We start from the raw sequence: 144,179 nt of genomic DNA, 5'->3' as shown, positions 1-144,179 counted from the left end.
CAGGAGCGACTGCGTCACTGGCATGAGACAACCATTGGTCCATTGCGGCAGCTTGGGAGTCCAGATCAGAGTGACTAGGGGGCAGAGTGGAAACAAGGGTCGAATGGAACAAAGGGATATCGGCGTGCTTCCAGTTACGAGCGGAAAAATTAAGAGTTGGAGGGGGGCGGGTGGGTGCAATGATTTGTAGGGTGAAGGAAATAAAAAAGTGATCGGACCAGGTACAGGGGTACACCATGGGAGAGGAAATATCCAAGTTGGTGGTCCACAACTGATCCAGGGTGTGGCCCTTATTGTGAGTCGGAACAGAAATATGTTGAGAAAGATTAAGGCCGGAAAGAAAGCCAGAGAAGTCAAGTGACACAGAAGATTCAGAAGGGTCGGATGGCCAATAGTTAAAGTCACCAATGATCAGGATCCTAGAAGAGTTAATGGTAAGTTGCGAAATGAGATCACTGAACAGAGATGGAAAAGAAGGCATGTTGGCAGGTGGGCGATACACTAAGACACAAATAAAGGAATGTTTAGGAGAAGAAAATTTCAGCAAAAGAATGTCGGAGTTCAATATAGGAGTGATTAAAGAAGAGGTGAATTGCAAATTGGAGCGAATAATGGCAGCAACTCCCCCACCCGGTCTGCCAGAGGTCCTGTTGGAATGAAGGATATAGTAGCCCGGGGGTATTGCGGCCAAGATGTCAGGGTATGAGTCCGCATGTAGCCAGGTTTCAGCGAGGAGCAAGATGTCAATGTTGCCCGCCTCAAGAAGTTGAAAGACCTCAAGCTGATGTTTGGGGAGAGAGCGGGTGTTCAGGTACACGACAGAAATTGAGCGCGTACCAGAAAGGCTAGGCTTGGGAAGTGTGGTAGAGGTGGAGTTGGGAGGGAAGGTAGTGGAGGGAACAGCCGGAGGAGTGCTGGGAGGGAGCGGAGAGAAAATACCATAAGTCTGAGCGGTGGCAATCGTGTGAGGAGAAGGAAGAGCACGGGTATAACAGGAGCGGAGAGCAAATGAAGTATAAGTGATACGTTGAGCAGCAAGCATGGCCCCTAGCCCCGGTCGGCCGCGGACGGGCGCAGACGGGCTTGACTTATGCGCGACTTCGGCGCGAAGTCGGCGCTCCCGCTGCACTCGTCCGCTGCGCTTCCTCCAGGTTGCCATTTATACTAGTCGACGTTAACCACTAGACCGCTCACCTGCACGGTGGAGAGGCAGGGCGGAAGTGGTGCAAAGGCGGAAGTGACGCTCGAGCAGGGACCCTCCGCGCAAACGGCACTCTGCCGGGGCGGACCGGGGTCAAGAGCGTTGAAACGAGGTAAGCAGCTGGTCGAATTGTGCAGGTTAGATGCGGGCGCAATGCAGCAGGAAAACAAAGTGCGCGTTTAAAATAGACAGCCAGCTCGTAGTCAGCTGGAATGCTAATTAAAATAAAGTCACCGGCGGCGCTGGTACACGCCCGCGGCCAGTAGCCACGATTGTCAACCTGCGAGGCCATAAGCTGAGCCAGATATAGGATAGCCTCAACAACCACTAGACCGCTCACCTGCACGGTGGAGAGGCAGGGCGGAAGTGGTGCAAAGGCGGAAGTGACGCTCGAGCAGGGACCCTCCGCGCAAACGGCACTCTGCCGGGGCGGACCGGGGTCAAGAGCGTTGAAACGAGGTAAGCAGCTGGTCGAATTGTGCAGGTTAGATGCGGGCGCAATGCAGCAGGAAAACAAAGTGCGCGTTTAAAATAGACAGCCAGCTCGTAGTCAGCTGGAATGCTAATTAAAATAAAGTCACCGGCGGCGCTGGTACACGCCCGCGGCCAGTAGCCACGATTGTCAACCTGCGAGGCCAGAAGCTGAGCCAGATATAGGATAGCCTCAACAACCACTAGACCGCTCACCTGCACGGTGGAGAGGCAGGGCGGAAGTGGTGCAAAGGCGGAAGTGACGCTCGAGCAGGGACCCTCCGCGCAAACGGCACTCTGCCGGGGCGGACCGGGGTCAAGAGCGTTGAAACGAGGTAAGCAGCTGGTCGAATTGTGCAGGTTAGATGCGGGCGCAATGCAGCAGGAAAACAAAGTGCGCGTTTAAAATAGACAGCCAGCTCGTAGTCAGCTGGAATGCTAATTAAAATAAAGTCACCGGCGGCGGATGTGATTATAAATAACCTATGGTTCGTTTGCTGACTGCTAAGGTCCTGTATGTTTTCATTGTTGCAGGCCCCTGACGAAGGGTTATTCTTTTAACCCCAAATGCATTGGGCATGACGTAATACTTTGAATTGATTTCTTTTTGAAAATAACTTCCAAAAAATAACGTGGATAAAGAAATACATGCGAAAATGAAATAAAACATATGATGATTTCAAGATACATATGATTGGTTTTATTGAAGCAAGACAACCAAATTATGGATAAATGAGTTAAGAAACCCCCGTGTTTCTTGTAGTGATAAGTCTCATGTTTCACAGGAATCAAACATTAGTCCTGTTCCATTTCCGGACAAACCGTGGCAAAGATTGGCTATGGATATTTGTGGTCCATTTAGCATTGGTAACATTGCTGGGAAATTTTCCATTGTTTTAATGGATTATTACAGTAAATGGCCTGAGGTAGCATTTGTTAGAGAGATTAAAGCTTCCAATATGGTTAGTTTTTGTGAAGAGCTATTCCATAGAGAGGGATTTCCAGAGACAATTACTACGGATAATGGTCCACAATTTGTAGCTGGTGAGTTTCAAAGTTATTTACGGTTTTGTGGTGTAAAACATATTACCACTGCGGTTTATTGTCCAAGGGAAAACGGTATGGTAGAAAGATTCAACCGTGTATTGAAGGAGTGCATACAGTTGGCAGTGGTTGAAGGTGCAGATTGTAAAATTGCTGTTAACCACATCGATGCTAGCGTTATTTTCCTGCTGTGCTGGCACTTGAGATTCCCCATTGTTCATGACGAGCTCAGCTCGTCATGAGTGTATGGAGGTATACACCATGACGAGCTGAGCTCGTCATGAGTGTCCAAGGAGTTAAGGATATGATTTGGAGTTATCGCAATACTCCACATTCTGTAACCTTAGTGTCTCCGTTCAATCTTCTTAAGGGACGTTCTGCAGGTAATAAAGTAACTCCTGCATGGATGCTTAAAACTTCTTCTAGACATATTTCCAAAAAGTGTCTTAGAGATAGAATGAAGGTATATCAGGAAAAGTATGTGGACATACACAACAAAATTAAGAAACGTGTGCAAAGCTTTCGTGTCGGTGATTGGGTGAGATCCTCACGTTTTGGTTTGTCAAAAGATGGTTCTTCCAAATGGTCTCAGCCAAAAAATGTTTGGAGGTAAGAGGGAATTGTGTGTTGTTAGATGATGGACGCAAATGGAATCTGAGCAATGTTGCCTTGTGCAATGATTTGGAACGTAACATCTGGTTGAACAGGAACAGTGATGTTTCTGTGCAATCAAATTCTGGCACTGTTCCTTCTAAATCAACAGTAGTACTTTCAGGAAAGGCACAATCTGGAGAGGGTCAACCTAAGTCTGTCGTTTTTCATCCAAAGTCATTTGTATTTATTAAGAAATGTGTTCCAAATACGAGAAGATTATCTGGACGGATTGTGGAAAAACCTATTAAGCTTAATGACTATATTTTATATTCTTGAATGTACATAGCATGTATTTTGTCATCAATTTTTTTTTTTTTTTAATTTCTCTTTTTTTTTTTCTTGTTTTATTTTTAGAAAAGGAGATGTTACATCTATGTATGCTGTTCCTTTAATTCCATTGGAATGTTTGTATGTCTATCTGGGCTGGAATGTGGATTGCTGGGGAGTCGAGATGAGCAGTTGCACGTGGCAACATCTAGGGGTCTTTTCTGTTGAATAAACTCATCAATAATCAACCTATTCCTGTGACTCCACCTTGTAAAACCCAGCTATCCTTAGCTCAGGATGAGAACATCACCAATGAGCATGCGTAGGAAGAGCATGACGTAACGTGTGGCGGCAGCAGCGCTCTTTTGTGTTTGCAGAGTAGTTTCCCGGTGAACAACTACACCTTATTGGAGCGTTGTGCCATAGGCGTGTCGACGTCAGTAACGAGAGCCGAGGATGCGGTTCTTCCGGACAAGGTACACCCTGTGGTTAATTAAGGTGGCGGGAACATGCAGTATTTAAACTAACCTGCCTGCCCGTCTGGTCACCTCCCCTTTCGGCTCAGTCTAGCCAGGGGTACCGACGGACAGGTAAGGAGCGACCAGGCCGGCTATTTTGCATGATCTTGTTGATTAGCTTTTGAAACTTTAAAGAGCGGTTCTTGTTTGAAGAAGGACTGCATGGGTGGGGCATAATCTACCCGAGCTGCACCCCCTTTTTCGCGAGTAACAACCTTAAATCAGAATGTTTCCCAGTCAGATATTTACTCCTCTAAAGTGGTCCCCTTAGTGTTATAACTTCTTGATGGCTCACGATTTTTGACCTATGTAGTAGAATGGACATTTTAAAGCCGTCTTTTAAGCACATTTGGGACATTGAGATACATGGTGACATTTTATACAGTATTAACAGTTGTCTATGATAACACCCCCACAGGCTAGGCAGCCCTTGTCTTGCGGTTTCAGACACATGAGTATAACACTTAGGGTTGCCTTCATAGACACATAGATGCACTTTCCTTTTGGTAATCAGAGGCTCCTGGATTTTGCCATTGGTCGGTATTGTTCGTGACATTGTCTTGTAAATATAGTAGGTAGCCACTGTTCAGAGATTTCAGACTCTGATTGTGGCTTTTTATGTTTTCACCTGTAACACAGAGCAGTGCCTCATTCCCTGAGCGGATGCAAGGTGAGAGTGAGTACTCAAGCATAGAGCCAGGTAAGTGTGACAACATTTCAGAAAATACTTCATGTGATATGTACACTTAGTGGTACTTGATATATATAATATAATATATCAACGTCATCAAAATAGTAATGTCTAGATTATATAAATTCCGGCAGCAATTGATATTTGTTTGGTCTTCAATAGTCAAACATGCATTTTTGTTTCTTTAGGAATGGGTCCAATATGGTATGCAACCTTTACAACGCAACTTTTACCACGCAGTGCTGTTACAACGCATGTAATACAACGAAAACCATTACAACGCATTACACTGGGGGTGCTCTAGGATAAGGAATAGTTTTAATTTACTATCCAACACCTTCCCTAGTGTCCACGGGGACTGGAGTTGGAATAGTAAATTAAACTATTCACTATCCAGCACCCCCAAGTGTAATGCGTTGTAAAGGTTTTCGTTGGAATACTTGCGTTGTAACAGCATGCGTGGTAAAAGCATGCGTTGTAACGTCATACATCCGTTCAATATTCCTGTGATATACAACTGGTTTCAGGATACACAGGTGATCGTAGGTTGTATTGAACCAACCACTTTCTTTTTGAGACTTTGTATTTAGTTTTCACACATTTAAAGCACTATATTGCAGTAGTGATTCCATCTGTTTAGGTCCTGATGAAAGCCCGATTAGAGAATCCATAGGCTGAAACATGTAGACCTGTCATCCTTGTGGACTTGTTACAGTTATTTTTTCATACTGTACACACACTGTTTTTATGTTTGACACCAGGATAGCATTTATTAAAATTGTTCAGTATCCTGTAAGTCAATTTTAAATTTCACTTTTTCACACATTCATCTACATGCACTGCAATTATCATCAACACCCCTCATAAATCAGAATCTTATCTCATCATTTTTGGGACCACAGTGGATACCATCTTAGGCCACTGATCAAGACATCTGTGAGCTCCTTTCCCATGTTGTGTAGGGTGTAGCCCTTGGCTGCACTAGCATTTGCAGTTAAGAGGAGATCCCACATGATGAAATTTGCCACCACGGTGGGCTAATGGTATTCTGTCATTTTTATGTTACACAACATAGACATTAAGCAGGCATTCATGTACTCTATTAGGAGGACTAAGTCCTTCTGCAAACTAACCAGCTATTTACAGCTTTTGATAACCCCCACAAAGGTTATGCCCTTTCCAAGGCAGGCATTACAAAGTAGATTGTCAAGTGCATCCAAACATGCTGCATGAAAGCTAAACGTACTCACTGCACAACATAGGGCACACTTTATACACAAGAAATGAGCAACCATAACTTTCCTAGGTAACATTTAATTACCAAAAATCTGCAAGGCAGCTACATGGTCAATGGCACACACCCTTACAAAGCTTTACTGTATGCATACTAGCCCATCAACAGGCTATGGTTGGACAACCTGTATTAAGTCCAAACACCTTCATCATCTGCCCGCTAGCCACTGCTTAGGAGGAAACTGCTTACAGTGATGCAGAGAATCTGTAACTACAGCCATGCATGCTGTGAATGGAAAATGTTGCTTAACCTTTATGCATAGGTTTGGAGCATGGAGTGTTGTAGATTCACATTTTCCCTCCTTCTCTCTGGAAATGCAAGAATAGTATGTTTTACTTGGCTGATACTTTAATTCTTTAACAACTTTCAATGCACATGGCACATTGCAGTAGTCTTACTTAACACTTCATTTTCACCTATCACCCCCTGAGAGGAAAGCAATCTAGGGTGGATTCTGTGCCCTTGTGCATTGTGTCCTAAGGGAGGTGGGTCACATCATATCCTGTGACTTAAAACTTCTTTGAAGAAAAGAAAGTTGTAATACCCAAGTCCAACATTAGATGACAGGAGTATGCAGAGCATTCGAATTTAGAGCACTACATGCTACAAACAGATGCTTACAGGGTAATTAGATTTTCCTTTTTATTGGTAAAATAAATGTAGAAGCTGAATGGAAGCAAGCATTGGCAAAGCCCATAAGTCTTGCCTTAGGGACCTCCTGGTTTTGCCAATGTTTTTATTAACAGTGAGCGGATGCAAATAACATCTGCACGAGCTGATACTATTGTTTTCCAAAATCCTGGCTTTGTTGTGCCAACTTCACAACGAGGCTATGCTTTGCTACAATAGTTCAGTAAATTGTGTAGTGTACTACTCTGGATAACATGATAGAGATTCATTTAAAAATCATGTAAGTGTACAGTAATGTTAAGGTTTTATTTTGGTTCACAACCTGGAACAAAAACAAAAAAGCACTTTACTAATGAAATGGTGCAGCACACGTTAAAGCACACAGCCTGCTGATAAAACGATCTGCCTCTTGCGTCATAACAATTATATAATCATTGGAGCATGCATGACCGGAATAAATATTGTCAAGGTAAATCTAGAGTTAAAAAACGTACATTTACTGCAAGATGCTTATAAACTTCACTTGGAAGTGAATCAGAGCCAGCAGCTTTTTTATTCTTAGATTTTTTAATCTGCTCTGTGATTACCTCCAAAGTAAAAGGAGCATCTAAGCTGTTCCTACCCTCCTCGGACAAGGAGGGCAGCTGTTTATTGCTCAACCATGAGCGAATGAACGCGAGGATGGAGCCAAATCCTCTTTATAGAGGTCTGAGAACAGCGAGAGAAGACAGGTTTGCATATCCTCATTTGTACTTGATGTCTCTCCCTTACCTTTTATGATCAGTTCTTTAATGTTGTTTCTGGTACGGTCAACTCTGGCCTTCCATGCCAGTAATGCTCCTGCCTTCTCCCCATACTCAAAATTTTGCATATTTCTAGCGTCCTATTGCGCTCTACACCTTGCATCCAATTTCCCTCTATACTCCTGTCGTGCCTCGTCCAGGTCCTGCAGGACTTACGAAAGATGCTCAGAGTCCCCATTATTTAAGCCATCTCTATCCTTCTCTAACGGACTTATTCTTTCCTCAATATTTTTTAGTATCCCAGCCTCTGCCCTATTCTTGGAGCATATAATGCCATGTAGCCTCCCCCATTGCCACAGCAACCCAGAGATAGCGTTTCACTCACTCGGAACTCCTCAGAGGAAAGATTAACTCTCCTCGCCCTGCCACGCAGATAACTACGGCCACCCACAGACAAAATTATCGCAGATCGACTTATTCCGGTACGATCACCCCACAGAGAGTATCCTTACCTTGTTCTGACCTCTCGGTCCCAGATTACTTCTCATAAATACCCCTGGCTTCCACATAACCGAAGATGTAATCTCGGACCTGCCTGCCCCCCTGCCCTGCCTCCTAGACATTGTTCTCAAGAGACACCATTCCAGTTCCGTGACCAGTGGTACGCTCCCAACAGTTGCTAGACGCACTGCCTTCGGCCCTTCAGTCCTGATGATGATCCAAAGTATTATGGATCGAAACGCCGTAGACTCCCAGCGAGATTCTAGGCGCCCTTCACTTAGTGGTTATGAGAAAATGATATATGAAAACTGAATTGTTCGAATACCACTCTGTTTTTACGCAATGTATATAATTATTCACCTCTCACTTTGCGCCGACCACGCTGCTCTTCACTGTCACTTGCGTCGCCATAGTGCCACCCACTTTGCACTCGTGCACCTTGTACAATTTTGGGCTACCATTTGTTATTTATTAATTGCAGTGCCGACACTAACTGTAATTGCATTTGTCCTACATGATTTTCTGAAATGTTGATATAAATGATGCTTTGAGCACATACGAAATTCAAATTGAGTCTCCTTGCTTCTTTTTGGATAATACTGTACAGATATTCTGCTTAATTGTCTACAAATAATACCAGTTGGGATATTGTCTCTTATACATATCTTTCTACCCCAATCCCAACAAAGTTGATGGGTTTCTCCTCCTGTTTCTTTACACAAGCCTCCCCCTTAGGCATGCCTTGTATGCATCCCAGATAAAATCCATAGTTGAGGATCCCATATTTAAGGGAAAATATTCTAAAGAGAAAGACTTCATAGTCCCATTAACTTCAGTGTCAAGAAGCATGGCCCTATTTAGCATCCATCTTGACTGTAACTGCAATTCTTTATTCTGAAATATAAACTGCAATGGTGCATGGTTGAAAGGTGGCTTGGCATAACGGAAATCCCCTCTATATCATTCGAGAACTGTCTATCTGTAAAAACATAATCGATCCTAGATGAGTGACCGTACTTTTTACTATAGAACGTAAAGCCCTGTTGTTCACCCTTCAGAGCTCTCCATACATCGATCAGATCTAAATCATGGATCAGGTTTAATAATGTGCGGCGTATCTTTGGAACGCTTTTATATAATAACTCAAATTAGACCTGTCTTTTGAGGGGTCCAACAGGATATTAAAATCCCCACCCAATATATAGGGAGGTGACTCCAATGTCCGTATTGATTGCAGCTTAAGTATGTAAGTCGGATCGTCAATATTAGGACCATAAAACGAGGCACACTCTACATCCGTGTTATTTAATGTAATTTGGGCTACTAACCACCTCCCAGAGGAGTCTGATTGTGATTTTTTAATGGAGCATAAGGCGCTATGTTTTACCAGTATTGCCACGCCCCTGCTGTGAGACGTCTGATGCGGCACACTAAAACATTTTATCCAAGGGTCTTTGGAAAAAATTAAACAACTTTCTGTAAAACTCAGATGTGTCTCTTGCAATAAACATATGTGGGCAGTAGACAGTTCCAGATATTTAAGAATTAACCTTTGCCTCCGGGGGCACCTCAACCCATTCATGTTCCAAGAGATAAAGATGGTCCTTCTATCCCTTAGACCTTGATTTCCTGCCATCTTCCCAATACACCTGTATAGCCTGTATGGCTAACCCCTCAACTCGGCATGATGCATTACTAACTAAGGCGAGATGAGATTGTTTTTTACCCAATGCTCCCCACCCATGTGCCACCTCTCAACCCCTCCCCAAACCCGCTGTGCCCGTACCCCCTCGTCCCATGAGGAACCCTCTCTTCCAATAGGCAAGCCTAATTGGCTCCTCCTTCCCCCTGAGATGCAAAATCCTAAATTAACTGAGTTCCTGCTAGTTCCAATAAAATCAAAAGCATTTTACCTATCTTTTACCTCCCCTTCTCTACTTTTTAACCCCCTGCTACTCCTTAATCATTACAATGAGGGCGTCGGCTTCCTCGCCTGATCTTATCTGGTACATGCGATTGTTCTACATCACACAAAGCAGTGCTGGGATCTTCAGCTATGCCGTGGCCCCCATAATATTCAGCTCTTCCAGCCTTTTCCCTAACACCCACTGTCTAGTAGCGGTTACATGAGAGATATCTGATCTGATTTGAAAGGAGAAGGAATTAGAACCATTGAAAGAGATGGAGCCTTCTTTTAGGGTGGAGGACAGGATCTGCTCTTTAACTGAACAGGTTAGAAAGTTGTCCAAAATTTTCCTTGGTTTTTGCTTAGCCGGATTCCTTCTGAAAGGATCGCGATGCACCCTTTGGATTCTATGCACTAGGTCTACTTGGGATCCTTTCAAGACTGTTCCTTTTAACAAAGAAATTACAAACCCCTTAATATCAGACCCCTCCAGAGCTTCAGGAACATTTAAAAGCCTTAAGTTGTTCCGCCGAGAATGATTTTCTAGGCGTTCAATATCCTCTTTCAATTCTCTGTTCTGGGCGGATAATTTGGCTACATTCGCTTCGGTAGATCGCATAGAGTCCTTCATCTTCGGGATTTCTTTCTCCATGGCCTCAGTTCTTAATGTGACTTTGTCTAGTCTTTCTGTTAGTATTTCACAGGAGGCTTGAATTGCTGCCTGGTTGGCCTCTGAGGTTAGGAATCTACTGGTCATTTCTGCTTGATTATTTTCAGAGACTGTAAATCTACTGGCTATTTCATCTTTCATTGCCAAAAGGATATCCGCCAGAGTGGAAGAAGTTGCATCAGGTTTTCTTGTAATATCTACTACACCTTTGTTGGTTTATAAGCATCTTGCAGTGATGGAGCGAGGTGGTAAAACAAAATTTTGTGCACCCCTCTCGAAATCAATGTTTCATAACGTTAATATTTACTAATGGCATGTTATTGTGATTTAATCAACCATAGTATAAAATGCATACATTCTTTTACACACACAGGATACTAATCTTGCTTGCATGATGCAATAAAATAATTAATATATGTAGTAATTGTGATGTGAATTAATGCATAGCTTAATATAGATATATGTGGTTTAAATATGCTTATTGTACGTGTTTTTGTATCATAAAGTCGTCGGATATGTAAGTATGAAATGCATAAACCTGCGTAAACCGAGGAATGGGAACCACGCCCTCCTCCCCCGGTAAAAATTAACATTCCAGCCCTATCCACTGCTCTAGCCCAGTCCCGCCCTGCAGACGCCTGTAACTTAGAGGGGGCAGTGGAAAACGTCTCGGAATGGATGAGCACTGCTATAAAAACACTCCCCCTCCCTTCAGAGAAAAACTGACCACGAATCTCTCCATCATATCCATGGTACACTGACCGCTTAAAAACCCTGAAGTTAGGTTTTAAAGAGCTAGAGCGCGGCTGGCGACGGGAGTATTGCCCCATAGCCAAGGCGAAACTACGCAAGGCACAATGCGAGTACTATGCTGCCATCAAGCTGGCAAAAGGTGATTTCTTCGCCGAGAGAATCTCTAGAGCTAAGAACAATAGCAGAGAAATCTTTGCTATTGTGCGGAGCTTTACTTCTCCGGTGGCAGAGGTCTCTTCCGCATCTACATCCCCAGCTGGTGTGAGAAGCTGTCCACCTTTTTAATTGACAAAATTCAAAAAATACAGGCCAGCATTAAGCTTCCCGCTCCTACCCACCTATCTCCCACTTGGACACTTCAGGATAATATTGAGCCAACCCAGCTCCTCTCCTGTTTTGATAGAGTAGAAATGAAGGATGTGACGGCTATTCTTAAATCCCTTAAGTCAGGGTCCCCGGCAGATCCTTGTCCAGCTAGGGTTCTTAGTGGGGTTGCTGATGTAATCGCTCCTATAGTAATGACCTTGATTAAAGAATCACTGCAGTCAGGCACGATGCCCTCTCAGTGGAAACATGCTAAACTTCTTCCCCTGATCAAAAAGCCTACGGCTGATCCATTGCTCCCTTCGAACTATCGCCCCATTTCCCTTCTCCCAGCTCTTGCGAAGGTCTGCGAGAAGGTGGCGTTCAGACAACTTGAGAAGTTTGTGGAAGCCTCAGGGGCCCTGTACCCTGCTCAATCGGGCTTTAGATCATCTTTTAGCACTGAGACAGCGCTTGTGAATGAATGAAATGAAAATGAAATGAAATGAAAAAGGATTTATAAAGCGCATGGCACCCGGGAGCGTCCCAGCGCTGAGAGTGCAGTGGAAAACTGAGGGGAGGCGAGGGGGTGAAGGGAGTGAATTTAAAAAATTTTATTGTGGGAAAAGATATGTCTTCAGCAGCTTACGAAACTTCATATAGTTCGGTTCAATTCACATCCGGGCTGGCAGAGAATTCCACAGGGTTGCTGCCGTAAACGAGAAACGTCGTCCTCCAGTGCGGGCCTTCTTGACTCTATGAACAGTGGCCAAGTTGCCTTGAGATGAGCGCAGGGACCTGGTAGTTTTATAGGGGTAGAGTATTGTCCCTAGCATAGGGGGCCCTTTACCCTGCAAGGATCTGTGAGTGATACACAGAGCCTTAAATTTGATCCTTTCCCGGACAGGCAACCAGTGGAGAGCTCTGAGCGCTGGTTTTGCTGATGCTCTCCGGGCGGTGCCTGTCAACAGCCTCGCTGCTGCGTTTTGGGTGCGCTGAAGGATGTTAATAGTGGATTCAGGCGCAGCCATAAAAAGGGCGTTGCTGTAGTCTAATCTGGATAAGATGAGACCTTGAATGAGCAACTTTTGGGACTGTGTCGGGAGTAGGGGGAGAATCTTCCGAGCTGAGCGAAGTAGGCCCACACAGGTACCAGCCGTCTTTTTGGCCTGAGTTTTCAAAGAGAGGTCTTGCTCCAACCAGAACCCTAAGCTTTTGAGTTCTTTCTTAGGTTGTGGGAGAGCTCCTAGACACAATGGCCACATGGAGGTGGGAAGGGATGTTATTCGATGACCCAGAAGCATAAGCTCTGTTTTTGTGCCATTTAATTTAAGTCTCGAGTCACACATCCAATTATAGATTCCTGCAAGACAATCATGCAGATTTCTAAGTTTGTCCTTTTCCAGTGAGAATGAGACAACCATTTGGGTGTCATCAGCGTATGTGACGGCTTTGATCCCAAAGGGAGTGACAACATCCTCCAGGGGGGCCATATAAATGTTAAATAATGTAGGGCTCAATGAAGAGCCCTGAGGAACCCCACACTGGAGGGGGAAGGACTAGGATCGCACATTCCCTTCACAAACCTGGAAGGTTCTGTCCTTCAGGAAGGATGTGAGCCAACGTAATGCGGTGTCTCTCACCCCTAGATTAAGGAGACGCTGGATGAGGATCCCGTGGTCTACAGTGTCAAATGCAGCGCTTAGATCCAGGAGGATCAGTAAAGCCGATCCTCCTGAATCCAAGATGCACCTAGCTTCTTCAACCACTGTCAGAAGGGCGGTCTCAGTCCCCTGACCCGGGCGAAACCCTGTTTGCGAGGGGCGAAGTAGATTGTTAGTTTCTAGGAAGGCTGAGAGTTGTTGATTTACGGCCTTCTCTACAATCTTACTCAGGCCTGGCAAAAGGGAGATTGGTCGAAGGTTTGCAAAATCTTGGGGGTCAAGTCCTGGTTTCTTCTGCAGAGCTTTAACTACTGCATGTTTCCAACTTGGGGGTACCACTCCTTGGTTAAATGAGGCATTGATAAGGTCAGTGGCTAGAGGCGAGATGGTAGGTCCCACCTGCTGAAGGATGTGAATAGGGGCTGGGTCATTCGGGGATCCACTTTTCATGCCTGTTAGAGCATTCAAGAAGTCTTCATTGGATATCTGGTTAAAAAAATCCAGAGTGGGGCCTATAGTTGCGGCAATAGAAACCGCAGGGGCATTGCTGTCAGATTTTGGCGGAAGGGATTGTAAAATATTTGTTATTTTGCTCTCAAAGAAAGCTGCTACTTGGTTGCATCTGGTGACCGTGGATTCCTGCATCAAAGGGGGATTGAGTATTTTAAGTAACTCTTTTACTATTTTGTAGGTCTCCCGAGACGAGTTGGAGGCAGATCTAATTTTCTCTTCGAAGAAAGAGGCTTGGGCTATTTTCCGAGCTGACATATAGGTCCTCATGGCTATTTTGTATTTCTCTTTATTGAGGGGATTCCAGTCTTTTCTCCATCTACGCTCCAGAGTTTTGCAGATTTTTCTTAAGTTTCTCAGTTCTTGGGAGTACCATGGGGATTTAAAGATTTTACTTTTTTTCTTAAAATTTTTCTTGGGTGCTACTGAATCAAGGGTAGTGGTTAGCCACTTGGTGAAGTTTGCGTCTGCTTTCAAGGGGTCAGGGACAGTGAGAGGGGCGGCTTGTTCTAATTTCCGAGTCCAGTTCTCGAATGAGAGTTTGGACCATATTCTTTCCTGGGTGAGAAGTACCTGAACTTGGGGAATGTCTAAATTGGTTTGCCATGTGAACGGGATGAGAGAGTGATCAGTCCAAGGTAGTGGCAGTGGGGGTGAGATTTCTATTTTAGAAATGTTAGAGAAAACTGGGTCTAAAAGATGTAGAGGTCTCGGAGGCCATCAAAGAATGCCTAGATGGGGGCGGCAGAGCGGCTTTGATTTTATTGGACCTCTCGGCCGCGTTCAATACGGTCCCCCATCTCCAGCTTCTCTCCAGGCTGTCGGACATCGGCATCGCAGACTCAGCACTAAAATGGGTGGAATCATTTCTTAAAGACCGCTTCCAACAAGTATGGTTGCCTCCATTCCACTCGTCTGATAACAAAGTGGAAACTGGGGTCCCTCAGGGCTCAACACTTAGCCCCCTACTTTTTAATATCTATATGACCCCCCTGATCTACCTGGCAGAGAGTTTGGGTGCCAGAATTATGGCCTACACCGATGACACCCAACTCCTCGTCACCTAGAAAGTTAATGATTTACAGACTGGGAAAGCTCAGCACTGTCTGGCATCAGTATTTGCCTGGTTGGCCCAGGCCAGCCTGAAATGTAATGAGGAGAAATCCTAAATACTTCTTTACGGACAATTCCCGATGGCTTTTAGGGAATCACTGTGGCCCACAGGATCACCTTGTCCAAAGGGTGACTGTGGGATAGCCAAGAACTTAGGGATTTGGTTTGGGGCTGATATTTGCTTCCGAGAACAGATCAAAAGATTAGCGGGAATATGTTTTGGCACCCTTACAACCCTAAGGAAATTCTTCCCCCTCCTCCCTAGAGCAGCTAAGGAGGCTGTGGCCAGGGCTCTTATACTCTCGCGCCTGGATTATGCCAACGCTTTGTATATTGGCTCTCCCGCGTTTCTTCTCGAGAAACTGCAGGTGGTACAAAACGTGGCGGTTAGGCTCCTTTTTGACATCCCTAGGAGTCTAAGTGTCCGCAAACTTCTATGTGAACTTCATTGGCTTCCGGTGACGTAAAGAGTATGCTACAAGGCCTTGGTCCTGACTCATAAGGCCCTCCATGGTCCCTGTCCAGCCTACTTGAGGGCTAGGTTTAAGTTCTACCAGCCGACGCGACAATTACTCTCAGCAGCACTTAGAAGCCTGGTTGTCCCTAGGTTTAGGAAAACTCGCCTAGGGGCAAATCCTTGGTGGTTAGAGCGGCCAATATGTGGAACACCCTGCCAAACCAACTACGGCATACAATGGATCTGGCCATCTTTTAAAAACTATTAAAAACACACCTGTTTAAACAAGCCCTTTAGATTCCCGGTGTATGCTGTCTTTGTTTCTTCTACACGCCAGGACAGTCTCGACTAGCAGTGCGCGATACAAATCAGCCTATAACATAACATAACATAACATTTGTGTGGCTTATTCGCTAGGTGACAACTAATCAGAAAACATTAGTATGGTGGGAGGTAAACAGAAGGGCTTCAGTTCTAAAATTAACATGAATTTGTGTTTGTTTCTACAATAGTTTCAAAAGTGGCCTTTGAGGCCTACTAAGAAAATGGCTGTTCTGATTTACTGCGAGCGGGTATTGATCTGCGCATGTGCATCCAAAGCCTGCAAGCGCGAGTGAGCTGACTGTGCTCGGATGGGAGGTTCAAGGTCGCTTTGCCCCGGAACCTAGGATGGGTGCAAAGCATAGACGATGTAATGCTCGGATCATGAGAACTTTTCCCTATGTTTCAAGTGAAGGAAGCGCCTAGGCCACAAACTGTCTTAAACAAAGACCCTTTATTTTTCTGCTGATTCATTGTGGAAAACATGTTGTAATGATGAGGAAACGCTCATCTACCCCAAATGTGTCCAATCAGAACACGAATTGGTGACGCTAGTTACATTTTAGATAGATAAAGTTAGGAAATTAGTGTATAAAAACCCCTGGTTTTGCCTAGAGACATCGCTCTTTTCGATTTCCTTTGGAGATGCTGCCGGACTGAAGATCGATTTCTGGATGTAAGAACTCTTAATGACTGATTATTTTTTCTTTGCAGGACTGTTAGGATAAGATGAGGGTGTTAGTTAGGGATGTTAGGAGAAATTGAATTGGGAACTATCTGTTCTTTGCTAAACTTTTACTGAACTTTTAAATAAATGTCTATTTCTGAGCTTTAAAATAAATGATCATTTTCTGAAATAAAGTTAAAGATTTTTACTGAATAAAGAATTAATAAATGCCTAAATGTCGGACATACTAAAAGTTTGCTTTTGAATAAGAATTAGATAAATGAAGAAGTAAAAGCTGGTCTTTGAATCTTCCTACGCCTAATTTTCGTTCTAGCAGATCCATTGCCTTTATGGTGGTGTGTCTGAATAAAATGGTGTTTAAATGAAATCATGGTAAAATGCTTTAAATTGCAGGTGTAAATAATAAATAGTTAAATAGGTTTAGACACTCCGCCAATGTTATAGTAGGACTCCTGGTTTATTGGCCAAATCTTTGAAGCCGAATTAAATGAATAGAGTAAGTGAGCAGTGTAATGGGCCCCACTGTTGAATGAATGTGTGTTCTAAGGATTCGGGGAAATGGCCATGGTGATTTAGAATTTATTTTTGGAGTCCCGCTGTAGCAGCAGTAGAGCTGTCTCCCGTACTGGGCACTATTTTGAACTCAGTATATTGTCTTGCTGGTAGAGTACCCAACTCGTGGAAGGATGCAACAATCGTTCTGATTTTAAAGACAGGTAAGGATCCTTTAAAGGCAGATTCATATCGGCCAATCTCCCTGCTAAATGCCGATTATAAGATCTTCATGGGCATATTGGCGGGGAGATTGGCCAAACTGGTTCCCAAGCTGATACATACAGATCAGAAGGGCTTTGTGGCTGGAAGGTACATCCAGGAGCGGACACATCTGTTAATGGGCAATATAGATCTAGCCATTCAGAGATCTGACCCCTTGGCGGTGGTCGCTTTAGACACGGCCAAGGCGTTTGACAGAGTCTGCTGGGTGTACCTTTGGGAGGCTTCGGAGGTAATGGGATTCGGTCCCATTTTCATCCAAACTTTACGAAATTGCTATCAGGGAGCTTCTGCGCGGATTCTCTTAAATGGTCTATTAACATTGAGTATCAATATCCAGCGAGGAACCAGGCATGGGTGTCCGATCTCCCCTCTTTTATTCAATATCTATATAGAACCCTTGGCGCAAGCTATAAGGTTAAATTAATCAATCTGCCCTTATAGGTCTGAACATTATAGCTCTAAATTAGCTCTTTATGAAGATGACCTGATATTATATATGAGTGACCCGGAGGTGGCGATTCCTCGGGTTGAGGAGTTATTGGTTAAATTTGGTTCTATGTCAGGATATGCAGCTAATAGATCTAAAACAGAGGTTATGTGTTGGAACTTGGAGCAGTGGAGGGGAACAGTTAGCACAGAGTTTAGATATCTGGGGATTTATATTGTGAAAGATCTGGAAAAAATTCCCCAGATTTATCTCAACAGAGTGACTAAAGAAATAGACCATCTGTTTAGTAGATGGAGAAATCTCCCCCTAACCATTTACGGGAAAATTAATCTGGTAAAGATGGTCATTCTTCCTATCTATTTACCACTATACCTCTAACGTTTTCGAAAAAGAGCATTAGTAAGGTACAGAGTAAGATTGGGAGCTTTGTGCGGGGGGACAAGGAGGTCCGATTGGCCTGGAAAAAAATTCAGACGTAATTAAAGGTGGGATGGCCCTTCCCAACATCAGCCTGTATGCAGTAGCATTTCAGTTTAAGAGCATCCAGATGCTACTTGTGAATCCCGATGAGTCAGCCTGGGGTTGGTTGCTGGGAGAGATGGTGAGAGCTGAAGGAGGAGGAGGAGGAGAGGCTTTTCTGTACACGTTTGGGTCCCCCAGATACTTTAAGCGGGTACGCCTGAAGGTTTTGAAGGCAGCTCTGGAGTTGTGGCACAGGGCGAGACTCAGTTGGGGGATAGGCTATTATGCGGAGCTCGCACCAGCCTGGGAATCGCCCGGAACTCCGGAGTGCCTGAGAGACATTCTGGCGTTGCCTATAAAGAGGGCAGGTATTAACACCTGGATCGAGTTGGCAGATTCTGAGGGAGTACACCCCTGGGAATATCTGAGAGCTAAGATAGGTACAGGACTATCTAGATTTAAATACTTACAGCTAGTGTCTTGGTATGATGCGGAGAGGGAGGAGGTAAGGGGAAATGGGGGGATTTAGAGGCTGTGTCAATCTGCTCTCCCAATTAAGAAGAAAATCTCGATATGGTATCACCACCTACTAGAAGCAGAAGATCTAGAGATTCCCTCTTTAGAGGTGGTGTGGAACCAAACCCCCTTAGAATCCTCAGTACAGTCCCTTTTTGAGTCATCATTAAAGACATTATATAAGTATATAAAACCTGCTTGCCTGAAAAAGAATCATTTTAGTCATTGATAGACTCTATTATACCCCTTCAAGGATAGCAAAGTTCGCTCCAGCTCCTCCTCCTAAATGCCCAAGATGTCACACACTTCTAGCTAATGACCTCCACGTCTTATTTGAGTTTTAAGAACTGGAATCCCTCTGGAAAGAGGTGGGGAGACTCACTTCGGGACATTTTTAAAACCAGGATTGATGTTAATCTCTCGCTAGTCTTATTCGGAGATGATGGTTTCTTCTGCCAGACAGCCTCACAGCTGCATAGAGATCTCTTATTATATATGATTCTGTTTGCGTGGAGGGAGATTTGTAAGAAATGGAAAGATCCCCTCCCACCAAAAAGAGAGGACTGGCTTAAAGCCTAGTTTGCTATGGCCCGGCTAGAATATGAAGGCGTTGAGGATAAGTCATTAAACATCGGGCATCCTTTTATGAGCTGGGGGCGCAACCTAAGATTAATCTAGTTGGTACTATGATTACACCTAGTCCCGTACAAAAGGGGATGGGTCGGGTGACCCAAGCGAGTGCGGTAAGCCGAGAGGTCCTCAGTTCGTGAAAACGGCTTCATAAGATCCGCAGCGGCTTAAAAGGTGAGATGAGGACAAAAAAAACAACAACAACAAAAACTTACATTTAAACAAAGTTACAAACGTATATATTATTTAAATAGCTAAAATCGAAACTGCCCTCCTATTGATCCATCTCAATTGTGTTAACATTGGGTCTCAGGTGAGTAAAATAAATTAAATCAGACAAGTCTAAACTTTCAATATAAACATACATAAATTAGTAGTTAATATTTGTTGATATCTATGGGGTTACACGGGACTCTTTGGGGACCATTACAACAACAAGTACAACCGGAGCAGAAGTGCAAAGTCATTCATTATCATTAAAGACATCTGAAGGATCATAATTATTCATTTTCTTGATATCATAGTTGGCCTAAATTCCACTCCCTGTCCTGTGAGCAGAGATTTTGTCATTCAAAAGTTTAAATTTGACTTTTATATTAATGCAGAAGTTGTTCATAATTGCTTCTAATTTCGAAAATAATGGCTTGCAATGTTCCAAACTTATTTTGCAAGTCCTCTTAATCAAAATTGACAACACTCCCAGGGTCGCTAGCTGGATTATCAATAAATCTTGTGTCATCACTTTCTAAATCATTGACCAGTTGATTATTTACATATCTGCTAGATTCTTGGATATGACTCTCCTTCCTTATCTTTTTGGTTGGAGGAGGGCTTAAAGAGATCGAAATTCCTTCAAGTACTTCAGCAATTTCTGTCTGAGAGGAGCGAACAATACAGGGGCTTTGTTTGCGAGTAGATGATGTCTTTGAGTTTCCCATGTCTATACTAATTAGAGAACCAGCTCACACATGCTCTAAACTAGGCTCGTGACTTGCTACTATCACATGTGGCGCCAAAGGGAGTTGCCGAGATTGCCACTTCACGACATCTATCCTTCCTTCTATGATCCCAATTTCAGTGGTTATTGCCTCAAGGAGGGAAGTTAGTTTGTAACAAAGATGTTACTTTGGACCAGTCTTTGCCCAGGTAGCGCCTGTGCGTGTCCCGCCCTACAGGACCACTGTGTGCACGATATAGCGTGCTCACCCCTCTTTTGTCGGAGCGGGGTTATGGAGAATGTAATACTCCTCCTGAACAAAAATCATAGTTCTGGATACTCCTGTACTGCGGGACCATTGTGCACACTATATTGCATGGTCTCCCCTCCATCAGAAGGAGGATACGGGGAATGTAGTCCTCCTCAGAACAACAACATACACAGCTCTGGAAACTCCTGAGCTGCAGGGCAGCTGTGCACACCATTATAGCACACTCACCCCTCCTTCGCTGGGGTCAAAGAGGGGTTAAGGAGAATGTAGTCCTCCTTCCAACAACAAACAGAGTTCTGGAAACTCAGAGTCAAACTATACCCTTGACCGCAACCATTCTGTTTTGAGCTGTAGGTCCTTGAAATGTGGCCAACTCCTCGGGGATGCCTTTGTGGACACCAGCCTACTCTAGATTACATTCACAATTGTGAAAAACTTTGAGAGCATGGCCAGTGAGACTTGGACTTGGTGAACTGAGTTCCTGTTGCACACAGGTTTCGGGCCTCTGATATCCTAGATAACTGTAAACACCAAGAATCTGAAGAACTGGTCTTGTCACTCTTGCCACATTTTTGGACTTTCCTGTCTCGATGATGGTTTTTGAGACAGAGGGGGTTTTGTGGCGTTTTTGCAGAAAGAAAGCTACAAGGTATCAAGATTACTGACTTTTCCTGCTTTGCACTAAAAGCTAGAGAGTCACGGATGTAAACGTGGTATCCAACTAGATGCATTGTGTCTCCCTGTTCAGCAGCCCTGCTCCAATGTCTGAGATTGTATCAACCTGTAACACATTCTTCGAAACAGGCCTCACAACACTATCACTGGATCCTTGTTTCGTGCATTGGTTGACACGAGTCATACATAGGGCCACACGGTGTTTGGCTTTGGTGTCTAGTGCCTAAATTCTACAGATATGTTTAGATTACAGGTTGAACAACCTAGTGGCATGGCATTCCCTTCTGGCTTCAGTTGTGTATGTTTGTTCTACCGGCCCTATTTTAACTAAGGGTGGGTGCACAGTTGGCAAAAATCAGGAAATTTGAACAATAAATATCGGCTAAAGTGTAATCTGTGGGACCTCTCTGTTCAGTAGTATATCAGACAACTGGAAATAAGGCGTTTTATGTGGTCTGAGAATACTCGTACTTTACAGTAGGGTGTTTGTCCATCTTGCTGAGCAATGTCTATTCTCTTCCCTCGTCCGGCGTTGCAGGTTCGTAGAAACTCTTTCCACCTTCTGGATACGTCTGCGTCCTCCACCACCTCGCCCCTCGCAAAACAAGAGGTATTACACAGGGCAAAAAATGCATTAAAATAAATGTAAATAAACACATCTGATGTCCCTTCTTCCTATATTCTTCTTTTCAAGCAGCTTGTCTCTCTCACATAAACATCTCGAACTTCCTTTTCTCTCAACTGAATGGCAGCTAAGATTTCCCTGTTTCCCTGGTAAAGTCACTGGCCTTTTAATTCTACAATGCCAAGGCTTATGCTTTCGTGTATGTCCCATATCAGCCCGCTAAAGACCAGGGTTATTAGCACAAAACATGGAGCAAACAATATCACTTGGCTGTTTCTACCTAGTCCTCTTCCTCTGCTCTATGTGGGTACGCTGCCCTCAGTCTCTGTGGCTTGGTCATGTACCCTTGAATCCTCCCTCCCATGCACCTGGGCTGTGGTGGGATTCTGATGCTTTGCAGCAGAGAGCGGCGCTGCAGAGGTACCCTCCAATGTCTTCCTTTGGTGCAGGACGCGCTCTCAGGGGTGAATGTATGACGTTACAACGCATGCTTTTACCACGCATGCTGTTACAACGCAGGTTTTACTATGCATACCATTACAACGCATAGCGCTTTGGGGTGCTGGATAGTGAATAGTTTAATTTACTATTCCAACTCGAGTCCCCGTGGACACTAGGGAAGGTGTTGGATAGTAAATTAAATCTATTCCCTATCCTAGAGCGCCCCCCAGCGCAATGTGTTGTAATGGTTTTCGTTGTAAAACCTGCGTTGTAATAGCACTGCGTGGTAAAAGTTGCCTTGTAAAGGATGTTTCCCCTCAGGGCTTTCTGGTGTGACAGTATCTCAAATAATCCGATAGGATAGAGATAAAGAACCTATGCAGGACCGGGGGTGGGGTGTCTTGAAGAATAGGTGAGGAAATGTACACCTTAAGGTCAGAAAGTTAAAAGCCTTTAAAGTTTATTACAATTTTTTAAAGCACTCCAGAAGGCAAAAAAAATAGTCAGTCTCAAATCACTCTAAATGCACAATATTCATTCATAGGGAAAAAGCATAAGGCCCAGAAAGGATTTGCCATAAAGGATAGCACCATATAAATAGATGCAGCATGAGCAAAACCTGGAAATAGACAAAGTCCAGAATATGCAGCAAATCAATTAGTGATAGGCCGCCATCCCTAGAGGCTCGCGACAAGGTCCTACACTACACTAGGGTAGCAACTCCTTCTTGATCACCTCATGCCTTCTTTAGGAACAATGCAAGGATCTTGAAGAACGTGTCATATTTCACTAATCTTTTCTAGCCTGTTAGAGAAGACCCACTCCACCGTCACAAATGCACCTCTTACCCAAACAAAAAGGATTAAGTGAAGAGGCATTAGTGATCTTGCTTTTGATATCCTCAAAAATTGTCTAATGTGCTTCAGTTCAACTAAGCTCCACTTCTTTCTTTACCATCATGCGCAAGAGGTACATTTTTTAATCGAAATTATTGACATATTCGCTGTAGTACTTACCAGCAAAACATATAAGCTTCTCTATATTAATAGGGCAAGAGCATGCAAAGTGGCTTCTAAAAGGGATCTTTTGGAAACCACACCATCCCCAGATATTTTGATCCCCGTTCATTCTACTTTGTCATCCTTCAGAGTAAGGCCTTTACTGGTCAACGTCTTTCCCACTTCTTCAATATAATATGCAACAACAGTGGCCCAATCTGAGAGAGCACAGAAAGGACAAGACCAGACGAATTAACTTGTCCTAATTTAATTTGTCTGCACCAACCCCCTCAATTAACAGGGCCTTCAATCACCTGCTCTGACACAGGCACGTCAAACTGCATACCTTTCATGCTTTTGTCAACAAGCCCGTGGCGTTGACGTTCCTTTTGTCATATCTCAGCCCGTGGACTCGCTGCTAATTGAGCCGTATTCACAAAAGTAGGGAAGTCCATTATACTAGATGTAGGTTAGCAACACGTCTGGGCTGCTCGCGCATCCGTTTCCTTTTCTTTTTATGTCACATTCTTGCTGTCACCATACAATGGGATTACAATTCAGTCATTAATCTCCCGAAGAGCCCTAGGTTATTGTTTCAGTAAAAGGCTCTCTTCAGCGCTAATAATAGACATTAAATAAACAGAGACTTCAGTGAGTTGTTTTTTACCTACATTGTAATTCTCAACTCTGCGTTCTCGCTGGTATTGAGCAACTCACTAATAAGACTTCATTTTTGCCTTTTACCACAGCATATCTTCATAATGAAATCCCCCTGCACGTCCACTTTCTTTAAGGTGAGCTATGTTTTCACTAGCCTGGCAGTTTTTCTGTTTCCCCCAGCATCCGCACACCACGATTAATATAGGGTCCGGTTTTTTGTATTTGTTAAGGTCTTCAAGATCCTCTTTAAATGAGGTGCCAGTTGGCCCTTGTCTTCTGAATAATTTTGCAGTTACCTCACAAGAGGACTTTACACTCGAAGTGAGAATGGGAAGAGATGATACCATAACACACACATTTTAACTGATTTTAATTAAGTTGAGCAAATTACCCCCCCCCCCCCCGGATCCTCCCCCCCCTGCCCCCCACCCTCTAGGTTATTTGCTTCTAGTCTATTACCGACTACTGATGAAGACCCACAGTTGAGACTCTGCCCAGAGAACATAGGAATGAAGCCCTCTGGTTCAACACCTAAAAGTCAAAGAAGGTACCTGACTGGACCACAAGAAAGGTGGACCAGATCCCCCCGCCTAAAGGAAGGGGAAAACAAGGATAACAAAAGGGAGTTCTCTTAACTTAAGACCGCCAAAAGGGTTTTCATGGAAGGTAGTCCCATTCCTATTGAATGGAGAGGTTTTAGTGGGAAGAAACCCATGAGCCCTTATCAGCCCTGGTGCTATGACTGACTCCAGTCAGAGCATAAGAAGGGAGATGCCTCTTGCCTTAAGAAGAAGCTCCCCCCCATTCCCCCCCCCCCACACCAGTGGTCGTACACCAGGGATTGCTATTGTAGTGCTGGGAAGGAGATTGCCCTAGTCAGCGTTGGGAATAGTGCACAGGTAGCCCTAGTGTCCCTAGGTGACAAAGAGATGGTACCTAAAGCCCATATGATTTATAACACTTGAAGTACAGGCTATGGCCTACCATCAACGAGGAGAGAGTGGAGGCTTTGTGTGACAAAGGAGCTAGTATGACAGCTATCAGGTGCCATCTGGTGTTAGAAGAGCAGGTTATCCAATTGTAATGCATAAAGTAGTGACTGCTGACAACCAGGTGAGTCACTACCCAGTGGTAATGGTTGCCCTTGATTAGGTAGAGTCTCTGGCTTTCTGAAAGTAGCTGTAAGCCCAGCTATGCGTGCAAACTGCTTGTTGGAAATGGCCTAGAGCAAACTATCTGTAGAATGGTAGAGCACAGGTCATATGCTGAAATTTTGGGGTTTCTTGAGTGCATACTCACAAGCACATGGTCCATGGCAGCCCGTCAGAGGACCTGGAGCCTGAAACAGTGCCCAGGTGTTGTCCAAAAAGAGAGAGGCATGTAAAACCAATCCCAAAGATTTCCATGGTCTGAGAATAGTCCAACCTAGAGGAGGAGGATTCGGTACCTAAAGAGGAATATGTTTCTACCCTGAGAGACCTGCCTGACCTGGGAGCTGACCGGGAGGCAAGCTGCTAGAGCACAGCTTTCCAAACTTTTCATGTTGGTGACACACCTTTTTGTGAAAAACATTTCAGGGACACGGTAACGCGAGGAAGCGCAGAGAGTGAGCCCGAACCACCTATGGTGGGTTCGGGCCCCACACACAACCCCATTCACACCACACCACAGACACACCACCCCACAGACACACCACCCCACAGACACACCACCCCACAGACACACACCCCACAGACACACCACGCCACAGACACACCACCCCACAGACACACACCCACCCCATATGCGCACACACAACCCCCCCACACAAACCCCCTCACACACCCCACACACACCACACCCTAGCACTCGAATTACTATATTCTCTATGGTTGTTATGCTCCAGTTGAAATATATTTCCCTTTTAGGGCTGCCAGAGTCTACCAATATGTGGGAGGTTGAAACGTGTTGAAAATATCCTACTGGACTTGTTTGGAAGGAATTTCTCCGTTATTTTCATTACTGAAAAAGTCCACAGAATGTTAGCACAAACTCCGGTGCCAACGTAAAGCAACAACCAATACTTGCGGACTGCCGCCTGAATTAAAGAGATAAAGATGTCGCCCTGCATATGACCAGAGAAAATGGAGCACTGACGCCTCAAGATCTGAAGATCTCCATGTAACCAGATTTTACATTGGTAATCCAGGAGGCTAAGAAAATATTTCCACCTGTCAAAAAGAAACTACAATAGCAGGTAAAATATGCTAAGCCTAGCGTATCTGCAGTGGAGAAAGCTTTTTGCTGCTCTTTTTTGGCACTGTTCTGATCTTGATTCAGCTGACCGCATGTTGATGAATGAGTAATTAGATTAGACAGACCCATCTCTGAAATGATGTAATTGTTACATTTTGGTCGATTTGACAAAAGGCTCGGGCGATGAAAAGGTGCCGCACAACTTGAAGACATATGTCCTACCAGGGGATTTGTTTAAAATGAGCGAGTTAAGCAAAAAAAAGCCTGCATATCACCTTCACCTTGAACAAGAGAAAACAAATACAATTAACTTTGTTTAATGTTTCTGCATGCTCGATTTTCAAGGGAAAGAGCTATTCAGCGTCTGTGACTTTCGGAAAAGTACAATTGGATTTTTTTACAATAGTTGGGGCTTATTTACGACTGCTTGTGGTGCTAAAAATACACCAGGCACACGGATTACCCCCGTTAAAGGCACGCTTGTTGGAAACTCACTGCAGTCACCACTGATTAACTAAATGGTCTGGTAATTCACCTGTATTGCTGTGCATTTAAAATACATTTGAAAGGCAAAAAGTAGTGTCCTTTCATATTCTACGCAGAAGTTTAAGACTGGCTCTGCCCAAAAAAATGTGGCTGATTGAAGGTGGGAAGGCAAAACAGATCATTGTTCGAGTGGACAAGCGTTACATCACCTACAGCACTCTGCCAAAGAAACTCCAGAGAGCAGAGCAATCTTCGTTCTATTCAGCTTCAGAGCTGTCCAACTGTGGATATTCCTACATCCGAAAGGGCCCCGCTTACAGCCGCACCCGAGCACTTCACAGGTCGTTAAAGACCTGTGCACGTTAATAGGGCTTTGTTATTGTTTTACCCCTTCTAAGAGCCCCTGCAGCCCGGCTTTGCTGATTGCCGGCAGATGTCAGATCGCATCTCGCGACACACCTACATATGGGGCGCGACACAGTAATGTGTCGCGCCACACAGTTTGGAAAGCTGTGTGCTAGAGGATCATCCCAGGAAAAGTTCTACATGGTGTGGAGAGGATTCCCAAAACTTGGGGTTCTTAAGTAACAGACCGAGGCCCAGAGAAATGGCAACCCCTCTGGGGATCACCTCATTTGTGAGACTGGCCTTGTGTATAGTGATCCTGTGTCAACCAGATTTTTGGTGTTCCCCGGTGCTATATGGCCTTCCTACCAGAGCTGGCTCATAATATTCCCTGGTCAGGACATTTGGGGAATGCCAAAACCTTTGCTTGCCTCATCACCCATGTTTACAGGCCACAGATAAGGACCAAATCAGATATGTATTGCAGGTCCTTTGCTATTTTTCAGGCCAGTAGCTGGTCAGGTGGGAAGTGCAAGGCTCTGCTCTAGAAATTCCCCATGGTGGGAACATCATTTAAGAGGGTGAGAGTAGACATGTGGGGCCTCTATGTCCCAAGACAGCCCTAGGGAACAGGTTTATCCTGTGTTGGTGGATGATGTCACCATGAGGCTATAACCCTAAGGACCATAATTGTGCCTGTGGTGGTCAGGGCACTGAGGGGAATATTCCCCTATTTGAGGTTTCCCAAGGATGTAGTGTCTGGTAGAGGCAGCAGCTTCATGTCAGCTTACTTAAAGGCTATGTGGGACAAGTGTGGAGTGGCCCATAAGTTCTCCAAACCATACCATCCACAGACCAATGGGCTTGTTGTAAGGTTCAACAAAACCCTGATAGGCATGATTATGGGCATGTCAGAGCCCTTGATTAATTGGGCCGTAATATTACGATGCCTGTTATTTGCTTACAGGGAGGTACCCCAGAAAGAAGTTGGCTTCAGCCCCCTGAGTTACTTCTTGGGCACCCTGTGAGAGGACCTCTCAGTTTTGTGAAGGAGGGGTGAGAGAAAGCTCCCAAGAAGCCCCCTCAAGATCTTGATTACAAGCTAGTCCACAGAGCCAAGATGGGACAATACATTAAAGAGGCCACTGAGAATTTAGAGGGCAGTCAGGATGTGATTAAAATGTAGTATGGTAAGAAGTTCACTGTGGTATAATATCAACCTGGCTAGAAACTCTTGGTGATGAAGACTGTGGAGCTGCACTTCAAGACCAGTTTAAAATGCCCTATGAGATCAAAGAGGAGAAGAGTGAGGTCACCCACCAGATGCATCACCAGACACCCTGGAGCTCCTTAATAGTCCTGTATGTCGATAGGTTGAAATCACACTTTTATAGGTCTGAGTTTACCATGCTCATGGTGACAGATGGCGGTGAGGAGGAATATAGTGAATCCCTCTTAGACCTCCTGATATAGAAGGAGCAAGATGGATCAGTTGAGGGACTAGTCCTCTAACCCAGTCTGACAGCAGCACAATAAATGGACTGTCACCAGTTGTTGTGACAGCTTGCCTCTCTTTTCCCTTACCTTAGGGTTCACGCATTGGTGTACCCATGACAGTGATATGCATCTCAAAAGTAAGATTTATAGGTTGTCTGACAAAGTGAGTGATTTATACACTGAGTTTATGTAGACACTAGTTCTTTATGTACAGGACTTGATTTCCGTATGGCCCTTAGTTGCTTAGGAACGTTACTCTAATTTGAGGTGTCAGTGGTGACTCCTCTGCCTTAGCGGAAGAGCGTTGCACCCTATGCAAAAAGGAAAAATAAAATGACAATAATGTACTGTTATTATCATTTTATTTTTCCTGTTGCATGCAGTCAGTGGCCTGTGTGGGGCAGGGCAAGGCTGGTCAATGCAGGGGAGGAGTGGTTTGCACTCCCAAAGTGCACATAAATGTTTGGCTGGCCCTCTTGGGCCGATCAAACAGTTCAAGTGCACTTTGCATGTTCCCCACCAGGCTGCATTACACAGCCTGGTGAGGAACATGCACAGGCTCCCTGTTCCAGTCTGAGCGCCGATCCACGGCGCTCAGCCCAATCACAACACTGCGTCCCCCCCCACCTCACCACACCCATTTGGTAGCACCCGCTACAGTGTGGCGTCTAGGATGCTGGAGCCAGGGTGATTGTGCTGGACAAGGGACTACAGGTAGGCTCAGAGGTACTGGTACCAAAGGCTGCCCCACCGGGCACCATCCTAGCACTGGGGTTCTGTGTGGACTACAGGCACTCAATTCAGGCACCAAGACTGATGCACATCCCATACCCAGAGATTATGAGCTCATTGACAGGTTAGGGGTGCCGTGGGGCATATTACCAACAAATAGCGATATTCATCGCTAAGTAGGGTTAGCGGCCATTTTTTTATCGCCCTGCATCACAGGATTTTATTGCTGAGATAACGTGCTATTAGCAACGTTTATCTCAAAAGCGATAAAATTCCCGGCGATAGCGGCAAAATCCGTGAATATTGCAGAGAATACAGCGATATTCACGCATTATCGCTAACAGGGTCTTTAGCCATTATATCCACCTTCCATTGGATATAATGGCTAAGAACTTCTCTCAGCAGGTGTTAGTTTTTGGAGATATTCGCGCTTAGGGCGAATATTTCCATTGCTACGCCTGTGTTGGTAATAGGCGCTAGCGATGTTAGCAACTGCTTTCAGTTGCTAACAGGTTGAGTACGCCCACTTTGCACGTCATTAGCGATAAATATCGCTTACATGCAAAGCGGGCCCAAAACCGCCCGCTATCGCTTACAAGCTGTCGCTAACTGCTGTTAGCGACAGCTTGCTATTAGGGGGATAGTATTATCGCTAAAGCACCAAAAATTGCCCATCGCCCCCCTTGATAATATGCCCCTATGTTCCTCAGAACCTTTGACTTAATATCAGGGTATTGGCAGATTGCCCTAACTCAGAGTGCAAAGAAGAGATCAGCATTCTTCACAGCAGAGGGGCATTTCCAGGTCAGGATAATCCTTTAATATTAAGCTATGCCCCTGCCACATCCCAAAGGTTAGACGACCGGGTCCTGACTCGGTCGAAGGAATTCAGTCCCACCTACTTGGACAATATTGCAGTCTTCAGGGCCAGCATGAAAGACCACCTGACTCACCTGAAATAAGTGCTTCTGGCCCTGCAACAGCCATACCTGACTATTAAAGCCAGTAAGTACCAGAAAGGGCAGGGCTCATTGGTGTACCTGGGCCACCAATATGGCGATGCATGTGTACAGTTTCTCCAGCCCAAGATTCAAACCATCCCGATCTGGAAGGCTCCCAAAACACAGACCCAAGTGAGAGCATTTCTGCACCTCACTCGGTATTACAGGAGGTTTGTGATTAGATATGGAACCATTGCTGCTCATCTGACCGAGCTAATCTCCAATGGGCAGCCCAGGAATGTGATATGGACAGAGGTGTGTCAGAAGGCATTTGATGCCCGAAAAGAGGCCATATGCACAGCACCAGTCCTCAAGGCACCTGGCTTTAACAAGAAATTAATTGTGCAGACACATGCTTCAGATCATGTGATTGAAGCTGTTCTCTTACAGCTGAATGAGGATGGCCTAGACCACTAATCTGTAGCCTTTATAACAGGGGTCTCCAAACCGGTCCTGGAGGCCGGATCCATGCCAGGTTTTTTGGATATCCCCATTGAGATACATGTAGTAATTTTAAAAATCTGGCATGGATCCGGCCCTCCAGGACCCGTTTGGAGACCCCTGCTTTATAACAAGGAGACCACTACCCAGGCATGGCAATGGGACAAAATGAAAAATTCTTCCAGAATATTTATATCTATCTTTGTAGGAATACAAAAGCCAATAGAATTTGATTACATGAGTTATTACCTTTGACAATATGGTTCAGTAATTTTGTACATTAGCCGTTTTAGAAGAGCATTATTCTCCATACAGAAAGGAATGTTGTGGCAACTCTGCTTATCTGTGTAGTATGTAATGAAAGTTGTGGCGGAATTTAAAAAGCATACGCAGCTGATTACCTGCAGCACATTAGTGTGTGTGTCGACCCTAAAGAAGGTGAAAACAAAATGCTCCTAAAGCTGTCTGGTAGCAAGCCCGCAAAAATGAAACCAACTGCCACTCACCAATGAAAAGAAAAGAAGTGAGAGTGCCGATTAAGCCAACCAATTGTAAGTAATCGGAAGCTCTAAGTCCTTTTTAATTTGTTATTTAGACAACAAAAGATCTTGCAAGCGACAGCGGAAGTGCTGTTTCAGGCAATATGTTTCAGGCAATACCTAAAAATATCCTGCTCACTATCATTTGGAACAGGGAGACAACTGCAGATGTCAGGTATGCTCACAGATGATAAATGAACAAGCTGGGGGGCCTGCTCATGTCCATGCTGGAAAATTCCCATGCTAGGGTGGTATTACGGACTGGGCACACTGTCGCTGTTTGCACCACAGTGCGCCTTTAAACAGGTGTGCAGGGTGCAAACATGAACAATGCACCCAATTACAATGAGGGCAGCTGCAAACTCAGTGCAATACAGAGCAGCTGCTTTAATCAACCACTCCGTGTTTCTCAGTGCATGTGGAAACCCACCTCCACTTTAGGGCATGCTGCCCCTTCTGTAATACCAAAGTGCCCTGGGGGTGCTCAGAGTGGGCGCACACGTCCGTTGCGCCCCCAGTGCACATTGTGTAATACGGCCCGTGGTGGTGCTGGAACAATTTTCAGAGTGAAGGTGCTGTCATCAACGTTACATCACTGAACTCATGGGTATTGTAATAAATCCATGCATCACACAAAGACTAAATGTAGAAAATGAGCCATGCCCATTTATCAAGGTAGTAAAAAGTGGGTAGTATATAGCTGATTATGACCGAAAACGGTGGGGGGTGATTTTTTTATGTTGTACAAAGCAGAGATAGTTATCATTTGTTTCAAGAAAGTAATCAATTACCAGGCAAACTACTGGGTTTTAAAAAATTACATTTTATGTACGTTCTTTCTGTCTGTTCTGTAATACTCTGCTGAGAAGCGCTGTCATTCTGTCTGCAAGCTTGAAGTAAAATTGTATTCCTTCTTCTATTTTCATGTCCTGGTTTTTGGCTTTAAAATTCTATGACAGGACCGGAGGCTTCGTACCATGCTTTCTCTTTCATTTATTGCTACGCACAGCAGCCAATGAAACTTAGAATTGTATAACAAAAAACTACATTTCCCATGATGTACATGTACACATCACATCTTGTCAGACCCCATAAGAGCCAGTCAATACCGGATATCCTCCTCTTTATTTGCTGCTCACGCAGCTAGTTAAGGGCAATTATATATCTGTCAATTTATATTGTTATGCTAAGGCTTTGATTGACACGTTTTGCTGTATTTTGATGTGCGCACCTATCGCGCTTGCTCTGTTGTGCTTTGCCTGTTTCACTATTGTGCCTGCGAGCCTCGCGCTCGCTTTCTTTAACGAGCAGCTACACCCCGTTGTCATCGGGGGAGGCTGACTCTTGTGGGGATGTCCCAGCATGGGACAGTGCTGCTTATTCTAGCGCGAGATCGCATGTGTGGTTTTAGCCCCCTGCCACTCCTGCTGCTGTTGGGGAGTGCTCAGCAGCACTTTGCTGCATCGGAGCAGCTTCTAGTTGAATTCTCCCGCTCTGCGGGCTGGGGGACGATACGGGGAAGAACTGTTGTTACAACCTATGCTGAGGAGCGAGGTACCTGGTAATTTTCTCTCTCTGCTGTGGGTTGGCTCCCCCATTTACTCCTCTCAATATTTTTGTCTCATGAGAATATATATGTACAAATTTGGCCCTACCATTGATGACTGTGTTACCTAGGAGGAGGATGACACCCTGTATGAAGAAGAAGTGAATAATCCTTCCATTGAGGATAACATTGTTGAGGCCCTGGACTCTTCAGTCCAGGACTCTGTCAACAAGGCCCTTGAAAAGACAGTTCCCGGAACTGTGCAACAGGCGCTGGCTACTGCACTGAAACCTATCACTAAGTAGTTAGAAAAATTTTCTAAGCGTCATGGTTTCACTGCCCCAACAGTTTCTCCAAAGGACGTGGTAACCTCTGACTCTCAAGCTAAGTCCTGGCCTCACTCCTACACCTGTCCTCATTGCCTGCCCCTAACGCCAGCAAGTCCAAGACTCCAGACACTGATACTGATACCCACACTACGTCTACTGACACCCCAGATGAGTCTCCTCCTAAGAAGAGGACCACGAAGTCAAAGAATGTGGAGCCTCCGCAGCCCATATCCACTCCCTTTAACTTTAATCCAACTGGCATTGCTCATCCGAGATCTTTCGACTGTCTACCAGCTCCAGAGGTTGCCGCATATCTGCATGACAACCTCTGCAAAAGTTTCGACAAGGAGGTGGTAACCTCTGACTCTCAAGCTAAGTCCTGGCCTCACTCCTACACCTGTCCTCATTGCCTGCCCCTAACGCCAGCAAGTCCAAGACTCCAGACACTGATACTGATACCCACACTACGTCTACTGACACCCCAGATGAGCCTACTCCTAAGAAGAGGACCACGAAGTCAAAGAATGTGGAGCCTCCGCAGCCCATATCCACTCCCTTTAACTTTAATCCAACTGACATTGCTCATCCGAGATCTTTCGACTGTCTACCAGCTCCAGAGGTTGCCGCATATCTGCATGACAACCTCTGCAAAGGTTTCGACAATGAGGTGCGGAACAGGCTCCGCTCAGAGTGTCCTAGGCCGGATATCTCTGATAAGGTCGTAGAAACCCCTGACATAGACTCCAGCCTTCTAACTTTCCTAAAAAAGTTTGCCAAAGACCCTAAGAAGGGCATTGATCGTGCCTGGCGGGGGTGTCAGGAAAAACTCCTGGACGTAGTGGGACCCCTAGCAAAGATCTTGGAGATGGCCCTGGAGGCACAGGAATCTGGTGCTGCGATGGATCCGCATGTCTTGGCGTGTTGGACCCAGAGGGCGATATGCCTCTTGGGTAATGCAAATTGCGCCATATCCACAGAACGCCGAAAGTCCCTTCTCATGAGGATGGATTCCAACCTTACTGAGTTAGCAGTGGCGGACTAGTTCCTCTCGCGGACGGTAACTTTTTTAGTGAACATTTTGTAAAGGACGTGGCCAAATACATGGGCACCTTCACGACTCTCGATAAGGCCCAGTCAGGAATCAAGAGAGTCTTTCAGGCTAGTGTTTTCAACAGGGCCGGACGAGGTCTGGACGCTCGTTTGGCCGTCAGTTCTCACAAGGTCCCAGAGAGGTGACTTTGGTCGAGGCAGAGGTGATTGGGACTCCACCCGTGAGGGGACGTTTTACCCCACCAGGCAAAGTTTCAACAAGAGACGCTTTAACAGAGGAGCATATCGTGGAGGCTTCCAGGCCCCAGACTCTTCAGGTGAGTGCTCCAGACACCTTCACACTTACCTTGGGGGGGTCGTACTCAGTTTTCCTTTCACAATTGGGTTCAATTGTCTCAGGATGCTTGGATACTACAGACTGTTCATGGTTTTTATCTAGATTTCTTCCAGGTTCTGTATCAGGACAGACAGCCCAGGCAGCTGTCTTTTTCCCAAACAGAACGCGCTTTTTTATATTCAGAAATCGAAGGATTGTTGCAGAAACACGCGATTGTGCATTGCAACGAGGGTCCTCACGGCTTCTACAGCAATTTTTTTCTGGTACAGAAGAAGGGGGGAGGTTACAGGTTAATACTCAATTTAAAGGATTCCAATCATTACATGATCTACAAACATTTCAAGAGGAAAGGTATCCATCTGTTGGCAGATCTTCCGAAACAGGAAGACTGGATGGTCCATCTGGACCTGAAGGACCCCTATTTATCCATTCCAGTTTTTCCTCCACATCCGAGATTCCTGCAATTCCAGTGGAGAGACCGATGGTACGAATATTTGGTCCTTCCTTGCGGACTTTCCTCTGCACCATGATGCTTCACCAAGGTGTTGAAGCCAGTGATAGCCTATCTCAGAAGGCAAGGGGTTCGTATGATAGTGTACTTAGATGATATACTGATCATGGCGCAGTCGCCGGCAGTGGCGGTTCAACACTTGCGCATGACCATTGCTATGTTGCAATATCTCGGTTTTGTGGTCAACGAAGCCAAATCAGTAGTGTGTCCTTCACAACAAACAGATTTTCTAGGTTTCGTCATAAACTCTCACACGGCGCAGTTGAGTCTGAGGCTGAAATAAAGAAGGAGCTGCGCTCTCTGTTGTCCAAACAGACGGTCTCGCTGAGAGTCATTGCCAGGATAGTGGCCCACCTAGCGTCATCCATTCAAGCGATCTTCCCAGGTCCCCTTCATTATCGAGCCCTTCAGAGATTAAAGATTCAACATTTGCAGAAGGGTCTCTCATACATGGACCTGGTCCCTCTGTCGTCAGAGGTCCGAGAGGAAATTCAGTGGTTGCTGGCCCACGTGGAAGCGTGAAATGGCAGATTCATCTTTGGCTCCCTTCCAGAAGTCGTCATAGAGTCCGATGCCAGCCGTTGGGGCTGGGGGGCTTGCTGTGGAAATATTTCCACAGAAGGGCGATGGTCCCTTCGAGAGCTAGATCTCCATATCAACTGTCTAGAGCTACTCGCAGGATCGTTCGCAATCAGGACTCTGTCACCCAAAAAAGTCTTGTGTTGCATCGTTCTGCAGATGGACAACATATCAGCAGTTCGCTACATCAACAATCTGGGAGGCACGAGGTCCTCCATGTCAGTGGAGATAGAGAAGGACTTTTGGCACTATTGCCTAAGTCACCAGATATCGGTTATGGACGAGTATATTCTGGGTCAGTAGAACGTGGTGGTGGACTGGAACTCCCGACACCTCACGGACTACAGAGATTGGCAACTCCAACCTCAGGTAGAACATTGGTTACAGGCGATCTGGGGGTCATACCAGATCGACCTGTTTGTGTCCAGATTGAATCGGCAAATGGCCCAGTTCTTCAGCTGGAGACCGGATCTGTTAGCTCTGGCAACGGATGCCTTCACTCAGGACTGGTCCCAGTCTCTGAATTATGCCTTTCCCCCGTTCATTTTGATTCCTCAAGTGTGCACGCAGATAATGCGACAGATGGTGGAAGTGATCTTTGTGACTTCCCTGTGTAAGTCGCAGCCTTGGTTTCTGAGTCTCCTGGAGGTGAGCTGCGACTCCCCCAGGAGAATTCCAGACTCCCCCACGATGCTCCAGGGCCCTCATGGAGAGATGCACCCGATTTTAGTGTCGGAGCAGTTGTCCCTGATGGCCTGGAGACTTTCCAGCAACGTTGGCAAATGCCAGCATTTTCGGAGCAAGCTTCAGACTTTATCAACCAAGCTTGGGCTCCCTCCACCAGGAAGAGATATGCTTCAGCCTGGAAAAGCTGGGTTCACTGGTGCGTGGAACAACACTTTGATCCTGTGGGGGCAGACTTACCCTGCATTGTGAACTTTCTTTCTCAGAAGGCTTCTGAGGGATTGGCATATCGTTCCGTTAATAATTTCCATTCCGCCATTTCGGCGGGTCATTCCCAGATTGAGGGCAAACCTGTAGGAATGCATCCGTTAATATGTAAACTTTTGAAAGGTATTAGAGTAGCAAATCCGCCCAAACCCAAGTATACTTTCTTATGGGATGTCTCTCTAGTCCTTTCCCTGTTTAAGCAATGGCCTCAGAATTACATGTTAACCAGGAAACAAATTTCAGCCAAATTGGCAATCCTCTTATGCCTGCGGCATGTAGACGGTCATCTGACGTTAAGGCTTTGGAAATTACATGTAGAGTATTTACTCCAGAAGGAGTATCCTTTAACATTACTTCTAGAACTAAGACAATGTCTCGGACTGTAGATTATCATGCTTTTCCTAGAAATGCTAAGCTTTGTGTAGTGCAATGTCTTAAGGCCTATGAGGAATGTACCAGGTCCATTCGGCCTGCAGGTATAGTGCAATTATTGATTGCTTTGCTGAAACCTTACAAGCCTGTTACTGTGGCTATAATAGCCAGATGGTTGAAATATGTTATGCAAGAGTCGGGTATTGATACCCAAGTGTTTGGGGCGCATTCTGTTCGTGGCGCTATGCCCTCTAAGAGTTTTACGTTAGGCTCTACTGTTCTGAACATTATGCATTCTACTGATTGGTCTTCAGAATCCACTTTTAAACAGTTTTATTACAAACCGGTGGGTGATATTTCCTCTGTAGTATTTCATCAGCGTTAAACTAGCATAATACGAAGCCTCTGGTCCTGTAATAGAATAAAAAATTAGCTAGCTATCGCTCCAAGAATTTCCAATTCTATTAAGGACACGGAGGCGAGGATTATCCCACCCGGTTATAATTACAAGTATTGTAATGTTTTACCCACCCGTGTGTATATAGTCTGTTTAACCTCATGCGCACGGGCCGTTTTCCCGCTGTGCGCTGAGTTTTTAAAAAACCTGCGTTACATGACGAGCTGAGCTCGTCATGAGCGTACGACAGGCGTAACTCGCGTCGAAGGGGTTAAGCAGAAATTACAGGTTTTCTATCTCTTCTTCTTCCAGGTACTGAGAAGAAGATGGATTAAATATGCTTCATGTTAAGAAGAGTTTCTTCCCAGTTGGATGGTTCTTCCACATTGGAGGATGTTATTATTGGATTTGAGTTATTTTAATGGACTTTTACTGTTCGAAGCAAAGAAAGAAAGAGGAGGATATTTGGTATTGACTGGCTCTTATGGGGTCTGACAGGATGTGATGTGTACATGTACATCATGGAAAATGCAGTTTTTTGTTATACAATACTAAGTTTCATTGGCTGCTGTGTGTAGCAATAAATGAAAGAGAAAGCATAATCCTCGCCTCCGTGTCCTTAATAGAATTGAAAATTCTTGGCGCAATAGCTAATGAATTTTTTATTCTGGTCACCCTATGCAGGACCCCCACATCCCTACTTTCAGCACCTGTGACATACCCAATGTGCAGACTCTGAGGGCCCTGGGCAGGACTGGCAGCCTTGAGCCCTGGCGGCGGTGGGGTGTACTGCAGCCTCCTGCTGGCGCAGCCTTCTTTTCCTGGTTCGCCTGCAGCCCGTGAGGCAATAGGTTCAGATTTCAACCAACAGCAGCCGTCAACTAACAGTCAAAAATAGACTTTCCTGCCTCCCAGTCCAGGCCAGCTCCCACAAGAAAGAGGGGGGCCCATGGCTGCTGCAGCACCGACAGCATGAGGGGACCCGGCTCCTAAAGCACGCGCACCCCGACTGCTTCTGCACAGACAGACGGCTGGAGTTTCTACGACATGGGTTGGGCTTCCGCCCGCTTCAGCGTAGGGAGGACGCCCCTACAGCACAGGAAGGGTGCAGCTTCCCTCCCAGTGCAGGCCGAGAGTATTTCTTGAAGCAAAGACCAAACGTTACTGCAGCACTAGCCGCGTCTAGTTCTTGCCGACGGACGAGGCTCACGCAGCTCGCAAACTGCAGGTCTGGCCGTGCAGAGGACGTTCCTGCGGCACCGACCGAGGGGTGGAGGACAGGCCGGGCTGTCCTGCAACACATTCAGGCTGTACAAGAAAGTTGCATAAGCCTCCGTCCACTTGCTGGACTGTAACATAAGTCATATGTTTTGGGTACGTTGACCACTCCCAGGCCCCGGTGTCACTGCACCTGCTGCACTGTTGACTGTTACTCCCCCCTGAGGATACAAGAGCAGCGTACACGAGTTTAGCTCGTGGAGGACAGCCTGGACATACATAATAGGGCAGAGAGAGTAGCTCTGCAGAGCCCTCCTGCAGCAGACAGCACAAGAGTTACTTGGCAGGAGCAGGAAGGGCTCAGCCAACGGCTGGTGCCGCCCGGACAGGTCTCTGTCACGTGCAACGAACGCGGGTGTCTAGTCCCTTGTCGTGGCGAGGGTGGAGGGTGGACTCGCATGTCAGCTGCCGTGGTTGGCTTCACACACGCATTTCCTGCCTATGGGTGTCTCACGGGCAGTCCCAGAGCACGGATGAGAAGCGCGTCACGGTGGGGACCTTTTAAGGGTAGCATTGGAGAAAGGGGGCGTTGTCAAGAATATCCTGTCGCCCCCAGATTCCCCATGCAGGTGTAATTGTTACTAGGACCGGGGGCTGGCGCAGCACCTTTCACCACAGAGGAAGGGGAGGGGCTATTTCTGTCCGAGAGCCGAGAGCTCCTGGCCCTTGAGATAGTAAGATAGTGATAGTAAAGTTAGTTCAGACACGGGGTGGGCCGCCCGAGCACCGCTCTGCACACTGGCCCGTAAGTGTGAAGGATTCTGGGAGAAGGATGTCCCTATTGGTAACCCTTTCTGTGACAGGTCACGGGGTTGATGAAGAGTGGGTGCCTTGAGAAGTGTGACAATGGCCACTTTGAAATGTTGAAAGTGGGTGTGATGGATGGCATTTGGGGCGAGGAATCTTCTGGAAAGCGGTTGTTGATGGAATCAGAGAGAGTTAGATGAAAGACGAGGTCTGAAGAATCAGTCAAACAGACCAAGTCACCCCTCACGTGCCTCACAAAAGCCCAGCAGCGGAGACAGTCCACTTTCTGATTTCTGCCACCATGCAGCCGGGGACGATGCCACGCTACCCCTCGGGATGCTTGAAGGCACAAAGCCCGGTAGGTGAACATTGGCTGCTGCGCCCCCTGGTGCTCGCCTGGACCCTCCTGCTCCAGCCTCTTGCTCAGTTGGCCTGGTGTTCCCTGCTACAAGTGGCCGCCATGCTGGAGAAGATGTTCGTGCTTCCCTTCTTGGTTCCTACTCAGAGCAGCGGGGCCGCCGAGAGCTGGCGGGGGAGCGCCGAGCATCGAATCTACAGCCGGAGTGAGGGGGCGTCCACCATGGTATCTGTACAGACAAGCTGCTGTGCTTTCCAGGTATGTTTACACACCTGCAGCTCTCACACATACACACGTGCCCAATAGGTAATGGCCACTTACCATCCAGGGCTTTTCAGGGCCTGCATGCTGGCTCAATGTATATCTCGCTTCACCTTGCATTACCTCACCAACAGCACCGCAGATCAATAGGAGTGACTCAGATACAACAGCAAGAAGAGCCTTACACTGAGCTAGTGTGAGGCAATGGCAATCAATCAATCAATCAATCAAAGCATTTATATAGCGCACTACTCACCCAGAGGGTCTCAAGGCGCTAGGGGAGGGGGGTCCGCTACTGCTCGAACAGCCAGGTCTTGAGTTGCTTCCTGAAGGCGAGGTGGTCCTGGGTCAGGCGGAGGTGGGTCGGGAGGGAGTTCCATGTCTTTGGCGGCGAGGTAGGAGAAGAACCGTCCCCCTGTGGTGGCTCTTCGGATGCGGGGGACGGCGGCGAGGGCGTGGCCGGTCGATCGAAGCTGGCGTTTGGGAGCGTAGAAGTTGAGGCGGCTGTTGAGGTATCCTGGGCCTTGGTTGTGTAGGGCTTTGTGTGCGTGGGTGAGGAGTCGGAAGGTGATTCTCTTGTTGACCCGGAGCCAGTGCAGGTCTCTCAGGTGTCCGGAGATGTGGCTGCGACGGGGGATGTCCAGGATGAGTCGTGCTGAGGCGTTCTGGATCCGCTGGAGTCTCTTCTGGAGTTTGGCGGTGGTTCCGGCATAGAGGGAGTTGCCGTAGTCCAGACGGCTGGTGACGAGGGCCTGGGTGACCGTCTTCCTGGTCTCGGTGGGGATCCACCGGAAGATCTTACGTAGCATGCGCAGGATGTTGAAGCACGACGAGGAGACGTCGTTGACTTGTCTGGTCATGGAGAGGGAGGAGTCCAGGAATGAAGCCCAGGTTGCGTGCGTGGTCTGTTGGTTTGGGTGCGCTGCCTAGGGCGGGGGGCCACCAGGAGTCGCCCCAGGCGAAGGGTGAGGATCCCAGGATGAGGACTTCCGTCTTGTCCGAGTTCAGTTTCAGGCGGCTGTTCTTCATCCATTCGGCTACCTCTTTCATTCCTTTGTGAAGGTTGGTTCTGGCGGTGGCGGGGTCGTTGGTGAGGGAGAGAATCACAACAGGTCTCCGTAGGAAGAAACAGGGAGGCCTGAGATATATGTGAGCATATGAAGACGATCTGGAGTCACTAGGAGTCGTGTGCTTTGTCTTCAGTAGGTGTGAGGCCTGGCCCTGGGGGCCCCAGCTCCATCAGCCGTCGCTGTGCTCCAGATGTGACACTGGAGTCTTTGATCTGTGGTGTCCCAGGGCCACCTTACTGTTGGATATTCAACGGAGCCACAAGTACACACCCTTTGCCCTTGACCATCAGGTGAAAAGGCTGAGCAGTCCAAGACATACTGAATTCTGAGACAGCAGGCTTGAAGACCTTATAGAAGGGAGTTAGTAGAGTTCTTTGGAAGGGGGCCCATTTTGGGGCCCTGTCTATGAGAATCTGTGTTAGCAGCTCCCATTAATGTACTCAATGCCTTCTGAAGAGTCGGCCACATGGCCACGGGAAAGAGCCATAGTTGGAGACAGGGAGGTTTCCTCCAGGTGTTCTACTATGGTAGCGGGATAACGCACAACATCCACAACTCCTCGACCTGGCTCGGCTCGGCCTCATGGATGATTCTCCTAGCTCCTGCCCATCCTATAGGAGTGGCACTACACAACACAAACCGGCTACTCATGTGGAACGTGATAGCTCACCCTTATAGCTGCTGATCCTCTGGCACAGGGACAAGATTTAATCCCCGGTTCCTGGGTCCACAAAGAGTGAAAAGTTTACAGTTCAATAACTTGGAAACTACTGACTTGTTTAACGGTGCAACGCTGGGGATGATGATCGATGGCACTTTTCTTTACAACCCCAGCTTATGGTCATTTTTTTCATGCGTCAGATTCAGATATGCTATTCCACTCCTCTCCTGTGCTGGTCGGTGCCCAACACATATAAATCCCCTGTAACATCACAAGAGAGTGTGCCTATCATTCAGTGTCTGTAAGGCCTGGACACAGCACTGAGATCAGTTCTAGCACGGGGAATAGACATGGTCTTGTTTGATGGAGACCTGTAGGGACAGTAAAGCAGCAGGTGCATAGTTCAATAATCAACTAATAGACCTCCTGGGAATGGAGAGGTTAGTCACCAGCTGGTACAACCACTGAGATCAAAAGCATTCAAATGGCAGGGGAACCACCAGCTGCTGGAACCCCAAAGAGCACAACCACAGCTCAGGAATGAATGATCAGCTTGTGGAACCCTTGATCAGCTTGTGAAATGGCTAATGCCCGGTGGAGCTGTTTAGTCAGCTATAGAGGAGATTGACTTTGGTTTTACCCTCTTGGCCGTCACCTACCCAGCTGGACATTGGACATTGTTTTTCCTTGTCTCTCTGCTGTGTCTCCTTCCCCCCTTACCTCCTCCTCAGGTGATCCTGTGGCTGCCTCCTCCCCCTTGCAGCTCTGCCTGACTATGTCTGTTTTGCTTTTTTTCCCCTACACCCTTGTCTCATTCCCCCCCACCCATCCTCATGCTTCTATTGACTCGTATCTGTTTCTATTGTATGCTGTTGTAACTAATTTCAACCAAAATACACCGAAGCACACCAAATAGTTATGAATAGTGTCTAAAAGCTCACAGAGACTCAAACAATTTTTCTTTCCACACTGTGTGGTTCAATTCACCATGGATCAGTATCCTTTTATAGAAGTCCACAAAGAGTCTTTAATCAGGTTCTTTTGTTTGTTTTATTTAATTTCTTTCAACACGAATAACAGCAGCAGCCGACGTACGTTTTGCCCACCTGGACTTTCTCAAGGCTGCAAAAACATATATATGCACCATTTGTATATGATATGACCCTTTATAGTCACAGTTAAAAAAACAGACAAATGCCCTTTTGTTGTGTTATTCACCTTAATTCAGAAAGTGACTGAATTTGACAACAGAAGCATCCATTTAAAAAAAACACAATACGAATATAAAAACACATGTAATAGTGTCTCCAATCCTTTCGAACAAGGGCTGGTTCTAAATACATGTTCCAGCCTCTGTCTGAAGAGAAAGACAATCACAACTAGACACACAACCTGCGTCAAATTGGGAGCGTATGTGAATTCAAACATCGACGTGGAGATATAAACCATTACCATGAAACGGTGTCTAATGCTGTTGACTCACACGTGTGAACACTTACAGGAATTTGTGAATACAAAATCAGAGTAATTAGTATGAGCACCTTCACCACAGGTGAAATGCCGTCCATAGGAGTATACAGAGAAGAAACGTGGACCCTAATGTGCTATGCCATTAAATTAATTGATGAAACCGCTCATGTAAACTAAACCTCACCGTGGATGTGAAGGTTGAATTTATTTCCGTAATTTGAGACGCACAATATAAATTTATTAACCCCAATGCTGATTCTTCCTGAATAAGATAAAACGTGCAAAGTCAAAATTAGGAGAGAAATCATCAATTCCCCTTGATCTAATTCCTGCTAGCATATTCAGGAATTACGGAAATGAATTCAACCTTCACACCCAACGTGAGGTTTAGTTTCCATCAATGAATGTAATGGCATGGCACATTAGGCTCCACGTATCTTCTCTTTATACTTTGGGACGCCAAACTGAGCAGAAGGGTAACTGGACATTTACCACCCCTGCCTTGAGGGCAACGGCTTCAGCACCATCGCCGTGAGGGCAACAGCACAATGGTTTCTTCCTTGCCATGAGGGGAACGGCCCACGGGACCACAACCCCCAGGAATCCCTGCTTTGTCGCCCGCTCTTACGCGGGGCAGCGTGCCAGGAGACACAATAAAATCCCCTCCGCAGGGTGCTGTCGTGGGACATTGCCGGTATTAAAAACAATTTCATAACCCTGATTGGATACAATTTGTACAAAACTATGATGTGTGTATGTTCCAGGAGACCTGGGCCAGAGATGACACCGCCATGAGTGGCTTTGCAACATTTGATCTGTTAGCTACTATGGGGGGCAGAGGTAGACCATCGGGAGGGTTAGGCACGTGGGTTGCAACTCACCTGGATTGTAATGTTGAATTGATGGCCACTTCGTCAGATGCTATTCAGTGTACCCTCCTTACTTTTAGTGCCTTGATTAAGGTTGCCTTTATTAATATCTACTCCCGTCCAGTCACCATTGAGCAGGAATCCAAAACCATAGCCATGCTCTCCACACTTATTGATCTAGTTCCCCGAACACTAGGATGGTGATCGGTGGTGATTTTAATTGCCAATTTGAGCCACTAACTATTCCTACTGACTCTCTGCTCACCACCGAGAATTCTCTCTGGTTAATTCCTCCACTTATTCCTCCGGTCAGAGCATGGACACCTCTGGTATTGCAGATAAATGCAGTAGCATTAACTCATGCATTGGGGGCTTGTAATGGGCGCACCAAGTCAGACCAACCAGGAAATCACACCTTTAATAGACCAGGACAATCATCTCTTCTTGATTACATTCTAGTAGAGACAAGCATTTGGCATTGGGTGATTGACTTCGCTGTTTTGCCAAGACACAACAGCTCTTCTAATCAAGGGTGGGGGAGATGGAATATGGATCCATTCACTTTCCAAGTTAGCATATAATAATCAAAGGGGAATGGATCACTTGTCCTGCTCAACCTTAGGTATGCAGGAAGGAATGAGGATGTCCTAGTGAAAAAAGACCCTCATGCACGTGATGGGTATGGTGGTATCTGAAGCGGTATATCTTGGTTCTCCGCTTATGGATCACGTGTGTGCATAATCATTAGGTCTATTTTAGGTTATGCAGCCTCCACCAGGAGGTTCTTACCCAAGGTTGACGCAGTAGTGAGCCAGTGATAAGGGTTCTGTTAAAAAGACACAAAAGCCAGGAATTCCGATTCTTTATTATACCTGGTTTTGGGTCTGGTAAACTCTATGGTAGTGCATCTTATGGACAGAGTTACGAGTATTAGATGCACTCAGAGTAATACAAAAGTTGGGGGGTTGTGGGGGGTGTTTCTAAAAAAAAGGTTGACATGTTTCTGCCTCAATCTGCCTGGGTTTAGGACTTACGGGCATTCATCAGGACCATTGGTGAAGAAACGTGAGAAAGTATAACTAAAGTGCTCAAAGGTGAAAGAAAAGGGTTTTGACCTGTTTCTCTGGACTGGAGGTCTTAAGGTACCTGTAATGAGTAAACACATTGTTTGCGGCATACATACAGGGAAGGGGGTCAGGAGGGATACACACACCAAGCAGAATACTGCTGCATATATCTATCCATTGATAGATTCATAAACAACTAAAAAAATGGCAATACTTTAAAAACCGGTTAACAATCATGGCAATGTCAACTCTCTCTCTTTCTCTCCAAACTTATGCAACGGATATTTTAGCTCAGTTTGAGCTACCACCATGACCGCTGAACACCAGCACCTCTGTATGGATCACCTTAATCACCTTTTAATTACAGCCATAGACAGGATCAGCGTTTTAAGTCGACACTGAATAAGATGAACCCACTGTCGATTAGCACGCTAAAATATCCGTTGCATGAGTTTGGAGAGAAAGAGAGAGAGTTGACATTGCCATGATTGTTAACCGGTTTTTAAAGTATTGCCATTTTTTAGTTGTTTATGAATCTATCAATGGATAGATATATGCAGCAGTATTCTGCTTGGTGTGTGTGTCCCTCCTGACCCCCTTCCCTGTATGTATGCCGCAAACCATGTGTTTACTCATTACAGGTACCTTAAGACCTCCAGTCCAGAGAAACAGGTCAAAACCCTTTTCTTTCACCTTTGAGCACTTTAGTTATACTTTCTCACGTTTCTTCACTAATGGTCCTGATGAATGCCCGTAAGTCCTAAACCCAGGCAGATTAAGGCAGAAACATGTCGACCTTTTTTTTAGAAATACCCCCCACAACCCCCCAACTTTTTTTTTACTCTGAGTGCATCTAATACTCGTAACTCTGTCCATAAGATGCACTACCATAGAGTTTACCAGACCCAAAACCAGGTATAATAAAGAATCGGAATTCCTGGCTTTTGTGTATTTTTAACAGAACCCTTATCACTGGCTCACTACTGCGTCAACCTTGGGTAAGAACCTCCTGGTGGAGGCTGCATAACCTAAAATAGACCTAATGATTATGCACACACGTGATCCATAAGCGGAGAACCAAGATATACCGCTTCAGATACCACCATACCCATCACGTGCATGAGGGTCTTTTTTCACTGGGACATCCTTTTTTCACTGGGACATCCTCATTCCTTCCTGCATACCTAAGGTTGAGCAGGACAAGTGATCCATTCCACTTTGATTATTATAAGACACAACAGCAACCACAATGCCCTGGTACTTGGTCTCCAGCTCCCTGAACGACACGGTCCCCCCATCACAGCCCCTTTTCTGATTCCAGCCTATCCATAGACAATAATAGAAGGAGAATTAGGTGGGATAATCTGAGGAAGTCACCGGACAAGGTAGCTGCACTCTATTCCTTAATCATCCCCCCTTTGTTGGTAATGGAAATGGCAGCGCAAACTCTTAGCACTTTTGACACCTTCACCCAAATTATGGCAGTCCACACGGACTTGACCACCAGTCTAACGGATATTTTTAGGTTTAAAGCATTTTTATTAGAACAAAAGAAACATGGGGAAGGGAAGTAGGAGGTCAAGGTTACATACAATACAGTGAAAAGAAAAAAGACGAGTGGCAGCAGTTCTGGTCAAAAGGGGGAGGTCGGCGGTCTAGGAGGGGAAGGGAAGACATCAGTTGTAAGGCAATAAGGCAGTGCGCACAACCCTCCCATATTCCCCAACCCCCCAACCAAAGCTAAGCGCAAGTAGCTGCCAGCAATACAGTAAAACACAACGCAGTCCCTCCGAGCCCCCCGTCCCCAGAAGAAAGGAAAAAGAAGGAAACAATACCCCAACAACCCAGTCCAATAGCCCGTAATAGAAAAATCCGCCCCAAACAGCCTACCCCCATCCCCAATCCCCCCATCCCCACTCATCCTAATCCGCCGGGGCCGCCGGTGGCGTCAGCCTAAGAAGGCGCAGGTACCTCGGGCATGTGAGCTCCCGGAATTCTGTGGACAGTAGCGCCAGGAAGGGGTGCCATAGCTCCTCGAACTGATCTACATTTCCAGCTACTGTAAGCGACATCTTCTCCATACCCAGTACCTGCCAGAGTCTATGTAACCAACCAGTGATGGAGGGGGCAGTGGAGGTGCGCCAGAGGACAAGGATATTTTGGACCGCTGAGCCTAGCGCAATAGCAATCTGTCTACCCCTGCGGGACTTCAGCGGGTACATTAGGTCGTTGGGAAGGCCTAGAAAAACATACGCCGGGAAGCGCGGCAGTTCAATCTCAAAATGTCTATCCACCTCATCCAAGACCTCTTTCCAGTAAGCAGTCAGTACCGGGCAATCCCAAAGAATGTGCGATAGAGTACCCTCCTGTCCGCAGCCCCGCCAACATCCCTTGTCGGTGAGTTTGTGCATTTCATAGAGCCTCTCCGGGGTGTAATACCAGTAGGTGGACACCTTAGTAAAGGTCTCCGTTAGCCCAGTGTGGTACGCAGAGTGCCTCGCCCGATATGCGATCCTGTCCCACTCCTTGTGACTCAGGGTCCTGCCCAACTCTCTGTGCCAGCGCTCCCTCCCCGGGTTATGATAGTGAAACGTCGGGGGTTGGAGAAATTTGTACAGATCGGTAATGAGCTTGGTGTCCGAGGTCCGGGTCACTAGCCACCGCTCATAAGGTGTGATTTGACGGGCTGCGACGTCGCGCACTTGGGGCTGGAGAGCCCAGTGGCGGACCTGCATGTAGCGCAATCTGTCTGCCTCTGTCAGGCCAAACTCCTGTCGGAGTTGCTGGAAAGAAAGCACGCCTTCCGGCCCGTAAATCTGAAAAAGCGCCCTGCAACCTGCACTCACCCAGTGGGAAAAAGCACCCGGCTCTAAGCCCGGGGTAAAGTCCGGGTTACCAACTATGGGCGTAAACGGTGATGGGAAGGTAGTTAATTCGCGGGGCTCGCAAACCGCATCCCACACCCGCAGGGGGGCCCGGGTGACAAAGGAGGCGTAAAGATTAGCCGGGCGATGCGCGCGTCACAGGAATGGAACCTCCTGAAGGGTACGGCCCGCCACCGCCTGATCCTGAAAGAGCCAGGTCTTATCAGATTCCCACCTGCTCCATTCCACCAAATATCGGAGTTGCGCCGCCTGAAAATACTTCCGGAGATCCGGGATACCAAGACCCCCCGCCTCCGGGGCAAGCGTGGAGAGAACCCTCTTCATCCGAGGCCTGCGGCCTTGCCAAACGAAACGGGAGATGTCAGCCTGCGCTTGCTGTATCCAACCCACAGGGGGCTGGAGAGGTAGAGCGCGAAAAAGGTATAGGATCTGAGGCAGCACCATCATCTTCACCGCTGCGATACGGCCCAGCCACGAAAGCAGGCCCTTGCTCCATCGGCCGAGTTCCTCCTTAATCTTCTTGCTAAGGGAAGAATAGTTAGCATTAACCATTTCAGGCAGCGAAGGCGCTAGCAGGATCCCCAGGTATGGCACCGTGGACGAGGACCACTGCATGGGGAAGAGACGTTGGAGGTCCCTCCTGGTGTCCGCGGCGAGCGACACGTCCAGGGCTGCCGATTTGGCCATATTCATTTTAAAGCCGGCCACGCGTGCAAAGGCGTTCAGTTCCTGGACGCAAGCAGGGAGTGACCTCCTGGGGTCGTCCAGGGTCAGCAGGACATCGTCCGCATAAAGGCTAACAGTATGGGTATACTGACCCATCTTAACCCCAATAGCGTCCGGATTATCGCGAATCCTCTGGGCGAACGGCTCCATGTAGAGGGCGAACAAAAGCGGCGAGAGGGGGCAGCCCTGTCTCGTGCCGCGCTCAATGACAAAACTACCAGAGCTGTGCCCATTGACCCGTACCGATGCTGATGGTCTTTTATAACAATTGAAGACCATGGTGCGGAACTTCTCGCCGATTCCCAGTTTCCTGAGAACCAGCTCAAGGTACGGCCAATGAACTCTATCAAAGGCCTTCTCCGCATCGACCGACAGCAACATCCGCTCCCCCGGGACGCGCGAGGCCTTTTCTAATATGTGCGTCACTCTCTTGGTGTTGTCAACTGTCTGTCTACCGGGTACAAAGCCAGCCTGGTCCGCCTCCACCAGGCCCGGTAGGTGCAGTCCAAGCCTGGACGCCAGAATCCCCGTATAGAGCTTAAGATCCACATTCAGAAGCGAAATAGGCCTATACGAACCACACAAGGTCCGATCCTTCCCGGGTTTCGGAATAACCGACACAGTCGCGGAAAGAAGGTCCGGCGGGATAGCGCCCGGTTCGGAGTAGGAATTGAACAGGCGAGCCAGGATCGGTGCCACAGCGGAGCAGAAGGTCTTGTAGAACAAGGCCGTGTAACCATCCGGGCCCGGGGCCTTACCATGTTTCAATCGCGCTATAGCGGAGATGACTTCTTCCACATGGATGTCCCTCTCCAGGTGGTCCGCCTGGGCGGGCTCTAGCACCGGGAGGGTCACAGACTCCAGATAGTCCTCAGCGTGCCTTGGCGAGGAGGGCTCCGCGGCATATAACGCTTCGTAGAAGCTACGAAAGGAGTCCGCCACCTCCGCGTCACCGGAAACAGTAACCCCGTCTGCCCCCACTAGCTCCTTCACCACATTGCGTTGCTGTGCAGCCCTGAGCCGATGGGCCAGGAGCCTACCACATCTGTCCCCGCCCGTGTAAAAGGCATGCTTCAGACGCAACGCAGCATATTCCGCCCGATCTAGGTCCAGCGCAGAAAGGAGTTTCCTCGCCGCTTTCAGCTGCCTCCAAACTCGAGGAGCTCCTGTACGGCGGTGAACCTGCTCAAGTTCCCTGACCTGCGCAGTCAGTTCGTCCCTCTTACATTGCCGCTCCCTGTTCTCGGCCGAGGAGATGGAGATAAATTCCCCCCTGAGGACCGCCTTCAGGGCTGCCCACTGCGTCGCTTGAGACGTGTCGGAGTTGCCATTGTGGACCAGATAGTCCTGAATGACCTCCCCCACTCGCTTCACAACCGACTTCTTATGCAGAAGGGTATCCCGAAGCCGCCACATCCCTCGAGAGGGGGAGGCCGCCGGCCATGCAAAGACGCCGGAAACCGGCGCATGATCGGACAGGGACAGGACCCCGATGTCCGCCGCCGTGGCGGCCGTGCGTAGCGGGCCACTCACCAGGAGGTAGTCTAACCGCGAATAAGTGCGGTGCGCATGGGAGAAATAGGAATAGTCCCTATCTGTAGGGTGCATAACACGCCAGAGGTCGTGCAGATCCATCTCTGCGATCCGGTCTTGTACCACGCGGGAAAGCTCCCCCGCCTGTGGGGAGCGCTGTGCAGACCTATCCATAGCCGAGTCGAAGACAATGTTCAGGTCTCCCCCCAAGACAATATGGCGATCGGGCGAGGCAGTGACGTCCACCAACACTGAATCCAGGAAGCGATCCTGGTGATCATTCGGACTATAAACGGAGCCTACCGTGAAGGCAATACCCCCAAGTCGCATGCGATATGCTAGGAGCCTCCCCTTTTGTTCGGCATATTTGTACAACACCTCGCCCCTGAAGGAGCTAGCTAAAAGAATGGCTACGCCTGCGGTCTTGGTCGCTGCCGAAGAGAAGAATTGGGTGGGAAACTTGGCAGAGCGCAGCCTATGACAATCTTTGGGTAGCAGATGAGTTTCCTGCAGAAGGCATATGTCCGCTTGCGTCCCTTCTAGCAGGGAGAGGATCGCTCTGCGCTTCACAGGGTTGTTCAGACCCTTAACGTTAAGGGTCACTACTTTTAAAGATGGCATCTCCCCCGGGGAACTGAAGCGCTGTGTAGCAAGCGAGGGATCAGCAGAGGGGGCGTGTGGGGCAGGCGCGCGGGGAGGGCCAAGACAGGCCACGCGTGTGCTTGGGCAATGTCGGACGGGACCCCACCAACAACAAAACAACTCTTAAACCCACCCAAAACCAACCCCTGGCAACTAGCCAAAACCACAAACAAATAAAAACACCCCATTGTCTCAGTCCAGCCCGAACGGGCAAGTCCGTAGGAACCAATCAAGTGGACGTTCAGCCACTCACCTCCAGCCGCTCCCTCCAAACCCCCAGCCCCAACCTAGCATCGTAGAGGCTAAGAATCTCTCCCCCCGGAGTGAAGTTAGGCCGTCAAGTCCACGCCATTGGAGTCAGGCAAGGTCCTGGCCGCCGTTCTCAGAGCTTCCGCCATATCCGCCCTGATGGTAGGGGAATCAGGGCGACTCGCATTCGCTGGTGATTGTCTCCTCGTCGATCTCCGCCGGCTCCGTCTCTCTGAGCGCCTCCATGTGGGCGTCGCTCCGTCTTCTTCCGTGGCCGTGAGTCCCAACACTCCGCAGATGTCTTGGAGGGAGCGCAGCTGGTGTAGCACTCCATTCCATCTAAAGATCAGACGGAAGGGGTGTCGCCAGGAGTAGGGCGTCTCATGTTCCCGCAGAAAGTCTGTGGCAATCCTGAAGGACCTGCGCTTCTGCAGCGTGATGGCGGACAGGTCCTGGTAAAGCGCCACAGGCCGCTCTCTGAAAGTTAAAGGCTGCTTCCTGCGGGCCTCTGCCATGATGCGCTCCTTCAAGGGAAAGTCGGGCAAGAACGCCAGAATGTCCGGGGGGGGTGCTGATGACTGGCGCTGTCGGCCCACTCTGTGCGCTCTGTCTATGCGGATCGGGAAATCTGCATCTTCCCCCAGAATCTCCCGGAACAGCTCCTGTAGATAGGCCACTAAATCTGTCCCCTCGTCTGCGGACGGGACACCCCGCACCCGGATGTTGTTCCGTCTGGACCTGTTCTCGAGGTCCTCAGAGTGGGCCTGGAGCTCGACACACTGCTCCCGGAGGCGGAGAACGTCCTGTTGGAGATGGACTATCTCCTCATCTCGGCGCTGGGCCGCTGCTTCCACCGTGTCAACACGCTCGCCGAGGCCCTCTACTTCCCTGCGCACTTCTCGGACCTCGCTGGCCACTTCCTTCTTGAGTGTCTGGAAGTCTTCCTTGAGGGAGCTAAATAAGTCCTCCATAAAGGACCTCGTGACCGGCGGTTCGCCTCCAGTTGCGTCCGCCGAAGCCCGGGAGGATCCCGGCGACGGTTGTGTTCTGTCCCGCAGCTGCTGGGCCCTGCTGAGCATATCCGGCAAGGTGCGATCTCCCCTTTTCGAGCCTCCTCTCCCCGTCATCGTGGCCGCTGCAGTGGGCAAGGCTCAGGGCCGGCCGCCGCAGATGCGTCCAGTCGTCCGTGGGCACCAGATGTGGAGACCCCGCCGAAGACAAGGGTGCTGCGTCACAGGCGACAAAATGGCGGCCCAGGCCGGGGCGAGACAGTCGTGGTTCCGACCAGGGTGGCGATCGGGGGCCAAAGTCAGGGTCTCTCAGCAGTGTACCCCTCGGGGAATTAGTCCAGAAGTCAAGGCGAAAGTAGGCACCCGTCCGCCAGAGGCACGGGTGGAGGTCGCCAACTCCAGCTCTTCAGGGATAAGATGGCGGCAGGGTGGGGCCAGGGAGAGCGGCCCGGGCCAGCGAGACCACCGGCGGTCCCCGGGGCACAATAATCAAGGAAAGTCCGCAGCCAATGTCCCACAGTTGCACCGGAGGGCCCATTCAGGCCAGCTGCCGTGTGGATGCCTCCGGCCTTCGCCACCAGATCCGGGGTCCGCGCCGCCCCATGCACCGTCGTCGGTAGTGAAGGGCCAAAGCGCCAGCTAAGGTCCAAAGTCCGCTGTGTATCGGCGACACCTGTCGCGTAGGCTTCGGCCGGAGGGCTCCGTTATTCCTCGGAGAGCGGCAGGTCCGATCCCTCGGGATCGCCAGCTTTCAGCACCAGGCCCAGCCGAGGCGCCTGGACAGCACTGCAATTCGCTCCGCCTCCTAGGCTCTCCTCCGTGCTCCGATCTTTGAGCAAACTTTCGAGGTACTTCCTCCGGGGCGATAGGAGTCAAAGTAGTATCAATATGTGCACCAGGAACTCCGGCACAGTCCTCTCACCCGCAGGGCAACTGCGGGGGGGGAGAAGCGCAGAAAACGGGGCTCGAGCTGAGCCGGGCCGGAGGAGCTACGGGAGGAAGCGTCCGCTCACCCCGCCATCTTGGCCACGCCCCCTAACGGATATTTTTAATCCCTTGATGCATACTAAGGGTAAAAGGTCCCCAAAATCCACCTGGTTTAACAACACTTGTCATACGGCAAAAGTCCCCTTATTGATGCTATAAAAACTAAAGATAGATCTTTGATAAAAACCAGGAGGGTCCTTTATAGAAATATTCTAAAGTCTGCCATAGATGAGTGGGAGTCCGAAAGATGGGACGTGATCAAACAGGCCCTTACCAACAGAGACATGAGGGAGTTTTGGTCCTTGGTTTGAACTGCGAGTTCCTCAGGGAGTTCGCCCATTGAGCCAAACATGTCTGCAGAAGCATGGAAACTCAACTTCCAATCATTGTACTCCACTCAGGATCTTATGGAGCTCACAGAGGGATCCCAGCCAATTGGCGTGGAGAACCCCCTTGAAGATGAAACATGGTTCTCTCTGACCGAAGTGTTGAGTGTTATTGAGAAGCTGCCCCTTGGAAAGGCCCCTGTACTGCATAGGATCCTCTGGGGCTTATTTCGGGAAGAATCGCACATCTGGGGCACTTATCTATGTGTAATATTTAATGCCATATTAAGCAGTATGGAAATCCCGGACACCTAGTTAGGGGCCGAAATCTTTCCAGTATACAAAAAGGGATCCCCTCTTCTGCCCTCAAATTATAGACCAATAAGCCTGATTGATGTAACGCAAAAGCTGTTCGCCAGGATTATTTTAGATCGTCTTCAGTCATGGATGGATGAGGACGAGACGTTGAGTGCATATCAGGCAGGCTTCCGTAAAAACATCTATACGATTGACCAAATCTTAAGGCTCCAATAACTGTATTGGAAGACGGTCACAATAGAAGGTGGGAGCCTCTATTTCATCTTTGTTGATCTTCGATCAGCATTCGATTTGGTACTTCGTCATAAGCTTTGGGTAGTTTTGGAGGAACTGGGCATCCCATCATATCTGCTCACCCTGATCAAGCGATTGCATACTGGAAATTTCGCTCATGTTAGAAATGGGAAGCACGGGGAATTGACTTCACGCTTCCCAGTGAATAGGGGCGTAAGGCAGTGGTTTGTTTTGGCCCCAACACTGTTCTGTCTTTATATAAACGCTCTTGCGGAACAACTGAATCAAATCATCAATATTGATGCCCCAAAACTTGCCCGTGACAAGGTGCCAACAATAATGTTTTCGGACGACACCTTGTTACTCTCCAAATCATCCATGGGTATACAAAGGATTCTTGACACCTTTTCTATATTCTGCCAAGACAGAGGGTTAGAGATTAACACTTCAAAAACCAAGTATATGGTGTTTAATCCCAGTAGAACTTCTTGCCCCAACCCCACCCTAAATGGTACCCAGCTGGAGAGGGTGGTAGTCTTTGACTACCTGGGCAATACGTTGACGGAAACCTTCAGGTGGGGCCTGCATCAAGAAAAGGCAGGCCTGACGCAAGCACCGATGACCGGGGGCCTAGCAAAATTATACAGGAATATAACATCAAGACAACTGGGCTTGTTGACGGAGATTTACAAAGTTCAAATCAGGAGCGCAATTATGTATGGGGCAGAACTTTGGGGACACCGCCCCGTAGGTGCACTGGTCAGAACCGAGAATACGTTTATGAGACAACTCTTGGACCTACTACCAAGTACCCCTCTCATCCCCCTACGCATGGACCTTGGCCTCAGACCCATAAATGAGGAAACTGAGTTGCAACCTTTGACCTTTTGGCGCTGATTATGGGTAACTCCCGAACTAGCAGTTTACCAGTCAGAAGTCAAGGCGATCTTGGGGCTCCCAGGGGTGGGAAAAATACCCTGGTTCGCACATATAAAAGATCTGTGCTTTAGACTAGGCTGGCCAAACCTGTGGACCAACCCTGAGGAAACATCCCCGACTATTTCACGCCTTGAGCTAGTTAAATCTTATAGACTTTTTAGACTGGGTGAACTCCAAGGGAGTATAAAACCTGGATGTTTAACTTTTTACTTTTTTAACTTCAAAGACCAATATTTATTTGAGGCTCTCCTTGATGACGTCTATCCACTCATGGCAAGAAAACTCTATGTTCAGTTTAGGTGGGGTTGTCTGCCAGTCCATGCATTTACAAACAAATGGACAAAAATCTCCCACAGCTGGCTGTCCTACCTGTGAGAGCCTGGAAGAGACCCTTACACACATTTTCTTCTTCTGTCCAGGTTATATTGTACCTAGAAGGTACTGGCTCCTACCAATCTGCAGGAACATGGGGTTCAGCCAGATACGAGAGGCCTTTAGAGTTATGCGAACTGGAACGCACCCCCCACCGATTGTTTTTGCTGTGTCCCGTTTCCTTAACTCTGTGTGGCTTAGGCGTCGCAAGTTTTTAAATCTCTCTAGTCCAGGCTAAACATACCCCTTTTGTTTACCACTGCTTTGATCTACATAAATTGTGAATTCATTGTTTTAAATGTTTTTAAAGTTCATTAATTTTGTAATATGTCATCAAATTTGTATAACTAACTGCTAATGGCCATATTTTGTGATGTTAAAAAAAATGTGTGATGTATGCTTTTAATCTGCTGCTTTTATGGTCTGCAATGATCGAAATAAAGCTTGGAAAAATGGTAAATGAAAACAAAAGACAGTGCCATTAAATAATATTTGACCAAATTCACATCCCAGCATGTATAAGAATGTCTCCCTTCTGTTGCCTCTGAAAACCTGTTGATTTCACTTTCATCTTCTGCAGGTGGAGTTGGAATTTTTGACTGAGCACAGCGAGTACTTCAGGGCTCTCGCAGCCTCATCTATGCGGGAAACATCAGAGCATCTGGTCCATTTGGAGCACATCCCTTCAGAGATCTTCCATTCAGTGTTGGAATTTGTCTTCCATGGAGAGTTCTACCTGCGCAGTGAAGAAGAGTTGCTGGCGGCCATTGAGGCAGGCAGTTACCTCCTGTGCAGAGACTACCTAGAGCAGTGTTGTTGCTCCCTGAGAGGGCTCATGGGCCCACACTCCTGCATGAGGTACCTGCAGTTTTCCCGCTCGATAGCGTGTGACGAAATGCAGCTCCTGGTCTACCAGTATCTGAGTGATGGCCTTCTCGAGCTGGCCTCCATCACCCAGACACTGGAGAGCGGGGACAGAGAAATATTGGTGAGAATGCGAGAGCGAGGCATGCCAGAGTTGTGCATGCTGAGGAAAGAGAACCTGGGGAGGGATCTACCTTCTACAGACCTTCTTTGCCGCCTGCCATTGAGTGGGGATTCCTGGAGTCAAAGCACACGGTTACCTTTCAAGGCCGACAAGTGGAACATCAGTGTGGCTGTCCTCTGGAACTATCTGTTTGTGATTGGAGGGTATCGACAGAAACTGAAGAGGGGCTCAGAGTTCCACACAGCCTCATTCCGATACAACCCCATCCTGGATCGCTGGGACACCACGGCTCCAATGAGCAAGGTATGGCCCTTGTCAAATCCCTTCCCCAAGCAGTGGTAAAAAGTGGTGACACAACCATCTGACCCCACCTACACCCCTCTCTCCTAGGCCTGCGTAGTGAATGCAGGGGGCGGACTGTCCTACTTCAGGGAAATCAATAGAATAACTCTAAATGTAGAACTGCATGGTGGGTCTATTACCGGATTATATTATTGGAAGACCTGACAGGACCCATATCACTTGTAGGCTCCTTTATTACGTCTCTGCTGCCACCAAAAGCTTTTTATATGTCCTTCTCACTTTTAAACTACTTCTATTGTTACTAATGTGAAAAGCCACATATTAATGTCTCATCACGCGAAAGACCCTCTATTTCACACTCCAGACTTGCCCAGCTGATCGCTATTCTATTTGACCTTAATTATCCACTTACCTGCCAAGATTCAACTTATCCTCTATCTACTGATGGTATCTGTGTCCTAGGTGATTGATGACCTATAGGGTGATTAAGGTGACATATTACCTGCATACCTTTCCTGATAACCTAAATACCCTAAAATTGCTCTGTCGCCTGGAGGGACATATATTATCATAGCACAATGAATGTTCCTATATTGCCCTTTTGCGAGAAGATCCATAGTTAGCCCTCTGTCTTGAAATGCCCTCTATTAACTTCTCCAGTATTGAGATGGCACATACCCTCAAATTTGACTGCCGTATAAAACTATAGAAATGCCTTTAGACTTATACAGCTTTAAGATGTCCTCCGGGTCCCATGAACCCCATCTACTTGCAAAACTAGTGATGGCTCCCCAGAATTTATTCAGGTCGCTCAGCTTCCCATCTAGGAGGGCTTCCCACTGTAATTTGTCATCAAATAACAAACCATCTATTAAAACCTGCAGGCCCCGGTGAGTACCCAGGCTGGAAAGAGCGCTACAGGTACTACAGAGAAAATAGGCAACAATGTGTCAGGCTTAAAATAAAGTAAGATCAACAGGAGTGTAACCCATAAACCAATTCAGGACTGGGTAGGTAGGATGCAAAGAGAACACAGTGTCCTGAGAGGTAGGAGTCGGTAGACCATTTTAACTAGCATGCACATAGCATTACTTTAGAAGAAAGAAGGAGAAAACTCATTTGTATGTCAAAAGATAGTTATTCATCTTTATGTTGTAAGATTAGTTCCAAGGTCGGAGGTATACAGTTAAGAACAGCACTGCATGTCGACCTAACAGCCTAAACAATAGGCGCACTCCTTCCTTGAGGCTCTACAATTGAATGAAATTACCCTTGCCTACTGTGATATCACACTGTCACATGCGCCGTTGAGCTACTCACTGTAAAATATTTGCACCTTATGCACAGTGCGCCACCAACGCTGTTCACTTTCACTTGCGTCGCCACTTGCACTTTTGCACACGTTTTTGCACCAAGTTCCATGTGGTTGTCACCTATTCAATTTATGCAGTGCTGTTCTTAACTGTATACCTCCGACCTTGGAACTGATGTTACAACATAAAGATGAATAACTATCTTTTGACATACAAATGAGTTTTCTCCTTCTTTCTTCTAAAGTAATGCTATGTGCATGCTAGTTAAAATTGTCTACCGACTCCTACCTCTCAGGACACTGTGTTCTCTTTGCAGGCTTAAAATAAAGACATACAAGGGGACAGAGTATCATGTGTATCAATCACAAAGCAACAAAGGGTACATGGGAGACAAAGTATTTGCAAACAGTAGCACAACAGACAACTAAATTGCAATAACCATAACAACCGAATGTGCACTGGAAGTGTTTACAGTGAATAAACGGCGCAGTGACACAAGTGATAAGGGAACAACGTGAGGCGGCAGTAACGAAAATAGTGGATCAGACAAAAATATTTACAATCTTAACACATGTTTTCATTATTAACTAAATGACCCATAGGCAGCCGCGAGTAGCGTTGTTGAGTCTACGGCATTTCGACCTCTTTAATTTGAGGTCATCATCAGGACGATGGTTACATAAATAGGAGTGTGCTCTGGAGGCACTTTGGCGAATGAATAGGGTGGTGGGCAAGGGAGGAAAGCCTCTTGCGGAGGGCTCATAGGCATGTTCCACTGCGGACGGCAGCAATTGACGGGCTATTTGCAAATAACAACCCTTCCACTTTTACTTGGTCTCCCATGTACCCTTTGTTGCTTTGTGATTGATACACACAATACTCTGTCCCCTTGTATGACACACCGGTTGAGACGTTGTTCTATTGTTACTATATGCGCCCGGTCTCAACTGGGATAACCGGTTTACTCCTGTTTCTTTTTACTTCAGGCTCAAAATAATGTCATAGGTGTAGGCTAACTACGAATAGTGTAAGTGAGCTTCCATGTTGGTGGCCCACAGTCCAATCCCTCAATACCTCATTCACAAGCAATCCACACCATATTTTTTTTTTAAGGCAAAAGGGTCCCGGTGTCATGTAGCACAAGTTTAAAGTGCGGGTTTTACCTGATTGTAGTTTTCATGAGGTCCCCAGTGCAAGGCACTCACTCCAGAGTGCTCGTACGACAACTCTGCCTTCCACTGATGTTGAGAGAGTACATGCATACAGTGACTGGCCAGCCATTGCGGGCTTCAGATTGGGGACAAACCAAAGCAAAAGCTCCCCACCCAAACAAGTGAAGAGGTCAACTTCCTGTGTTGATGATTCTTCATTGTTCAGCGATCCTGCGCTCTCTAGCAGAGTCAGCACCAGACGTCTGGTATCGAACACAGGGGCATATTAGCAACAGATTGCGATAATTACCGCAATGCTCGCTTAGCGCCTTTTCTCTTATCGCCGACTATCGCTGGTTTACATCGCCGTATTAACAGCGTATAAGCAATACTTTGCTGACAAGCGATGCCAAAACCAGCGATAGACGGCGATAAGCTGCATTGACGTTGGAATTCCAGCGATAATCATGCGGCGATAATGAACAGCTTGATGATAGTCATGTGTGGACTTAACCATCCAATCCCCCCCCCATTCACAGGGTGGTTACGTCCGTTTTTTTAATAGGTGTTAGATTCCAGCGATAACCGCGCCTAGCGCAGCTTTGCGGGTCCAGGGCTGTGTTGCTAATACGGCAAAGTTGTGATAGCGACTTTATGAATGCAGTTCATGTAGGGAACACCTACTATGCATATAATTAGCGATATTTATTGCTGCGTTTCAAGATAGGCTGCTATCGCATGTTAACATGCGCTAATGCATGTTAGCCTGGCCTTGCTTGATAATATGCCCCTCAGTATTTTGAGGCAGGCTGTCTGATTGTCTTCTATTTTCTTCTCTTCGAGTGGTGCCCCTCAGTATTTTGAGGCATGCTCTCTAATTCTCTACGATTTTCCTCTCTTCGATTGGTGCAATATGCTTGTTATGTTTTAAGCAGTGAACAGGATGGACGGAAGCCACTCCAACACTCTAGTCAGTGGCACCTGTGTTGCTTCCTCTCCTTGGGCACAACACATCAATGGTGATTTAGCAGCCATCAAAGAGGTAGAGAGACTTACTCCAGCAATCGGGTTAGCTCCTGCGTTATTCCCACGCTAGTCTGCATTTCCGGGCTGTCCTTTCTACTCGGCACATCAGCTGGTCTTCTCTGGGCAGTCTCCACCAGGCAGGGGTATTTTCCACTCTTCTTTCCCAGCAGGCCTTGTAGAATTCAGTACCAAAGAAGTCCCACCACTTACCCAGCATCTCCATGCACTTTCCAGATAATGTCCCCTCCCCTCTGGGAGTATCACTGCCAGCAACAACAGCTGTGGGTCTCAAAAAATCCTTTGGTACTCTGTGGAGCACCGCATCTGTAGTCAAGGAGAATTCTGTAATGGGGGAAGTTGCAGTTCCACTTTTATAGTCATGCTGCAGACAGGGAACATTGATTCCACTCCCAGGGTCTGATTGATTGATTGTACACTTATACCATACTGTCACCCTACGGGCATCCTGGCGCTTCAGACAGCAGACTTTGACCAAGATGGAACAGGTCGCAACAGAACATCATGGGAAGGGCAGAACTTACACCTTGGGGAAGAGCCAGGTCTTCAAGTTCCTACGGAACTCAAGCAAGGAGTTGGCTTGTCTACGGCTCAGAGGAAGTTCATTCCCTAACCGTGCGCCGGCCACACTGAATGCCCTACCTCCTAGCCTCCAGCGTTTGAACCGGGTAATCGTCGACAGGCACGCACTGGATGAGCGGAGCTGTCTCGTCGGGCGATACCATGAGAACCTTTCCTGAAGGGGGATGGGACCTTGCTTATGTGCCGCTCTAAAGACCAAGCATAGAGTCTTAAAGTGGACCCTCTCCCTGATCAGTAGCCAATGAAGCTTTTTCAAGGCCAAGGTAGAGGAAGAACTCCGTAACCTACCAAGGGCCAGTTTGGATGCAGCAGACTGGATTCTTTGCAGACCCTGAAGAATGTAAGCAGGGGCCCCCAAATAAAGGGAGTTGCAATAATCCAGCCTGCTTCCCACAATGCTACTTACTACCAGAGAGCGAGCCTCTTTAGGGTGTGAAGGGAGAATTTTCCGTAACATACGGATTAAAGCAAAGCATACACTGGAGGTCTTGCTAACCTGAGATTCCATCTGGAGGTCAATCATCACCCCCGAATTGCGAACCTTCCTGACCGGTTTTAAAGGTTCCTCCTTTGGTGTAAGTCTAAAGTCGGATGGAAATGATCTAGCCAACCTGCCTGCAGAACAGAATACTACCTCAGTCTTTCTGCTGTTAAATTGCAGTGTGTTCCTCCTGAGCCATTCAGTCGTCTACCGCAATGCTGGAACGCCTCCAGAGATAATGCATGGTCCCCTTCCAAAGAGAAGACTAGTTGTGTATCATCGGCACAATTGACTAAACAGACCCCGGAGGACTTTATGATAGAAAGCAAGGGTTGCAGGTAGACATTGAATAGAATGGGGCTGATCGCAGAGCCCTGCGGCACCCCATGGGCGACTAGAGATTTACCAGAGGAGAATGGTGCTAAGGTTACCATCTGCTGTCGGCCTTCTAAATAAAATTGAAGCCACAGCAACGCCCGGCCCTTCACTCCTATCCTCTTCAATCTTTCCACTAGTATGAGATGGTTCACCGTGTCGAATGCGGCCGACATATTGAGAAGTACCAAAACCGTGGCATTCCCGTTGTCGTCACGCATTCGCAGGTTGTCCATCATGGTGGTCAGAGCCGTCTCAGTCCCGTGTCCAAGGCGGAAGCCAAACTGGTCTTTATCTAGAAGACTGTTCTCCTCCAGGAAGCGAGACAGAGACCCACCGACCACCTTCTCTAGTATCTTCACCGGATAAGGGAGAAGTGAGATCGGTCTGAAATTCGCCAGTATTGACGGGTCCAAAGAAGATTTCTTAATTAGTGGAGACACCACCGCCAGTTTCCAGCACCCTGGGACTATTCCTTCTACCAAAGACTGATTGCAAATCTGCCTCAGCCATGGAAAGGTATCATGCCCAAGAGATTTACATACCTTGTGGGGGAGAGGATCAAGGGGGGAGCCGGAGGATACTTTGTCTCCCAAACAAGCAAACTCTTCCTCTGTTAAGGTCTGAAAAGTATCTAGATATACAGGTTGTTGTGAGACTACCTCAGTCCCTAAATCAGGAGGAGGTAGTACACCCTTGTCGCTAGCATGCAGGTTGCTCACGATTTTAGTGATCTTATCCTGAAAATGTATATCTATTTTGTCGCATAGTTTTTGAGACGCAACTACTTTATTTTTCATTCAAGTAGGAGAGGAGAGATCCTTTATGATTTTAAAAAGTGCTTTAGTGCTATTCGGCGCCTGTAAGATAGAGCTGGCGTTAAAAAACTTCCTTGGCCCTAAGGATTTCCTCTTTGTATCGCAACTGTATTCGTCTAAGATCTTTCTTGTCGTTCTCATCATATCCTTTCCTCTATTTTCTTTCTGCCATCTTCCGGCACGCACGGAGATGTTTAAGTTCCTCATTAAACCATGGTGCAGACATTTTACTTCTATTTTTTTATAACCTTAATGGGGATTACCTGGTCCAAGATATTGCCTATCTGTTTTGTGAATACATTGTAGTTTCCTTCTACAGACAGCGTGGGTTCAAAATGAGAAACGTCTAGATCGAAAATTGGAGTACCTGACTTAATAAATTTAACCCATTCCTTGCCCTTTCTATAAGACCTTTGCTGGCCAGTACTATCCCCAGAAATTGCCAACCTGGTGTTGACCCGGACAAGATAGTGATCGGACCAGGTCTGAGGTGTTATATTTAATAGCCTAGTATTTGATGGATTAGAGAATACCAAGTCCAGGGTGTGCCCTCCCAGATGTGTAGATCCTTCCACAAGTTGGGGGAGATTCAAATTTACGCATGCTTGCCTTAAGTCACGTAGATGGCTATTAATATTCCCATCTTCCCAGAGATTAAAATCTCCTAAAATAATCATATTGGAGTGTTTCGGGGCTAGATTGGTGAGGAAATCAAGAAACCATTGAAAATGTACAGGCCCACCTGGAGGTTGATAGCACAACAATCCTGTGAGGAGGTTCCCGCTGGGGGAGTCTAAAGAGAACCCCAACGTTTCTACCCCCTCCACTTCGTCTATCTGTAGGATTCTAAAATCCAACTCCTCCTTAAATATCACCCCCACACCTCCTCCTCTACCTGTGGTTCTAGGCTTATCAAGGAATTTATAGCCAATGGGGCAGGCACAGCCAATATCAACAGTTGATTCTGCATTAGTCCACGTTTCTGTCAAAAACAGAGCATCAAGTCCCAAGTCCTCTAGCAGACTTGATACCTCAACAGAGTGTTTAACCAGGGACCTGCTATTGATCAAACCCCCCAGAAGGATCTTTCCAGCCTTTCTCCCACAGGCCCGAGCTGAAGTTGCTGTACATTCTATCTTACCAAGCTTTATCAGTTGATCTCTGTCATAGGTTATACGTCCATTGGTACTATCAAGATGGGCAGCATTGCCGGTGCCGGACGCCTCTGGGGCGCGGACGGGCGCAGACGGGCTTTGATCTGGCGCGCGCTGTGCGCTTGCATCTTCCCGCTTATAAATGATGTCCTGGAGGAGCTGGCAGACAGCTAGAGCGATACTCAAAATGGCGCCCGCAGATGTCAGGAAGCCCGACCCTCCCTCACACAAGATGGCGCCCACAAGAGTACTAGCCACGCCAAAGCGTCGGGTGATGAAATAAGTAAGTTTTTTAAAGTGCGAGTATGCGGATTACTATGTAGTAATGTTGTAGCATCAATCAGGGTTTATTAGCAAAATAAAATAACAATTTTCAAAACGAATAGCGAACGCAGCGATTAAAAAGGGTGGAGATCCCTATAAGGTGCTCTGAACGTCCTAATAGCCGTGCAGTTCTGCAGTCTGTCTGGCACTGGTCTAGAATGGTTCCCTGTCTTTGATTCAGATGATATTTACCACAGATTGTGACAAGGGGTGTCTGAGATGTAGCACCCAAAATCTGAGCACAATCATGCTTGAAGACCTTGCAACTAGCAGTTATCAGCCTTTGGGTGTAGCACCTGAGAGGGGCGAAGGGACAGGCCCTGCCTGGAAGATTCCATCTGCACAACAAAGGGGACCACTGTCTCCCTCACCCCACCACCCTCTACCAAGTCAAGTGATGGGGCTCAGGAAGATTAAGTTAGCAGGCCTCCACAACAAAGTTCACTGCAGCATGACTGGAGCAGCCCGGGCTTTATCGTCCCACATCATACTGTTTTATACGAAACCTAAAGCTCAGAAGTGCAAGCAATACACTTTGCCAGTCTAGGTAGGTTGTCTCTCAGCCTCCATCTTGTGTCTAGATTTCTCAGGGGTGATTCAAAACGGATTTCAGGCCTCACAGGCACACACTTGCATTCAACATGGAGTTTCACTACTAGCGACCATATATATTCCTCATGCACACATATTAACTTATTGATGTCAGTACAGGATCTGGGCACATCATCCTAGTGGAAATGTACCCGAGTGAAGCCGATAGGGACATCCCCATTCAAGAACAGGAAAAGGGCTTGTCCTTTGGTACAGGTCAGCTGAACGGCATCCTTCCGCCACCACTTATCTCATAGCAATCTGAGCAAAGCATGCTTGGTGAGCCCCTCCAGTGCACAGAGCCATACCCTGGTTCTCAGAACCTTTCACACCGTCCAGGCCTCGGCATGTGAGCATGATCACCGTTTGCACAGGGCACTGAGAAATCAGGATACCACTGAAAACTATAAATGAGTGCCTCGGGTGTATATCTGTAAAACCATGCCGGGGTAATTCCCATCCCAAAGCCCTGCACTGACAGCAATAGCCATCTTGGGACAGGAGGAGAAAGAATGCACTTAGTGGTTTTACCTGCCCGTGTTGTAATGGCACGTGCTGTTTTGCCAACATATCCTCGTTCACAAGGACATTTCGAGGAATGAGTTGCTGTGCAGGGATCTCAGTTACTTGAATCTCGCTCATCCACGTATTTTGTGGATAATTGCCTGCTGTTAACTGAATTATGTCATGGGTGATTTTATTAAGTGAGCTAAGTAGTAAATATCATCATTCAGGAACAAATTACTTTACAGTGGACCTAAGCATAAACGCTATAAATCAGATACATATCATGAACTGTGTCTGTTTCGACCAATTATGTTTGAATATCTTTTTATGAGGTCTTTTATAAATATGTATGTGCAATAAATACAAAAATGATCACAACATTAACAATTTACTTTCAATTAATTCCTCTATAGGTGTCACACAATAGAGTTGACAATCGCAATTCAGTTTCTTTGCATCAAAATATTCAAAAGACAAACATTCGATTGTTCAGATTCTTAATTCATACAAATGTCATTTCATAAGGTACAATTTTTGGCATGGCTAGGAAATTCAATCCTACGCGCGTTTCGGCTGGGTGCCTTCATCAGGAAGCCATGTTTTTGCGAAAAAATGTGACCTTGTTGATAATCCTAGCGAGTCTGCAATGAATCATCAAAGAGAGCCCTTTTTGATGTCTGTTCGATTCTGTATTATTCAGACGCCATCAAGGCGAGATGTAAATTGCTGATATTCCAATCTACCGTCGCTCTCGCTAAGCCGACCAGAAAGGTTGTAATTATGAATGCTCCAGTATACTGTATGTCAATCCCGAATGCGAAAGTATATTTTTCTTCTATTCAACCAGGGGATTCTAAGCGAACGAGTGAAGCTAAAATAAGACGTTTAAATGGATTGTTGTCGTCTTCTGGCGTGTTTGAGCGCCCTCGAGGCTTATATGCGGCGGAAACTATATAGTAGCGAGTCCACCATTAGAGAGGGGGGAGAGAAGTGCTCCGTAGCGAAAAAGTTGCCACAATATTATTGTAAGATAACAGCAATAAAGTAGGTACTAGAAAGCCACCTAAATTATGTAAATGATGGATATTGTATTTAGGTAGCTAAATGATGGATAAATATTTATATGTGTCTGGATATCATATATTAAAGAAGTCTTTTTTCCATCCCTGACGAAGGTAGATATTCAAACGTGGGGATTTCGACTTACCTTGGCCAGTTGTTTACCCAGAGAAGCTCTTCAATATTATGGTATATTTTCCATTAGTGTGGTGTGTGGCTGGCCTTCTTTGAGGACTGCTAGCTCTCAGTAGTGTACCACGAAGTTGCATTTGATATTTTTTTGTTACTGTTTTATTTATTTGTTTTGTGCATGTCTTTCACAGCGGCGGCGGCACTTCAGCATGGCTGTGGTGGGACAGCACATCTTTGCCATCGGCGGCTGGTACCTGGACGTGCTCCTGGCCCCGGACTCCAGCACGCGCCTCTACAGCGCGGTGGAGCGCTACGACCCCTGGACAGATTCGTGGTCCTTCGTGGCCTCCCTGCCTCTCACTGACTTCTCCTTCTCGGTGTCCCTGTCCCATGACCTCCCGCTCTGCACTGCGAGCTCCCACTACATTTACGTCCTGGGGAGTGTGCAGAGGACCGGGGAGAAGCTCGTGCTGCAGTACGACACGCTGACAGGTGAGCTGAGGGGCAAAGGAACTGTTGTAGGCAACCACGCACTATTGAAGCAGGGGGGTGTAATGATACGTTTGTTCTCCAGCCTCATCGGCTGCCGCGTTCTCAAGCTTATCCAGGCACCAATTGGATATAATGGTACATGCAGTGGAGACAGCATCCCTTATACCGCAGAGTATGGAACCGGGGTGAACCCGCCCCCCCATCCCGCATGACTAAGCAATAAACAGATCCCACCCATGAAGAGTACTGTAGGAGCCCTCACACTTCTGTGCCCCCCTCCAACACAAATATAAGACACTTAAAAACCTTGATGTGCAGTTTGCTGACTCCGGGGCATGGTAGACTGAGCCACCAAGCCTTGAAAACCGACTTTGTGGGGTAGGGCACACTTTTATTATATATATACATACCTGGAAAACCTCAGTCTTTAGCAAAAATGTTTGGAAAATTGTGCTGCAAAGTGATTGTCTGGCTACATTTAACAATAGTTGGTGCTCCCATTTCTCTACTCTGGCCCAGAATGAGGTCGAGCTGTCTAGCGGCGCTCACCCGTGCTGTAGGGCCTGGTAGGGCCTGGTATCCAGTGGTGCTCACCCATGCTGTGGCACCTGATATCTAGCGGTGCTCATCCGTGCTTTCGGCCCTGGTATCTAGCGGCGCTCACCTGTGCTGTGGGGCTTGGTATCTAGTGGCGCTCACCCATGCTGTGGGGCCTGGTATCTAACGTTGCTCACCTCTGCTGTGGGACCTCATATCTAGTGGCGCTCACCTGTGCTGTGGGGCCTGGTATCTAGCGGCGCTCACCTGTGCTGTGGGGCCTGGTATCTAGCAGCGCTCACCCGTGCTGTGGGGCCTGGTATCTAGAGGTGCTCATCCGTGCTGTGGGGCCTGGTATCTAGCGGCGCTCACCCATGCTGTGGGGTCTGGTATCTAGCAGTGCTCACCTGTGCTGTTGAGCCTGGTATCTAGCGGTGCTCACCTGTGCTGTCGAGCCTGGTATCTAGCGGCGCTCTCCCGTGCTGTGGGGCCTGGTATCTTGCGGTGCTCACCTGTGCTGTGGAGCCTGGCATCTAGCGGTGCTCACCTGTGCTGGGGAGCTTGGTATCTAGTGGCACTCATCCGTGCTGTGGAGCCTGGTATCTAGCGGCGCTCACCCGTGCTGTGGAGCCTGGTATATAGCGGCGCTCACCCATGCTGTTGAGCCTGGTATCTAGCTGCGCTCACCCATGCTGTGGGGCCTGGTAACTAGCGGCGCTCACATGTGCTGTGGAGCCTGGTATCTAGCGGCGCTCACCCGTGCTGTGGCGCTTGGTATCTAGCAGTGCTCACCTGTGCTGTGGAGCCTGGTATCTAGCGGCGCTCACCTGTGCTGTGGGGCCAGGTATCTAGCGGTGCTCACCCGTGCTGTTGCGCCTGGGATCTAGTGGTGCTCACCTGTGCTGTGGAGCCTGGTATCTAGTGGCCTCACCCGTGCTGTTGAGCGTGGTATCTAGCAGCGGTCACCTGTTCTGTCAAGCCTCCCCTTCCGCTCGGATCGGAGCTTTGGGTACCGACGGACAGAGCGGGGCCTCAATTTCCCGAGCAGTTGCCGGACGAGGTGAGGTCTTCACCCACACAAAGCTGGGAAGAAGATTATTCCTGTGATCAGTGGACACTGGGGTTCCAAGTTTTGAGGGGCAGATATGACTCTCTTAAGTATATTACATTACATTGATACAACTTATTCCCTTTTACATGTGTATACAACTACCACACTGTTTTGCAGTAGCTTATTATGTTTTTTAAGGTCCTGATGAAAGCTGGAGCAATACTCCTTCTAGCTGAAACTAGTCGACCACTCTGTACAGCGCCATAATGTAGTCTTACTCACCCACTACTAGGCGTGTTTTTAATCTTGACACCTAGACTTATTTCAGTAAGCGGTTCCTTTAATCTAGGTAGCCAATTTTAGCAATCACACTTTTCAACAGCACTGCACTCTTTTCCACATTATTTCTTGAGCACTATTGTGGCTGAATTTGCCGCTCTCCATATATGCACCGCCACTTGAAGGTTGAGGCGGTGTTTGGAGCAACTACTTATTCCCATATGATGATATGCCGCCAAATGGGTGGTCTGATGGGATTTTTTCAGCCCAGCAGGACTCAATACACTGTTTCACATTTGTGTCCTTGTGATTCCCTCTCACCATTGTAGTCAGTACACCACCCTTGACCTGGTCTTCTCTGTTTGTTTTTTCACGTTATTGTAAGGGGCATGATTAGACAGGTCGTTAAACTATTTCCCCTCCTGACCCTCCGCACATTTGTATTTTCAGTATCTAGCAGCGGTCACCTGCTCTGTCGAGCCTGGTATCTAGCGGCACTCACCCATGCTGTGGGGCCTGGTATCTAGCGGAGCTCACTGGTGCTGTGGAGCCTGGTATCTAACGTCGCTCAACTGTGCTGTGGGACCTCATATCTAGTGGCGCTCACCTGTGCTGGGGGGCCTGGTATCTAGCGGCGCTCACCTGTGCTGTGGGGCTTGGTATCTAGCGGCGCTCACCTGTGCTCTGGGGCCTGGTATCTAGCAGCGCTCACCCGTGCTGTGGGGCCTGGTATCTAGCGGTGCTCATCCGTGCTGTGGGGTCTGGTATCTAGTGGTGCTCACCTGTGCTGTGGAGCCTGGTATCTAGCAGTGCTCACCTGTGCTGTGGAGCCTGGTATCTAGTGGCCTCACCCGTGCAGTTGAGCGTGGTATCTAGCAGCGGTCACCTGTTCTGTCAAGCCTGGTATCTAGAGGTGCTCACCCATGCTGTGGGGCCTGGTATCTAGCGGAGCTCACTGGTGCTGTTGAGCCTGGTATCTAGCGGCGCTCACCTGTGCTGTGGAGCCTGGTAACTAGCGGCGCTCACCCGTGCTGTGGAGCCTAGTATCTAGCGGCGCTCACCCGTGCTGTGGCGCCTGGTATCTAGCGGAGCTCACTGGTGCTGTTGAGCCTGGTATCTAGCGGCGCTCACCCGTGCTGTGGCGCCTGGTATCTAGCGGTGCTCACCTGTGCTGTGGAGCCTGATATCTAGCGGCGCTCTCCCATGCTGTGGCGCCTGGTATCTAGCGGAGCTCACCTGTGCTGTTGAGCCTGGTATCTAGCAGCGCTCACCTGTGCTGTGGAGCCTGGTATCTAGCGGGGCTCACCCCTGCTGTGGCGCCTGGTATCTAGCGGTGCTCACCTGTGCTGTGGAGCCTGGTATCTAGCGGCGCTCACCCATGCTGTGGCGCCTGGTATCTAGAGGCGCTCACCTGTGCTGTGGAGCCTGGTATCTAGCGGCGCTCACCTGTGCTGTGGAGCCTGGTATCTAGCGGCGCACACCTTTGATGTGGAGCCTGGTATCTAGTGGCGGTAACCTGTGCTGTGGGGCGTGGTATCTCGCGGCGCTCACCTGTGCTGTCGAGCCTGGTATCTAGCGGTGCTCACCTGTGCTGTGGAGCCTGGTATATAGCGGCGTTCACCCGTGCTGTGCCACCTGGTATCTTCGCGTGCTCACCTGTGCTGTGGAGCCTGGTATCTAGCGGCGCTCACCCGTGCTGTGGCGCCTGGTAACTAAACTTTTTCAAGAGTTGCTCGTAGCACCGATCTCACCCATGTAAAGAGGAGACTGAGCATGCCTGAGTTGTGGCCTTCACTCACACCTTCAGTAGTATATGCAATGCGACCGACCCTAGGGCAAGTCAGACTTTGATTATTGTTATGGTCACCTTGTGTTCTGATCGTATACCCTTGGGCTTTATCCTGATACTCTATGTACCCCTTTATTTTTTCTGACTCTAGAACCCCTGTACCTAACCAATTTTCAATTTCAAAAGTGCTTTATTCGAGTATTACTCATAAAAGCAGACATACAAACATGTAATAAGAAAGTCAATTAAATTACAGAAGTCATTTTAGACATAAGCACATATCACATTATAAACAGTTATTTCTCAACATAATCACAGGTGTAAAGTTCATTACTGTTAAAAATTCAGTTAAAAACGATTACAGTAATATTGTTCTAAAAATCATTAAAATTTCGTTCCGAATGACACATAAGATGAACCGTTACAGAGAATAGACAATAGCCTAGCAGTCTCTGAACAACTTAGGCAGAGAGTAGTTACCCTACTAGCAATCTCTGCCTTATTACCCACGCCCACCCCAAGTACTTTGCAGTGGCAATTGTGATCCAAGTCAAAGAAGTAGATCTAACAATACGCAACGCTACCATGCTACTTTTTGTACCTAGGTTCCTGCACATAGGTGCCAGCCAGGCTCGCCTGGGAGCAGAATATACTTGGCAGGAGAACAAAAAGTGTCCAAGGGTTTCGTTTCCTTCCCCACAAGCTGGACAAGTAGCTGAACCTCCTGCTTTCCACTTAGATGTTAAGTTGCGGAGAGGGAGGGAACCAACCCTTAGCTGGAAAAGCAGTTTCCTGTCCATGGGGTTGAATATGTAATCCCAATACAATTCATATATAGGATACAGTTTAACTTCTAGAAAACTGGTGGTCATGGACCCGCTGTTCATACTGACCAAACTCCTATTAGCAACCCGTTCCCAAAAGATGTTTTTTAAGGTTGACTTAGTGGGAAATGATGCCCCAGCAGGATCGGACCATAATGCATTTAGACCTAGTTCAAATAGTGCAAGTTTTAGTGATTTGAACCATCTGATTTTATTGAAGCGGTCAGCTTTAATGACATCAATGAACCCATCCGCGTAGTGGGAGAGCTCAGGCGTGGTCCAAAGCCTACGCCAGTATAGAATCGGTCGTAGTTTGGCCATTTCCGAGATTTCTCTCCTGCCAAGCTCATATCTCAGGGGCAATAACGGACTACTCTGTGGGGTACCTGTGAGTGTCCTAAAGAATTTATTCTCTGATGTTTGGAGTTCCTGCAGATTTTCATGCCCCCACAGCTCAGCCCCATACAAAGCTGACCCAATTGCTTTTGCCTCGTATATGATATGGGGTGGTTTAATCGGTTTGGTCAGCGATTTCCTATGTTCCTTTATGATGGTACCAGCTAATTGCTTGTGCCTTAATGTAGCAATATTAAGATGTTGGTGCCACCTGTTGTCGTTAGAGATAAGGATCCCCAGGTAAGTAAATGATTTTACAACCTCAAGAATGCGTCCACTCATGGAGATTTTGGGTTTAAAATTTCTATGCGGATTAAAAGCCATGAGTTTTGTTTTAGAAGCATTAACCTCCAAACCGTGATCCCCACAGAACTCGTCGAATATTGCCAATGCTTTTTGCAAACCACTTGGGGTTTTAGATAAAATTAACGTGTCATCGGCGAACATTAAAATAGGAACTTTTACACCTGCGAGAGAGGGAGCATCCACTACCTGAGATTGCATACGGGGAACGATGCCATTAATAAAAAGGGTGAACAAAGTTGGGGCCATTGAGCACCCTTGCCGAACCCCGCGCTCAACAGGAAATTCGGCAGTATCATTACCGTGCCCACCCCATTGGATTTTGGCATAAGTTCCTTCGTGCAACCTCATGATCAAGGACAACAAGACCCCTGGGACCCCTAGAGCCGCAAGCACGTCCCACAGTTTTGCCCGTGGTACCAGGTCGAAGGCAGCCCGCAGATCGACAAATGCCGCATAAAGGCTGCCTCCACCTAGCACCACGGTCCTCCACTGGATCAGTTGAAAGCGAAAGACTTGATCCACAGTGCTGGTTGCCCTGCGGAACCCAGCCTGGAAGGGAGATAAAATATTGTGATCCTCCGCCCAATCCAGCAATCTGTTGACAATTACTCGCCCCACAATTTTTTGGACAGTATCAATTAGACTGATTGGGCGGTAGTTGCTAGGCTGGGCACAATCTCCCTTCTTGTATACCGGAATGATTACAGCACCCCGCCATGATACCGGGATATCTGCACCTCTGGCAATGTGGTTTATTAGCAGATAGATGTATTTACACCACCTTCCAGTGTCATTTAGAAAAACGTCCGCTGGAACCCCATCAATGCCAGGAGCTCGGCCACTATGAACAGTTTTAAGGGCAGTCAGTATTTCACTCTGCGTGAAAACGTTATCTTCTGCCAATAAAAGAGTTGGGCAACTACTATTTACAGTCTGATCCCTAGTTGCATACTGTTCACTAAAAAATTTGACCCAGGCATCCTGTGGGACGTTGGTGGTACTTGCCTCTTCAATCCTTTCTTGACCCCATTTAACAATGTGCCAAAATATCTAGAGTCTTTTCGATCACTTGCACATTTCAGCTTGTTCCAATGGGCTTCGTCCCAATCTTTTTTCGCTTTGACAATACAGGTTTTATAGTGTTTCCTAGCAGATCTAATAGTCCCCACATTTTTACTCTTGATTGCGGCTCCCAGAGAGGTTCGTGCCACCTTACAGTCATGATTATACCATTTAGCAGCTCTATAAGCATATACCCTCTTTCTATTTACAGGTTTTAAGAAATAACATTTGATTTCATTAAAAAGAATCTCATGAACCCTAGTAGTATTATCTTGGCTCGGGGAATATCCAGCCACACACTCTAGGGCCATAATAGCCTTATCTGTCGCCGCTCCTATTTTTTCTAAAGCCAGCTGGTCAGACCTGACACTTGTCCACCTCAGCCTGCGCATGTCGTTTGTTGGTACAATCAACGGGGGTAAAGGTACCTCACAGGGACTAGGAGCAATATCATCAGACAACCACCATTTGTGAAAAACACATAAAGGGTTATGATCGCTCTCAAGCCTTTCCATTACAACCATATCGCTAACAAATGACCACAGAGACATACTACAGATGACATAATCAATGCGACTTTTGTTTCTCCCGTTGTTAAAAGTCATAGCTGGTACTCTATCTGACTTTGTCCGACCGTTCAGAGCTCTTAACCCTTGTTCGAGGCACATTGCATTTAGACCTAAAATATCCTCAGTCCAGCGAGTTACTGGAGTAGTGTCTAGTGCGGGAATATCCCATTGCTTATCTTCCTCTGCACCCAAGAAAACCTCGCCAGTATCTAGAGGTTCAAACGTGCGATTTAAGTCACCTGCAATAATTATGTTCTTCCTAGAAGAGTGTGTCTCTAATAGATTATACAAGGTCAGGAGAACCTCTGATTTTCCTGCACTTCCACCTCTAGCATATATATTATAGATATCGATGGAAATGGATGAAACACTCGTAAGTCTAATGAGCTGGATATCTTTTTGATGGAGCTCCACATTTTCCACTACGACCTTTAGGGACTGACGGACCCATATGGTGAGGCCCCCCATCGGGCGGCCTTTAGGGCCCTTAGAGGCCGGGACAAAGAAATTTAAGTACCCCAGAGCGAAAACAGGATCACAGGCCCATGTCTCTTGGAAAATACAAACATCGTACTGGCTAACAAACCCAAACCAGTCTCCGCAATCCAGTTTGGAACATAGCCCAGCCACATTCCAGGAGAGTAAATTCCCAGTAACCTTTGCTGTGATTGGTTTAGAGCTGGGAACAGACCCGTTCAACATAGCGTCATCAGTACCATTATAATTTACATTTACATTAGTAGGTCCTACTATGACCACAGGGCTGTGAATCTCATTTTGAGCACCTATTAAATGACTGGGCTCCCCAGTAGTACATGCGTCAAGGTTAATTTGCAACAAAGACATGGGGTTGAATGGTTGTCAATCACAGGCGTCTAAGTTTGAAAGGGCAGAGAATCTGTTTTCCAAGCCTAGTCCCCACTCAGTAAAACCAATATCCTTGCTGCCCCTTTTGGCCACAACGTTCCATTTTGTTCTTAAGGTACTTGAATTTGGGCCTCTACCTTTCCGAGGATATAAAAAGTCCAAAGTCAATGGAACAATTGAAGTGGATCTTCGCTGAGGAGGTAAGATGTTAGGCAAGATGTTTGGCAAAACCTCAGGGTCTGAAAAGTTGAGGACAACGCAATCCCCCTTGAACCTTTTTACCCTGCTACCAATCCACTCCACCCTTCTGGCATTCACAAGTTCTTCAGATAATTGCTGCTTTCCCCAAGGAGAAATTACCATATTATTAGCGAGCCATGATAAAGATTTATTTAATAAGGATGAAGTTGATTCAACCTCGCCAGATGCCAGTGGAGGGACATTTGCAAGTACGAGAACTAGTGGCAAAGCTTCCACTACAAGCTCGAAAGACCCTTTACCAGTGTTTGAATCACCAATTGGAGGAACGGGGGGAACAACACCAGAGGCACCACCAGGTGGATTAATTAGTGGTACTGTTAGAGGATTTGGTGCAATAATAGGAGTGGGTCCACTAACTTCACATGAATGTATTTTACTTACTAATGGCTCTACACTGGACACAATGACTTCAGGGAGGTTTCCTACCTCCCCCAGAGTTTTTTCTAGTAAACCTTCCAGTTTGCTGACCTCAGCAGTTAGTTTGTCTATTTTACTAACCAGGGGTTTAACTATACCTTTAATTTTTGTGTCCATCATGCTCCATAGTTTATTGAATTGAGCATTGGAGAGGGTCACATAAGCTTCCCCAGTCAGGTCATCCTCCTCATCTTCAAGTGTTTTCCTTGGTGGTGTTGCAACTTTGTTTCTAGCAGACCTTAGACCCCCCCGTTTTTGTATAACCTTTCTTTTGCCCCCAGTAACCCTCGGGGCTGGAACAGGGACGGCAGTAGGGATAGAGGACTCATTATTAGTAGATATCACAGCCACCACTTCGCTGTCACTATTGTCTTCGGTAGTAGCAACTATGCCACTAGGCTGGATGGTAAGTGTGTCGTGGAGAGAGTCATGTACCACACCAGAAATGGTGCTATTTAGTAGTGCAAAAGAATCCTCTGTCTCTTTATCGGCCAGAGGAGATTGGTTAGATGAGTCTAATCCCAGTGACGATCTCCTGTCGCTATTTATTTTTGCCACGACTTGAACAAGATAGTTCCCCATGGTGTTGTTGACTGGGGTTTGCTTTTTCCCAGGCATAATTGAGATGGACAATGCACTCGGAGCAAAGTGGTCACTCACAGGATTCAACAGTAATTGTAATTACCTGCTGCAGAGTAGACCAAGAAGGGCTGTATCCAAGAGTGTGCAAAGGAATTATCAAGCAGAGTCCCTGACCCAACCCAACCTAGTCCGACCTCGGACGGCCTCAGACGGCCCGCCCTTTGTCCGGGCGTCGTCCGGGCGTCCCGCTCGCGTCCCGCGATGCGGAGGGCGCCGCCAATTTAAAGCGCCTCCGGGCGCGGTGACCCCAGTGATGTCTTCCGGGTCGCAGGGCAGGCTGGGAGGTGTAGTTTCCCTCCGCTCGGCGGCCGCGAGGTAAACTACAGCAGCGGCAGGAGGGAAACCAACTCGTAGGCAGAGCATTACTGAGGTTTGGCAAGTCCGGCGTGGCAGGTAAATTCTCCCCAGTACGTTAGAAGCACAGCACCCGCTCCACCGAGGGCGCCGCCAATTTAAAGCGCCTCCGGGCGCGGTGACCCCAGTGATGTCTTCCGGGTCGCAGGGCAGGCTGGGAGGTGTAGTTTCCCTCCGCTCGGCGGCCGCGAGGTAAACTACAGCGGCGGCGGGAGGGAAACCTACTCGTAGGCAGAGCGTTACTGAGGTTTGGCAAGTCCGGCGTGGCAGGTAAATTCTCCCCAGTACGTTAGAAGCAGAGCACCCGCTCCACCGAGGGCGCCGCCAATTTAAAGCGCCTCCGGGCGCGGTGACCCCAGTGATGTCTTCCGGGTCGCAGGGCAGGCTGGGAGGTGTAGTTTCCCTCTGCTCGGCGGCCGCGAGGTAAACTACAGCGGCGGCGGGAGGGAAACCAACTCGTAGGCAGAGCGTTACTGAGGTTTGGCAAGTCCGGCGTGGCAGGTAAATTCTCCCCAGTACGTTAGAAGCAGAGTAAGGGGCATGATTAGACAGGTCGTTAAACTATTTCCCCTCCTGACCCTCCGCGCATTTGTATTTTCAGTATCTAGCAGCGGTCACCTGCTCTGTCGAGCCTGGTATCTAGCGGCGCTCACCCGTGCTGTGGGGCCTGGTATCTAGCGGAGCTCACTGGTGCTGTGGAGCCTGGTATCTAACGTCGCTCACCTGTGCTGTGGGACCTCATATCTAGTGGCGCTCACCTGTCCTGGGGGGCCTGGTATCTAGCGGCGCTCACCTGTGCTGTGGGGCTTGGTATCTAGCGGCGCTCACCTGTGCTGTGGGGCCTGGTATCTAGCAGCGCTCACCCGTGCTGTGGGGCCTGGTATCTAGCGGTGCTCATCCGTGCTGTGGGGTCTGGTATCTAGCGGTGCTCACCTGTGCTGTGGAGCCTGGTATCTAGCGGTGCTCACCTGTGCTGTGGAGCCTGGTATCTAGTGGCCTCACCCGTGCTGTTGAGCGTGGTATCTAGCAGCGGTCACCTGTTCTGTCAAGCCTGGTATCTAGCGGTGCTCACCTATGCTGTGGGGCCTGGTATCTAGCGGAGCTCACTGGTGCTGTGGAGCCTGGTATCTAGCGGTGCTCACCTGTGCTGTGGAGCCTGGTATTTAGCGGCGCTCACCCATGCTGTGGCGCCTGGTATCTAGCGGCGCTCACCCGTGCTGTGGCGCCTGGTATCTAGCGGAGCTCACTGGTGCTGTTGAGCCTGGTATCTAGCGGCGCTCACCCGTGCTGTGGCGCCTGGTATCTAGAGGCGCTCACCTGTGCTGTGGCACCTGGTATCTAGCGGAGCTCACCTGTGCTGTGGAGCCTGGTATCTAGCGGCGCTCACCTGTGCTGTGGAGCCTGGTATCTAGCGGCGCTCACCTGTGATGTGGAGCCTGGTATCTAGTGGCGGTCACCCATGCTGTGGGGCGTGGTATCTCGCGGCGCTCACCTGTGCTGTCGAGCCTGGTATCTAGCGGTGCTCACCTGTGCTGTGGAGCCTGGTATCTAGCGGCGCTCACCCGTGCTGTGCCACCTGGTATCTTCACGTGCTCACCTGTGCTGTGGAGCCTGGTATCTAGCGGCGCTCACCCCTGCTGTGGCGCCTGGTATCTAAACTTTTTCAAGAGTTGCTCGTAGCACCGATCTCACCCCTGTATAGTGGAGACTGAGCATGCCTGAGTTGTGGCCTTCACTCACACCTTCAGTAGTATATGCAATGCGACCGACCCTAGGGCAAGTCAGACTTTGATTATTGTTATGGTCACCTTGTGTTCTGATCGTATACCCTTGGGCTTTATCCTGATACTCTATGTACCCCTTTATTTTTTCTGACTCTAGAACCCCTGTACCTAACCTTGCCTAGTGTGTTGTGTGTTACGATCATAAAATCTTTGTGCTTCGTTCCTCTGCCCTGTATATGGAATGTTGTGCTGTCCTGTGTTTTAATATGTTCTTTTAATCCTCTGGCAATGATTTGTACTGTTTCACTTATTTTGTGCTCCAGAATCTGGTTGTGTTTCTTCCTCTCATTCCTATGGTCTCCGAGTCTCTATATATTAATCAATATCCTTTGTCTTGCTCTGCTTTGTTTTCTGAACTGGTGCCTCCACTGAGAACTTTATCCTCTGTTAATGGGGGCCCTGTAGATACCCAGTGCTTCATTCTGGCTTGCTTTATATCATCAGGTATTATTCTTACCTTGACCTGAACCTAAACTACATTCAGGTCTCTGGAGGATCCTGATATTGTGTTCAGGCTCCAGAACCAATGCGCTCTATCCTAGAACCTGATGGTTGCTTTTATTCTAGAACAAAGTGCTTCATCAGCCTTCTTAGTATTGATCTGTGACTCTAGAGCTCCTGATCTGTGCTCAGTTTTCATGTGTGTCCTGCCATTTTGCTCTGATTCCAGAAACCCCACTGTAAATTATGCTGGTATCATTGCGTTTTCTTTACTCTAAAGCATAACCTGTCTTCAGGTTTTTGTGTAATTTATTTAGTAATCTATTACTTTTTGGCCTGCAGTAAGTTGTTCTAATGCCGTACAATGCAGCGAACTCCCTTGTTTTTTTTTATAGCGCGATTTCTTTGAATCCTGTTGAGAAACCAGTGGGAGAGCTGAGGCTCCCCCACTCTCAAGCGCATAACTGAGGCTGCAGTTCATAGAATGACCACAGGAGGGCCCAATAACTCCATCTATTGGCGCCAATACTTTTTTAGGTCGAGCCTAGGCAGCGCACATGCATTGCCTCTCGATATGCTGTATCTAATCAGTGAGCATTCACCACGCCCATCACTTTTCATTCATTCCTTGGTCTGCCTTTCAAAATTCCTTTGGTTTCTTTGGTAAATACTTTACATTTGTCCTGGATACTGAAACTGTTACATGGGTCAGTTTACTTCTGGCTATTTAGTCAGTTGCAGCGCATAACTTTTTTTTTTTACCTTAGCTCTCAGTGCTTTCCCCCTACCACCTCCCTGCGTTTCCTGCTCACGCTGATGCCCGTCACTGCTCGCAATTCAGTTAATCTATATGTGTGGCGTGGTTACCCCACCTCCTCCCACCCATCATTATATTTGTTTTTCATATGTTTGTGCTGTGATTTAGTATGTTTAAAATGTACTTTAACTGTTTGTCTTGTGTTTTCAGTCGCTACAAAAAAATGTTGCTAGTGTTCTTTCCCCTCCCACCTTCCACTTATCTCATACATGCCAACATTTTAGGACAGGGAGGTGGGAGACTTAAAATAAAAAATCAGGAGGATGAAAATGCCCCATTGACTTCTATTGTAGAAAATGCTATTTCAGACGGGAGACAGCTTAAATAAAGCCATTTTTTGCTTGAAAAATCGGTAGTCTCCCACCTGAATTAGGTCTATTGGCATGTATGTTATCTGTGTTGCTGTCCGCCGTCGCTTCTGTGCTGCTTGCTCTGTGATTTAGGATTGTTTTAATTTATTTTAATTGTTTTGCTCTTAACGCTTCCTTTCTGCTCCCACCCAGCACTTTTTTCTCTTGCTGCCCCTCCCCACACCCCTCCCCACTGTCTACACTCGTTTAAAAAGTAGGCCCTTACAGCGGCCTCCATTTTCCACTGTTCTCTGCATCTATCACCAAGGCAGGGAGACAAAAGCAAGTCCTGCACTTTCACTTGGTCCTGTAAATAAAGATAGTAGAGGGTTGCATGTGGAATTGATGGCACTGATTGTGAAGTGTCTTGTGGGAGGAAGCACAAAATGGTAGCAAAGAGCACCCCAGTCTCCCCACTATGAACTGCCTGCTGTTTGATCGAAGGACAAAGAATGGGTAGCGACATCCAGTGCTCTGTTCCTGCCCTCTATGTTTCGTTTCATTTTAAACCACCGCTCTGCAACATTCTGGGCCTTTCACACTCCAATAAATAAATAAAACCAGCAGAGCCCCCGCTCACCACCAGAAGTCTGCCAATGGCTGCAGTGACCTCAACCCTGGTTTCCAGGCTCGGGTACACAATACTGTGAAATTCATGCTTGTTTAGGAGTAGGCAGTAGTCTGGTAAACAAGTCAATTTATAAGAAAATAACCAAGACTACTGGCTTTACCAACCCATGGTTGTAGTTTATATCCTGAAAAACAAATTCAGTATAGTTCACAATATGAAAAGAATTCTGATGCTCAATACCATAAATGTTTTGTCTTGCTGGATTAGAGCCATCCTGCGCTCCCTTTAATAAGACTGAAGGGGGCGGTTCTAAGGGGTCTGCTGTGATTGAGTTTAACCTGAGGAGGAAGCTACACGGATGTGGAAAGCCATGTGCCCTAGAGGGTGAGTGCCTTTCCTGCAAGTCTGACTTCAGCTCGGAGTGGGGGTATCCACACAACAGGACAACATGTGCAAGCCTCGCAGACCGCAAGGCTTTTGTTTTCCTTCTCCAATTTTGCAGCATCACAGATCTAAGCAAGCCCATTTTCTAGGAAGCTTCTGTGCCCTTGGCATCCTGGTGCCCTGCGCAGCGCCACACGCCGGCTCCGCCAGTATGTCTCGTAGAGAGCCGGGTGACCAAACAACGCACAATGTCCCCTTCCCTTTCTCTAGCTCTTCATCCCCAGCATCATGTCTCATAGCATGTCTCTGCTGTAGTCGTTCAACGCGTCTCTCCTGTGCACCCCAAGCACTATATTTCCAAGGTGTCCCGCCTCTTGTCATAACTATGAACGCCCCTTAAGATTACCTCCTTTCTTACAGCAAAATACTCTGATTTGTTTGTGGTTTTAGATTGAAAGGCCACGGGCTGCTACTTGAATCACATTTTGAAAATGAGGTTAGGTCTCGTTTAACCTAACAAATTGGCCTCTATTTCTTATAACCCTCAGGAACAGTTTTCACAGCTTTAAAATATATTGTATCTGATTTCTCTTTGTATTTTCTTATTTAAAGCAGTTAAAAATCTATATTTTAAAAAGGAGAAAATCTCAACTTTTGCTCAGTTTTGCAATATTTGTTGGTGCCTACCCTACCCCTGTCACTCTGCGATTAACCACACCATATATGTATGTGCTGCATGGCTCAACACTTATATGGTCCCAAAGGAGAGACCTATTGGCTTTAAGGTTACTAGTCTTTCTCAATTGCAGATATTTATTTGGCATAAACATGAATAGCTTATTCATCTTTTTCATCCCTCGAATTTTTCAAAACTGAATCCTGATTTCCTTGGGAACGGTGCAGGTCAGTCAAGTCTATGTACTATGGAGAAGGCAGCTTGAAGGCCACAAAAGCTGAATAACCGGCCTGGCTGGCATTGTGGTGTAGTGCAGCATGGCAAGTCAGTGTTGCAGGGACGGCCGGCATGGTCGCAGGTGGGGGCAGCGTTGTGATTGGTCTTAGCACCGTGACACAGTGCTCAGCCAGAGACCGGTGTGGTGGGCATGTTCCCCATGCAGGCCGTAATGTAGCCTGCATGGAGAACAAGGAAGTGTGCATGACTGTTTTGGGCAGCCCGAGAGGGCCGACCAAAGTCATTGCGCACAGTAGTGTTCTACCAGCTCCGCCTGCCCCCACACGCACTGCTGCATTAGGAGGAAAAAATAAAATCATATAACATTCCGTTATTATAATTTTCTTTTTTCTTTTCTTTGTTGCTCCTGGCAGTGGGGAAACGCTTCTTCGCCTTAGCAGAGAAGCCGCCACTGCAGTATTGTCCTTTCCAAAAAGATTAGCTTTCTTCCTAATGGTGTGTGATCTCAAGTCGCACTCAAGCATTTTTGGATTTAGATAGATTCCATGTAGTAGCTTCTTTGGGAATATTTGAAAGGAAAAAGTACTGTGTTGTAAATTTGGACACTGACTGACTTCTTCCCTCCTCAGTCACGCATTTTTCCAGTTTAAAGCACTCTTAGCATCTGGTTCCTCTTGTTGCTTTTTGCTACGCCGTATTAGTACATTCTCAGTTTTTTGTAACTTCTATCAGGGAAACAGCTTCAAAATGGCTGCAGACATGAAACAGGTCATGAAATATCGTTCACAGTTTCAGTGAACTTGAAGCTTTAAATGTGACATTGACTGAAACGAGACTGATCACCCTTAGAGGGGACAAGCTTGCATTTCTCCTTTTCACGGCTACCGGAATGCTGTGCTGAACTGATGCCCTGAAAAGTCAGTTATCAGCAGGGCTTTAAGTGGGCCGGGTCTCATCGGGTCTAAGCACCTGCAGTTTTTTTGAGGAGACCTTCGAAACAGGTCTCTATCGGGTTCTGTTTTGTGCCCTGGCACAGGCGGTCTGTTTTTTTCAAGCGCTATAGGGGAAGGGAAATCCTTTAACCCGTTGTGTGCTGCCATCGGCCGTTGGCCGTCGCGAGCACTACCTTCATAGTGCTGCGCACGGCCAATGCGGCCCCGCCCGTGCAAGGAAATGACCACACCGCGGCGGAATTACCGCACCGCGGCGGAATTACCGCCGCCGTTAATGGGTTAAAGAGAGTCATTTTCTCTCTGGATTTCTCTTCTCTTTTCGGAACTCAGGATCAGCAAAATTGTTGTGGTGTCACCAGGGCTTTATGTGGAAGATTTTTCACTATTATATACAAGCCACAGTTGCTGCTTATTTATCTTATGCAACTAACAACCATTGACAAAGCCAATAGTCTTTACTTGTTGTAGGTATGATGTTACTTGTAGTATCATATATCTGGATGCTAACAGAACAACTCGCAAAATACCAGTCGGGCGGCACACTATGCTAAGCACAAACTTTTAGCTTACCTGTTTTTAAGCCACGCCCTTAATTACGATAGCCACGCCCCCTTGAGATACCCCCCCAGTTTTTTTATCCCATTTAAAGCCCTGGTCATCAGTAATAAAGCTTAAAAGCAGGGGTCGCCGTCACAGACAGCCCCATGTTTATCTGAGTCTCTGTGAACAGAAGTACAGAACAGCACATGCCGTGTACATTTGACATTCACAGAGAGCAGCACAATAAAGCCTAGGTTTATCAAGAGCCAGTGTAAACAGCACAGTTAATTCCGGGACTGCATGACAACCAAAATGCTGTCCAGTGGCTAATTATGCCGACTGTATAACATGGGAACCTTGCTTCGAATTCCGGCCCTGCCACTCGATGGACCCTCCTTTACTGAACCTGTGTGATTGTGGGCAAATCACTTTCTGCCTCAAAAAGGTGCTGTAAATATGCGTAATGAAATGTACAATGCTTATCCCCTCTTAATGTACAGATCTTGTATCCATGACACTAACCCCCTAACATATTACACTCATTTGCTCCTCAGGTAGGTTAACTCTCTTTAAATGCCAAGTCTGTCCAGAGCCAGTGTAACTAACAGCGTCAATTTCATGTTGACAGGCATGCCTGTAAGACCAGCGCGAACAGTCTCCAGACTGTGTGACAGCTATTGTGACAAAAAACAGCTGTGCGACTTACAGCCACTCCCATATCAGCATGAGAGCCAATGTTAGCAGATAGCCAATCGCACGTCTAAGTGAGAACTGCTGTGCCTGGGACGGCCAACCCTAGGTGACAATGAGATTCTGTGTAACAAGCACAGCCAATCCCTGTCCTAGCAGCATGTGAGCGCAAGCACGGCCAATGCCTAATCTAAAGTACAACCCTTGTGACCAGCATGCATAGTATCTCTATCGGTACACCGCCGCCCGCATCCCCACAATGATCTACAATAATACACAGACACAATGTTATTGGAGAGATAAAGTTGCAGGTTTATTTGGTATACAAATAAAAGGTGGGTTATCTTACAGGCGATCCCGTTCGCCCCGCAACCCCTCGTTGCAGGGCACCTGAAGTTCAGCCAAGATGAACACCAGCGGCCATAGCCCGGTGTGGTACCTGGGAGGATCTCTCCTCCCACCGGTGAACCTATCGTCCACCAACTCCGCCCGCTGAACAAGGGAGAGCGAACTCACATTTTCCCCAGCTGGGCGGAGCCTATAAAGCAAGCCCCCGGTTGCTCAGGTTTACAACCGCCCTAAAGACTAACGGGGCGCCGTCGAACTCCAAGTTTCCAAGAAGGACCCCTTGGAGCCTGTATGACTTATGCACGGTGCGCTTAGCACTGGAGGCTTCAGGTCCTGTTCCTGCGCCTTTCCTGTATCGGGATCGGTCTGTAACTCCTCCTGCAACAAGAAAACAAACATTAATACAGTCCCCCTCACCACTTCCCCCCCTTTTCAGCTGGTGAGCGGTGGGAAGGGGAGATGCAAAAGGGGGATCTAAGGGACCTGGTCGGGGGGGGGGGGAGGGGGGGGGGGACTGGCTACAGCCGTTGCGGCTGAATGGGCCTGGTGGCAGCCCTAATGCGACCTGGTGGGAGAGGGGGCAGCAGGCAAAGAGAGCGCGTGGGAGGAGGGGACACCCCTATATACCTATGGCGCCGCCCACCCCTCCAGGATAAGCTGGCTGTCTGCGCCCTCCGCGATACTACAGGGGCCTGCCCTCCTATGGGGTCCCCTGCAGGGACCACAGGCATCCTGCATAGTATCTCTATCGGTACACCGTCGCCCGCAACCCCACAATGATCTACAATAATACACAGACACAATGTTATTGGAGAGATAAAGTTGCAGGTTTATTTGGTTTACAAATAAAAGGTGGGTTATCTTACAGGCGATCCTGTTCGCCCCGCAACCCCACGTTGCAGGGCACCTGAAGTTCAGCCAAGATAAACACCAGCGGCCATAGCCCGGTGTGGTACGTGGGAGGATCTCTCCTCCCTCCGGTGAACCTATCGTCCACCAACTCCGCCCGCTGAACAAGGGAGAGTGAACTCACACCTTCCCCAGCTGGGCGGAGCCTATAAAGCAAGCCCCCGGTTACTCAGATTTACAACCGCCCTAAAGACTAACGGGGCGCCGTCGAACTCCAAGTTCCCAAGAAGGACCCCTTGGAGCCTGTATGACTTATGCATGGTGCGCTTAGCACTGGAGGCTTCAGGTCCTGTTCCTGTGCCTTTCCTTTATTGGGATCGCCCTGTAAATCCTCCACAGCCCTGGGTGTGGCCCCCGCTGCACCCAGGGCCCCCCACCACTTAGCCCCCTAGATCTCATCCTACTGATACCCGGCTGCCTCTAGAGGTTCACTCAGGACTAGCAAGGATTGCCATGCCTAACTTGGACCAATGCACCCCGTAAGTTTCCCAGCAGCCGAGCGTTTTGCCTGCAGCAGGCCCTGTCTTGAGAAACCTAACCCTCGCATCTCTATGAATTGCGCATGGATGCGTTTACGCGCATGCAAGCAACTCCAGTTCCCCTTGGTTGCATATATTCATTGCCAAGAGGCACAGCCACCTACTTCAATGGAGAACTCCAAGGTCAAATGCAAACCGTTTATTTCCTCTAAACTGGCCAGCGTCTGTGGACACCCCAGGTCTGCGGTATGGACCATACGCCGTGGGCCGGGAGCATTGACTGCTATAATCCAGGATTACTTGTAAAGCACTTCCTATTCAGAACCTGTCCCGAAGCTCTCCTAATGATGAGCCCCATAAGAGTGCGGAACTGCTGTCACTGAGGCCAATAGAACACTCACCCGGGAGCTCCGGCAGGGTTGGGCTACCAACATCCTATAGCTTTACTACTTGAACGCAAGTGGCGGCAGAACTACGACCCTGAATCCAAAACTATTTACAAAACCGCTCTGAAAAAATTTCTCAAACAAAAAAAAGCCACCATGAGAGACTACTTCTCATTAGAAATCTCCAACGCCAAGAACTCCTCAAAAACCCTCTTTAATATTGTCAAAGATTTTGTTAACCCCCCCGCCAGGGCTACGCATTACCCCTCCAGCCAGGCACTATGTGATGGACTCTCGGACTTTTTCCTTGAAAAAATTGAAAAAATTTGCACCTCGTTCCCTACTGAGGTACCCCCCCTGATCCCCCATGTGATGGCCCCGGAATCCGCTTCCTTGCAGTCTTATAACGAGCTGACTCTTGAGACCGCACTCAGGCTATTCACCCAATGCAGATCTGGTTCCCCTTCCGACCCAATCCCCGCCAAGACCATGGGTGACCTAGTCCCCTCACTGGCCAACTCTTTTCTTTCTATCTGGAATGCCTCCCTCCATCATGGCATCTTCCCAACTACGTGGAAGGAAGCTCTGCTGGTCCCCATTCTGAAAAAGCTTGACGCCGATCCTACTAAATTTTCCAATTATCGCCCCATCTCCCTCCTCCCCAAACCCGCAAAAATTTTGGAAAAGGCCGTACAGCTGCAACTAACAGAGTATCTGGAAGATAACTCCCTGCTGCACGACTCCCAATCCGGATTTAGAGCAGGTTTCAGCACTGAGACTGCTCTTCTGGAAGTGGCTGAGACTATCCGTGAATGCGTGGATAGCGGCGAGGAGGCCATGCTGGTCCTCCTCGACCTATCCGCTGCTTTTGATAAGGTCTCTCACAAAATCCTACTAAACCGTCTAAAGCAGGTCAGAATCGGTGGCTCCGCTCTTGCCTGGATCGAATCCTTCCTCACTGGCAGAACTCAGAAGGTGGTGCTTAGGCCTTTCAAGTCAGAGGGTAAACCCCTGCTATGTGGTGTTCCGCAGGGCTCTGCCCTGAGCCCTCTGTTTTTTAACGTTTATCTCGCACCCTTGGCCTCAGTGGTGGAGTCTTGTGGAGTCAGAGTGGTCTCTTACGCTGATGATACTCAGCTGATATTTTCCTTTAGAGACCACTCGGACTCCACCTTTGCCAACTTCCGCCAATGTCTGAACAACATCTGCGATTGGATGACCAACAATCACCTAAGACTGAATGCTGACAAGACAGAAGTCCTGTTTTTTAACCAGAAAACACCTACTCCCCCCAGTCTGTGGTGGCCCACAGCACTTGACCCTGCGCCCACCCCTGTTCAATCAGCACATAACCTGGGCTATCAGTTCGATGACTCACTCTCGTGCAAAGCACAAGTCAACAAGGTCACCTCTGCCTGCTTCGCGAAGCTGCGCATGATTAAGAAGATCCTTCCTTCCCTTCCCTTAGACGCCCGCCGAACAATCACTCAGGCCCTCATCACTTCTCACCTAGACTACGCCAACAGCTTATATGCCGGTGCCCCTCAATATCTGATCGATCGACTTCAGATCGTTCAGAATGCGGCTGCCAGACTGATCGGAAATATCCCCTACCGTCAGTCGGTTGCCGCCTATCGCAAAGAGCTCCACTGGCTCCCCATTGCAAGCCGTATTCAATTTAAAATCCTCACCCTCGCCTTTCGAGCTATCAACGGCCTTGGACCTGGCTACCTGAAAAAGCGAGTGTCAATCTCTCAATCTGTCAGATCACTGAGATCTAACAACCTACGCCTCTTGACTGCTCCTCGCTTTCGACGTTCCAGAATGGGCGGCAGAGGGTTCAGCGTGATCACTGCCAAACTATGGAACTGCCTCCCTCTCGACCTCAGGTTCTGTCCGTCTGAATCCATCTTCCGTGCTAAATTAAAAACCTGACTGTTCTCCAAATTATGATTCCTGTCTTGTAATAAGCGTGTTCCACTCCTCCTTCCCTGAGGTTCCGTTTTTTAGCGCCGGGACACCCCTCCGGGGGTAGCTGCGCGCTGTATAAGCTACTTAAATAAATAAATAAATAAATTAACTGGTTTTCTGTGTACTTGAGCATCCAGGCAGAGCTACTGTAAGTTGGTGGTGGTTCCCCAATTAGCACGCAGGCAAACTATTATGTGATATCACCCAGTCCTCAGGGACAGGGTGTGATCTTGGGCAGCATGGCTATGAAACCCATAAATGACTTTGAGCTCGAAAGTAATTCAACTCAATTATTGCACAGAAGCTGTCTGGGGATGCTGGTGTGGCTCTATGTGGACTGGGGAATATACTTTCTATTGTATTCATGGAAATGTGTTTGGTGGAGACAGTGTGCTGACCTAAGGTCTCTGCTCTGTGGATCCTACCCAAGGTCCCTGCTCTGTAGATCCTAGCCATACTGGTGCATCACATTCCTTTCTAGTTTATTTGCTCTGGTGTGGTGTGACTGTTCTGCTTCTGTCTTGCTTCGCAATGATCAATTAGTTAGGGTGTGACCCGGAGCATATCCTGCCTCTAACATTCTGGATAAAATCTGATAATAAATCTATTTATACGGTCAGTACGCCAATTGATAGGTCCTTTCTGGGCGACATTAGTAAAGAAAACGGAATCTGTTGTTGCTCATGTGGTGCTTTCGCTTTAACTGAAGTTTACCCCCCAAATTCATATAGATGTCTTCTGGTCTGTATTATTTGCAAATCAAGGCACCGAAAGGTGTGCCTGCAAAATCTATCAGGACTACCGCGAAGCTGTTAGGCTGTTAATACTGCGTTGCTCTTTGTAACGGAAGCAATACCAGGTTTCCTGCAATTTTGCCCGGTAAACCAGGAGATCTTTACATTTCCAGACATCAACGTTGAAATTGCCCTAATTTCCTCTAGGTTCCAGCAACTCTTCACGGTAACTCCCAGCACCTCCGCAGGGGTTGTGTTGGAGCAAATCTTGGGACTGCTTACTTGTGGAGCAATTCAAGCAGCAGACCTCGTGCACAGCGAGAATCAAAACACAGCTCATGTTTCCGCTGTTGGTCCTCTGAGGACACGTCTAATCTACTGAGATAAAATGTACTTTCATTCTAATCTGTAATGAGATTCCATCTGGTCTATGGGCGGGATGTGCAAGTATAGTTAAATACAATCTTTATAGCTAGCAAAGTCCAGTGTGGATTCTTGCTCTGACGGGCCTGATTAAAAGTGTTTGTTTTGAGGAGCTCGTTCCAAAACGTCTACCTCGGCAAACATGAATGGCAGCACCAGCCGATCCCATGATACATTATGTCATATTGGGGCACATGCATCAATCTAGGATTTTGCATTTCCTAAATAGCGAAAATTAAGGAATCGCTATTTAGGAATTGCAAAATCCTATGCATCAAGAAATCCTAATTTTTTTTAGGATTTCTTAAATTTCGGAATTTGCAATTCCTTAATTGCGAATCGCAATTAAGGAATGGCATTACATTGATTCCTATGGGCCTAGATTCCCATAGGAATCAATGCCGTTTTGCATTTCTTTTTTTAGGAAATCGCAAAATGTTGATGCATTGCAAGGGTGTTGGACCCCCCCTGCACCCCTGAAATGTATTTTAAAGTGCATGTTTCACACACACATGTCCTAAGGACATGTGTGCCTGTAACATGACACTTTTCAAAATGCATTTTTGTGCTTTTTGAAACAATTTCGCAAATTAACACGAGGGTCAACCTCGTGTTAATTTGCACTTCCTATTTCAAAATTCGCATTTTTTTTTTAAATGATGCATTGCATTTAAGGAATCGCACAAATGCGATTCCTTAAATGCATTCTCATTTTTAGGAAATGCAAAAAAAAACGATTTTTCAAAAAATATTTCATGCATCCCAAAAACGTATTTAGGAAGCGCAAACGGCGGAATTTACCGATTCGCACCGTTTGCACTTCCTAAATAGGTTGATGCATGTGCCCCATTGTACCTCTTTTCAGCCCCGAAGAAGTCGTGGGGTACTTCCCAGGACGAAACATGTGTTGACTGGGTAACTGTTCCGCTTAAAGAAGAACAATACAATTACAACTGCACTTTCTTTGCATAATATATGCACTCTTGAGTTCTGTGAAGAATTTCGTATTCTGGCGCAATAAGCACTGTAATTTTAGCATGTGCATAGGCTTGCAGTAATTGCCCATGTAATATGTAAGGCCAAATAAAGTAATGTGTCCTTCATGATAGCAGGAGATGTTTGAAGCATAATCTGAATAGACCATTGAGTCTTTTTAAGGTTAACCAGGGGTTGCAGTAGCTACCCATATCTGCTGAAGTCAATTTGGTACATTCAGGAGGAGAGGCTGCTACCACCTGCCTACTCTTTGGTGCCACCTGCACCGCTCCTGATAACCGTGGTCTCAGGGCTCATGAAAAGTGTGCTAGGACGAGAAATTATAGAGAGCTCATGGGACCCTTTTACTATCTGTCCTGTGTACTCCATACCCTTCTGTGGCAAATAGGATACAGGTAAGCGGGATAGGGTTTGCAAGAGCTCAGCCGTGCGATGTGATTAGTGATCAAAGGGCGTGTGAATTCAAGTCCATTGCTTTTGGCATTTTGGTGAAAAGATGTCCACTCTCTGGAATGTATATCTTCCTTTCCCATCGAGTCTGAGAAAACCCACTGAGCTGAGGTTCTTATTTTAAAGGTCTTATGAAGGTTACCCTTGCATTAAATGCTTTCTACATTCTCTGACTACTGTCAAGGAAATGTTATGCCTATGCACTGCTAATGGAAGATACAAAACGAGACTTTAAGTTTAAAGTCATTACTTAGCTAATGAATACCATCCTGCATGTGATAGAAGATAAAGTGTAATGGATTACTTAGCAGTGCACCGACATTTGAGCATGAGTTTACCAACTGGAGTTGGCTGGGCTCGAACCACCAACCCCTCGGTTAGTAGCCGACGCGGTAAAGATAGCGCCACAGAGGCTGATAATTAAGCCGATAGAAAATTATTCCCCATAAATTCTCGTGTGAATTAAACGGGGCCTGCAATTGACGCCTCTGCCAGAGAAAATCGTGTTTTTTGGTTGCATGAACATTTGCATTCACGTCGGTGTACATTCCAGTGGTTACGAAACTTTTCCCTGTAATGTTAAAAGTTAATTCACCGTCTATGTTTGCAACATAAATTCTTATAATGCAAATCCTGCTCTTATTCGCGTGTCCTCTTGTTGCGCAACCTAAAATGATCATTGCAAGGCTAATAACAGCTCCCGAAAATTATTGCCCCCTTGTGACCTGTTTGCTCCCCGAAGGGTGCAACGGCCTGACTAATCCGAGGCTAAGATGGGGAGGAGGCCAAGTTCCCCCGAGACAGTCGCAGCAAGGACACCCGGGGGTGGCGCAAAAGAGGCCTTATCTTTGAATGCGAGTTGGCGGCCTAGCCAGCTCAGCGATCCTCCACGTCTTCAAGGAAACATGGATCCTTAGCCCGCCGGGAAGGCGGGGGTGGAGGGGTTTCGCCGAGCCCATGAGGAAGGGCTGCGGCGTGGATGCCTAGGAATGCAGGCACAGTGCTGTCAGGACGCGAAGCAGCTGCTGCCTGCGGTCCCCAACCTTGCCCTCCGCCACCCCTGTCCTGCTCCCCTACCTCCGACAGACACGACCTCCAGTAGTCAGGGATGTGCAAGGCAAATTCGCACGTCCACTGCTTGAGGCGACTTGACGCTGAACAGCTGAATGTGTATTGTTAGCTACGGAATTGTGGTCGGTTTATCGACCTCAGGAGGATGAAGGTGAATTGGACTTGCCGAGGTTCGAAGCGGTGACCACGAGGTCGAACCGAATTCGTGGAGTGGAAGTAGTAATCTATTGACCGTATGCGACAGAACATACAACAAGAGCTTGCATAAACACCATAAGCATCTAGTGTTCCCAGAGGGCAATCGAACACTTGTCCGTGACGGTTAATGTACCCTGCCCATGTTAAATGAGCTGCACGCCACTGCAATCCTTCTCACATTTGTTTTTCAATCGAAGTGGCATTGCTTTTCATTACAGACTGGCTTCCACGCAGCCCAAGCCTACCCGCTGCCCTGAGCGTCCCCAACGTCATCGGAATCATTGTCGCTGTTGTGTGGGGGAAGCGAAGCCGGGCCCTAACCTAATCACGCAATCAAGCGACTTCAATGCTGGGGCAGCTTCACACATTCCTAACTGCCAGTCGCGCCTAGACGGACGTGTTAGCCCCGTAGAGGGAAAAGCAATAAAATAACCTAGTACCCAGTATGTGGTGGGCCCTAGTTTTTTGAAGTGAGTGATGAAGTGATTTGCCCAGGCCGACAATTCGCTTCAGCCTCCCGTCAGACTCGGACCCAGCTCCCCACCTTGAAAGTCGGCGCGCCAGGATGCCCCAGGGCGGCAGACTGGTGCACACACAGCTCGGCTAACCGTAACAAATCGGGGACAGAGGATCAATCACTTACATGACCCCAGATATGAATCCAGTATTACCGGGAAAGCACACGAGGCTTCATGTATGCGAAGCCTGCGCTCTACCTCAGGGCTGCATCTCCAATCTGTTCAAAATTAAGGATGCATACTGTGCCGCTCGCCGAAAGCTTTCCCCCCTACAGACCCACGACAGGCCCCTCAGGGCTCGGCCTCATCCTCACTTGAGCAGGGCATCGTAGCCCCGCCGGCTAGAGGCCCCACCTAGCCCACCCTCTCCATTGAGGTTTGGAGCTTCACTAATGCCGTCCCCTGCCCGATCCCAATGCCACATGACCTCTCCACGGACACCTCCACCTCCCCGTGGTCTCCGACCACAGAGCCCTGTGTAACTTGGGATTTGCCCAAGAACAGGGCCCGGGGGGAGGTGAAGAGTGTCCCGCTTACCTCGATCACGACGGTGCTCGGCGATGCAAAAGGGGGATCTAAGGGACCTGGTCGGGGTGGGGGACTGGCTACAGCCGTTGCGGCTGAATGGACCTGGTGGCAGCCCAGGATGCGACCTGGCGGGAGAGGGGGCAGCAGGCAAAGAGAGCACGTGGGAGGAGGGGACACCCCTATATACCTACGGCCCGCCCCTTTCCCCTGTCCCTCGCGCCGCCCACCGCTCCAGGATAAGCTGGCTGTCTGCGCCCTCCGCAATACTACGGGGCCTGCCCTCCTATGGGGTCCCCTACAGGGACCACGGGCATCCTGCAAGGTCGCATGATCAGTGCCGCCACTCTTCCCTCCATCTAAGAGTACTTATGACCAGTACATCCAGTGCCATCTATTTGAAGGCCACAGAAACTCATAGCCAATGGCAGGTCTACCCAAAACCTTTGTGATGAGTATAGCTAGTCTTAGGTCCAAACTACATCTATTGCGATCAGTTTACAGTACCACTGCTTACCTACTAGATACGAATATGATGTCACCCTGGGGGATATTTACAAGGACCTTGCGCTGCCACTGTGACTTTTTTTAACGCAGCAGTTCCGCCATCAGTGCTCCACACTGCGCCATATGTACAAACTGACGCATTAGGCCCAATGCTTCAGTTTGTAGAGGCCTGCGACACATTATACTTATGTCAGGTATAGTGTATGCAGGGTAGGCATTCCCACGCTAAAATCCACGTAGAACTAACACAGTTAAATGTACAACTTGTTACTGCGTCACTCTACGACTTGACTGCATCAAAATCCCAACGACTTCTCAAACCAGGGGAATGGATTGCTGCAGGGCTTTTAACATTGGACTCGCCTCTGTGTCCTGACACATTGCTGGAGTTGCATCAGTCTTACGACCAACTCCATGCGTCACTTTAGCGCCAAAAGATGCATCAGAATTTCTGACGAATACTTGAATCCTTGCGCCATGAAGCACTGTATTGTAAATACAGCACATCCATGGCGTCATTAGGACATTTGAAGCAGGCGCAAGAAACTGAAGCATTGATGCCGATGCGTCAGTTCTTGTAAATGTGCCCCCCATTACCAGTTCTTTAAGAGAAGTGTTAGCACTGGAGCCAATCGGATGTCTACTCAAAATCTTGCGTCACCAGCACAGCACATCATAAGGGTACCTGATATGAAATAAGATATTCCTAGTTCAGAATTTCATAAGTCTACGATTCAACATGACAAATATCATCTATTTTAGGTATAGAAGAGATTCAGCACATTACTCAAGAACCCATTCTTTCAGGGACGTAGCTTCCATTGGGACAGCAGGTGCAGTGGCACTGAGGCCCAGAGCACGGAGGGACCTACTGAACCCTGATCTTTGTTGAATTTCACAGTTCAAACAACTGTCTGGGATCCATTTACCTCATTGCACTAGGGCCATTTTCACACTGGTCATGACAGATCAACACATACGATCACTTGTCTAAGAAAGCCAATGTGAACTGCGTAGTTTATCCCATATCTGCCTGAAAGCTACTATGATGGTAAGTGTGAGGGTACAGACAAAGCCATATCTAGCCAAGTCTCAGTGTGACCAGCACACCCAATCCTACGTTTACTTGAGAGGCAATGAGACCAGGCCAGCCATCCAAAGGTACACTTCAGAGCCCTTGTGATGAACCAGGAAATCCATGTCTCGAAGAAAGCCAGCATAAACACCACGTCCACTCTCATGGCCACCTGAGGGCCTGTGTGACCCGCTGGATAGTATTTGTGTGAGAGGTGGTGAGACCAGTAGTCCATCTGCAGGGCAATCTGTGAGCCAGTGTGATTGGGGCATCCAATCCCAGACCACTCTAAGATTTTTTATAGATGGTGTAGTCTCATGAGAGCTAGTATGATCAGCACAGCCAGCCCGACTTTGTGGCCATGTTATCTGTAGAGCAGACAGTGTCTGCCGGAGAGGCAGTATGACCAGTTCAATCAATCTCTGTAATAAGTTTCTTTGGAGATAAACAGCTAGATTCATCATTGTCCCGTTTTGCGAGTCCTTAATAGCGATTATTAAGGAATCGCTATTAAGGACTTGCAAAACGGGATTCATGTAGGAATCGCTAAATAAATTGCGATTCCTACACATTCCTTATTTGCGATTAGCAATTTGCGAATCGCAAATAAGGATGCGATTTCAAGGGTGCCAGGGGTGTCCAAAGGACACCCTGTAGCGCCCCTGAAATGGAAATTTAGACGTATGTTGCGCACACACATGTCCAAAGGACATGTGTGTGTGTAACATACAACTGAGAAAAATGCACAAAAGTGCATTTTTCTCAGTTTTCGCTATTTACGAAGAAGTCAGACTTCGCGGTAAATAGCGGCAAAAAATAGCGAAATCCCTATTTATTAATGGTTCATGAATAGCATTTAAGGAATCTCAAATTGAGATTCCTTAAATGCGATCGCAATTTGAAAAATCGCAATTTTTTGAGATTTTTCAAATTGCGAGTTCATGACCCATTGATGAATTCCAAATACCATTTTTGCGGGCCTAAACGGCCGAATTCAGCGATTCGCACCGTTTGCGCCCGCAAAAATGCTTGATGAATCTAGCTGAAAGTTCCAATAAATAAAATATAGACAAGTTGGAGAATAAATAAAGAAGTTTTATTCTCATGAAAGTGACCCACGACTGATCACATCAAAATCCAGTAATGATCTGACTACATCAATTGAACATTCTGGAATACATAAGTGTCATACAGAACAACCATAAACTAACACTCTTTAAAGCTACATGACATAAAGTATGAAAATATTAATATACCTACATACTACACATGCCCCTGTTATACGGGAGAACATAAGGAATCAATATGATATGAATATAAATAAAATATACAAAAGAAATACATATCAAAAAATAAGAAAAGTTCAGAAATACACAGATTAAAGAATTAATTCATGACATAATCACGAAAACGGATTGGTGCTGACCTGACTCTTCCACAACCATTCGTTCTACCAATACCATCTCCTTCTCCTTTATCAGATATCAAGGAATGTGAAGTAGAATGAGAAGAAATCATATTAGAATCTCCTTCACCAGATGATGAGGTCCAACCAATTGGATGATCAGAATGACAATTGGGAGACTGAATGTCTGGTAAAGTAATATTGTCACAAACACCAAACCAATCTGAATTAGAATTATCAAGCACATTACTATCACACTTGTTTTCACGAATCATAGCAGCTTGTTTATTGGTTATTTTAATGAGAGCATTTTTGTTCCACCAACCTCTATCCTCGAGAGGAACTGCCATGCGTGAAACTCTTAGAACTTGAACAGGAGCTGAAAATTTAGATTAACCTTTAGAGTCTTTAATGGGTTTTCTGATTATAACCCAATCACCCGGAAATATAAGTTTATCAGCAACATGCATGTGTTTATCAAAATTATGCTTGTAACTTTCTTGTTTTTTCTTAACATAATCTCTAACCTTGTTTAAATCAACAGAGGTGTGAGACGAGTTCTCTAGTATCCATGCAGGATTAAGTTTTGAGGTTGGTGTGCGACCTCTCCACAAAATAAAAGGTGACACACCAGTGGTGCTATGAGCCGTACTATTGTAGTTCCAAACTTTGTGACATAAAAATGAAGGAATGTTTAATTCACTAGCTACAGCTGTTTTACAGCGTCTTTTAACAAACGGTTTGCACACTCAACAAGTCCATTAGAAGATGGACTATACAAAGGAACTAACATATTTTTGACATCTAATTTGTTTAAAAACAAATTAACATCATGAGTAGTAAAGTGTGATCCATTATCAGTTATAAGCTCCTCAGGTGTACCTTCAGTGTAAAATAGACGTTCTAAAAATAAAATAAAACAGAGTTGACATCTGCACTTTTGACAAAAGCAAAAAAAAATACATTTTGAGAAATAATCAACAGCAACAATTAAATATTTCTTGTCTGAATTGAAAACCGAAAAGGAACCAGAAAAATCCAAGCCAATTTTTTTCCAAGCTCTGCTAGGCCACTCAACAGGACAAAGAGAAGAATTAGATGATTTCCAATGTTTGTCTGAGCAAAGACACTGGGTACACTGGTTAATATGTGTTTTAACTTGATTATCTATACCAGGCCACCAATAAGTCTGTTTGATTTTGTTCACAGTAGCAGTGGTATCTGGATGCCCCTCATGGGCTAAAGAAATTATACAGTCCCTAATACCTCTAGGTGGAATACATTTAACCTGGTGCAGTAAAATGTTATTAGAAAATGATAATTCGGAAGCAATTGGAGCAAAATTGTTTTCTTCTACAGATACACTTCTATCCAGTGGCCATCCATTAACTAAATATTTTTTAACATTCTGTAAGCAACCATTCTCCTCAAAATTGCGCACCCAATCTTCTTCTGTGATTTTTTAGTTTTGTACAACATCTTCAACTGAGTACACGCATTCAACATCATCTTCTGAATTAACAGACTCCTGACTAGGAAGAGGAATGCGTGATAGGCAATAAGCCCGAACATTTTTCCCACCCGGAAGATACTTAATATCAAAATTAAATTCCTGAAGCCTAGCCAATAATCTAACAAGTCGAGAAGATGCTTTATTAGAAGAACTGCCTCCTAGCATGTACATTAAAGGTTTATGATCAGTGTATAACTGAAATTTTGTTCCCCAAATATACATCCGAAACTTTTCGACTGACCAGGTGCATGCCAAGGCTTCGCGCTCGATGGAGCTATAGTTGGTCCTTCAGCACTAGCATCCACCGTTATTATGCTTTGAACACCATAAGTGAAAGGTTTAATAGCAGGAGCAATGATTATTAATTCTTTGACAGAAGTGAAAGCATCTTGTGTTATTGAAGACCGCTCAAATTTAGCATGTTTTTTTAACAAATTCGTAAGGGGTTGTGCAACTAAAGCATACCCCTTAACAAAGCGAGCATAATATTCGCTCAACCCAAGAAATTATCTTAAAGAATCTTTGTCCCAAGGGCAAGGTACATTTTTAATAGCATCCAGCAAATAATTTTTAGGTTTAATACCAACACTAGATAAGTTGTGACCTAAATAATCTACATCCTGAGCCAGAAATTTGCATTTTCTAATATTGACAGTCAAACCATGAGTTTGTAAAATACTCAAAACCTTCGCAACTAAAATATAATGTTGATCTAATGTTTCTGAATGTACAAGAATATCATCTTGGAAACCCTGAATGCCAGGACAACTATCAAAAATGTTGTCCATCAGTCTTTGAAATATACTGGCTGCAGATTCTAAGCCAAAAGGAAGTCTTTTGTACATATAAACGCCACATGGTGATTTTGCAGACAACCGAATCTGGTGATAGGCTGATCGTAAGTCAATGGTAGAAAAGAATTTGCTACGACCTATTTTAGCAAGCATATCATGAATTTTAGGCAAAGGATTAGCATCAATCACAATATTACGATTTAAAACCCTTAAATCCGCACATAGACGAATAGCACCAGAATGTTTATGTGCTACGACCTCAGCCGAAACGCATTCAGATGATTCAACTGGACAGATTATGTCTTAAGAACACAATTCGTCAAGATGTTTCTTAAGATCATCCTTGACAGAAAGGGGCACGGGACGTACTTTCTGAATTGCGGGAAAAACATTCTTTTTTAATTTAATAGTGTGTTCGAATTCTTTGACTAAACCAATATCATGACTGAATACAGCTTTACACTTCTCAAATAATTTGCCTAAAGTGGAGTCCTGTGTTTTTTTCCTTACTAATAGATAATACTGGTAAATCCCCAAGAATAACTGGTTCAGGATGACCAGGTTTCAATATTATATCCAAACCAGCTTGAACTCGCCATCCTAAAATGTCTCTTCCATTCAGTGCAACATAAATCTTAGTGTGAATGACTGTACCTTTGAAATCAATAGTATCAGTAAAATGTCCCCGCATGATGTCATATTCTCCAAACACCTTGGGGTTAACATGTGTAGGCAGTAACTTTGTATTAGGCCACAAATTATAAAAAGTTTTTTCATCTAAAATAGTGATTGGCGAACCAGACATCAATTGCAACAGAGCCAATTGTAATGTAATGTAACTAGATTTATAAAGCGCATGGTTACCCGAAGGCGTCCCAGCGCTGCACTAGAATTAGACTCAAGAGATCGAATGGAAGACAGAAGGTCATTTGGGGAAAAGAAAGGTTTTCAAAAGCTTCCGGAAACGCAAATGGCAGAATTCCATGCGCAATTTGGAAGGAAGGGAATTCCACAGTGAGGTCGCCTTGATGGAGAAACGGCGGCCTCCTGTACGTGCCTTCTTGAATCTTGGCACTCTCGCCAGGCACTCATTATCGGAGCGCAGGGGCCTACTAGCCTTATTGGGCATGACTAGACTCTTCATGATAGAGGGTCCCTTACCGTGAAGAAGTTTATGAGTGATACATAGAGAGTTAAATTGAATACTTTCACGGATGGGGAGCCAATGGAGCGATTTGAGTGCTGGTTTTGCCGACGTCGTAGCTGAGGTACCCATTAGTAGCCTAGCTGCGGCGTTTTGAGTCTGTTGGAGTTTATTGATGGTTGCTTCAGGGGCCCCCAAGAAAATGGCATTACTATAATCCAGTCTGGACAGAACTAGTCCTTTTACTAGCAGCTTCCTGGAGGACTGCGGAAGGAGAGGAGGAACTTTCCGAACAGACCGTAAAAGGCCAAAGCAGATTCCTGCCGTTTTTGTAGCTTGTGTTTTGAACGAGAGGTCCTGTTCCAACCAGACCCCTAAGCTTTTAATGTATTTTTTTGGGCTGGGAAAATCCCCCAGACAGGCAGGCCAGATGGTAGTAGGTAGAGAGGTACCCTTATGACCTAGCAACATAATTTCGGTTTTTGACCCGTTCAATTTGAGGGAAGAGTCACACATCCAGGCATGTATTTTCGTCAGACAAGAATGAAGACTTTCCGGGCATTGATCAAGTTGGGAGAGTGAGACGACCAGTTGGGTGTCGTCTGCGTAACTTACAATTTTAATCCCAAACGGGGCGACCACATCCTCCAGGGGGGCCATGTACACATTAAACAATGTGGGGCTTAAGGATGAGCCCTGCGGCACACCACACTGGAGGGGGATTGAGGCAGATCGTGAATTGCCCTCCCAGACTTGAAAGGTGCGATGGCTCAGGTAAGATGTTAACCAAGCCAGGGCGGACCCCCTTACTCCCACCTCAGCCAGGCGCTGGATAAGGACACAGTGGTTAACCGTGACAAAGGCTGCACTCAGATCTAGGAATGGAATGGAATGAGGATTTGTAAAGCGCGTTAGCTACCCAGGGGCGTCCCAGCGCTGTGAAGAGATTGAGTTGAGCCGGAGAGGCTGGGATAAGAGAAGCTGAGTGAAGAATTAAGCCGAGGTTTTGCTGAAAAGCCAAGTTTTAAGAAGTTTACGGAAAGTGAGAAGGTTAGGTTCTGATCTGATAGGGAGGGGAAGGGAGTTCCAAATCTTGGCTAGGTTGTAAGAGAGCGAGCGGCCTCCACACCTGGCCTTCCTAATGCGTGGTACTGAGGGGAGGTGGGAGGTCGCGGATCTGAGTGAACGAGAAGGGTGGTAGGCTTTCACCAGGGGGGAGTTGATAGACGGGCTTGTTCCCCAGTAGGAGCGGTGTGCGATGCACATGCTCTTAAATTCGATTCTGGATCTCACCGTAGCCAGTGAAGGTCCCTCAGTCTGGCTTTGACTGAGGTTCGGCGAGGAATATCCAGGAGAATTCATGCCGCACAGTTTTGGATAACCTGGAGTCTGTTAAGTGTAGATTGTGGGATATAGGGCGTTTCCACAGTCGAGACGGGAGAGGATCAATCCTTGAACCATAATCCGTCTTGAGTGGAATGGAAGGAGAGGGAGAATTTTACGGAGTAGTCTCATCAGCCCGAAGCAGGTGGCAGCAAGCTTGGTAGCTTGATAGTTGAAGTTTAGAGTATGGTCGCGCCAGGTGCCTAGGCTCTTGATCTGCTCCTTGGGTTGCGGGGGACTTCCTAAACAGAGGGGCCAGATAGGAACAATGGATTTCGCAATGTTATTTCTAGGAGGATCATTTCACAATTTGGTCCTTTAACCTTATTACCATCAAGTGAATTAATATGTATGGATAAAGAAGCAACATTAAGAGTATCAGAAATCTCATCTTCAGTGTAAAGAAGATTAACTTTGCTTTTTTCTTTTGGTCCTCTACACATAGAGAAGAAATGCCCAATTTTTTTACAGTTATTACATCTTTTACCTTGAGCGGGACAATTAGGATTGTTGCCAACATGGAATTTGGAGCCACACCTGTAACAGAAAATGTTAGGTTTGCGTTCAAAAGTTTTCTTATCTTTGATACGGGTGGTGACAGCGTTATCATTGAATTCACAACCATTATATTGAGAGATACTCATTACATTGGAATTTGACTTTGTAGTAGAAGACTCAATACTCTTTGCAATGATCATGACTTCATTTAACGTAGGATTTTTGCAAGTCAGAATACGTTCTTGAATTTTTTTGTTAAAGCAATTAAATACCAACTGATCACGAAGTGCAGTATCAAGATAAGATCCAAATTCGCATTTAGAAGCAAGAACTCATAAAGTTGCTAAATAATCCTCAATAGATTTTTCAGGCAATTGTTTTCTTTTTACAAAAACATGACGTTCAACCATAATAGATGGCTCATCTTTGTATTGTTTTCCTAAGCGAGCCAATGCTTCCTTATAAACATTCCAAGAATCATAAGAAGATGGATTTTGAACTACAGGTAAACTGTCAAAAAGTTGTTGTCCCACATCTCCTAAATGATTAAATAAAATTGCTCTCTTCCTAGAAGCAGAGTATTTCAGAGCATCACTAGCCTCTAAATAATTAGTGAAAACTCTCAACTATTTGCGCCATGGAGTAGGTGGCTTACCTGGAATCTTAAAAAAACACTGAGGAGACAAGATGCTATTATGTGAATTTGCCATAGTAAAAAGAAAACAGCTATGACAGAAATTCAAAAAAACGCAGTATATAAAAAAAACGATGTTCTCTTCTTAATTCTCCAATGTTTAAATCCTCTAAATATACTTATTGAGGAGATATATTGTAGTATCCTTATGTTATTTCTATGTACCTGCATCTAGCTGATCAGCCCTGTGTGAGAGTTCCCTCTGGAATCTTGGTATCTGGAATGTTGGACGCTTGAGAGACACAGTTGAGGATGGGCTGAGCGACCAATAGGTCTGCTCCTGGTGGGGCTGTTAACCTGTTAACTTGTACCATCTTATCTACTAATAAACTACCATCTATAAGCACCTGTTCTGGTCTGCCGTGTCTACCTATTTACACCTGGACCTGTGGGACAAGCCCACCACATATATTACCAGCAAAGTAGTAGTTAATGCAAATGAAAATAATCTCAACATTTGGTAATAATCGCTGAAGAGCTGAAGAAAGCTTGCAGAAGAAATACTGGAGTACTGCAGAAATCACATTAACCGCTGTGCCCAATGAAGTGCTGAAGCGTGCTGTATATATCATGTTGATCACTATGAGATCCTTCCCAATCACACAAAATGGCCACTAAAGCGTAATGACGAAATTACGTGTCAGACGCTATTAGATCAGCGTAAAAGACACAACGTCATCGCTCAGTGCGGACAATCGTAGCTGGGAGAAGGAGAGCAGCATGCGCTTGGAATGAATGGGCAAATCAAAAGCAAGCAGCGTCGTCCAACAAAGGTAAGTTCGATCGTTGTTTTTCTAAAGATGCGAATACAACGGTGCCATACAAAGTATAACCAGGTCTTGAGAGAAAGAAATAAAGTAAAAATGGATCATTTACTCACAAATCCACGTTTCTTACTGATAACACAGTGCATAAATCCAGAGCGGCAAGACAAGGTTGCAAGGTTCGGTGGGTCAGTTCGTAAATAACGGCATTATCTCCAGTCCAATAAATCGAAAAAATATCATTGCCAAAATATGTAGTAAGTTTCTTTGGAGATAAAGTTCCAATAAATAAAAGATAGACAAGTTGGAGAATAAATAAAGACATTTTATTCTCATGAAAGTGACCCATGACGGATCACATCAAAATCCAGTAATGGTCTGACTACATCAATTGAACATTCTGGAATACATAAGTGTCATACTGAACAACCATAAACTAACACTCTTTAAAGCTACTTGACATTAAGTATAAAAATATCAATATACCTACATTCTACAATCTGATGTCTAAAACAGCATGTGTGCCTAATGCAGCCACTCCTAGGTGTATGTAAAATATAGTGTAACAAACAAAGCAATCTCCATGGCAACCTTAGAGACCAGCCAGCCCCAGGATTACCTCAAGGCTAGTGTAGCCAGCACAACCAATCCAGTCGGACCTTGCAAGATCTCATACGACCTGTATTGATAATTCCCTGTGCACCGAGAGGCTGCCTGGGGTTGGGAGGTGGTGGTAGGGGTGGGGGTGAGAAGACTTAATGGAGAAAAGGAAAAATGGACATGAGGAAATCGTAGCATCTGCGTAAGGCGCAATACTCGGATTCTGTGATTGAAAAGGAGGCAATGGTGATGAGGAGCGTGCTGCTCATTACTTCAGACCATATATATAGGGAATGGAGCTCACACTGAGAATGAACCACAAACCCCTGGTGCATTTCTGCTTGCTCCCAAAGTGGAGGAAGGGTGACTCCACGCATTGCCAGGTGTCAATACAGACTTCTGGAATTCCAATATCACCTGGAATATATTCTTTGAGAAGAGAACTTTGCAGCAAATTTCCTATCATGTGTGGCACTTTGTGATGAAAGCAATGTTGTGTACGACGAGTGTGAAGAGATAGCATGCATGTTAACACATTATAAATCAACCCGACACTGATAGTGTAGAGTATCAAATGCCATGTCTTTTCTCTTTCCCCAGCCAGCACTAAAGGAGGCCTTTTCTCTTACTCTCTAGATATTTGGCAGGAGCTGCTACCAACCCTCACGCGCACTGATGTTAATATCCCCTGCCTCTACTTCCTTGGGGGTGCCGACCTCCTCTACCTGGTGGGTGGAAACAATGAAGAGAATGTAGTAGTCACCTTCAATCCTGCATCCCAGCAGTGGGGGCAGCCGCGCAGGATGGCAAAATGCACCTTGGCTGGACAAGGCACCAGCATAGGAAGCAGCTTCTTCATGCCAGCACCAGAGCTGAACTCTGTGTTGGAAGTTGACCTGGACACACTCACTGCCCATTCTCTGCCACCACCACCTAGGCCATTATCTTATGAAGCCCTTTTCATCTTGCGGTACCCTCAGGAGGGGACGGAGCAAGGATGGAGAGAATGTCCAAAGATGCCAATGACAGCTTGAGGATCTCAAACCCCGAAAAACCCAGAGGGAATAGTGACATGTTGAACAACTTCAAGCGCTGATGGGCAGGGTAATCAATAAAGGAGTCAGATGCATGTACAGCTTTGTGACCCCATCAATGCCCCTCAACACTGGAATCGAACCAGGGCTTGAAAACGGAATGAAGGGAATGGACCAGTCTCATCAGTTGTAATGCGGGATCATCTTTGTGTTCATTCGGTATTGGATTTTACTCTGAGTGCACTTAGACGACCCAAAGAAGCCTTCATTTTACCACAAGAAGGAACACAGGGGAAGGCATACAAAGCCATCAGGGTGATGGAGAGGAAGAGCTTTACTTAGCAATGAAAAGGTTATGAGGCAAGGTCTGGATCTATTATATAATAGGTTTGGGCAAGGTAGGCTCTTCCATGGAAGGGATCATAGAGAGGATGCAGGGCAAGGAATGTCTCTGGGTATGCAAAAGGGTGCAGCAGTAGTACAGAGCCTGTCTATGCCCGAGATGAGGGAATGCAGGGAAAGGCCTGGGTTTGCCATCGGAAGGGATTCAAGGACTAGCCATGTCGTAGAATAGTTGTAGGGAAAGACTGGGTTTACCATAAAAATGGGTGCAAGGGATATTCTGGGCCTGATATGGAAAGAAATCCAAATGAGGATAGGTCCAGAAAGCAGGTGAATGTTTGAAATTATCATAGAATGAGAGGAGGGTAATAGCAAGATTGCCCGTATGGGAAGTTTAGGGCTGCTGTGGAATGAATTCAGAGGGAGGTCTGGGTCTACCACGACAAAGCGTAAAATAGAAGATCCACTCCTGTCATTGAAAGGCATCCTTGGGAATGAATGTTATAGAATAGATGCCAGAGCAGGACTTTGTCTGCTCTGGGATGGATTTAGAAGACCTTGGCCAATTCCACCACAGATGCAGACGAAGGGCTCAGCGTGGTCATTAATGCGTATAGAATGCAGGAGAAGGCTGAAACTTGTCATGAGGCAGATGGATGAAAACTGTTGGACATGTATTTAAATAAGGAAAAAGGCATGGGCCTGCGAGGGGGAGGGATGGGGAAAAGGTGGGGAGTGCTATGGGAATGGATGGACAAAAATGGCTGGACTTGCTGCTTGTAGGGATGAGCCAAAGCTGGGCCTGCAATGTTGAAGAATAGAGGGGAAGGGCATGTCCTGCCACGGCAGCGATGCATGGGAAAACCTTAGCTTGCTATTCAAAGGGACGGGAAAGTGGTGAGAAAGAAGATGTATTTCTTTGTCTCAGTGTTCTTTTCTGCATGTTGTGCTGTACTTTTATATTTTCATGTTAGTATTTATTTTTGTGGTTTGTAATATGTACACTATAAACTGAATTTCTTCAAGACACTTCTCACTGCCCACACATGGACTCCACGGTTACCCAGGAGCTGTGGTGGTGAAAGACTCAACCGTGAATGCAGGTACTATGGTGAACATAATAATATAATGTTTTGTTGGTCTGTGAGGGATGGGAGAGAGTCAACAAATGTCTGTTAGAGACATCTGGTTTAAAGAGGTTATTGCTTAGTGCTGGTGGGGAAGATGTACATTATTAGGGTTTTTAGAAGATGAAGGCTCTCAGCTACAGACAAAGAGATAGTTACGAAGAACCCGCTTAAATGAAGACATTTCTGTCGCCTTTTCTGAGTCAAGACTGTAAGAGCATGCACTAGCGCATGTGTCTTGCTTGCGAGACACTATTGTTTACAAAAAGAGCTTGGAGCCCGCCCATTGCATACCATTCATTGGCTTCAGTATCACTTCTTCTTTCCTGCCTCCTAATTAGATAACACAGACCAGACATCACTTCCTCTTCCTCTTTCTTTACTGGTGCATGGACTAAGCACAGATTGATTCTTGTTAATTAGTGCATCTTCACTGGCTCACGCTTGATTCAGGTACTAGTTTCCTTCTTTGTTTCTTACTCTACCGCCTCTATCCTTGTCTGTGTTGGCTTCCTCCACTCCCACTTCGCCAGCTGTGTGGTGCTTCCTCTCATCCCAGTGCACCTCATTCTATCTTACTTCCTGCCCCTTGCACTCTGTAACAAGATGAAGTTCAACTATAGGGACAGTGTGTGTACATTTTCTCGAGATTGAAGACTAGCATGAGGCTTCACGACTGTGGCACATTATCTAGACACTTTTCTTATTTTTTGTATTTCTTCCCTTCTCACCACCACCGTTGTGTGTGTTTGCTTCTTCCCCTCCAACCCCCTGGCTCCTTGATGCTTCTTCACACCCAAGTGTCCTCGCCATTCCCCCCGCACCCCCAAACTTCTGCGTTACTCTCCTTTGTAACCTCTGGGGATGCCTTTTCCTTGGTTGGGGGAGGGGCGGCAGAGGAGTTTGAAAGAGGGACAAACATGGTGAGTGTTTAACATTGAGACCTTTACTTATGAAGCGGTTTTTGTGGGGGTATTATATAGCCTGGGTGAAGACATGGGGCATTTGTACGCAGAAATAGTGCAGCGCGGCACTGCAAGCAATTTAGCAGCACTGCACTGCATAATTTTACCTCACACTGATGCTAAAGAAAGCTACCATGCACCAACACAAACACCCTTTGCTTCATGGTGCAAGGATTCCTGCTTTGCAGGGACCTTCCTGCACTTAAACAATCATCAAAGGCGATTTGCTCCTTCTTTGTATGCTGCAAAATGGAGCGCACATAGAAAGAGCAAAGAACGAGGAGAAATAAAAGTATTTCTCCTTGTTTCACCACTCGAACACCTTCTTTTCAGTGGCATTAGTTTTTGGGGCTGCCTCGGATTTACAGATCGGTGCAGCATCAAAAAGCAATGAGTGTTGTGGTGGAATGCCCACAGCAACACCCATTGCATGCCCCTTTCAAGTAGATACCTCATTGAAAGGGTACAATATCCACAAAGCGGCGTTATGCCATGCAAGTGGCTTATGAACGCTTTGTAAATATGGAGCCGGGCATTGAATCACCGGAGCATCAGAAAAGTGATGCTCCAGATGCGTAATGCCCTTGTAAATATGCCCCATGGTGTTTTTGGTGTATCGTGGGTTGAGCTAGGTCTATATTGTCCTACAATACTTGACAACTCTCTTCTACTTATATTGTGCGCACAGAAGGCTGGACTATGGGGGAAAGGACGATGACGCTTGTCTCCTCTGAGGACCTGAAAATAAATGGTGTACATGAACTCTGTAGAGGAGGCTGGGGCGGAACCTAGAGAGAAGGAACTGCAGCCTCTGTTTCAGTGGGCTTCTTTCCCCGTTCTTGTGGTCAGCATTGGTATAGTGAGTATGAGTACCCAAACATTTGTAATCAGCCACCTTTTCGTTCTAGTCTTGTGAAGCTCTGCATCTTGGCATAGTGCTGAGGTCTTCCAGATGCCAGTAGCCTACCCCAATATTCACAGCTCTTTGGTGGCCTTGCCTCACAGGTTGAAGCAAGTGTTTCTTAAACTTCTAAAAGTTGCATCAATTTTACCCTTTATCTCATGGCATTTTAGAAACATGTAAATATTGTGCCTGGAGTCCCCTCTTTTAAGGCTAATGGGTGGGATACCTGAGAAAACAGTGTATACATGAAAAATGCTGTTCTGATAAGCACCTAAGAAGAATCAGGGGCAACAAAATGGTTGCTGCTCTTCTGTCCATAACCAAAGCTGATCTTCATCTGGATTAAAGCCGTTTAGGTTCTTTGTAAGATGAAGCTTTTACCTTTCAAACAGGCAATACATCTGTAATACGGTGTTATGAATATTATCTGGTGGCATCGGAGTGGGTTTGCAGTGCATTCTTGCACAGCAGGGAATACGTTTACGAGATTGAGAACACTTTGCATGTTTAAGATTGCATATTTTTTTAGAAGTAATGTACCCCTCTGGAGTGGTTCATCAGTATCAGCCAAACAGCACAAATTAAGGCTTCAGCATATTGATTTGTAAGCATTGCTGGACTGATTTGCTAGATTTTACGTAATACATGCCCGAGGCAACTTGCTGTGTTGCGTGAAAGGAAGAGAGCAGAAATGCACCATATCTACCAAGATATGGCACACTTCTGCTAGCGCTGGCTCTCTCTGTGCTGCCTAGCGCCAATGCAGGCACCCTTGCACCATGCTGCAAGGGTGCTTGCATTACATGCAGGGTTGTTGTTCTGCAATAAGGTATCAATTTCTGCACAAACACAATCCTAAGAAGCAATTTTCGCTTTCTATGCGTGATGCACAATGCAGCACACAGCGAAAGAGGACCTAACGAGGAGAAATAAAGACATTTCTCCTCGTTAAACCTCTCTGTGGTAGGCGCAATCCCAGGTTGACTGCCTTTAGTAAATCTGGAATTGAGTCAAATTCCATGGGCGGTTGCATGGGAACGCCCATGCTCCTTCACCCCTGAAGCGCCTACCACAACAACGAAATGTAATTCAACACAGCTCGAACCACACCGTTGTGTTACATTTGTTTACAAAATCAAGCAATGCAGCACAACTAGCCCCTTGTGTTGCTTTGTAAATCTCATTTAAGGTCTTGCGTTACCTTACGAAAACTTGCAGTATGCACGCACAACACAAGTCATCAGTAGATCTGTGCCCGCCTTTCTGCCTCTTACATTAGACAAACAACTTCCAAACACATTTGTGTGTCCTTCGATCTTTCTTTTGCTAATTTGAATACAAGCAAGTGAAAAGGGGCTGCACTAGGAATACCACCTGGTACTTGAGAATAGAATATTATCACCACCATTTTTAAAAACTGGATTGCCCACTGCTTAAACTGAAGCTCTAATTTACATCTATTTACTGTGCCTACAAGGCATAGCATTAAGGCTCATTGTAGCACGAGTCAATAACGTTTTTTGAAACATACAGGAGTTTTATGGCATGCAAAGCTTTTCCCAGAACGTCCATGATTTTTGGAAATCATCTCTTTTAATTCCGAAGAATTGGAATGCTAACCACAAGAAGGTAAGGATCTTACCCACCCTATTGAGTCTTCGCAAGAGGTTTAATCTTCCTCTATTCTCTAGATATTGTTTAGGTTAACTGCAATCAGTTAACACTGGAGGGTCTAGGGAGTGCTTTTTTGCTGTTTTGATCTACAAAATTACAGGTATTAAGAAAAGTTATTTTTTGAAGTTGTTATGATGTATTTTATTATACAGAAAGGAGACCAGGTCAATTGATGGTGTGCTGTCCTAGATGGAGGGCAGGAATCACCAGGACACCCATGCAAGTAGGTATGTTAGGTCACAGTGGGCTGAAAAAGTCCCATCAGACCACCCTCTTGGCGGCATATCATCATCTGGGAGAGGCAGTAATTCCATTACCCGCCTACGTGATAGTGCGGGAAAAGGACTCAGTGTGTTATGCCATAATAGTGCCCAGAAAAAAGTGTGAAAAAGAAAAATGCAGTGCTGTGAATGGAGACTTAAAAATGACTACCTCAACTCAAGAAATGACTTGTGAACATAAGTGTAGGTGTCATGATTAAAAACACGCCTGGTAGCGAATAAGTGGAGCTACATTATGGCGCTGCGTAGAATGGTCAACTAGTTTCAGCTAGAAGGAGTAGTGCTCCAGCTTTCATCAGGACCTTGGAAATAGATACGCTACTGCAACATGAACTCAAGGGTGTACAAGTATAAGACAGCATAATTTTCATCAAAATACTTTATAAAGGAAGAAGTATCACCCAATACTTGGAAACTCTATGTCCTCTGAAGACAGGAAGGAATTGTTCTACCTGTCAAAGAAACAAAAGATACCATATGTGTATTACCCCACAGGAATCCACGTGGCCCCATATACACCATCAAGACAACAGCACACCTGCATGAACATTTTGCGTCCTGCATTTCAAATAAGCATATTAGCTCTATCACAAAGAGGCATTTCCTCACTGTGATACTTACCCAGCTTTGTGTGGGTGAAAACCTCACCTTTGCCCGGCAACCGCTCGGGAAATTGAGGCCCCGCTCTAATGTGTAAAAGAAAGGGGGGAAAACACAAATAACATTCAGTTTAAAGGTGTCCAACCCACTAACTATCCACATAAACCCAAAAGACGTGTGGTAGAATCCTCACTGCCCAAACATTACCTAACTCTCCGGCTAAGCCCGCACCATTTGTTAGTGATGAGTAAAAACTAGCCCTCAAAGATAGGGTAATAGTAGTGCCTATGGTGACCATGTATCACACCTAAACTCTTGTTGTAAATAGCACTGTAGAGTGGTTATAAGGGAATGCTGCCAAGACAAGGTATGACCAGACCTCAAATACGAGACCTGGGTGCTCAAGCTAGTGCACAGATAACCCTAACAAAACAATCCCAAGCATTAAAACATGGATTGCCAATATTATCCCTTGAAGTAATCAAGCCTGTTCATTCCCAGCATAGCCTGTGCACATGCTAGATAATAAGAGATAAACCTGCCAGCCTCCAACAGCTAGACTGTTCGATCTGCCCTGTCTGAACTCACCTGTCCGTCGGTGCCTCTGCTCGAAATCGAGTGGAAGGGAAGGTGTCCGAGGACAAGCCCGTTACGTTTTAAATACAAGGTTGGCTGACTGATCAACCAATTGCGACCAATGTTGAAACCAATGACCAGGTGTGGCTTGAGAACAACGGAGAATTCACCCGCGTTCGTCAGGAAATGAGCCCAATGTAGCGCACCCGGCACTAATCTCACCGCGCATGCGCACAAGTGCTCGGCTTCTATTGAGAGAACACTATACTGATGCGCATGCGTGAATACGCGTCAGAACGGCCGAGATTGCACTACGGAAAAAGTATCCAAATCTAAGGGATGACACAGAACAACCTGTGTTATGTGATATAAGGGCTCGATAGGCCCTTTTTCCTTTTAGATCCCCAGAAAAAAACTTTATGTGTGTGTATATGTCCACATGGATTGGACATAAAAAATGAATCATTGATGTGAAATGACAAATTGGTATGCTGTACACTGCATGTGTGGTAAAGCGGGCAGCTAGAAATTACACAAATCCTTGATGTTTTATACGGGGCAAGAGACAGAAAGGGAACCGTGCCCGGTTTAGCTGTAGAGAACTGATCATGTCAAAAGGCTGTTTAGGTATAATAACCGGCAGGTTCGAAAATCACAGTTATGTCAAATAATCCAAGTGACTAGACTGGAGAGTTCCAGCAGAACAAGGGTCAGACTGAGGCCATGAGGGTCGGCATATGGGCAGGAGGAATCACACACAAATAGTTTGGGTGAGCTTGTGTGATGCAAATAGCGAATTCATTTGCATCTGAAAAAGACCCGCAACAAGAAGTTGCTCTATATACTAACAAACAAACGTATGGAGGGTCAAATGGGGATATAATTTAATGACCTGTCAACTAATGCCCCAATAATTAATGCAAAACACAGAAAGGAGACCAGGTCAATTGATGGTGTGCTGTCCTAGATGGAGGGCAGGAATCACCAGGACACCCATGCAAGTAGGTATGTTAGGTCACAGTGGGCTGAAAAAGTCCCATCAGACCACCCTCTTGGTGGCATATCATCATCTGGGAGAGGCAGTAATTCCATTACCCGCCTACGTGATAGTGCGGGAAAAGGACTCAGTGTGTTATGCCATAATAGTGCCCAGAAAAAAGTGTGAAAAAGAAAAATGCAGTGCTGTGAAAGGAGACTTAAAAATGACTACCTCAACTCAAGAAATGACTTGTGAACATAAGTGTAGGTGTCATGATTAAAAACACGCCTGGTAGCGAATAAGTGGAGCTACATTATGGCGCTGCGTAGAATGGTCAACTAGTTTCAGCTAGAAGGAGTAGTGCTCCAGCTTTCATCAGGACCTTGGAAATAGATACGCTACTGCAACATGAACTCAAGGGTGTACAAGTATAAGACAGCATAATTTTCATCAAAATACTTTATAAAGGAAGAAGTATCACCCAATACTTGGAAACTCTATGTCCTCTGAAGACAGGAAGGAATTGTTCTACCTGTCAAAGAAACAAAAGATACCATATGTGTATTACCCCACAGGAATCCACGTGGCCCCATATACACCATCAAGACAACAGCACACCTGCATGAACATTTTGCGTCCTGCATTTCAAATAAGCATATTAGCTCTATCACAAAGAGGCATTTCCTCACAGTGATACTTACCCAGCTTTGTGTGGGTAAAAACCTCACCTTTGCCCGGCAACCGCTCGGGAAATTGAGGCCCCGCTCTAATGTGTAAAAGAAAGGGGGGAAAACACAAATAACATTCAGTTTAAAGGTGTCCAACCGACTAACTATCCACATAAACCCAAAAGACGTGTGGTAGAATCCTCACTGCCCAAACATTACCTAACTCTCTGGCTAAGCCCGCACCATTTGTTAGTGATGAGTAAAAACTAGCCCTCAAAGATAGGGTAATAGTAGTGCCTATGGTGACCATGTATCACACCTAAACTCTTGTTGTAAATAGCACTGTAGAGTGGTTATAAGGGAATGCTGCCAAGACAAGGTATGACCAGACCTCAAATACGAGACCTGGGTACTCAAGCTAGTGCACAGATAACCCTAACAAAACAATCCCAAGCATTAAAACATGGATTGCCAATATTATCCCTTGAAGTAATCAAGCCTGTTCATTCCCAGCATAGCCTGTGCACATGCTAGATAATAAGAGATAAACCTGCCAGCCTCCAACAGCTAGACTGTTCGATCTGCCCTGTCTGAACTCACCTGTCCGTCGGTGCCTCTGCTCGAAATCGAGCGGAAGGGAAGGTGTCCGAGGACAAGCCCGTTACGTTTTAAATACAAGGTTGGCTGACTGATCAACCAATTGCGACCAATGTTGAAACCAATCACCAGGTGTGGCTTGAGAACAACTGAGAATTCACCCGCGTTCGTCAGGAAATGAGCCCAATGTAGCGCACCCGGCACTAATCTCACCGCGCATGCGCACAAGTGCTCGGCTTCTATTGAGAGAACACTATACTGATGCGCATGCGTGAATACGCGTCAGAATGGCCGAGATTGCACTACGGAAAAAGTATCCAAATCTAAGGGATGACACAGAACAACCTGTGTTATGTGATATAAGGGCTCGATAGGCCCTTTTTCCTTTTAGATCCCCAGAAAAAAACTTTATGTGTGTGTATATGTCCACATGGATTGGACATAAAAAATGAATCATTGATGTGAAATGACAAATTGGTATGCTGTACACTGCATGTGTGGTAAAGCGGGCAGCTAGAAATTACACAAATCCTTGATGTTTTATACGGGGCAAGAGACAGAAAGGGAACCGTGCCCGGTTTAGCTGTAGAGAACTGATCATGTCAAAAGGCTGTTTAGGTATAATAACCGGCAGGTTCGAAAATCACAGTTATGTCAAATAATCCAAGTGACTAGACTGGAGAGTTCCAGCAGAACAAGGGTCAGACTGAGGCCATGAGGGTCGGCATATGGGCAGGAGGAATCACACACAAATAGTTTGGGTGAGCTTGTGTGATGCAAATAGCGAATTCATTTGCATCTGAAAAAGACCCGCAACAAGAAGTTGCTCTATATACTAACAAACAAACGTATGGAGGGTCAAATGGGGATATAATTTAATGACCTGTCAACTAATGCCCCAATAATTAATGCAAAACACAGAAAGGAGACCAGGTCAATTGATGGTGTGCTGTCCTAGATGGAGGGCAGGAATCACCAGGACACCCATGCAAGTAGGTATGTTAGGTCACAGTGGGCTGAAAAAGTCCCATCAGACCACCCTCTTGGCGGCATATCATCATCTGGGAGACACCTACACACCTACACTTATGTTCACAAGTCATTTCTTGAGTTGAGGTAGTCATTTTTAAGTCTCCTTTCACAGCACTGCATTTTTCTTTTTCACACTTTTTTCTGGGCACTATTATGGCATAACACACTGAGTCCTTTTCCCGCACTATCACGTAGGCGGGTAATGGAATTACTGCCTCTCCCAGATGATGATATGCCGCCAAGAGGGTGGTCTGATGGGACTTTTTCAGCCCACTGTGACCTAACATACCTACTTGCATGGGTGTCCTGGTGATTCCTGCCCTCCATCTAGGACAGCACACCATCAATTGACCTGGTCTCCTTTCTGTGTTTTGCATTAATTATTGGGGCATTAGTTGACAGGTCATTAAATTATATCCCCATTTGACCCTCCATACGTTTGTTTGTTAGTATTTTATTATACCTCACTCTAGTTATGTTAGATTTAGATTGTACCAAAAAACTCTGGGAAATAAAACAAAAAGAAACGACTAAGCTGGTTTCCCAAGGACATACGATATATAAAGCTGCTTGTTCTTTGAATGTTGAGTTTTCATAATTGTTGTTTGTTGTAATATCTTTGCTGGAGAAGAGGCCACCTGAAAGAGATGGAGGACACACACATCTGTACAAGAAAGGGAACAAGCATTTACAATGCAATGGTCTCGGCATTATTAAAGGTAGAGCTATTGGCATTGCTCATTTCATTTTTTTTTAAAAGCATAAATAAAATGGTATTGTCATTTACAATGGCAATAGGTGAGCATTAGAGAGTAGTAGAGAGTAGTAGAGAGTATTCACGGACACAGAGCCACACACACACAGGGAGCCACACACACACACAGAGCCCCACACACACACAGAGCCCCCACACACACTCAGAGCCCCCCCACACACACACAGCGAGCCCCCCCCACACACACACACACAGAGCCCCACAGACACACACACACAGAGCCCCCCCACACACACACACACACACACACAGAGCCCCCCACACACACACAGAGCCCCCCACACGCACACAGAGCCCCACACACACACACAGAGCCCCACACACACACACAGAGCCACACACACACACAGAGCCCCACACACACACACACAGAGCCGCACACACACACACGCAGCGAGATTGGCACCCTTGCTGTGGTGTTTTTGAACTGCTCCTGTGCGTGAGGGTGAAACGGGGAACAAAAAAGATCTGCTGGCAACTTTAATGAAATTGGGGGCTGTTCTTCAGTTTTAATCGCTTTGTGTTATTTTAAAGCATTATTCGTCATTTCTGTTCTTAATTGTGTTTGCGGTGACTACTACTGCAAACAACTCACCTGACTGCATTTTCACTGCAGGTCCCCGTTCCGCCACGGCTTGTGCTGATTGTGCGGAGGGACAGAAAGCAGCGGCACACCTGCAACGTCATCAGAGCTGCCCCGCCCTCGTCCCTACATATTCCCTTCACTAGCGGGACGCGCGCAGCGAGATTGGCACCCTTGCTGTGGTGTTTTTGAACTGCTCCTGTGCGTGAGGGTGAAACGGGGAACAAAAAAGATCTGCTTGCAACTTTAATGAAATTGGGAGCTGTTCTTCAGTTTTAATCGCTTTGTGTTATTTTAAAGCATTATTCGTCATTTCTGTACTTAATTGTGTTTGCGGTGACTACTACTGCAAACAACTCACCTGACTGCATTTTCACTGCTGGTCCCCGTTCCGCCACGGCTTGTGCTGATTGTGCGGAGGGACAGAAAGCAGCGGCACACCTGCAACGTCATCAGAGCTGCCCCGCCCTCCTCCCTACATATTCCCTTCACTAGCGCGGACGCGCGCAGCGAGATTGGCACCCTTGCTGTGGTGTTTTTGAACTGCTCCTGTGCGTGAGGGTGAAACGGGGAACAAAAAAGATCTGCTGGCAACTTTAATGAAATTGGGGGCTGTTCTTCAGATTTAATCGCTTGTGTTATTTTAAAGCATTATTCGTCATTTCTGTTCTTAATTGTGTTTGCGGTGACTACTACTGCAAACAACTCACCTGATTGCATTTTCACTGCTGGTCCCCGTTCCGCCACGGCTTGTGCCGATTGTGCGGAGGGACAGAAAGCAGCGGCACACCTGCAACGTCATCAGAGCTGCCCCGCCCTCCTCCCTACATATTCCCTTCACTAACGCGGACGCGTGCAGCGAGATTGGCACCCTTGCTGTGGTGTTTTTGAACTGCTCCTGTGCGTGAGGGTGAAACAGGGAACAAAAAAGATCTGCTTGCAACTTTAATGAAATTGGGAGCTGTTCTTCAGTTTTAATCGCTTTGTGTTATTTTAAAGCATTATTCGTCATTTCTGTACTTAATTGTGTTTGCGGTGACTACTACTGCAAACAACTCACCTGACTGCATTTTCACTGCTGGTCCCCGTTCCGCCACGGCTTGTGCTGATTGTGCGGAGGGACAGAAAGCAGCGGCACACCTGCAACGTCATCAGAGCTGCCCCGCCCTCCTCCCTACATATTCCCTTCACTAGCGCGGACGCGCGCAGCGAGATTGGCACCCTTGCTGTGGTGTTTCTGAACTGCTCCTGTGGGTGAGGGTGAAACGGGGAACAAAAAAGATCTGCTGGCAACTTTAATGAAATTGGGGGCTGTTCTTCAGTTTTAATCGCTTTGTGTTATTTTAAAGCATTATTCGTCATTTCTGTTCTTAATTGTGTTTGCGGTGACTACTACTGCAAACAACTCACCTGACTGCATTTTCACTGCTGGTCCCGTTCTGCCACGGCCTGTGCCGATTGTGCGGAGGGACAGAAAGCAGCGGCACACCTGCAAGGCTGCAACGTCATCAGAGCTGCCCCGCCCTCCTCCCTACATATTCCCTTCACTAGCGCGGACGCGCGCAGCTGCGCGCCGAAGGCAAGCCCATCTGCGCCCGTCCGCGCCTGGACACCGCCTCCCGCCTAAACCCCTGGTAAATTCTTTATTTACTCTTCCTCTTTTTCTTTGTTATTGGGTTGGGGTTTTCCTGTACTACTATTATGATTTGCTACAGCCGGCAGGAACTTCTATCTCTTAATTCGCCCAAAGGGTTAGCTAATCTACTAGATTGTACCAAGGTAATCTACCCAACCACTGTACCTTCTAGGGTCACGACCAATGCAACATCGAGGGGCTCGCATATGAAAGTACTTGCTATTCCTCAATTAACGAACAACATCAGCGCTAATGTAGATAGTAACACCTTCTCAGCGCTGTATCTTAACACCAGATCTATCCCTAAGCACGCTTTTGAGCTCTGGAGCCTATTGGATAATAAAAAACCCGATATCTGGTTCTTTACTGAAACATGGCTTCACAGCCTGGCTTCGCCTGACATAGCCATTGCTTTTCCTAACGAATACCAGATCATCAGACATGATAGAGTACGAAAGAGAGGGGGAGGCATTGCCATTGCGGCAAAAGCCCCCATTGAAATTACTAAGCTCGAGTCACTCTCTAACGAATGGCTGGAAATTTTAATAATTAACATGAAATTTAACACCAACTCCTTTGGAAGGGCTGCTCTGGTATATAGACCCCCGGGAGAGAAATCAAAATTCGCAACAATCTTTTAGACATATTAGCATCACATGTGCTGGCCACTGATAATTTTATCCTACTAGGGGATTTCAATCATCGTGCGGAGCTAACGCATGACACTGATTCTTGTAACCTAATAACCGCCTTGGAAACTTTGGGTCTCACACAAAGGGTACTCAGCCCTACTCATCAGGCCGGCCACTCCCTTGACTTAATTTTTACTAACATGGCAAATTTCACTTGTGAATCACCCACGCCTATGATTTGGACTGATCACTTTCTTAGTTAATTTTAAATTTCCTAAACCACTGGGGTCAAGGACAACCAATCAGAAAGAAACAGCATCTATAAGTCCTTGGCACAAACTAACTCCCGAGGCATTTCTGTCTCACTTCGTACCGCCCAACAACAATTATGAGAATATTGAACTAATGGTAACCCAATTGGATATATCCATTAAAAACACTCTTGATGAAATTATCCCGGAAACTTCAGTCAATGTTAAGAGCATTGCCTCACCTTGGTTCATTGAGGACTTGAAGCGTGAGAAAGCAATCAGCAGAACAGCTGAAAGACGATGGCGGAAAAATAGAACTCCAGAAAACCGCGACAGTTATAAACTCACTCACTCTAATTATTTAAAAAACATAAAGAAAGCAAAAACGTCATACCTTTCGCAGAGAATAAATATGGCGGCCCATTCGAGTAAAGAACTGCATAAAATCTTGAAGGAGTTCACCCCCCCCTCTGGCGGAGCGCTCCGCATTTATCCCCACCTTAGAGTGGGTGAACTCATTATCTTCTTATTTCGATAACAAAATTAAGTCAATCTACTCCTCATTTCCAGCAGCTAATCAGGATGAGCCCATGTCAGGCGCAGCATCTCCAGGGACTGTGGTCTCTACTGAAACCACTGTTATCCCGTCCTTAACCGAATTCGAGCCTACCACCTCAGATGAAGTGTTAGAAGCCCTTAAAAAAATTAAATCGGGTTCCCCCACAGATTTACTATCCCCACGTAGATGCAGTGGGATATTCCCGCTTTTGGCCGGCATGCTGACTAACATCTTTAATCACTCCTTTGAGTGTGCCTCTATTCCTAACAGTTGGAAGCTAGCCCAGGTCAAGCCCATTCTCAAAAAGCCCAACAGCGACCTCTCCACCCTATCCAATTACAGACCTATATCTCTTCTACCATTCTTTGGGAAAGTACTTGAACATCTAGTAAATAAACGAGTTACCACCCACATTGAGACACATGCATTGTTTGATCCCTCGCAGTCAGGTTTTCGTGCCGCTCATGGTACGGAGACCGCAGTGATTGAGATAGTAGATAACATTCGGCTCTCCCTGGATAGAGGGGAGTCAGCCATTCTGGTGCTGTTGGATCTATCGGCGGCCGTTGACACCATCTCCCACAGCATTCTGAAACATCGGCTGTGGGAGATTGGTGTCAGGGGCAACGCCCTAGCCTGGTTTGAAGACTACCTCGCTGGCCGCTAGACTTATCTCAAAATTAACTCCTTTGTATCCAGGAATATGCCTCTCACTGTGGGGGTGCCACAGGGGTCGATTCTTAGTCCCCTGTTGTTCAACCTATATTTGACCCCTTTGGCCAATATTATAAAATCCTATGGCTTCTCCACAGTGTTGTACGCAGATGATACGCAGGTGTTAATCACCTGCAGTTCTCAGTTTTTTGACACCTGCGTTCAAACAGTGCATGGTTCATATTAGCAGCTGGATGAGTGATAATAAGCTCCAACTCAATTATAGCAAAACTGAAATCTTGCTATTTGGCAAGGCCAAAACCATCTGGTCCCAGGATTGGTGGCCTCACGAACTTGGACCCTGCCCGGAGCCTAAAGAAGTGGTACGTGACCTGGGCATCATGCTTGACAGTGCTCTCTCGATGAAAGCACATGTCAACCAAGTATCTGGTACTTGTTACGGAATACTTAAACAACTGCGCAACATTTTTAAATGGCTTCCTTTAGAGGCAAGAAAGCCTCTGGTTCAGGGGCTTATTATAAGCCGTCTAGATTATGGAAATGCTATGTTTGTGTCTATCAATGAGTGTGTGCTTACCAAACTTCGAATACTACAGAATGCGGCCGCCCGATTGTTGCTGGGACTACCGCCGAGGTCTCCTTCTGCACCTAGTCTAAAAGAATTGCACTGGCTTCCCGTGCGCCAAAGATGTCAATTTAAAATCCTAAGTCTTACTCATAAACTCCTTTATGGGACAGGCCCTTCTTACCTGGCAAAAAAACGAGTCTAGTATAGACCGTCCAGAACTCTGCGTTCAAGCTCGAAGTCCCTTCTTTCCCAGCCAAAGGCGTGTACCTCCAGAAACTGATGTAGGGCTTTCTCCTACCTGGCACTGCAACTTTGGAACAAGCTGCCCTCTCATCTGTTGTCTCTCTCTAACCACCAAGCGTTCCGCAGGAGTCTGAAAGCTTGGCTCTTCCCTAATGAATTCCCCTCACGGCCATTTTTCTCTCCTCTCAAGGCTGCTGCCTTTCTTTTTGCCAAGTGCCCTGAGACATCTTCTGGTGAATTGTTGCGCTATACAAAAGCCTTTGACATTTGACACACAGAGCCCCACACACACACACAGCGAGCCACACACACACAGCGAGCCACACCCACACACACAGCGAGCCACACACACAGCGAGCCACACACACAGCGAGCCACACACACAGTGAGCCACACACACACACACAGAGCCCCCCACACACACATAGCCCCACACACACACACAGAGCCCCACACACACACAGAGCCCCACACACACACAGAGCCCCACACACACACAGAGCCCCACACACACACAGAGCCCCCCACACACAGAGCCCCACACACACACACACACAGAGCCCCACATACACCCACAGAGCCCCACACACACCCACAGAGCCCCCCACACACCCACAGAGCCCCCCACACACACACACAGCGAGCCACACACACACAGCGAGCCACACACACACAGCGAGCCATACACACTTACACAGCGAGCCACACACACAGCGAGCCACACAAACACAGAGCCCTGCACACACACAGAGGCCCCCACACACACACAGAGAGCCCCACACACCCACACAGACAGGAGGCATGAGGGCACAGACAGGAGGCATGAAGGCACAGACAGGAAGCATGAGGGCACACAGGAGGCATGAGGGCACAGACAGGAGGCATGAGGGCACAGACAGGAAGCATGAGGGCACAGACAGGAAGCATTAGGGTACAGGCAGGAAGCATGAGGGCACAGACAGGAAGCATGAGGGCACAGACAGGAGGCATGAGGGCACAGACAGGAGGCAGAGGGCACAGACAGGGGGCCGAGGGCACAGACAGGAAGCATGAGGGTACAGACAGGAGGCATGAGGGCAGGGCACAGACAGGCATGAGGGCACAGACAGCGGGCATGAGGGGACAGACAGCGGGCATGAGGGGACAGACAGCGGGCATGAGGGCACAGACAGCACGCATGAGGAGGCATGCATGAGAACCCAAAGTCTGGAGTCAGGAACGAGCAGGCAGGAGACGTACACAAAACACACTGCCAAAGAGGAGAGAGTTGAAAGGAAGCAAGTCAGAGGAGGGTTTACACTTACAGGTAGACAACAGGGAGGAGGTGACTGGACAGAGAGTGAGCCACAGGACGGACAAGCAGCAAACACCCACCAGGAAAGACTGAAGAAGAGGAGGCAGGGTGCCTGCTCCCCAGAAGCACCCACAGGGGCATGCCAGGACACACACACCAGCAGGGGCATCGGCGGGACACAAGGCAGAGCAGGGCACACACCCGGGCAGGTGCAGCGGGACCCCCCCCCCCAGACAGTGGCAGCTCAGCCATCCGCAGGACACACCCAGGCAGGAGCAGCAGATCACACAGTCAGGACACCCCAGCCGGGCACGCCGGTAGTGGGTGACGTACCGGGGGCTTGGCAGTCGGCGCACACGTTGTTCCCCGGCCTCTGGATGAGCTCCTGCAGGGATCTCTTGTTCCTCTCCTCTGCCATGGTGCCCACAGGCGGCTGGAGGTGCCCCGCTCCCCTCTCCGGTGCCTCCTACCTCCCGGCGGACTCTGGGCGCAGGGGCTGAGGGCAGGCGGCAAGGTTTCTTGTCCAGAAGTGATCTAATTTCTTGGGATCAGGGTCCCAATATTTATACCCTAAATTCCTTTGTTCTCTGAAGGCAGAGAGGTCTCTGCCTAGTCCAAACCAGTTCCTGAGCACTTTGTTTACATGACTCTCTTCTTCCTTTCACTGTGCAGGGCAGAGACATCAGCCGCCCCACAGTAGGTGAAGCCAACACAGGGGAGTGAAGATACAGATCTGGAACACTCTGTTGACATAATTCCTCCTCTCCTTTCACAGTGCAGGGCAGAGACATCAGACCAGCCGCAGGGGGTGGAGCCAGCATTGTAGAGGGAAGGCCCAGCCCTATTTAGGTCCCAGGTGCAATTCCTCCCTCCCGTCTAGATGCAGCTCTCTCTATTTACCACTGGGCTGCCCCAGCCTGTTTCCTGGAATCCCCCAGCCCTGTCACTCACAAACCCAGACAAGGAATACACAACCCAGCAGAGGCAGGCCTGGATAGTTAGGCAAGAAAATACCTACTTTCTAAAAGTGGTATTTTCAAACACAGAATATTAAAACCAACTTTACTAAAAGATGTATTTTATCATTCAGGCATACTAAATTCGAATTTCTACCATGTTCCCTGAGTCAGTTAGGATTATAAGAATGTAATAATCTAACTGCCCATTCTGGCCTATGAGAACAGGTAGCCTTCAATAGTGAAAAATGAAAATGGCTGTATTTCACTATTAGAACATGCTACACACATCAGATAATTTCCTACCTTACACTTACAATGCACCCTGCCCTTGGCCCTACCATAGGGGTGTCTAATATAAAGCAAAGGGAAGGTTTAGGGACTGGCAAGTGGGTGCACTTGGCCTCGTCAACATGGCAGTGCTAGACTGCACCATGGCCTTGCAATGGCAGGCCTGAGACACATTTTACAAGCTGCTTCTTTGGGTGGCACAACCCACAACCAGTGCTGCAAGCCCACCAGCATCATTTGATTTGCAAGCCCTGGGCACACATGGTGCACTGTACTAGGGGTTGATAGATAAAGCAAATAATCCAATCATGGAGTAACCAATTGGTACATCAAGTTAACATAGGGAGCACTTGCAATGTGGCCCTGATTAGCAGTGGCACCGTGCCCAAAGCATAAAACCAGCAAAAACATATCAAAACAGAGGAGGTAATCCATCAAAATGGAAGGGAGACTCAAGCCAATAATGCCAGGTCCCCTCCAGTGGAAATGTGGGGAGAACTACCCTTCCCCTTGGGAGTTCTCTTCACTAAGGCGGAAACATCTGGACAGACCATCAGCGTTGGCGTGTTCTGTACCAGGGCAGTGTTCTACCGTAAAGTCCATACCCTGTAGAGAAATGGACCACCTCAACAACTTTGGGTTCTCACCCCTCAACTGCATCAGCCATCTGAGGGCCCTGTGGTCGGTCTGAACCAGGAATTGAGTCCCAAACAAGTATGGTCTCAACTTCTTCAGTGCCCAGACCACAGCAAATGCCTCACACTCAATTGCACTCCACCTCTGTTCTCGTGGAAGTAACCAGTGGCGTCACTAGGGGGGTGCGGCGGGTGCGGCCCGCACCGGGTGACACCATCACATGGGGTGACACCATACGACGTCGGCATCCGGACGTCGATGACCTTCGAAACGTCACTCACGTGACGTGGCCGCTGCAAATACAGTGTCCAGTAACACTGGGAGCAGCAGCAGAGAGATTTACATGTAAGTGCTAAATTAAACATGGTAATAAGGTAAGAAATAATACCATTGCTATGCGTGCAATCACGAAGCGCTGCTCACTGCGTGATGCCCTCTGTTCTGGTTCGTGAGTGACCTCATGTGTGGTGTCAGTTATTGGAGGGCACAAACGTGTCTCAGGTATTTTTTAGCTGTTGTACCCGATCCGCTAGAATAAAACTCAATGTCATGGTTAATAATGTGCTGGATTGTGTTCTTGGAGTATGCGCGTGATTTCATGTTAATGTGTAATTTGTTGCTTCAGCAGTGTGAGTAAGCCAACTGTACAAATGTTTCTGGCTGCTGCGAAGGCCGGCGTATTCTATTGCCACGCGAGTTGCCCTGTACGTACGATTGAAGGTAAAATCGTATAGTTCCCTGCTATTTCGGTTATGTCAGGTGTGATGCATAGGTATGAAGGATGGTTAATATTTTACAGCCGCCTGATGCTGCGATTTCAGATTGTGGTGGTGTGACAGTGTCCATTTAACTATCACCTGCGTCTACTTTCAGTACATGTGTGATGTCATGTGATTATGTATTTCCTGTGTCACCTGTGATGCTGGCTTTAAGAATGGATACATTTTGTAAAGTTGTCTGCTGCTAGGACAGATTGTGTTGGTAATCGAGTTGCTGCTTGTTTTGCTGTCTGAACTGTGTACAACGAGGGATGTGTGTGTTGTCATGTGATGATGTCATCAGTAGAGTGAGCAAGTCTGAATTGAAGTCATGAACATCAACGAAAATTACATAAATTAAAACCACAGGCACCACTTTACAAATATTCAGTGAACTTCTTTATCTTGTAAGCTGTGGACACTATGAGGGTTTTGTCTCCAGTCCCATAAGGAAGATAAATGAGCAGCAGAGGGCACCAAAACACACGCAGCACTGGAGAGGCCGGCTGCACCAGGGAGCATGGAAGCTGGCAAGGAACCTCGAAGCAACTTGAGTAGCAGGCAGCGAGCAGAAGCAGGTTGGACCCAAAAGCAGATAGGCCGTGCAGACAGACCCAAGGGAGCATATAGGCAGGGTAGCAGCGGCACCTTGGAATCAGGTAAGCAGAGAAGCATGCAGCAACAAAGGAGCAGGCAGATCTAGAAGAAGGCTGCACCATAGGAGTAGAGAGGCAGAAAAGCAGGCAGCAGAAGGCGTGGAGAAGTAAGACATGGAAAACGGATACATCATGGGAGCAGATAACCAGAGAAGAAAGTGGGTCCTGGGTGGCAGACATAAAAGCATGCAGCGCAACAGGGACTGACTGACTGTTGGGAGTTGACAACAAACGGGTCGCTGACTTCACTTAGAAGGTCAGAGGGCATTGGCAGAACTTGTAGAGGACAGACCATGGAATGTGAAGAGACGGGGATGCAGACAAAAAGCAAACAGCCTATTAAAGTAGGGAATTACATAATAAGCAGCAGACTACAGAGGGGGACTGTGTGGCATTTACCATGGAGTACACAGCTGACAAAGGGCGCAAGAGGGGCTTTAAAACTGTGTATATGCACATCAGTATGTCATCCAACTAATCTGATTTGTGAGGAATCTGCATCCCTCTTAAACGTGTGTGTGTGTGTGTGATACCTTTGCAGCTCCACGTCTATGGATGGCTGAGCTGTCTCTCGCCCACAGGCTGCTGACTCGTCCATCATCTACCCTCTTGGAAATGGAGGGCTGGAGGCCATACTGCCTGGAATTGTGTGTGAATGCTGCGTCTGTATGTTTGCACGTTACCTTTGCAGCTCCAGGTGTGGGACGGTTAAGCTGTCTCTGGCCCACACCCTGTTGTCACACCCATTACCTGCCTGCTTGGGAATGGAGAGCCGGAGGCGACGGGTACAGCCACATAACAGAACATTGATAGTAACGAACTCTCGAAGAGCTTGTTGTCTATTGGAAGAGACTGCCCCGGCTACAGTTAGTTCCTTGTCTCTGTTGCAGTTATTATTTATAGTTATACCCTGCGTGGCTCAGAAAGCTCCACGCGCCAGCCCTGGCTCAGCCGAGCCTGTCGTTTTTGCTGGTTTTCACACAAGTAGAACTGTTCTTACCCACCCTGCTTGGGAAGGACACTAGCAGCACGCAGTGCCAAAGACAGATCATCTGGCCCTCGCTTGCTGGTCCTATGGTTATTTTTCATTTTAAGCATAACCCACAAAAATTAAAAGAAAAAAATAAATATGCCACCACCTTAAAGGGAAAAATAACAGTTGATGGACAGAATGCAGAACAATGTCATACATTCACCCCAGTACAGAGATCTGGGCCTAAATCCATCTTTTTTTAGCACTCCACACCACCCCAGGTGCAAAGGAACGGTATTGTTGACTTTGAAGTCCGAAAACCTGAAGTGATAAAAGGAATAAAACAGAATATGAAGAATGAAAAGAGAAACCCATTTGCACAGTATTGGGCCTAAAGACCTGGCACGGAGGTGCACTTCTTATTAGGTGGATGTGCTTGTGCTCAGGCAAAATGTTGGTACTCAGAGTGCAAGAGGGTAAATGGCAGAAGTTGACTGATCCAGTGCTCCGTGTTATATAGCCTGTGGTGGTTGAAAGCAAAATGTGAATGACACTTGAAGGGGGCTGACCCCCAACCCCTCTATTTATGGAAATGGTTTCTTTATTTAACAATTTTACATGATGCAGAGGAGACAGCCAATGGTGCTTTTAAGCCAGAGCTAATAAGGGTCTGACGGATAGAATGTCGATACTGCCATGAAGAGTTGTCTCTTTGCTGTTACAACACTATCTTTCAAGTCCAGGGCTTCTCAGACGTTATCAGATTTGTCAGGGCAGTTGGGTTAGTGGAAGCAACGAAAGACTAGAACCTCTAAAAGACATAAGTTTGTCATTGCCATCAGCTTTTTATAAATTCATTGCAGCTTATATCCCATGAACTGTTTCGGTGTGTGAGGCGTGTGGTGATTTGTTTTTATCATTCCACTATGCCAACACAGTTATGTTAACATCACCTACACACATCTCAAAGCTGCAGTTTATTTCACTAGACACCCCGACCATAGAATAATTCCAAATATGTTGCATCTCTTTTAAAGGTCCTATGTTTTGAATCCAGATGTAAGTCTGAGTGAGGCATTTATTTAATAAAATGTGCCATATGTATGGTATCGCTTTTTAGGGTCATATCTTGAATCCTAAAGTACTTCCTACGGGGATGTGTAGTTTTATAAAAGATCTTCTTGTTCAAGGTACTGATTGCTTCATAAGTCTGCTTGTTCTGTTTACAAGTCTGCTTGTTCTGTTTGTGCCAGCATCCTCATGTCCGATCTGCTGATAGGAGCCACTCTCACCATGCCAGGGCTCATGCTAGGTCAGGATTTGGATGCTAGCAAAGTTCTGATTTGGGCACAGTTTGTATTATACCAAAAACAAAGATGTTATTTGTGTCAAATATATGAAAATTAACTGCCTCTGTTTATGAGTGGCCTCTATTAAGGAAAGCTTTTTGATCACAATAGGGCTCTGAATAGGACAGCGTTTTTTGTTAAGCAGGAGCTCTGATTAAAGTAGAGTTCAGGGTAGGTCAGCTGCTCTAACTGTAGTCACACATCATGGATTCGCGGGGTAAGTCGTGAGGGAGTGACACCATGAGTTACCCGCACTGGGTGACACCAACCCTAGTGATGCCACTGGAAGTAACCTCCTACTGATGAAGGCTACAGGTTGGTCTAGGCCCTCTTCATTAATCTGTGATAGAACAGCCACCGCACCATGCTCTGAAGCGTCTGTCTGTACAATGAATTCTTGTGAGAAGTTGGGCACCTGAAGCACGGGTGCTGTGCACATGGCAGTCTTCAGGGCGTCAAAAGCCTTCTGACAGGTGTCAGTCCAGTTCACTTTCTTGGGCTGCTTCCTGGAAGTCAGCTCAGTCAAGGGTGCAACAATGTTGCCATACCCCTTGACAAAACTCCTGTAGTACCCTGTGAGTCATAAAATGCTCTCACCTGTGTCTGAGTCTTTGGGGGTTCCCATGCCAGGATGTTATCAATCTTGAGTTGTAGGGGCGCCACCTGGCTGCTTCCTACCTGGTGACCCAAGTACACAATGGAACCCTGCCCGATCTGGCACTTACTCACCTTGATCGTGAGGCCTGCCTTGCGCAGTGCCATCAACACTTCCCAAAGGTGCTGCAGATGTTCTTCCCAACTGGCGCTGAACACTGCAATGTCATCCAGGTAGGCGGCACTGAAATCCTCCAGCCCAGCCAACACCTGGTTGACCAACCTCTGAAAGGTGGCAGGTGCATTCTTCATCCCAAAGGGCATAACCCGGAATTGGTAGTGCCCATCTGGTGTGGAGAATGCTGACCTCTCCTTAGCCCCATCAGTCAAGGCGATCTAACAGTACCCAGACGTCAAATCAAACGTGCTGAGGTACTGTGCAGCCCCTAACCGATCAATGAGCTCATCAGCTCTGGGGATGGGGTGTGCATCAGTCCTGGTGACTGATTTGAGCCCCCTGTAGTCCACACAGAACCGGAGTTCGGGTGTGGCACCCGGCAAGGCAGCCTTCGGGACCAAGACCACTGGGCTGGCCCAAGGACTGTTTGAGGACTCAATGACCCCTAAAGCAAACATCTTGGAGATTTCCTCCTTAATGTAAGCCCTAACCTTGTCAGTCACTCTGTAAGCCTTGTGCTTCACAAGAGGACTGCCTCCAGTGTCCACATCATGGACGCAGCACTCTGTGACGCCAGGAACCAAGGAAAATAGATCAGAGAATTGCCCCAGCAATTGGTGACAATCTTGCTGCTGATCAGGGGTCAGTGTGGCAGAGAGGCTGACACCATCCACTGACCCATCTTGCTCTGTTGCAGACAGGAGGGCAGGAAGAAGCTCGGGCTCCTCCGCTTTTCCATCATCTGTCACGAGGCGCATGCCCACTTCGGACCTTTCTAAGTGGGGCTTTAGGCGGTTAACATGCAGGACCATCAAGGGGTTCCTGGGAGTCCGCAAGTTCACCAGCTAAGTGACATCACTCTTTCGCTCCACCACCTCATATGGACCGGTCCACCTGTCCTGGAGCGCACAAGGCTCCACAGGGTCCAGGACCCAAACTTTCTGTCCAGGCTGAAGCACAATCAGAGTGGCATTCTGATCGCACCACCGCTTCATTTCCTCCTGGCTGGCTTCCAGATTCACCTGAGCGAGATCTCTGAAACGCCTAGTCTGGTTCCTGAAGGTCAGCATGTAGCTGTATACATCCTGGGGAGGTTTCCTAGGAGATTGCTCCCAGCCTTGACCAAACTCAAAGGTCCTCTTACCTTGTGACCATACAAAAGCTCAAAGGGGCTGAACCCTAGAGAGTTTTGTGGCACCTCTCGGTAGGCAAACAGAAGACATGGCAAGAGGACTTCCCACTTACGCCTCATTGGTTCTTCAAGACCCATGATCATGCCTTCAAGGGTCCGGTTGAATCTTTCAACCAGCCCATTACCTTGTGAGTGGTAAGGAGTGGTGAACTTGTAGGTAACACCACACTCCTTCCACAGGGACTTCATATAATTTGAAATTAAGTTTGTACCATGGTCAGACACCACCTCTCTGGGGAACCCCACATGGGAGAAGATCCCCATCAGTGCACGTCCCACCACGGGAGCCGTCACTGTCCTGAGAGGAATGGCTTCCGGGTACCGGGTAGCATGGTCCACCAAGACCAGGATAAACCTGTTGCCCGTGGCGGTCTTGGGGTCCAGTGGCCCCACAATGCCAATGCCCACCCGTTCAAAGGTAGTACTGACTACAGGGAAAGGTTGGAGAGGGGCCTTGTGCCTCCTTCCACTTTTCCCACTTGCCTGGCAAGTTTGACAGGTCCTACAATGAGTATCTGAACTCTTCCACATCTGGGGCCAATAAAAGTGGGAGACAAGCCTTTTAGAGGTCTTGTTTTGCCCCCAGGTGACAAGCTAAAGGAATATCATGAGCCAAACCCAGTAGAAAGGCTCTGAAGCGCTGGGGTACCACCAGCACACGGGCTGACCCAGGCTCAACAACCTTAGGCTCGCTATACAGGAGACCGTTCTCCCAGTAGATCCAATGTGATCCAGACTGATCACCTGCTGCCTGGTTTGTGGCCTGTTGCCTCAACCCCACAAGAGAAGGGCACTTCAGCTGCTCTTCACAAAATTCCTCCCTGGAGGGACGCCCTTCTTGCTGCCAATGGGTCAGCTCAGGTAAGTTCCCCAGTTCAGAAACTTGCCTCCATGTAGGATCCAGGGCATCCCCCTCAAGGTCTGCCTCCTCCTGGACCGTGGGAACAATGGGGGCTGGTTTCCCGCGCCCCCTCCCTCTTATCTTTAAGGCAGGTCCCTGGGCCATACTTACAGGCTCCAGGGTCTCTTGAACAGCCTCACACATGCCCACTCAGGCAGACCCAACATCTCTAAATGTGCCCTCCTTTCCACCTTAGCCCAAGGGGAACTTTCTAACTCATTGCCTAATAGACAGTCAACAGGCATGGATGGCCTCACAGCTACTTGAAGAGTACCAGCGACCCCCCCCCCACTCAAAGGGAACTTGAGCCACCTTGCAACGGCTCTCTGTGTTGTCAGCGGCAACAACTGGGAGGAATGCATTGGGGACCACCTGCTCTTCAGACACCAAGTGACACTTCACAGCTGTCACACTGGCTCCGGTGTCTCTCAGAGCCTCAGCTCTATGGCCATTGATGGTCACCCACTGCCTGTATTTTTTAGTGTTATCAGGCAGTTCTAGGGACCATCTTGAAGTCTCCTAATGGGACAAGGGAAATTTCTGCAAGACCCCACCCACCTTGGGCACCCATGTCCCCCCCACCCAGGGCTACACTGGCCATCAGATGGGGTGGTGCATGGGGTGGCACATACTGACCCTTATGGGGACACTGGGAATCATACCAACGGTATCCCACCTGCTTACACTGAGAGCAGGTAACAGGCCCCCTATGAACAGGTTTACCTGTCGGGGTTTCTGACTTCTTCTCAGGGGGAGGCTAAGAACCCTTACCTTGGTTCCCTTGGGAATTACTTTGGGGACCTTTTTGGAACTCCCTCTGTTTGCCCTTGACCACCCCCACTCTTCTGCTGGGGACCCTGCCCACCCTTGGCGGAGTCTCCCACAAGACCCTTATGGACCCTGACACTGACCCAGAAGTCTGCCTCTTCAGCAAGCTTTCTAGGGTTAGTCAACTTGCTATCAATAAGGTGCTGGCATAGCTCTGGAAAACAATTAGCAGACAATATCTCCCTAGCAATCAAATCATAGAGCGCTTGAAAATTATCAACATTGTTACCCCTCACCCAACCATCCATTGCTCTGCAAAAGAAAGACACATATTCTACCCAAGTGGTTCCCTCCAGTTTCTTACAATTCCTGAACCTCTGTCCATGTGGGCATAAGACATCCTATTTTCACTGGGCAAGTCTAACAAAGTATCCCTAAATTCAGATAAAAAACGGCCCCACAACCCCGCTCCCCAATCCTTCTCAGGGACCTGGTGGGCCATCTTTGCTATCTCATAGGCTGCAAACCACTGCCCAATATCTTCATTTTTGTGGAAATCTTTGATGACATCCTTGGGAATATGTACCCTGCCTTCTGAAGGCGCAGATGGTGCGCTGCCATCAGAGGGATTGATTTCTAAGCCCTTGGCCATGATCTCCAACTCCCTCAACATTCTCTCATGCTCCATTGTCATTCTCTCCCTTTCCAAGGACAACTTATTATTCTCTGTTTCCCTCTGACTGTCCATTTTAGGCTTAGCCAACTCCAGCTTCAATGCCCTATTTCTCTTCCTGTCTTCCAACTCTCTGGGGACAGGCCTTTGGAAGAGATACTGCTACCAGGTGGAGAGAGTCCCCCTCCCCTAGCTGAAAACACTGGCCTCTCAATAGGCCCATATGCATCCACAACTGGCTCCACCACAAGATCAGGGACATTTCTTGCCTCTACCCAGGCCCTCAGCACCTTTTGGTAGGATTTCTTTTTAGAAATGCCTGGTGTAGCAACTTTCAATTTCCTGCACAGATGTTTGAGCTGTTTCTCAGTGTAGGCATCCAACCTCTCGTCCTCAAATTCTAGATCCGTTGATGCAACGATTGCTGGTTCACTCATGGTAGTAAAAATTTGGAGTTTTCAGGAAAAAATAACAGTCCAAGGAAAAAAAGACTGAAACAAAGTATGTGGTAGCGTTTGGTCTTCACTCACTAGTAGTATACACCAATCACTGTACATGAAACACAAATGCTAAGTCCAAATCCCTCCGCTGTCACCAATGTTAGATCTGGGGGTCTCTAGTTGGCAGTGGTATTCACCTTTGTCCAAATAGGGACCCTTACTTCTAAGTCAGGATAAGGGGATTACACTCCTTAATAACCCCTGCTCACCCCCTTGGTAGCTTGGCACAAGCAGACAGGCTTATCTAAGAGGCAGTGTGTTAAGCATTTGTGAGTATACACAGTAATACAGTGAAAACACTACAGATGGACACAACACAGGTTTTATAAAAAGAAGTATTCTTTATATAGACTTAAACACAGGACCACAAACAACAAAAATCCACAATACTACACTTAAGATTGCTTAAAGATAATAAAACATTGCTTAGTTCAAGTTGATGATAAATGCAACAAAGTTCTCAACAAAGTACCTGTGTTTGTAACGCAAAGTAAACAAAAGGCTCGCTAAAGGGGAGATGCGTTGGTTTGGTGATCCGGGGGAGGTGATGTGTCGTGCCTCAATGCTTGCGCAGAGTAGGGGATGTGTTGTGATCCTTACCGGTGCGGAGATAATGCGGAGATTCTCGGCCTGCGGGCCTGTTGCGGTGCGCAAGATGGCGCCTTGATGCGATGATCCATTTGCGATGCGAGAAGATGGCGCCCTTGATGCGGCGATGCGATGACGATGTGATGATGCCCTGGCAGCCTTGCGACAACTCTGTACTTTGGAGCCGCGACAGGCCCTGCTACACGCTTCTCCAGTGATGCGATGGCAACTCTCACGATGGTGTCACGCTTCTCCGGTGATGCAACAGCAGGCAGCTTCAATGAACACACGGTTCCAGGGAGATGCAGCAAAGGCTCGCTTCTCCGGCGATGCGACAATTTCAGCTGCAGCGGCGACACTCTTCTTCTCGATGCGTCGCGTTACCAGCTCCCAGTGGCACGCAAGTGTCTGGAGTCAGAATTCCCAGCAAGGAAATTCAGTGGGGAGCTGGAGGTGAACTATTTTGTCCCTGAGACTTCAGCAGGAGGCAAGCACAGTTCAAGCCCTTGGAGAATATTATGTAGATGAAAGTCCTTACAAAGTTCCTTCTCCTTTCCCTTGGCTATGAAGCAACCACTGCAGGCCAACCCAGCAAACAGCACACTGGCAGAGGGGCAGTACAACTCCTGACGCTTCCTTGGTTCTTCTCCTTGGCAGAAAGTTTTCTTGTCCAGAAGTGATCAAATTTCTTGGGATCAGGGTCCCAATATTTATACCCCAAAATCCTTTGTTCTCTGAAGGCAGAGAGGCCTCGGCCTAGTCCAAACCAGTTCCTGAGCACTTTGTTTACATGACTCTCTTCTTCGTTTCACTGTGCAGGGCAGAGACATCAGCCGCACCCACAGGAGGTGGAGCCAGAAAAGGGGAGGGAAGATACAGCTCTGGAGCACTCTGTTGACATGATTCCTCCTCTCCTTTCACAGTGCAGGGCAGAGACATCAGACAAGCCACAGGGGATGGAGCCAGCATTGTAGAGGGAAGGCCCAGCCCTATTCAGATCCCAGGTGCAACTCTTCCCTCCCATCTAGATGCAGATCTCTATATTCCCCACTGGGCTGCCCCAGCCTGTCTCTTGGAATCCCCAGCCCTGTCACTCACAAACCCAGACAAGGAATACACAACCCAGCAGAGGCGGGCCTAGATAGTTAAGCAAGAAAACACCTACTTTCTAAAAGTGGTATTGTCAAACACAGAATATTAAAACTAACTTTACTAAAAGATGTATTTAATCATTCAGGCATACTAAATTCGTATTTCTACCATGTTCCCTGAGTCAGTTAGGATTATAAGAATGTAATAATCTAACTGCCCATTCTGGCCTATGAGAACAGGTAGCCTTCAATAGTGAAAAATGAAAATGGCTGTATTTCACTATTAGAACATGCTACACACATCAGATAATGTCCTACCTTACACTTACAATGCACCCTGCCCTTGGCCCTACCATAGGGGTGTCTAATATAAAGCAAAGGGAAGGTTTAGGGACTGGCAAGTGGGTGCACTTGGCCACGTCAACATGGCAGTGCTAGACTGCACCAAGGCCTTGCAGTGGCAGGCCTGAGACACATTTTACAAGCTGCTTCTTTGGGTGGCACAACCAATGCTGCAAGCCCACCAGCATCATTTGATTTACAAGCCCTAGGCACACATGGTGCACTGTATTAGGGGTTGATAGATAAAGCAAATAATCCAATCATGGAGTAAACCAATTGGTACATCAAGTTAACATAGGGAGCACTTGCAATGTGGCCCTGATTAGCAGTGGCACCGTGCCCAAAGCATAAAACCAGCAAAAACATATAAAAACAGAGGAGGTAATCCATCAAAATGGAAGGGAGACTCAAGCCAATAATGCCAGGTCCCCTCCAGTGGAAATGTGGGGAGAACTACCCTTCCCCTTGGGAGTTCTCTTCACTAAGGCGGAAAAATCTGGACAGATCATCAGCGTTGGCGTGTTCTGTACCAGGGCAGTGTTCTACCGTAAAGTCCATACCCTGTAGAGAAATGGACCACCTCAACAACTTTGGGTTCTCACCCCTCAACTGCATCAGCCATCTGAGGGCCCTGTGGTCGGTCTGAACCAGGAATTGAGTCCAAAACAAGTATGTTCTCAACTTCTTCAGTGCCCAGACCACAGCAAATGCCTCACACTCAATTTTGACCATCTTGCAGCCACCTTCTGGAACTCCCTTCCTCTTCATTTAAAACTGAGCGACAACATCTTGAGTTTCAGACACTCCCTTAAAACCTGAATTTTCTCCCAGGTGTATTGCTGAGCCGCTTCATCTCTGCCTCTAACTGGTGCATTCTGTTCCTTCCTATAGCGCCATGAAGCCCCCGGGCGTACGAGCGCTTAACAAATTCATATTAACATTAACATCAATTGCACTCCACCTCTGTTCTCGTGGAAGTAACCTCCTACTGATGAAGGCTACAGGTTGGTCTAGGCCCTCTTCATTAATCTGTGATAGAACAGCCCCCGCACCATGCTCTGAAGCGTCTGTCTGTACAATGAATTCATGTGAGAAGTTGGGCACCTGAAGCACGGGTGCTGTGCACATGGCAGTCTTCAGGGTGTCAAAAGCCTTCTGACAGGTGTCAGGCCAGTTCACTTTCTTGGGCTGCTTCCTGGAAGTCAGCTCAGTCAAGGGTGCAACAATGTTGCCATACCCCTTGACAAAACTCCTGTAGTACCCTGTGAGTCATAAAATGCTCTCACCTGTGTCTGAGTCTTTGGGGGTTCCCATGCCAGGATGTTATCAAACTTGGGTTGTAGGGGCGCCACCTGGCTGCTTCCTACCTGGTGACCCAAGTACACAATGGAACCCTGCCCGATCTGGCACTTACTCACCTTGATCGTGAGGCCTGCCTTGCGCAGTGCCATCAACACTTCCCAAAGGTGCTGCAGATGTTCTTCCCAACTGGCGCTGAACACTGCAATGTCATCCAGGTAGGCGGCACTGAAATCCTCCAGCCCAGCCAACACCTGGTTGACCAACCTCTGAAAGGTGGCAGGTGCATTCTTCACCCCAAAGGGCATAACCCGGAATTGGTAGTGCCCATCTGGTGTGGAGAATGCTGACCTCTCCTTAGCCCCATCAGTCAAGGCGATCTAACAGTACCCAGACGTCAAATCAAACGTGCTGAGGTACTGTGCAGCCCCTAACCGATCAATGAGCTCATCAGCTCTGGGGATGGGGTGTGCATCAGTCCTGGTGACTGATTTGAGCCCCCTGTAGTCCACACAGAACCGGAGTTCGGGTGTGGCACCCGGCAAGGCAGCCTTCGGGACCAAGACCACTGGGCTGGCCCAAGGACTGTTTGAGGACTCAATGACCCCTAAAGCAAACATCTTGGAGATTTCCTCCTTAATGTAAGCCCTAACCTTGTCAGTCACTCTTTAAGCCTTGTGCTTCACAAGAGGACTGCCTCCAGTGTCCACATCATGGACGCAGCACTCTGTGACGCCAGGAACCAAGGAAAATAGATCAGAGAATTGCCCCAACAGTTGGTGACAATCTTGCTGCTGATCAGGGGTCAGTGTGGCAGAGAGGCTGACACCATCCACTGACCCATCTTGCTCTGTTGCAGACAGGAGGGCAGGAAGAAGCTCGGGCTCCTCCGCTTTTCCATCATCTGTCACGAGGCGCATGCCCACTTCGGACCTTTCTAAGTGGGGCTTTAGGCGGTTAACATGCAGGACCATCAAGGGGTTCCTGGGAGTCCGCAAGTTCACCAGCTAAGTGACATCACTCTTTCGCTCCACCACCTCATATGGACCGGTCCACCTGTCCTGGAGCGCACAAGGCTCCACAGGGTCCAGGACCCAAACTTTCTGTCCAGGCTGAAGCTCAATCAGAGTGGCATTCTGATCGCACCACCGCTTCATTTCCTCCTGGCTGGCTTCCAGATTCACCTGAGCGAGATCTCTGAAACGCCTAGTCTGGTTCCTGAAGGTCAGCATGTAGCTGTATACATCCTGGGGAGGTTTCCTAGGAGATTGCTCCCAGCCTTGACCAAACTCAAAGGTCCTCTTACCTTGTGACCATACAAAAGCTCAAAGGGGCTGAACCCTAGAGAGTTTTGTGGCACCTCTCGGTAGGCAAACAGAAGACATGGCAAGAGGACTTCCCACTTACGCCTCATTGGTTCTTCAAGACCCATGATCATGCCTTCAAGGGTCCGGTTGAATCTTTCAACCAGCCCATTACCTTGTGAGTGGTAAGGAGTGGTGAACTTGTAGGTAACACCACACTCCTTCCACAGGGACTTCATATAATTTGAAATTAAGTTTGTACCATGGTCAGACACCACCTCTCTGGGGAACCCCACATGGGAGAAGATCCCCATCAGTGCACGTCCCACCACGGGGGCCGTCACTGTCCTGAGAGGAATGGCTTCCGGGTACCGGGTAGCATGGTCCACCAAGACCAGGATAAACCTGTTGCCCATGGCGGTCTTGGGGTCCAGTGGCCCCACAATGCCAATGCCCACCCGTTCAAAGGTAGTACTGACTACAGGGAAAGGTTGGAGAGGGGCCTTGTGCCTCCTTCCACTTTTTCCACTTGCCTGGCAAGTTTGACAGGTCCTACAATGAGTATCTGAACTTTTCCACATCTGGGGCCAATAAAAGTGGGAGACAAGCCTTTTAGAGGTCTTGTTTTGCCCCAGGTGGCAAGCTAAAGGAATATCATGAGCCAAACCCAGTAGAAAGGCTCTGAAGCGCTGGGGTACCACCAGCACACGGGCTGACCCAGGCTCAACAACCTTAGGCTCGCTATACAGGAGACCGTTCTCCCAGTAGATCCAATGTGATCCAGACTGATCACCTGCTGCCTGGTTTGTGGCCTGTTGCCTCAACCCCACAAGAGAAGGGCACTTCAGCTGCTCTTCACAAAATTCCTCCCTGGAGGGACGCCCTTCTTGCTGCCAATGGGTCAGCTCAGGTAAGTTCCCCAGTTCAGAAACTTGCCTCCATGTAGGATCCAGGGCATCCCCCTCAAGGTCTGCCTCCTCCTGGACCGTGGGAACAATGGGGGCTGGTTTCCCGCGCCCCCTCCCTCTTATCTTTAAGGCAGGTCCCTGGGCCATACTTACAGGCTCCAGGGTCTCTTGAACAGCCTCACACATGCCCACTCAGGCAGACCCAACATCTCTAAATGTGCCCTCCTTTCCACCTTAGCCCAAGGGGAACTTTCTAACTCATTGCCTAACAGACAGTCAACAGGCATGGATGGCCTCACAGCTACTTGAAGAGTACCAGCGACCCCCCCCCCACTCAAAGGGAACTTGAGCCACCTTGCAACGGCTCTCTGTGTTGTCAGCGGCAACAACTGGGAGGAATGCATTGGGGACCACCTGCTCTTCAGACACCAAGTGACACTTCACAGCTGTCACACTGGCTCCGGTGTCTCTCAGAGCCTCAGCTCTATGGCCATTGATGGTCACCCACTGCCTGTATTTTTTAGTGTTATCAGGCAGTTCTAGGGACCATCTTGAAGTCTCCTAATGGGACAAGGGAAATTTCTGCAAGACCCCACCCACCTTGGGCACCCATGTCCTCCCCACCCAGGGCTACACTGGCCATCAGACAGGGTGGTGCATGGGGTGGCACATACTGACCCTTATGGGGACACTGGGAATCATACCAACGGTATCCCACCTGCTTACACTGAGAGCAGGTAACAGGCCCCCTATGAACAGGTTTACCTGTCGGGGTTTCTGACTTCTTCTCAGGGGGAGGCTAAGAACCCTTACCTTGGTTCCCTTGGGAATTACTTTGGGGACCTTTTTGGAACTCCCTCTGTTTGCCCTTGACCACCCCCACTCTGCTGCTGGGGACCCTGCCCACCCTTGGCGGAGTCTCCCACAAGACCCTTATGGACCCTGGTACTGACCCAGAAGTCTGCCTCTTCAGCAAGCTTTCTAGGGTTAGTCAACTTGCTATCAATAAGGTGCTGGCATAGCTCTGGAAAACAATTAGCAGACAATTGCTCCCTAGCAATCAAATCATAGAGCGCTTGAAAATTATCAACATTGTTACCCCTCACCCAACCATCCATTGCTCTGCAAAAGAAAGACACATATTCTACCCAAGTGGTTCCCTCCAGTTTCTTACAATTCCTGAACCTCTGTCCATGTGGGCATAAGACATCCTATTTTCACTGGGCAAGTCTAACAAAGTATCCCTAAATTCAGATAAAAAACGGCCCCACAACCCCGCTCCCCAATCCTTCTCAGGGACCTGGTGGGCCATCTTTGCTATCTCATAGGCTGCAAACCACTGCCCAATATCTTCATTTTTGTGGAAATCTTTGATGACATCCTTGGGACTATGTACCCTGCCTTCTGAAGGCGCAGATGGTGCGCTGCCATCAGTGGGATTGATTTCTAAGCCCTTGGTCATGATCTCTAACTCCCTCAACATTCTCTCATGCTCCATTGTCATTCTCTCCCTTTCCAAGGACAACTTATTATTCTCTGTTTCCCTCTGACTGTCCATTTTAGGCTTAGCCAACTCCAGCTTCAATGCCCTATTTCTCTTCCTTTTTTCCAACTCTCTGGGGGACAGGCCTTTGGAAGAGATACTGCTACCAGGTGGAGAGAGTCCCCCTCCCCTAGCTGAAAACACTGGCCTCTCAATAGGCCCATATGCATCCACAACTGGCTCCACCACAAGATCAGGGACATTTCTTGCCTCTACCCAGGCCCTCAGCACCTTTTGGTAGGATTTCTTTTTAGAAATGCCTGGTGTAGCAACTTTCAATTTCCTGCACAGATGTTTGAGCTGTTTCTCAGTGTAGGCATCCAACCTCTCTTCCTCAAATTCAAGATCCGTTGATGCAACGATTGCTGGTTCACTCATGGTAGTAAAAATTTGGAGTTTTCAGGAAAAAATAACAGTCCAAGGAAAAAAAGACTGAAAAAAAGTATGTGGTAGCGTTTGGTCTTCACTCACTAGTAGTATACACCAATCACTGTACATGAAACACAAATGCTAAGTCCAAATCCCTCCGCTGTCACCAATGTTAGATCTGGGGGTCTCTAGTTGACAGTGGTATTCACCTTTGTCCAAATAGGGACCCTTACTTCTAAGTCAGGATAAGGGGATTACACTCCTTAATAACCCCTGCTCACCCCCTTGGTAGCTTGGCACAAGCAGACAGGCTTATCTAAGAGGCAGTGTGTTAAGCATTTGTGAGGGATACACAGTAATACAGTGAAAACACTACAGATGGACACAACACAGGTTTTATAAAAAGAAGTATTCTTTATATAGACTTAAACACAGGACCACAAACAACAAAAATCCACAATACTACAGTTAAGATTGCTTAAAGATGATAAAACATTGCTTAGTTCAAGTTGATGATAAATGCAACAAAGTTCTCAACAAAGTACCTGTGTTTGTAACGCAAAGTAAACAAAAGGCTCGCTAAAGGGGAGATGCGTTGGTTTGGTGATCCGGGGGAGATGATGTGTCGTGCCTCAATGCTTGCGCAGAGTAGGGGATGTGTTGTGATCCTTACCGGTGCGGAGATAATGCGGAGATTCTCGGCCTGCGGGCCTGTTGCGGTGCGCAAGATGGCGCCTTGATGCGATGATCCATTTGCGATGCCAGAAGATGGCACCCTTGATGCGGCGATGCGATGACGATGTGATGATGCCCTGGCAGCCTTGCGACAACTCTGTACTTTGGAGCCGCGACAGGCCCTGCTACACGCTTCTCCAGTGATGCGATGGCAACTCTCACGATGGTGTCACGCTTCTCCGGTGATGCAACAGCAGGCAGCTTCAATGAACACACGGTTCCAGGGAGATGCAGCAAAGGCTCGCTTCTCCGGCGATGCGACAATTTCAGCTGCAGTGGCGACACTCTTCTCGATGCGTCGCGTTACCAGCTCCCAGTGGCACGCAAGTGTCTGGAGTCAGAATTCCCAGCAAGGAAATTCAGTGGGGAGCTGGAGGTGAACTATTTTGTCCCTGAGACTTCAGCAGGAGGCAAGCACAGTTCAAGCCCTTGGAGAATATTATGTAGATGAAAGTCCTTACAAAGTTCCTTCTCCTTTCCCTTGGCTATGAAGCAACCACTGCAGGCCAACCCAGCAAACAGCACACTGGCAGAGGGGCAGTACAACTCGTGCAGCTTCCTTGGTTCTTCTCCTTGGCAGAAAGTTTTCTTGTCCAGAAGTGATCAAATTTCTTGGGATCAGGGTCCCAATATTTATACCCCAAAATCCTTTGTTCTCTGAAGGCAGAGAGGCCTCTGCCTAGTCCAAACCAGTTCCTGAGCACTTTGTTTACATGACTCTCTTCTTCCTTTAACTGTGCAGTGCAGAGACATCAGCCGCACCCACAGGAGGTGGAGCCAGAACAGGGGAGGGAAGATACAGCTCTGGAGCACTCTGTTGACATGATTCCTCCTCTCCTTTCACAGTGCAGGGCAGAGACATCAGACAAGCCACAGGGGGTGGAGCCAGCATTGTAGAGGGAAGGCCCAGCCCTATTCAGGTCCCAGGTGCAGCTCTTCCCTCCCATCTAGATACAGATCTCTCTATTCCCCACTGGGCTGCCCCAGCCTGTCTCTTGGAATCCCCAGCCCTGTCACTCATAAACCCAGACAAGGAATACACAACCCAGCAGAGGCAGGCCTAGGTAGGTAAGCAAGAAAATACCTACTTTCTAAAAGTGGTATTGTCAAACACAGAATATTAAAACTAACTTTACTAAAAGACGTATTTTATCATTCTGAATTCAGGCATACTAAATTCGAATTTCTACCATGTTCCCTGAGTCAGTTAGGATTATAAGAATGTAATAATCTAACTGCCCATTCTGGACTATGATAACAGGTAGCCTTCCATAGTGAAAAACGAAAATTGCTGTAATTCACTATTAGAACATGCTACACACATCAGAGCATGTCTCGCCTTATACTTACAATGCACCCTGCCCTTGGCCCTACCATAGGGGTGTCTAATATGAAGCAAAGGGAAGGTTTAGGGACTGGCAAGTGGGTGCACTTGGCCAAGTCGAAATGGCAGTGCTAGACTGCACACAGGCCTTGCAATGGCATGCCTTAGACACATTTTACAAGCTGCTTCTGTGGGTAGTACAACCAGTGCTGCAAGCCCACCAGCAGCATTTGATTTACAAGCCCTGGGCACACATGGTGCACTGTACTACGGGCTGGTGGATAAATCAAATAACCCCATCATGGAATAACCAATTAGTACATCAACGTAACATAGGAAGCACTTGCACTGTGGCCCTGATTAGCAGTGGCACAGTGCCCAAAGCATAAAACCAGCAAAAACATATCAAAACAGCGCCATCACAAGGCTCCAGGAGGGGGACGGCGTAGCCCCCCTCCCACCATCTGCAAAGTCCCGGGGGTGGTGGTCCCCAGGGCTGGGGAGTCCGTCACGTTGAAAGGTTCCTATGAAAAATTGCATGGGAAAACACGTTTTGGGACCCCCCTTTATTCTCAGCCCCGCTTGACGAATCACCCCAAGACTTTCAGGATAGGAGCGGACCGGAGCGCCCCACCAGTTTTGAAAATTTCGAAATCTGCAAACAAATACCCTAAAAGAAAGAATACTCAGTACAGCCTTAAAAAGGAAGGATATTCAACATGGCTCTTTCACTTACCAGATTAGATCTGATGTTGACAGGCTACAGCCCACTGACAACAGGAGCTTGGAGGAAGATGAGCATTACTGTCCAATTTAAATTACCTTCAGCGATAAAAGTAAAGTAGTGGAATGAGATGCACAGAGGAGTAGATTAGGGGGATGAATTAATAAGGAAGATTAAGTCAAACCCGTATAATAAACTATAAGAGAACCAGGAGCAGTGTTCGCACATTGCACTTTGTTTGCCTACTCTCACTATCTCCTGCTTGGCTCTAGGCATTTCCCCACCCGCCTGAACCATGATTTCTAACTGAATATTTATGAATCGGCCCTGTCCTGTTGGACTTCCCGCCCCTCACGATAGCCTCATCTTTAGCATTGATGAGGAATCTCAAATCTGGCTCACCACGTGATCCTTGCCCGGCGAAATTCTTAGCTAGAATGGCAGATGTTGTTAACCCTATAGCCAACCCTATTCTTAATCTTTCCCTGAGTCAGGGAGCCTTGCCACATTCCTGGAAACAGGCCATGGTTATTCCTCTCCTTAAAAAGCCCAACCTTGCCCTGGAAGTCCCGGCCAATTATAGACCGATCTCGCTTCTCCCAGCACTCACTAAAATCCTGGAGAAACATGTTCACAGCGTGCTCTCCAACTTCCTGGAGTCTAATGAGCTTCTCCACGCGTCTCAATCGGGCTTTCGACCCAACTTAAGTACTGAGACTGCGCTCCTGGAAATTTCAGAGATTGTGAAGGAGGTGCTGGATGCAGGAGGCAGGGTGATGTTAGTTATGTTAGACTTGTCGGCGGCTTTTGACACCGTCCCCCATGAGGATCTCCTCACAAGACTACATGACATCGGTCTAGGGGGGACGGTGCTCAACTGGTTTTGTTCTTTCTTAGCCAACCGCCGACAAACGGTCTGGGCCTCTCCTGGATCTGCCGAAATGCCGCCATTGGGAGTTGGAGTTCCTCAGGGCTCAGTTTTGAGCCCTACTCTATTTAACATCTTTATGACCCCTCTGGCGACATTGGTGGAGTCCTACGGGGCCCAGATCGTCTCATATGCTGACGACACCCAGCTTCTCTTCACCTGCCGTAAGAGCGAAGAATTCGATGGGGAAAGTATCCGTGAGTGCCTTGGGGCTGTTTTTAACTGGTTCCAACTGAACAGCCTCAAGTGTAACTCGGATAAATCCGAGATACTTTTCTTTGGCTGCCCATCGGATCCGGATTGGCATGGTTGGTGGCCTGCCGACATGTTCCCTCCAGCTCAGTCTTCTGAATGGGCTAAGAACCTGGGAATTAAAATTGACAACGGGCTTACGCTCAAATCCCAGGAGTCAACTCTCACAGGAACATGTTTCGGCATCCTCAGGATGCTTCGAAAGTTTTTCCATTACTTTCTGAGGAACATCGGAGAATAACTGTACAGGCCCTCATTGGATCCAGACTGGATTACGCTAACATTCTGTATCTGGGTCTTCCGGAATATCTCTTACAGCGTTTGCAGGTGACCCAGAATGCTGCGGCACGAGCTATTTTTGGCCTACATCGTCGAGCTAGTGCCTCGAACGTGCTGCAATCTCTCCATTGGCTCCCCATACGGAAGAGGGTAATGTTCAAGGCCTTGACACTAGCCCACAAAGCCCTGCACGCTACAGGTGCAAAATATCTACAGAAGAGGCTGGATTTTTATCGGCCGACACGGTCCTTAAGATCGGAGTCACTGGCACTTGCTGTAGTTCCTCGTATAAAGAAGGCTCGTGTGGGTGGTCGGTCCTTTAGATTCCTGGCCCCTCAGTTGTGGAATTCTTTACCGCTGTCCTTACGGTCCACATTTAATCTGCTTGCCTTTAGGAAGGGTTTAAAGACTTGGTTAATTTCTGGTTAGAGTTTCTCTATCCTTGGGTTCTGTTTTCCTTTTATTGTTGTTATGTTTTTCAGTCTCCTTTCTGGGTCAGGAGCACAAAGCGCCGGGACACTCCTTTGGAGTAGCCGTTGCGCTATAGAAAACCCATAAATAACATAGCATAACATAACAATTATTCAACACCCCTAATTACATAGCTTGCATTGTGTACTGAATATATTTAACAACACTAACTTAGGGGCATATTGTCAAGAAACGGCATTCAAATTATCGCGGCTTTAGCAACAGGAAACTGCCGCTAAAACAGCGATAATGGGCTTGATAATATGCCGTAGAGAATTCCAATAGAAGCCCATGTTAACACCAGAACATTGGCTTCTATTGGAATTCTCAAGGGCATATTATCAAGCCCATTATCGCCATTTTAGCTGCAGTTTCCTGCCGCTAAAGCGGCGTGAATTTGAATGCTGTTCCTTGATAATATGCCCCTTAGCTTTTAAGGCACACAGCTTTCCAAGCTGACTTATTATGAGGTGTCCACTGCATTTATTTTGATTTCCTCTTTATTTTATTTTATACACTTTCTTATCTTTATAACTCTTCGTTCTACTGCCCTAATGGCGAGAAAATATCGCCAAAGGAGATGGGTCAGGTTCTTTAGGGAGGGAGCACAAAGGTGGGGAGCATGAGCGAAAAAAGAAAAAAAAATCCTTATATCACCAAGCTACACCAATCACTACATGGTGATATGGTAGGATTCCCAAGGATATGCCCTGGTAGATGAGGCTAAAGGTGTTATGTATAGTGCAATTAAAGTTTTATCTTGAAATATCAATGGGCTGCAGAACAGGAGAAAGCGGATGGATGAAGTTCAGAATATTAGGCACAGCAATGCTTAGATAATTATATCACAGGACACGCACTTAGAGAGAGGGTAGTGCAGAGCCTGCTTCACTAAACTCTTTTGGGTCCAAGAGGTC

The 144,179-nt window shown here is 47.2% G+C and overlaps 1 protein-coding gene across 1 annotated transcript; it reads left to right on the top strand.

The window, feature by feature from the left end:
* The first annotated feature begins 38,077 nt into the window (after nt 1-38,077).
* LOC147750903 (kelch repeat and BTB domain-containing protein 13-like) lies at nt 38,078-105,183 on the top strand. The gene is made up of 4 exons (XM_086918785.1): nt 38,078-39,828; nt 55,770-56,480; nt 66,203-66,503; nt 103,322-105,183. The coding sequence occupies exons 1-4, from the start codon at nt 39,514-39,516 to the stop codon at nt 103,717-103,719; spliced, it is 1,725 nt and encodes a 574-aa protein (XP_086774911.1). The 5' UTR covers nt 38,078-39,513; the 3' UTR covers nt 103,720-105,183.
* The last annotated feature ends 38,996 nt before the right edge of the window (nt 105,184-144,179 follow it).

This window comes from Lissotriton vulgaris, chromosome 1_1 (assembly GCF_964263255.1).
Source record: "Lissotriton vulgaris chromosome 1_1, aLisVul1.2, whole genome shotgun sequence".
NCBI lineage: Eukaryota > Metazoa > Chordata > Amphibia > Caudata > Salamandridae > Lissotriton > Lissotriton vulgaris.
Note: the sequence above shows the minus strand (reverse complement) of the source record. Positions and strands in the feature narration are given on the sequence as shown.

Bases quoted from the DNA above. Each gene is read 5' to 3' on its own strand.
- LOC147750903 (XM_086918785.1), top strand. From the start codon at position 39,514: ATGCAGCCGGGGACGATGCCACGCTACCCCTCGGGATGCTTGAAGGCA. The intron at 39,829-55,769 runs GTATGTTTACAC...CATCTTCTGCAG, and splicing joins CAAGCTGCTGTGCTTTCCAG to GTGGAGTTGGAATTTTTGAC. The intron at 66,504-103,321 runs GTGAGCTGAGGG...CTTACTCTCTAG, and splicing joins GCAGTACGACACGCTGACAG to ATATTTGGCAGGAGCTGCTA.